The sequence below is a fragment of the Topomyia yanbarensis genome, chromosome 2 (assembly GCF_030247195.1).
Source record: "Topomyia yanbarensis strain Yona2022 chromosome 2, ASM3024719v1, whole genome shotgun sequence".
NCBI lineage: Eukaryota > Metazoa > Arthropoda > Insecta > Diptera > Culicidae > Topomyia > Topomyia yanbarensis.
In genome coordinates, this window is record NC_080671.1 from 355,208,501 (window position 1) to 355,340,205 (window position 131,705).

A 131,705-nucleotide genomic window follows, 5' to 3' on the forward strand; every position below is an offset into this window, starting at 1 on the left:
TCAGCTAACTGGTTTTTGCACCACGTGTTTCATTTGTTTTGAAAAATAAAAAGGCACAAATTTCCCAAACGAATCCAAATTCCGTGATGAGAACCTATTCATCAGCTTGTGCTAACATGCCTGCACACAGTGATACAATTTCTAAGCAATCTGAGATAAGACACTCAAGTTACAAAAGATTTTGTCTTGCGCGCCAATGCAATGTTTTGATTTTGACGATGAAATAAAAAGAAGAAGCAGAAACGACGGTAGCCATTTTAGCTGCCACCTTGTGGCTCTATTCAGCATGTCCTTAAGTTGGTCAAATGCAACAAATAGGTTTTTCCTGCGTGCTTTAATAGAAGTTTAATAATAATAATCAAATTGATTTATGATAAAGAATGCTTGCAGTTAAAATAAACTGTAACCATTGACTAAAAAGGACGTTGTAGCCCGGGCCCCGGGGACGATTTCACAATTCCCATATATTGAAATCACAAATTTGGTGGTACTGCTCTTGCAAATTACCATAGCTAACATGTGATATATTATACCAAACTGCCTTGCAGGAATGGTTTTAAATTTCCTAGAAAAGAAATGTATAGAATTCGCTTTTGATACAAAATTAGAAATTTTGGTTAAGTACGACGGGCAAGGTTGTTTGAAACTGTCACCATTAAGTTTTTTGTTTCCCCATGAGTTAGCGACCGATTTATTCTACATTTCGTTTAATATATCGACAATTTGTAAGTTTCTTATAACATTACATATTCGACGTTCAATAATAGCAAATAAAAATGCGGATTTTACTCGCCAGTAATTCGTTTCGCCATAGGCAGATATAACTCAATGCGTATGGTGCTACTTCAGATTCGAATGATTCTACTGTTCTAGGATGAGCCTAGGGTGCCTAAAATTAAAAATCTTCGAGATCTCTGGTGGATTCTCCATATTAGCAAGTTGGGTTCGAATCGGGTTTCTCAAATTAAAATTTTTCGGGTTCGGGTCGGGTTCGGGTTTTCAAATTTTAAAATTCTTGAGGTCGGGTCGGGTTCGGGTTTTACAAAATTTTCATTCTCGGGTACAGGTCGGGTCCGGGTTTTCTTATTTTAAAATTTTCGGGCTCGGGTCGGGTGCGGGTTTTTCAAATTTTATAATTTCGGGCTCGGGTCGGGTTCGGGTTTTTCAATTTTCAAGCTCTCGGGTTCGGGTCGGGTTCGGGGTCGAAAATAAAGAAAACCCGACCATCTCTAGAGAGTACCTTTCCGTCGTACCCACATTACTTACTCCGGAATAATTGTCTCTATTACTCTCAGCTAGCCTGGGTTTTAGTGTCAATCGCTATTTAGTACTCAAGGTTCCGCTGATTTCCACGTGTGATTCTTCCGTGGCTGTTTTACTGATCATCTAATGAAGCTGCAACCACGCGGCATTCGGGTTAAATATGTAAAAAAAACGAAATCACGAAAATTTTTCTGCCTTCGTCCAGCTCGATGACATAGTTTGTCGTGTAGCTTGCTGTAATTAATCTTCTTATTATCGCTCCTAGAATTACCCAAACTCAGAAAAAACTAAATTATGAAGATTTAATTCCCGTCGGCTGCTAAAGGTTTCATATAAATGAATCTTTTACGGAAGTGCTAATGAAAATTCGTACCCATCCGCCATCTCCGCTTATCAGCGTATACATAATTATGTATATGCAGTATGTATGTACATATGTATATATGTTCCTCACGGGCGTGAAACCCATTAGCACGAGAAACACATTACGAGTAATAGGGTGTAAAAGATGGAAAATGTGAAGGAAAACTGGAGCTTTTTGCTCGCTTCGAGTATGAGTGTTGGGGAACTCCGCTGATGTAATTCATTGAATGCATTAGAGTAAGGAAACGTTTTTTTGGCTGACAGTAAAGAATTTATGTGCCGTTGTAAAAACGTGACTATCTGTTAGAAAGCAACGTTTATATACTGGGTGGAAAAATCGTTCCACTCTTAGCATCGATTTTCCCATCACAGCCACCATGCTGTGCTTTAGTGGATGTAGCTTTATGCCCTCTACTAACACATTGAATGTCGATAGGCGCCGTACAATTATGAAATATGCAGTACATTATATATCAACCGTAGAACGAGTCGTGTTGCGTCCTTTTCTTGGAACTAGGAACAACACGCGCAATACTACAACTGGTGCAGGCTCACCCGAAATGGCGAAAGCACTATGGATGGCCGACTGCCGACTGAGCCCGGGCGATGCGAACGGAACAAAGTTACCAACACATCAAAGAAAACTGGCTGGATGCAGTATGTGCAAACGGTGCTGGAAACTGGCGGGGAAAATCGATAAACGACGACGCGAAGTTGGCCAGGGTCTGGGACGAGCATATTTTTCTCGGCTAACGGAAAAATCGATAATTTTCAGTTTTGCTTTCGTCTGCCCGTAGCATACAATATAGCCGATGGTTGCGAAGTCAGTAGTCTGGTGGTTGTACGATTTGCGATGATATCCACAACTACTACATCAGCCCTATGGCTGGGTTGTTACTGGAGGTAAAGATGAATTTTCCTGGAAAATTGCACTAATGGAAAATATGATGCAGCTCGCGACAGAGCTGATCATCATGGTAGATAAGTAGATGATTTGTGAATAGGTTTGGGAACTTTCAAATCGAGAAATATTTATTAGGATCATTTCTAACTTGTATAAACATACAAATATGATACAAATGTATAATATTATATTAATTATAAATTTACTGCGAGTTTAATGATTTTGAAAAAAACAATACCAAAATACACGTTATTCATATCGCTACCCCTCATAGTAGAAATGGTAAAAGTTTTCTGTGTATTATAGCAAACAGAAGTTCGTTTACTAATGATTTTAAAAAGTTCTTATGGATTTGTGCGATCAAGTTTCCACTTTTATAATGGAGAACTCTATGCAAAAATGAACAATTTAACCATTTGTTTTTCCCTAATGCAATCAGTTATTCGACGGCGCAGATATATTCGATAAAACTTACACGACTGTTGTTGAAAATATAAAAATTAAAAATATCATCTCCACGCAACGTATGTTTCATTCATTCACTATCCTGCATAGAACAAATGATGATTGAAGCTTTCGTTCGGTTTGGTTTTGAGTCCACTCAGTTCCCGCTTCCCTGATGGATTGCTGCATTACATCGTTGTAACATCCTCGTAACAGCCACTCCACTCCCGTCTTATTCTTCGGCGAGGTGTAATGTAAACCCAGCAGGATCGTTTCAACCGTGAAAGACATGGGGGAGGCCAACTTTAAGGGTATGCTCCAGCAGTATGTACATATTTCCAACATCATGTCACGGCACATGCGTACTGTGGCTCCGGAGAAACGGAACTTGCCTGCCGCCTCCTGACTTGTGTGGCTCTAGCGAGAAGATAGCTTTTTCTTTATTTCTACGTTAACTCCCTCCAGCTTCCGTGAAGTTAAACGTTTTTTACGTTTGTTCCGATTCGTAGGATATTATAATTTTACCGCCCTCTTTTCTATGGACCCACAGAAGCGCTTAGTACCGATGCTTTATATGGGAAAAAGTAGTATCGATCCGAGTGCTTCCATCGCAGTACTAGAAGCTCCTCAATTTTTACCTTCCAAAGCTCAATGCAATTCTCCTAGAATATTTACAATAGTCAAATTGCGTGGAAAACGTTGCCAAACACAGTCTAAATTGATAAGTTTTATCGATTTTCGATAATATTGCAACATAACGAAGATATTTGAAAAATTCATTTTTCGTCGCCAACGTAAACTATCCCTGGCAGCACTGCTCCATCTGAATCCAATCAGACTAATTGCAATAACTTCAGTTCTAGAACTGATCCTTGTAACTATTAATACTAAAATGAAGGGCAATAGTCGCATTTATTAGCCTTACTTGTTTTTATGAGCAAATCTTGCCACAACAAAAAGTTATAGCTGTTTAAAAACGTTGTTGTCCACAAACAACATGAAGATGGGCATGAAGAGGCTAATATGAAACTGGTTTTTTCCAGTAATTAATCTTCGCATGGTTATTTCCTGCAAGCGTTATTCTGGGAGCTCTTCTTCTAAGAGCAGATGGGATTCTTTCATACATGATGTTTATATTTGCTTTGAGCTTTGATCGGGAGAAAAAAGTAGAATGATTCGTTTTACAAATTATGCGATTGCGTCCATGATCTGGACACCAAGTTAGAAATTTTTCGGCGCAACAGGATATATTTCAACCAGAATTTCCTCAATATGGTAAACTTTGGCCATCCCAGGAAGCGACAATCGGATTGTTGCAGAGAGAACAGTTGCACATAAAAGAATTTATCCTTATTTATGCTAAAAATAGAGACCTTTCTACTAAATAAGCGTTATAACAGGCCCGTTGCCAGGATTTTGTTTCGGGAGGGACTAAAAAAATATTGCTTAAATATAATAATTCTGATGACTTGAGATAGTCACTGGACACTGAATGTAATTTTGAAAAGTTCCTAGTGAAATCAGTTAAAAAATTAAGACAAATATACTAAAAAAAAGTTATCGATTACAAGAAAGACTATAGTACACAGGCGAATGATTGATTTTGAATTTAATTTTCATTATTAATATACAAATTACAATGTTCTACAGTTATAAAAATTAATACATATTTACGAGTTCAAAATATTTAAGGGTGCTACAAAATACAAGGTATTCTAGAGAAATCCCTGATGGTGCTAGAAAGTGCAACCTATTGTAAAATACATATTTACAAGTTGTAAAAGACGTCTTAGACAAGTGAGAACAATTATTCATTTATCTATTCATATTCTTTCGCAATTTTTTTCCTATTTTTCATAAATTGTTTTAATATTTTCTTTATCATTGGACTTACGATTTAAAAACATCGCAGACGGATTTTTCTAGTTCAGAACCATTCCTAGATCCCTAAAACTATGGAAAAAGGCAGACCAGTAAAATTCATTGTCAAAATGTAAAGCGCGCCAAAAAAATGCTGATTACTGACATCTTCAAATTTACGTTCAATTGGTTAAATGTAACATTGATGACATCACCAAAATTGTAAGAAACGTGAGCTCAATAATTTTAGAATCACTTGATTCCGTCAATCACATCGCACTTACTTCTCCTTTGTCGAAGAAGTTTTCTTTTAGATTCCTCTGTTTTTCAATTACTGTAAATTTTCCAATTCCTGTGAAACTAAGTTCCTTCTAGCGATTGTATTTGCTTGCAGTTTCATTTTCTAAATCAATTCGTCAATTCGTTAAACAAACATATTGACACTAATCTGCTCAGTAACTGGCTTATTTTTTGAAGAAAAATAATCATCTCTTGAATTTTTTCACAATCATCAGCGAGATTGGAAGAGATGTATAACTTCTTGAAGAAGTTGTATTGTTTATTTGGTTACAGGTTTGTTATACAAAAATTTGGAAAACAGTTTCCATCAAAGTTATACGGATAACAAAGACGTAAGGAGCTTTCGGAAATGTCGTTTATTCAAACCGAAATTAGAGGATTAGAACGCGATTTCGAAAGCACTCACATTAAGTGTATAGAAAAGATTCTTTTGAGTCGATTTCTATTGGTTGATACTTTTTTTTCTCCCTTTCACCTTGATTTTTTATCATTTCGCTCATTCATTTCATTCCATAACAGAACGAGAGACTGTCACATACACATGAAAGACATGAAAGCGAACTGTTTATTCCAACTTATTGACTTATACATTCAACCAGTCACAACATTTTAGTCGCTCTTCGTGATTGTCTATTGATGTCTGATCTCTGTATTGTCACATCATTTTCAAGCTTATATGTACATTAATTGGATACCATAGAAGACGACTAAAAGCTACTGCTGGTTGCAAGATTACGTGCATCGTTGAAACTTTACCTAAGAGCGAAAATTGATAGCGAACATTATCTATCAATTCATTAATAGATTGACTAATATCTGATTTGGCAGCAATTGGCTTCATGACTTAATGTATTATAAATTTCCAGGTTACTCGAATCTTCCTTGATTGCGCAGAACCAGCAAGTGCAGAGTCTTCCTGAAGTCGACTACCTTTTCCAAGTTCTCTGCCGAGCATAACTTTAGTTAATTTCTTTTCCGGTATTCGCGCTACATGTTTATTCCACTGTAGTCTGCCTTGTTTTAACAACTTTCTGTTGTCAGCATGATTGTACAGCTCGTGGTTCTTGCGTCTGTGTCGTTCTCCATATTCTACAGTACCGTCGAATATTGAACACAGAATTCTACTTTAAAACATGTCGAGCAGTCGAATGTCTGCTTCCTTTAACGTCCATGCTTCATGACCGTTTTGTGCGCATCTGTAGGCTACGGGACTTTAGTTGGCTACGCAAAGCGTACATTGTTCTATTTGCAGTGACGGCAACAACAGCAATAGTTATGTACGAAGATCCTAAATTCAGATAAAAGTTCCTAGGCCGCCCTGTCATTTGGGATCTGCCGGGCAAGAATAAAACAAATCAGGTAGCGGGAAAACTCCTACTAACACTTGCAGCCCAACGTGGGCCCTGGTTCTGATCAGGAGTGTATGAGTATGTAGGTTTGCCCACTACTTAGGTTCTGATATTACCTGGCCGGTAGACTCTTGATGACAGGGCGGCCCAGGAGCTTCTACCTATAGTTTTCGGATTTTCATAATACAATAAACAAAAAGCAGTAAACAATTAAATATCAACTTTACCGACTTTATTCTCTACCATAACTCTCCTCTGTGTACTGCTGGATCTCACCACTCTCCTGCTACTACTATTGGTGGGAAGGCAGCCAGTTTCTTATGACTGGCAGGGACTGCAACAGCCGCGTCTGCTGCGTTGTTTCTATTGTCTGCTCCGACGTATAGCTAAGAATGTGAGCAAAACTCATTTGTTGGAACCTCCTTAGCGACAGTGTCGAAATCACACCGTATCGTCTACTCGTCGAAGACGATCCCGGAAGTCACCGCAGTGACTAGAGGGGAATCCTTAACCGCCCTGTTTCGTTCAAAGAAGAGCTAGATTCGTTCAACTGATCATTCAGAGTGATATTTTATCCTGTCGGTCAATAACGAAGTGTAATTAAGGGCAGTTTACTTAAGCTAAGCTAAGTAGGAAATGAACCGTGCTTCTTTCAAATTCATCCAAAGCTGTCAACGTTTGCAAATCTTATCATAACATTTATTATAATAACACATTCCGAGCCTTACAACTAGGTTATCAACACGAATTGATCAGCTCAGAGGCACAAAATTTACGGTGAAGATAATCAAGAGGACACACAAACAAATAGGGGTGACATAAACAAACACAATCGAAAAGCTAAGTTCACGAATTCACGCGTCACCGTTCAATTGCACAAATTACAATTATGTAGGTTTAGTAAATGATTTGCTAAATAAATATAGTCTACAATCAAACACGTCATCAATTTACACAGTTCAGCTGATAAGACAACGAAGAGCGAAAAAAAACAAATCTTATCGTCGATTTACGACACTCTAATTAAAACATCTCAGCTGATTACACCGTGCGAAATATGGATGTTGTTCTTTTAGTAACATCTCGTTCCACGTGCTCTTTCGTATCACTTTCGTGTTTTGGAATGACGCTGTGCGTACATAAATAGCTAACATGCTGGAAGAAACAAAGACCAATCAGTGGGTGTAATCGGACGCGGGTCTGTTACTACACACTGATAGGAGCAACCCGTCGGCCTCAAAAAACAAACGCGCTATATTCCTACCACAAAGCCATTATCTTATCAGGAATTGGTCGCGGATGCTCTTTTCTTCTGCTATCTCGTTCCCCAAATTTGACACGTAAAAGCTTTTATTGATAAGGATGAAGGTGGTGAATTTTTTTCGTATTCTACAAGCTTCGAGATAAGCTCCCTGGTTTCGTTGGGGATATGGGATGCCGGCTATTAGAAAAAGTTAATCGATTATTCTGGACTTTTGTTTCCCATTTGTATTCCAAGTGTATTATTAGATTGGTATTTCAAATTGTGTACATTTAATCAAACCGTGCTTTGTTACTAAAATGTTGAAAGGTTAGACGTAGTCATGCCAGAAGCAAATAATATATCGAATCAATTCGCTATCGGTCCCTGCAAAAGCAAAAAAACGTTGATATCGGCCAGTCAATAAGACGATCCTCAGTAACTCCCCCCCCCCCCGCTCGGAACAACCCCTAACTACGCCACAGATAAAATCCAAAACCCTTTTGAGTTAAAAAAGATTAGATTGACGATTTTTAGAGTGATGGCATAACCTTTCTACATGAGAAAAGCAAATGTGTGCCAAATCAACTCAATCCAAAAAAGTCAATCTTCGCTAAATTTTTTTCACCGGGGACTATCCGACTATATCGTGACAAAAATGGGAGCTATTTGCCTCGCGAAACAAATAGCGGTATCGAGAGAAATCCCGCCGCCAGTGAACTCTCAGTCGGAGTAGCGTAGGTTCAGCGCCGGATAATATCCTAGTGGATCTTGTAACCTGGGAGCTAAATAGCTCAAAAAAATAAGTATCAGTGTTGAGAGAAATTCCTCCGTCGAGCAATTCTCAGTCGGAGTAGGATGCGTTCACCGCCGAGGACTATCCGAGTAGATCGTAATAAGGCTGGGAGCTGAAGTTCACACGGAAACAGGAGCTAAATGCCTCATGAAATCGGTACATAAACGTCTCACTGAGACGAGAGCTAAATGGCAACGTAATAGATGGAGAATAAAAGCAAGAGAAGATTCGAGAGTTAGATGGCTCAAAGGTTCAGCTATTTCATAAATCAAGTGGAAATATGGCCAAAAACAGTTTGGTCGGCCATTATCGGGAATTAAGAAGCTTAGCAATGTTATGTTCATTTTAATGGGTTTTTAATGTTTAAATTCATCAATTGCAATGCAATGCAATTTAGAAGCAATCAATGGGAGCAATGCACCTTTCATTTGAAATCATGTTTATAAAACCTGTTTTTATCCACCTAGTGGAGTAATTTGGCATAAAAAATTACAAATTTTTAAAAACTAAAACTAAAAACTAAATAAATAAATGAGAATTTTCAAATACAGTCATGTGGTTATTATTAATATCATGTGGTTTTAATACCTCCACATATGTCTGGAACATCGTTTGCATGAAAAAACGAAATGGAAAAAGTTGCATAAAAAAATAATTTTAGGGGGTTGCAATAGAAACACTTCATAAATAAATCTTGAGTCCTACAAGTTCAAGTTCTCCAACAAAATAATTTATTACGAGCATTTCTAAAAGTTTGTCAAAACACCAACTTTCTACCTCGTTAGCACAAAAAGTTTTTTTTAGTTCAATCATAGTAAGCCATGCCTAATTTTCATATGAACAATTCCTCCAAAGACACCCTGTGAATATATTCGATGGTTAGTCCTGTTGTGAATTAAGTTTACGTTTTTGGCGTTTCTGACCACTGTAGGGTGTGTGATCAGTGGAAGGGGGGTTTAACCCCTCTCCATGCATCCCTAATTATTCCCCTATAAAAATCCAATCTCAATCGAAAAAAAAATTATGCCAAGATCCAAAAAAGTCCATTTTCGTAATTTTTTTAGTTTTTAGAGTTACATTAAATCATGCATGCATGTATGTATTTTGACGACATTTGGCATCAAAAATACTAATTCGATTTTTAAATTCATTATTAATTATTCAGTTCCTGCTTCTAAGGACTAAGGAACCGTCGTTTGTGACAAGTCACAAATGTGTACTGAGGATTTCATATAAAATTAAATCATAATTAATTCATAAAATTATGCGTTTCAGATCATTATCACAATTCAAGCTATAGTCCACGCCAAGGAGTAGGTTGCAATCATTTAATGTTATATTGGAATAACAGTTCGATATTGTGAAGAAATCAGTATGAAATTATTCGTATACTACATTGATACTAACGAATTCAATATCTCACCCGGTTGTACAATTGTGATCACGTACCACCGGGCATTACACGATTACAGTACGTGATCAGCAATATTTTCACTGTTTCTTACCAATCTCCGGTCAGATTTTTCGGCTATCTGTTTTGACATTTTCCTGAATTATTATTCCGATCTGCTTCTGCGTTACACCCAGATTCGTCATTACTATGTTATACAGTTGAAGCAAAAATCAAAGCATGAATTCACCTAGCATCATTGCGAGGACTTTCATTTACTTATATTTCATAAAATTATTTGATTGGTTAAGCAGTTTTCGCGTTGCGAAAACACAATTTGAATTCATCCGTTTGAAGCAGCTATATCTGGACAAACAAATGACAATCGCTTCAGGCAAAACAAGACATCGAACAAACAGAACATAACAGAACAGAACGAGTACTTGAAAAAGGTGCCAAGCGGACCGAAACGTTGAATGAAGACAATTTAAATTATTTCATCTTCGTCTATGCAAATTAACGTACGAACAGTCACTAACTTTAGACCATCTGTTGTTAGTTAATTCCTGGAGCTGTCCTAGTTAAACGTAATGAACGATTGAATGCAGGTACTATTGGATGCGCTTTAGCCTATTTGCAAAATAAGGATATGATTAGAAGAAATACCAATTATTATTGCATGAATATCTAGAAATCTACGGTTTTTAATCAACCATGATGATTCCAGCAACAATTCCAATAAAAAAATGTTTTTAAAAATAGACTAAGTGTCTTAGTTCAAAAGAAGAATCAAATTTGGACGTTGAACATTTTCATAAAATGCATCAGCCACGCCAGTGTGTATGGCCTTTCCATGGTACGAGAAAAACAAAACACTGCATTGAGTAATCAAATTTAGGAAACGGAATACAGCAACCCACTCGAAGCAACGTTCGATTGAAAAGGGGCAGAATGATGTGATTAACATTCCGCTCATAACTTCCCGGCTGGAATAATAAATCCATTTTGAAATAAATTTTCACTCGTCCCGTTCATTACGCCCTATTGAGTATTCCGATCGAATCCGGCAGGGTATCATTTGTTGTTAGCTATATGTGTGTGTATTTATGGTTTGGATACACACTGGGATGCTCATTTTGTTGATATTCAGTCGGACTTTAATTATGACGTTATTGGAATTCATTCCAGATAGGTGCGCTAAAAAGATGGATTAGGGTGTCTTATCTATATTTGATTAGGTCTCGTAAACATTGTTTTAAATGTTCTCTAAGTTTTTGAAAATTTCTCTCGGAAATATAAAACAGAGCACCTCTCTGTCATTTTATTCTAGTATAATCATTATTCAAAAACTTTGGAGAAATTCCCAAGTACTTCCTAGTCAATAGTATATAGCCGCAAAGCATATTAATATCCAGTAGACAATAAAATTGAGTTCTAGCATCGATAATATTGAATATCAATTAATGCGTTCAATGACTTTTTCGGTTTTCAAACCGGCAAAGAAATAAACAAGCAAACGATTCTGTGATTCTGATTGAAACTTTCGTCGTAGGTTGTCCTAAAACCGTGCCTGATAAGATACTGAGAAGTAAAAAATGAAATTCAAACAAGTTCACGTAACAACTGATAACTTATCGGCTCTAGTGTAGAAACTTCCACAAAAAAAGTAATTTAATGGAACTGTGCATACACATTTCGTCCGCTTATCGGAACCGTAACGAAACAAACAGTGTTATCATCTCGTCTGGAAATTGATATGAGTACCAATGTTCAGTGGGCTCTCGCTAGAACAGCACGAGCTCAAATTCATCGGTAGCCGATTGATTTCGATGTAATAGAATACAGTCACCGCCGTGCGAGGAATGTTGTCCAACCTATTAAAGCCCTATATGCATATTAAACGAGCTCTCTTTTGAAAAATCATTAGCATCAGCGAAATCTAGCTGAAAGAATCCGGTTTTACGCATCAATTCACGACGCAAACTGAATGATCTGTACATACAAATCAGTTTGGAGTTCAGCTACTTTCTTTTCAGATTCACCATACAGGAATCAGTATCTTACTAGGAATCAACGAAACGACAAAACGTCCTCTATACTGCCCATAAGCATTAGTGTCCCATATGGATTTTTGTCGAAAAGTAGTTATCTGTTGGATTGTATTCTGTATCACCACTGTATCACAATGTACAAATAAGATTACCAGGTTTGTTAAGAAAATATCTAAAAAATATCAACACATGGTTGTTCCATCCATAAGGCTCAATGAAAATGTAAAACTTTAACAACGTTTTTCTCGGCTTGCTGTTTTTCAATATGGGACTCTTATGCTTTTATGGGCAGTATAGTTGTAGCCAAAAAACCATCTCAACAGACCACGAGTTTCAATAAAGAGTAAAAATTACAGCTATCTTAAAACTAGGAATACAGAATACAAATTTGTTTTTTTTAACGAAGACTTATACTTGGTCAAGATATTCAGAGGGGGACTTATTTCCGCATCAGTGTAGCAGCAGTTGTATCAAGGGCAGGGAGAGAAGGCGTATATGGTGACAGGGAAAGAAGAGTAAAACTTGCAACTTTCGCGCAAATGAGAGATCAGTGAAACAAATTAGCGCCTCAGTCTAGTAAGCCGTCGAGTACCGGATTGGCGGATGGTATTCTTCGGACCCGCGGGAAATCCTCAAAAGTCATCGCTCTCGCTTCAGTTTCCTTCTATGCAGGCATAGTGGTAAGGGCGATGGCGGTTACATAGTGGAACTTGTTAAGAAAATATCTAAAAAATATCGACACATGGTTGTTCCATCCATAAGGCTCAATGAAAATGTAAAACTTTAACAACGTTTTTCTCGGCTTGCTGTTTTTCAATATGGGACTCTTATGCTTTTATGGGCAGTATAGTTGTAGCCAAAAAAACCATCTCGACAGACCACGACTTTTTATATTGGTTACTAGGCGATGAAACTATTCGGTTTTTATTCGCAAGAAGGAAAGACTGCCAATAGTTAATCAACTAAGATGAAGTACAACCAGTCTGATTCGAAGTGAACTGCAAATGCCAGAATAGAGACCATCTCTAGTGATGTTCACTGTTCAGCGCAGAATATGGTACATAAATTAATCTACAGAGCAACTGTAAACAGCTCATCAACTAGGAAATTTTCAAGTTTCAGATAATTAAAGGGCGAGTCGTTAATTATTGCGACACTTTAGATTGATTGATAAAACTGCTAAAGTTATTGAAATAAAAACCAAAGTTTCACATTAGTTCAGTATTCATTTCAGCTTGTTTACATAGCTTAAGCGTGTTTGAGTAAAATGCTCGACATTTGCGATTGACACTCTCCATCACAGCTTGTATAGTCGTTTCCGGTAGGTTTGCTGCAATTTTTTTTTACTTCCTCATCATTTCCTTTTCGTTCTTCGCCACTCCTTTGGTCTTCCTAAGTTCACGTTTCATCTTGGCCCAATACGTTTCGATCGGACGAAGTTCAGGACAGTTTGGTGGGTTCATGTGTTTCGGCACAAAATCCACCGAATTGGCCGCATAGGCGCATAGTGGCATTACTCCAAATCAGGCCAAAGCAAAGGTTTTTTAACATGTTGTCATAAAAACGGCAAAAGCTGTCATTGCAGGCAATTTGTTTTGTAAATCTCACTGTTCATGATGCTTTTGATCACTAGGTTTTCCACAAGTGCATATGGACCACCAAATCAGGAACTTCGAATTGAATTTCTATAGCTTCTTCTATTTGAAACGAACATCTACACAATTAATTAGTTTTTTTGGGTTTTAACGTAAATGCCATATGCAGGGTTGCCCCCTTCAGTGAGGCTTTCACCCGGAGATTTGACTGACCTAGTATACGCTGCAAAAACATGAGTATATGCTGAAATCAGACAGAAATATTAATCAGAACTATTTTTGACATTTTACAGAACTTAAAACGGGTTATTAAAACAAGAATAAGCTTTTCCATACCGTCAGTAACTCGCCAGGGTTGGTTGGTTGGAAAATTACCAAATTGACTCACATTCATCGTTGAGTGTTTTGTATTGGCAAAGCATAATGCGTACCACTGTTCTGTTCCATTCACATTAAGCTCTGTGAACACCCATTTTTTGCGTTAGTAAACAGTTGTTGCTTTATATGGGTGTAGAATTTCACTTCCCAGCCCAAGAACACCAGCCACTCTCGCTGTAGTGGATAAGCCGAGCCTTGCTCTTCGCCACAGCGGAAGAGAAGAGTGAAGGACACCGCAACGTCGTCCAGAATTCTTTGCGGGTTATTCGTCGCAAGGGAGGTTCCAAGAAAGAAGTAAATCTCTTCTCACTAATCAACATTTAAGAACCGCTGCAGGAGCAAGCAGCATACACCAGAAAAATTCGTTTGCGTTGCGTTACGTAAGCACAGTATATTGCAGACTTATGACTCTCATTTCCAGCCAGACTACTTGAGGAGCATTGTTTGGGAATAACAATTGATCCAGTCCAAGCGAGATTTCGCCTGAGACCCACCATTGAGGGCCACGACCATCTTTCCCGTAACTTGGGATGAGAAAGGAAGTGTTGATGTGGTACTTAACGGAAGGCTCCGACTCAGTGACACTCCCATAAGTACCACGGATTGGATAGTGGGTGGGTTGTTAGTCAGGATTCGCTTCAAGCAAGCGATGCGACTGAGAATATATTTTCGTGCATGTTTGAATAGTTTATTGGCTGTAGGATACATAAATCTTCTAGGCGTTTAAACTTTGGCTAATCGTTTATCGAGATTGTTTCATCGAAAACAACTTGAACTCCGGATAGCCGGCTGTCGTGAGTGTTGTCGACAATGTAAAATGGACCGTAAACAATGAGTTTAAAAGTGGTATGGTGGAACATGCATAAATTATGTCACGCAAAGATTACCCAATACTAACTAACTCTCTGTCATATTACCACGTTATTTTTCCTCTTGGTCTAATACGAATCAAATTCTTTTAGTTTTTCCTTCATTTTGTAGTAGCACTTTTATGCCGCTACTCGCAAAAGTGTTCATGTTCTATGGAATTTCCTATATACATGGCGCAATCGTGCGTAAAACGGCCGATTGCGTCAAAGCACATGACGTGCTCCTCTCCCATTTATGTCACAATTAGTCATATCTCTTCCTCCTAATAGCGTTGCTGAATTTATAAATGGTCCTTATTGGTATAATCAGAAGTATATTGAGATCCCGTAACTTGAAATTTTCCACCTCGTTCGAGTTAAACCTTCCGATATTACAATGAAGACGCGAAACAGAAAAATATAAATGCTGCGTTCCTAAACGATATTGACATCATGCACGAATCAAACACCCTCCGTTTCCAAATAGTACGTACTTATTCTTAGCTCAGTATAATTGACTGATTAGTTAATGGGCTAAAAGTAAAGCATTAAATATGACCATAAAACATTTGTTTCTCGTGCTGAAATGATTGCGGCAAATTGGTAATTGGATTTGAATTGATCTTGCGAATTGTCAATTCTCCACCTTCATACATAATTCAAAAGTCATTCACTCAGACAAGACCATGCGTATTTCCCACACGCATTAAAGACCCAGTGGATTCGTTTTCTAGTTGGTAAAAAAAAACTAAACAAACAAATAAATTAGTTTGATTAGTCTAAAGAAATGTCAGCTCGATTGGCATCAACCGGCGGATACGTGTTCCCTTACAATGCCATCAAATGAAAGTACATTTAAAATTACATACGACAAAATATTTGCAATTCAAAATATAACAAAATGAAGATTGCTTAATTATTTGCATTTAAAAAAAGATCGTAAAATATTAATTGCATAACCAAGATGGTTCATTTTCAAAGATAGCACTGCTGATGAATCACTGTATAAAAATTGGTGATAAGGGACGCGGACGAAAATAGCTGACCATCGCCCATACACCAGAAGAATTCGTTTGAAACAAATACATTCAGTACTCTAAAAGCTTAAAAATGTGTCGTCTCACAAGACCCGGAGACATTGACGTGAAACCCGGAGGCCCGGAGATCGCCCATAAAAGCCGGAGTCTCCGGGTCAAACCCGCAGGAGTGGCAGCCCTAGCCATATGCCTTATTTGAAACCTTTTTTTTTGACCGCCGCCAATGCGATAACCATGTGTGTTCTTCCTGCGACATCATCATAGTTCAAGGTTAGAATTAGAGTTTGTGCATTGGTGCGGAGTCCCAAGGGTTGCAGGTTCCAATTTTCCCTCTGGGGGGATTTTTTCCACATAATTGCTTTCGTTTAACTCACCATTTCTATCTGTTTTCCCCGTTGAATACTACCAAAACAGCCGATCATCTATAGCCAACTTGTCCGTCTCATCATCAAACAGGCAGCACCGGTATTTCGATTGCAGTGTCGTGTTGAGTTTGCGGTCACGCGTTTTGACAACACTTTGCTGGTGTTCGTCCCAATTTTCGAAGTTCTGGATCTTGTACTTTTCAATTCGGATGGTTTCTTTGACCTCCGAACGAAGCTCTGCGAAACTTTAAGATTTTTGGCCAAGCCCTGCGTCGAAATGTTCGGATTCCGCTTGAAATAAGCACTCAACGCCCTGTCAGTTTTTAACACGTTGTTCCCGGTTTTCATCCAGCTCTTGATTTGTGGTACAATGTCTTCCGTTTCTGGAACCTTTGAAGGGCCTTTGAGACGAGCGAATGATGTCTATTCAACAGTTTTCCCAAGGCGCGTTGCGAACACCCTCGATCAACATCATTTCAGGAACGGTTCGCTAATTTTCTTCCTTCTAGACCTCACTACCAACTGCATACCATAGCAGATAGAAACAATACACTTTAAAGAAAAAAAAGCGCAAAATTTGGTTCATTTCGATCGAGTATGAAAAAGTTACGTAAGTTTGAAAGTGTCGCAATAATTAGCGACTCACTAAAACTAAAACGTAGACGATTGTCGTAAGTGGGATAAAATTGATAAAAGCTGAGTCTACTGAAATTAGCATCGAGTCCACTGAAATTAGCATCACAGCAGGTTAAAATAAAAATGACGCTGAAAATGCCAGTCCGTCGGGTCTTGTTGACGCAGTTTTCCGCCGCGTACTGAAATCCTCTTCCTTGGTGGTGAAGCGTTTGTTACGTTATCCAACGCTACTTGGATTTCTCTCGCGTTATCGTTCATGTCCATGTCGTCATCAATACTGCTTTCTTTTCGTCGTCTGTATATGATGGGATACTATAATAAACGTTATTACATTCCACAATGTATTGCAAGTTGTTCTGCGAAATAAATGATTCTACTTGGGTGACGGTATTGAACATAGTCAATACCGTATAACTTAGATAGTGAAAGTGCATGGTCGTAACTTCTGCTATTCATCTTCGTCTTCAACAACTGCTCCACTAAACGATAGATGGTCTTAAAGGACATTTCGAAAAGTCAACAACACAGTTTGCCCGCATTAGGGAATAAGGCCGATGACATGCTTACGCGATTTGCGATGCGGTAGCGGTAAGCGAAGCGAATGCGTTTGACCTATCTCTTTGGTATGTGCATGTAGAACGCGTAATACTGTCATAGTAAAAGCGGAGCGAACGCGGCAAAACACTATGACGCGTCCGCAAACGCTTCGCTTTCCGCTTCAGCTTGTCATCGGCCTAAACTAGCTTTGCATTCTTTCTCAGTTTTGCTCACGTATCGCACCCATATTTTGCTTTTGCAAGTAGACAATGGGACGCAAGCGTAGATCTGTTTGTTTTAGGTAGCAATTCTTATACTTTTGGTGATGTATTATAACGTTCATAATATTGCTTTGTTTGAATTACTTTTTTAAACCTTACCCCACAGCATGTTGTTCGTCATAAGAATTACTTGGAGGAATACCAGTGCCCTTTTTCCGCAGAGAAAACTACAAGGAACAAGTCACTGGGGTTGTACGAACTGTTGACGTAGAACTACTCTACTGCATATAGAATACTTTCACTATAACATTATTTCATTTTAGAGTATATTTGGATGTATAATAATTATTGAAATATTGTTCGTTTACTGTCTTGACAGGCACGGTCGGGTGAAGTATTCTTTCAGTCGAGTAGTCGTTGTTACTATGCTGTAACCCTATTGAGTTATTCAACGATAGTGGAACGCACAACAGTGAAACAGTGTTTGGATGAAATGGGTATGTGTGCGTGCAGAAAATTTAACCTCCACCTAAGCTGTTTGCACACGAAGCAATAGGATACAACCCATATTTTTTTTTATTTTGATTATAGAGGACCTTACATTCGCCTCTTTTCGGGATTGGGAATCGAACCCAAACGAGCTGCGTATAAGACAATCGATTTACCAACTACGCTATGCCCGTCCCTCAAAATATTTACTGTAAGCTTCTTTCTCCCTAGTCCAACACTGTTGCTGTTGTCGCGTTGGAATGGCTAGAACAAAACCCATAACGAATTTTTTTTTTTGGTGTGTGTCCTGGCGTCTCGTGTGCTTACAGCTTTGAAAGGCACCCGATTATACCACCCCCCCCCCCTTCCCCCCCCGGAGGTATATTTGATGAAAGCTACCTTTGGAGTAAATTTACAATAGCAAAATGCGAAAAGTTCCTGCTTGAGCGATACTAACATTTGAGACTAGCTGTATCGGTTTTGTTGGCTATTTTCGGAAAATTAAGGAGAAACAAACGCGATGAACCTGAAAGACGGATAAGTATTCTAGAGCGAATCAGTTATCAACTTGGAAAAGAAAACAGGCTCATATTCAAATGATCGAAACTCAAGTCCAAAAATTCAACTCTATTGTTTGCATTTTTGGACTTGACGTCTATATGACGATCAAGGTAGCTGTCATTCGCTAATCAGAAGAATTTGAAACGTCAAACCCAACTTATCATACACGGTCAAATGATATACTAGGCTACTTTTCCATGGCAAATGCATTTCCAATTTCAGTTAGCTCACATAATTTCTTTTAGATTGGACATTCTTTAGCTTTAGAGCTATGAGACGAGAGCTTCGAAAGAATTAACGACAATACAAACGAACAACGGTCCGAATCAACAACAAATATTTCTTTGTATATTTTATCAGCATTGAGAGGATTGGAATGTGGGATACTTTACTTATTTCTCTCGAATAGCCCATATATTTAAGACGCTTGGCAACTATAGTCTCGATGTTAACAAGTTCAGATTGAAAATGTGGAAACCGTATTATTAAAAATAATCAAAAAATAAGAAATTTCGCGGTTTGTTTACGAAAACCACCGCAAACTGATAATGGAATACATTTTTTTGATCAAGAAAACGTTCAAATGGAGGACGGTTAACCCGCCCAGCATTCCCCTTTAGCCAAAGCATTCTTCATCCTCAAACAACGTCATGCAACTATAAATGTCAGATTACCACATTCAATCAGGTTACTGCTACAATTTGCAACTGCTGTTAAGAGAAACGCCCCGAGATATCTCTTATATCTAGCCTTCAAACGTCCTGTTATCTTTCTACAACTATGGATTTTTTATTTATTTTGATGATTTTCCCCATCCAACTGCATTGTTGATCTACTTGGCTCCAATTTGGAAAAATCATCGAGTGGCATGGAGAACAGCTATTTACAACTGTCCAATGATGGCGGCCCCTCCGTTTAATAGTTCCCAGCGGCCCCGAGTGGTCTTAAGACTGCCCTGAATCCCGCCAATGTTGCAAGCGGAATTCAATAGATCCATTTTTAGTAGTTATTGATTGTAAATGTGTAAAAGACTTTGCGTTGAATCGTGGTAGTCAAATAACAAAAGACACACCGCTATCATAAGTTGACAAAGATAACTTGAACTGCGCTGTAGTAAAAAAAAGTATGCCACCAATAAATGCAGTCAGTAAATTGATGACATTTATGTTGCTCCATGACGTAGAGCTTCAATCAACGGCACATGACATTGCATTGCAACAACAAATTAATCAAGAAAAATCACAGTCACATCTAATGAATATAGATGATAGATGAACTACTTTCCTATACCTAGCACAGACCAGCTAAACATTCAATGCATTCGTGAGTGGTGCCCCTTTATCGTTTTGAAAGCTGATAACGACACCAGCATCGGTGTAAACCCTATCTTATCACAACTTCCTCGTACTCTCCGCCGGTAGTCCTCTGCCCTCTGCGACGTATGCACATATTACGCAAATAAGTTTTGAAATAACACCCGGTCGGGCGGTCATCGCTGCTGAATGTGTATTCCTATCTTCCACGACGGTATTGGGTGGACAGGGTACAATACACGGACAGACGCTATCAGTTGAACAGCAAATACTATAATCAGTCCCGTTCGGGGAGTCGGTGAGGTTTTGAGTTTTCTTATTTTTGGTTGTTGGACAGTTAGTGTTATATTTTTCAACTATGATTCCAAGAAAACCGCGAGCATTCTCATAAAACAAGAATTTACGGCTTGTTTTGTGTAGGACTTATAAACCCATATCTCCAGAACGAGAATTCCGAACGAAACAATTCTCAAGTGATAAGGATGGGTGCAAAGAGACTGCATTGTAATCGACTGAATGTTGGGCTTTTGTGCTAACGACAATAATATAATTGCCAACATAACCTAGATACTCCACACTCTTTTCTATATACTTTAATAAAAATGAATACCATTTACAGGTGGCCTTATCTCAGTTCACCATTTCAAATTACGCGTTAAAATACTGGACCTGAAAATTCTATTCTGTACAAAAATTATTTTTCGGAAATCTGCGAACAAAAAGTGATTTCTAAATTTCCTGATTACTAATTAAGGCTCATCAATAAAGTAGAAACGCCAGATAATCTTAAAACGCCGTCAAGAAAAGAAGAACGAAAACGTGCTCTTTGCAATGGGATTTTCACAAACACTTCAGAATATTCTGGTTTTGTAATTCGTTTTATTCATTTACTTCAGTTAACCTGTTATTTATGAACAACCACGTTTTTAAACAGCTATAACTTTAGGGTTAGACAAAATTTTTTCACTAAAAAGAAAAAAAAATAATTGTGACTATCGCCCTTTATTTGAGCACTAATAGTTACAAGAAATATCCGTAGAACTGAAGTTATTGCTATTGTTCTGATTGGATTTCACTGGAGCAGTGCTGTCAGAGACATTTTCAGTTATCGGTGAAAAAAATTTGTTTTTGATATATCTTCGTTGTCTTCAAACATTGTTGAAAACTGATAAATTTTATCAATGCAGAGTGCTTTCGGCTATCTCTTCTGCCCAATCGAGTTATTGAAAACTTTACATGAGATCTGTATTAAGTATCGGTATGTAAAAATTTAGCAGCTTCTCACACTGCTAGATAAGCATCTATCTTGATCAAAACAGGTTTTTTGTGTTTCTTTACCTTAACACTTTTAAGAAAAACGGTTTTGGAACCATATATGTGCTAGAAAAATATTTGGTATGAAAGGGTTAATTTTATCCATATTATTCATTAGTCATTTCAAAATTTTTTTGGGTTTTATTCATATTATTTATTACATTTATTTTAATCATTTTATAAAATTTTTAGTTTTCCCAGTTAATATATTTTATTCTGTTTCTTCATTTTATTAATTCGGTTTAGTCAGTTCTTTTTATTATTGGATAACACTTTGTTAGCTTGAAATAATTTAATTTACTTCCTTTAATTTCATAACTTTTTTTTATTATTGCCTAAGTTTCGTTTGATCTGATTTGATTTATTTTGTAATTTGTGCAATCTTAAGTCCCAAAAGTGTGAACTGTTTGGAATTTTTTGGGTCTAACTAGTGCTAATTTTAGATACATCGTCTAACTAGACACCCAGAAGGTGCTAGCTACTGACGAGATGAATTCGAAACACAAAAAATCAACATTTAATATAAGTTAGCTTTTGTGCCCTTGATGCGCAAATTGGGCTAATCCAATTTTCCCTTTTGAGAATTAAGATTGACACCTTAGCCATTAGATAAGAGGTCGTTTGTCGTATAAACGGTTTGGAACGTTTTGTGTCTAACTAGTGCTAATTTGGGTACTAGTTTAGATACATCGTCTAACTAGACACCCAGATGGTGCTAGTTACTGACGAGATGAATTCGAAACACACACAAAATCAACACTTAATATTATTAATTTGATTTATATTAATTATTCTATCCATTTTATGAAAAACTTCTTTTTTTGTTTTTTGCTTCATAAATATTTTAAATTTTTATTTGTTTTATTATTTTTCTTTAATTTATTCAGTTTATTCAAAGTGTTATTCGAACAGGACTCGAAACTGTGCTTATCTCACATCTAGTATTCTAGTTAGCGTGTATTCGGCAAACTAATGAATAATACAACAGTGATATGTGTAAAAAATATCTCATCTCACTGATAATTGGATTAAATCGGTTTTTTTAATTTTTATTGAATTTTTAGTTGATCTGACTTCTGGTACCGGAGTTACGGGTTGAAGAGTGCTGTCACCAATGATGCAAAATGCCTACCTTTTCTACGGCGGTAATATTGCTGCCTACATTGTCCTTTCCCATACGACACTGCTGTCGTTCGCTAGTGCAGGACGACCAGCGCTGTACGGCAGCCTGTGTGCAAAGCAGTAACATGACAACAAAATACTGCCCCTAGTACAGCCACCAAACGCGAGCGGTACAGTTGCTCTTTCCTTATTTTACACTTTTTAATATTTTTATTCACAAACGATGACAATGAATGCGGTTCATTTACGCCACGACCGGCATCAACGCTTTCTTGTGCGGGCTTCTCCCTTTGACTATGCAGAGAAAAGTATACAAAGTGAAAGGGCAAACTTTACTACGCCACACTCTCACCGAGCGGTCGGAGTACAGCAGCAAAACAAAAAACTATAAGGGGCAGCCCTATGGGGTTGCACGAACTGTAGACGTAGGACTATACTACTTAATGTAAAATATTTATTTTCTTAGTACTTAGTGTTTGGGAAAAAACACCCGGACCGGTGAAGAAAAATCAAATTTTAGACAATATAATCACATCTCATGTATAGAACAAGCTTTCTAGTTGCTCTCAAATAGATCCTAAAAGTTCAAACACCCATGGATAACCCCAAGTTTGCAGATGTGTTTCGATGCTACAGGATTGTAAAATGGTTAATATTCCGTCATGAAAATTCAATTCTTCCGTGACAATTTTTTTCCTGCAAAATGCCCTGTGTGTATGCAAAGCTCATGATTTGTTGGAATATTAGCATTGATCGGAAAATGCTTTCCAACGCTGCGCATTGCATACATACAGGACATTTTGATGGTCACCAGAAGCTGTTCATTTTACAACCGCCACTTGTTCATTTTACCAACTCGCTATAAACATGTCTCATTTTTGGACATGTTTAGAAATCAAGAATCATGTTTGAAAAAATGTGTTTATGACGAAGTATTTTTACCAGATATGTACAAAACATGTCTAACAAGAAACATAAGGTGATTGTAATATCTCATTCACTTATTAGTTAGAAAATAATGACTTTGCTTAACATGTTCATTTTACCGCCAGTTCCCCTACCTACCAACACATTCGCCCCAAACATTGAAACCAAGCGTATAATGCAAAATGAGTCAACGCTGATGATGATGGGTAGAGCGAAAGAGACAACTGGTACCACCACGACACTATTAGCGCGTTTCACCAAAATTCCACGCGGCCTTTCCCGATTGAAAGGAACGGCCGCGCTTAGCCCATCTGTCATAATATCGTGATTTTGCATAGCGAAGGGCTGAATGATTTTGTTCCAAAAACAGCCCTACGTTATGCAACACTTTGTGCAGGTTGATTATACCAGTTGCAAGTGGGGCCAAATTCACCAAGTTCCGTAAAATTCCTTTAAATTACAGAATTGATAAAATTGCTGGAATGAGCTAACCTAATTAATCAAATCCTGTTTTAAAACTGTCCTTGCGTTTAAACCAAAATGGGAAGTTTATTACTACCACTACAATACTTAATTTCAAGCGCAAATAGCAAATACATGTGCTAGTTAAACCAAAAATTTACTGGCAACATTACAGCGGCATTTAGGAAGCAGTTGGAGCGGTCACCTGTTGAACGACACAGGGTAGCGTCCCTTCACAGCCAGTGTAACGGATTTCTAACTCAGCTACACTGGCTGTAAACAACACAGCGCAGTGATCTGCTTCGCCAGCCGTTCAACAGGGAACTGAGCAGCGTTGCCATTATTTATTTTGGGAAATCCGCAAATGTGATATCCCCGGCTGACGTCAAAATCCGCAAAAATCCGCAAGTAATAAAATCCCCATTTTTTATTTTTTTCCACCATTAAGGGCTTTTCGAGCTTTTTTACAATTTATTATCATTATGTATGAATCACTTTTATTTTTCAATTTTCAAATGTTTGACTGGAAACTCCACACTCGCCGCCGAATTTGGGAGAAAATCCTCTTTCTCAGTGAACTAAAGAAGATGCGGAAATTTGACCGGACGCATATTTAGTTCTGCGCACCTTGTTCCAGAAATTTTCAAAAAGGAACATTTTAAAAAAACAAGAATTGGAAATATAAAAATTGCAAATTAAAAGATCGAAAAATCCTAATTAAAATCCAATAAATTCCAAAAATAAAAAAAATAAAACAATTAAAATTCAAAAATAAAAGCATCGAAAATTAAAAAAAAACTTGAACTAAAAAAAATACCAAAATGCACAAAAATTTAAGGATGTGTCAATCAAATTCAAAAGGCGGGCATAGCGTAGATGACAAATCGTTTACCTCGTTCGCAGCTCACTTGGGTTCAATTATCAATCTCGCACATAGAGTTAGAGAGATTTCTAAAGAGATTTTTCTATCCTGAAAATGGAGGCAAATTACCCAAAGGCTAAAACGTCTATAATCGAAGTAAAAACAATCTAACTCAGGAACTTATAACCGTCGTTACAAGTCACGATGATTTTTATGTGCATTATTGTATTTTTTAAAACTGTTGTGTTTCTTAATGTTACTGTTAGTAGGGTTAGTATTAGTTAGTAAATAAATAAATAAATATGAATTTTAAATAGTAGGGACAAATACACATCACAGCAATTGTAAATAACAACATCGGGCTGTAATGGGTTGAACAGTGAGCTAACAGTTGCTCACTGAGAGATAATACACCGCTGAATGAGGTGGTGATAGGTTACACCTGGGATGGAAATGGTAATGGTGGGTGGCAGTAGTAAGGAAAGGGGACCATGCAAAATCCGCCATTGGTCATTAGTACCGCGACATTCGTGTGCGTCGGAAGTGAGTGAAAAGAATTATAAGTAGTGAGATAATATTTAGCGGACATCTTGGAGATCCCAACCGTGCTGTTCATTCAGGACCTTTTTTATACCCGAATAAAACACTCACTCGAACACGTTTCGGCCTAGGCAGAGGAATCTGCTGACGTTTAACTGCCAAGGAATTAGCGTACAGGTGCCGCAGAGACCTGTGAACCCTCGGGTATTGTGCCCTAAACGTAAAGGAGGGCCCTTCTCGGTGAATCCAATACGGTATCGTCCGTGGCCCATTGATCGAGCCAAAGAAGGAAGACGCCGTAAAGTTCCATTCCCGCCACGCCACCCATCCGCCGTTACAATCGACTGGAGCCTTTGCGACCCCCGCAAATCGGGACGCCATAGCTGTACCACCAGCACCAACAGCAAACCCAACGAACTGCGAGCATCGCCGGAATCACCAGCGAGCGCTCGCCATCAGCGAACACCACGAGCAGCCCAGCATCGGTACGTACCGCAGCAGAAAGCGAACTTGAAACCTACAATAGCCCAATAAACCACACCACACACCAACACTTTGTTTGCTCATTTTTATTTAAATAAATTTCACTTTTCCACATCCTAGAAATACAATAGTTTTGTGCACAACCTTGTTTCGCGAAGCCCCTTCGATTACCCAGTAGCAAGCCGACCTGGAGATCACAGTATCCACGGTCTCTTGATCTGTGAGCTTGTTCGGGAGTATCTGTCTCAGAAGAGATATTAAACTCACGAATTTTAAAATCAAAATGCTTCAAAACTTCAAGCTTAATTATTTAAAATTTTAGAAATTAAATGCTTTAAAAATCTAAAAACTATGAAATTAAAAAATAAGTTATTTGAAATTTCAAAAAGAAAATCATTTCAAAATTCAAAAGTTTAAAAGTTTAAAGGTATAAAAAATTGATTTAAAAAAAAAATATTAAAATCTGAGGATTCAAAAATTTTCAAGGTTAAAAGTTTGGAACCCAAAAATTTAAAAAATTGAAGATATAAAAACCTAATAAATAATTAAGATATTAAAAGTTTTTGGATGTTTAATTGTAGATTTAATTTGATATTAAAAAATTTTTTATTTAAAAAATTTAAATGCATGAAAATTTAAAAATATGATGGTTAAAAAATTTGAAAATTCAAAAATAAATATATTTCATAATTCAAGAAGTTAAACATTTAAAAATGCATAGATCCTAAAATTTGAAGATTTGTTAATTTAACATTTTATTATGTAAAAATTATATCAGAATTTGGGAATTATAAAATTTAAAAACATAAAATTTAAAGGATTATACATTAAAAACTTTAAAATTCAATGATTTTGGAGTTCCTTCTCAAAATTTAAAAATCGGAAATATAAAAATTTAAGAATCCAAGACTTTTGAAATTTAATAAATTGAAAATCAAAAAGGAAAATATTCAGAAATTCAAAACAAAAAAATTAAACATTCATAAATTTTGACTTTGAAATCTTTAAAGTTTTAAAACTTTAGCGTTTTTAAATTTGAACGCTTAAAAATTTAATAAAGCGAGCAAAGCGGGAACGAAGAAACAATCTCAGTTTATAGTATTTTTGTCGAACTTCAACACTTATATTTTTATTGAGTTCTCAATGGTTGCTGAAACTCTGAAACCATTTCGCTGAAATTCAGCAACCGAAATTTACTTTGCCGTTTCGAAATCAATTGTTTACTTTATAAAAATAATATAATGTAGGTATTGTGATTAAACATACAATTTAAAATTCAAAAATTAAGGCCAACCATTTGATTCATTCATGAAAAATCCGCAAAAAATCCGCAAATTCAGAAAATCCGCAGAAAAATCCGCCACTCTATTTTAAATTGCGGAAATTCCGCAGGATTGCGGAAAAATCCGCTACTATGGCAACGCTGGAACTGAGCGTGTCTGGCCAAGTCCGTTCTTTAAATAGTCGATGATGACGTCATTCATAGAAGCGTTGCGCGCTAGGTACACCAATCCGTCGTACAGGGCTTGGGAAGCGCTATCTTCTGTGTGGTAATGCGCGATATTTTGACAAGGTTGTATATTATTTAATTTTTTAATGCTATGATATCAAAAATCTTTGGGTTTATCTATTGGAATCTATTCTTAGAAGTATTTCGGGGCGATTTGTGCAAAAAATTTGAAAATTTATCGTGAGATGGCTGAATTGTATGCGTTTAAAATTGAACCACTTTTCGTTACATACCATTTTTGTAGAATTTGCAGAGTGCACCCCCATATCGAAAATAAAGACGTAGTCCTACGTCAAAAGTATTTTACTGCTGTGCGGAAAAGTGTACTCGGTTTGGCTACCGTTCTGGCAAGAGCAGTAGTGATGCGTCGCTGTAGCGGGCTGTACGGCTTGTGCAAATGTAAATGTACCGGAAAAAATGTAGTTTACCGGTACCGTTGGTATGCCTGGCGGTCATACAGCAAATTCCCATATAAACTGGTACAACCATGATGTCCAAATGATGTAAACATTAAAACATTAAAATGGGTGCAACATTACTCTAGTTTGCTGGTTTGGATCACTAATAATCGATGAAAGCAGCTTTGACCACCTATGACGGTTCATGATGCCTCCGGGGAACTCGCCAAGTTCCTAAGCTATTATCACACCTATTCCCCAGCGAACTCACTACCGCAAAATTTTTCTACCAGATATGAAACCGAAATTGTCAAAGAATGTGTTGCATTTTCCCGATAACAACTGCTACATTCTAAGGGCACTAAATGAACATTTTGAACTCAATTATTATATAGCAACTTTCCAACGTGTTGAGCATTAGTAGTGTAATCTTTGTGAGTCCGATTACGAGTTTCATATCATCTGATAGGCAACACACCCGCAGTAATGCAATTGCGTATCCGGTTTATTGGTTCCCCATAGACAGACGACACTATGTATAGAGAGCTTAAACTGAAAGATATGTCATTGTTCCTAACTCATTGCGATAAAGAGCTATAGACTTTATTAGCAGGGTTCATTATTCCTTAGGGAGCGAGGAGCTTTTATTTCTCTATAAATTATTCTTAGGCAGACTTTAAATGCAACCAACAAATTTCAAGTCACGAACTTTTGAAAAACATTGTTAAAAATATATAAATTCTGTAAACCGGTAAAAAATGTTTCAAAGACAAATTTCGAATAATTAGAAAAAAAACTTATATCCGAGTGTAGAAGTACTAACACCCGAAATTTTTTCGACTTTGCATAACGCAAAAGACATTCAACACTTCCTATGTATTGTTGCGTATAACCATTTTTACCATTTGATTTCAGAAAACGATGGTTCTGGTTGTGCTAAGCTCAACTGCGTTTCCGTGAATTTATAAAAACGAATTACTTCAAGATCACGGATTTAAACACTCTAGCGAAGATTGTAAATGGCGCTAATTATATAAATAAATCGATTCAAAAACAAATCCACCAGGACAAATTTTGTAATTGTCATCAAAACTGAAACTTTAATCTATCCTGCTGCCAACATCACGACTCAAACGGCGACGACCAACGCCCTTTCCGAACGCTCCGCTTGGTGCCATAACGATAATAGCCCCCTTCAGGATATGATTACGAATCGTGATTAAGTTTTAAAAATTTGATTATTTCTTAAATGATTCACTACCAACACGAACCTGTGCTATCTTCTTCCACCAGCGCTGTAACATGTAGGTGTGTGTACCTCTGCACGCACGCGCCGACGGTGTCTCCGTCCGTGGTTTGCCTCTGTGCCAGCCAACACTTTTCATCTACTCGGTAATCATCTTCCATGACGTGACTTTAAATAATAATGGCCTGCATTTTGGTTCCCACATCAATGCACCTTCGTCGTCAGCCACCACCCCATAAACAATATAAAAAGCCAATCCGGGTTCGTACAAATCATCGCGTCATTGTCGTCATCGTTCGTAGAGTTATTTCCTCCACCGAATGGTGTAGAGACAAACTGACATTTACGTATGGGATCTTGCTCATACCCTCAACTCTCGGGAGATATGTCAATGGAAATTAAACATGTAGTCATGAGTGATTACCTAAATTGTCATAACTGCTCACTGAACGCGTTGCCGGATTTCATTACATGTTGAGATAATGGGAATTGATGACATTGCTGGAAAGTTGAAGTCAGCTAGGAGAAAGATAAAAAGTTTGTTTAGCTTCCTTCGCACAAAGCCAACGACATCCGTCGGCTAAAGTCCTGCTTCAATGTAGTATAATGTAGCATAACTAGGCGTCCCTAAGTCTAGGTCAAAGCCTGTATTGCTAGAGGGACTTGAAGTTGTTATTTATTTCTTTGCAAATCATGGGATTCAAATGATGCTCGTACCCTAAATAAACCTTTCACGGTGCACGATAATATGTCAACATTCTAGTCGTGTAACCGGATCAACTTATGAAATTCCAGCAATAATTTATAACTACGAACATATCCCACTTTCTGCAGTATGGGTAAAATTTCACCGCTATAGATCAAGAATCGTATATGAAACACCTATACATATTGAAAGGTTACTCATTTTCGCTGCTGTGAACAAAAACGTCATGAAGAATTCACCTGAAATGTCTCGTGCATGCATGCTTGGAATTAGTGCTATTGACACATGTCTTATATCCGAACCCAAAACTTCCAGTACTTGTGCTACCACAATCAATCAGCCTGTTGATAACATAGATTGGAAATACAACTATTGTTGAACATAATTTCTATAACATGAATCATCCTCTTCGAATGATAAAATTTCTCAAATATGCGCTTTCTAGTTTGAAACACTTTTATAAAAACTTGGTTGAGAGGTTATTTTAATTTTTGTTAAAAAATGTTACATAATACTGAATTTTTGCAGATTTCACTAGGTGCATTCATTTTGCGTTATTTTTTCATTGTCTTTTATCATAAATCTTTAACGGCATGCCTCCGAATTCGTATGGAAAGGTTTTAAACAACAATAAATTTCTTTTATATTCAATATTCTGAGAAAAATTATATGCCTAACAGTCTTTTATTTCGTTCAATGATTGGAATCATGCGGCATTAAGCAATAAAAATTCGATAAAATTTTATTGAACGCGTCCCATCAGTGGAGAAAATCGAGGTTAAAACTGAAAGCCGTAACATGGAAAGCAAAAGCGGTTTTATAGACTTTTTCAGGAGCGGTTTACAGAGTTTTATGGTGGTTTTATAGCGCTCATAAAATGGATCTCAAAACTGCTACGCCACAAGAGGGATTTATGCTGTAGGGTTAGTATTACACTTAAAGAGTAGAATACTACTGCAATAAAACTATTATTCCTATAGTAGTTCGCATGGCAGGCTCTACTGAATACCATAAAAGTGGGCCAACTTGTCATAACATGGGTTTATAGCAACCTGTAGGAAGTACATAAAACCATAAGGTAGGCATGGACGGTTTTAAGTATTAGTTTTATTAAACGCTATAAAACTTAAAAAAAACAAAATTGTTACTTGGTTGATTAGATGGAGAGTGTAGTGTCTCATCTACAAAAAAGGTGATACACTGTATTGCTACTACTATCGAGCAATTACGTTGCTGAACACCACCTACATGGTTCTCTCCCAAATGCTTTGCTATCGCTAATACTATTAACCTTATAACAGCAGAGTTTGTAGTACAATATCAAGTGGGTGCGATCGGTACTCGCGCTACTACGGCCCAAGCCCAACAGAGTACCGTGAATACAATGTGGCCACACATAACCTCTCTAAGTCGCATTACCGGACATACTATACTATTGATTAAAGTGACAATTGAGTAAGTGGTGCAATTCATCCGAGTTTAAGGAACACTGCCGAGTCTCTTCAAAGCTTGTAGAGCATTCTGGCAAAAGAATAAGATCTCTTGGTTACTATTCAGTATGGCTGTGGAATGATAAAAGTGTTCCACAAATTTTCGGACGATTCCAGTTTTTGGTTTCACCGACGACGTAGATATTGTGAGGAAAGTAACTTTGATGCGATGGTTGATTCATAAATTCGACTGAAGGCTGAAATAAAATGGAATGAACCTGTACATAAATTGGTTCGTAGCATTACCTCTTCCACCGAAAATATTGATAAAGAGAAACGACATCGAGGCGGTCGAAGAGTTTGAGTATTTGACTTATGACCGCTGTTAATAATACCCCAACAACGAAATTCAGAGACAAATTCTTACCGATAATCGGGTCTACGTTAGGCTCCAAAAATCCTTGGGACGGCACAAAGTGCACTACCAAACGAAGCTAATAATCTTCGAAACATTCATTAGGCTGACCACGAAACCTGCACTATGCTAGCCGCCAGTATTTTGTGCGGCGGGGTTCTGATGGAAGTTGTTTGAAGAACCACCGGCGGTAGCTGTAGATTACAAATGTTATCAGAATAGCAGACAACAACCCGGTAACAGTGGTTCTCGAACAGTGGCGGATCCAGGGGAAGGGTCCTGGGGGTCCGGACCCCCTCCGAAATTATTTTACTTGTTGAGAAATTTTAAATGAGTTTCAATTTTATATTAGTGTCAAACTCAAAATTATTCGAAACCATAGTTGCCCAACAAAACTGATATTCATTACATAAGATTATTATGTATTACGAATTGTACAACCTTCATTTTAAAATCGAAATTTCGGACCCCTCCTGATTTTTTTTTCTGAATCCGCCTCTGCTCGAAACAGCTATAAAGGAGAAGAGCACAATGATCAAAAAGGATCAACCAAATTGAAGGAGCCCTGGGAGACTGACGACAAACAAGCATGATCTGAGTGAATTGGAGACGAGCTCTTGATACAGCAAAGGACATCACACACAGCTTTAAACAAAGTAAGTATAAAATGTCAATATGAAAGACTCTGAATTAACGAAATACTTAAAGCAGGAAATCATTTAACATTTGCACAATATGCGACGCACAAGGTGTTACATACAACTCTATGCTTCGACAGAACTTTACAAGTATAGACACCTCGTGCCTAATGAGCACAATATGTCATCCCTGCAGGATACTTTTTGTTTTACATTTTGATTCACGCGTTCTAAATTTGGGTTTACATATCTGAGACCTTTGAGAAAATTGAATATGACGAACCTAGTTATAATACGGCCATATGAAGATACTAACCCGTTTTGAATTGTACGTGCTTCCAGAGGATTCACTAGTTGGAATGCTGAACTAGCTAGACCCGAAAAAACTATACGAAAACTTTGCCTTATCATTTATTGTTGAAGGTAAGGGGATCTAAGAAAACCTACTCCTTCAATCTACTGAAATCCGATTGCCCATAAGGTCATATTGCTTGACAAATTCATTCAAATACTTCGAATTCAACTAAATATCGCCGTTCAATATGCACCAAACTGTACCCGCACAGCCATACATACTTCTCCACACAGCTGTACTGGAAAGACCCACATTGGTCTTGGTTGTGCTGTGCTATTCGTGACATTACTGCAGGCACGAGAAGATCGCATGCTCACAGCTCATGCCTGCCGCCCAGCACCCGGTCAATCCGAAACGCTATACCTACCAACCTAACTACCATAACATAACATTCTTTCTTTTTTGCTGTCGCTTATTCCTCCTCCTTCGCGCCGTGCATGTGTGTATGGAACAGGTTTTCAAGTCAGCTAAAAGGCAGCAACGTCGCATTTTCGCCACGTACCAAAAACGCGGTTGTAAAAAATTAACGTAATGAAAAAAAACAGGTTCTTGTATGTGTCTCTTTTTCGCATTAGCCATCCTGCTCTTTCGCGTTGTTTTCCTATTTTTGTCCTCCTACTCTGTCGTCAGCAGTGCAGAGAGACAGACATTCTAGTATGTGCTATGTACTGGTTCAATCAGAATCAGAGGCAGTCCAGTATATAGGGAACCGTAAGCAATCGCTCCTCGGTGGTGTTGGTGTGGACAAGAATTGTTGCTGCCCTTTCTTCCATACACACCCACCCGTCCGTTGATCCGTTGAGGATGCGAAAGCTATTGTGTGGAGCATGGCATGACTCTGGATCCCCCTTCGTTTAACCCGGAGAAAAGAAAAATCGATTCGGCTGAGCATAAATAAAGACTTCTCCGTGCTTCTACTAATAATTCCGTGATTCCTAGAAATGGGCACCAGCAAGGTGTAGATGAAGCCTGCATTCCGTGTACTGATTTGTGGAAAAAAAATAGCAACCGTCCCTTTAATTCAATGCAACGAGGTTCAGGGTAGTATTGGGATGGGTATAAATGCAGTTACCAACGCACCCCAAAGTATACCAAGCTCGAATTAATCAAACTAGAGCAGAACAGGGCGTGGAAGCCAGATGGCTCATTCCGAAATGCAGAGTTTTTGTTTGAGAAGACTAGGCTAGGCTTCCGTTCGATTTTGATAGCTGGTTAATTTGGTTACAAAATCGCCATACAACACTTTGTTGTATTTCGCAAAATACAGTTTACATTATTGTTCTCAAGGGACCCCATGTTTTCTACTCATCTGAAAAAACGTGGCAACTAACTTTGAAAGTGGTTATTTGGTGATTTAAAAAGTTTAAGTAAATAACATTCATAGAGCGAGGATTTATGTCTCATAAAAATTTCAAAAATTAGGGGGAATACAGAAAATATACATTATAACATGTTCAGCACATCTCAACCTGGCTAACTACGTACATGAAAAACAATTAGCTGCCAGCCCCCGCTGATTGTCTTGCCCCGTTCTCCTCGACTGTGGTTGGTAATAGTGCTAATTTTGATTCCGACGCACTGTACTTGCATTGTTCCCAAAAAGCATCATATTTACATAGAAATTTACCAAACTTGATCGAATCTTCAGCGGAAATAATTTTAGGTTAGATTGAGCCCTGTTTGGTGAAAATTTATTATTTTGAATTATTGCGGCGAATTTTCCACCGGAAAACATTCTTAAGCCGATAATATTCAAATCCATAATGTTGTCTATGTATCAAAAGCAGTTGCTGCATCGTACTTAAAAGGATTTTCAATAAATAATATTTTTATTGTCATAGACGATTTAAAAACAATTATTCACATTAAATGAAAAAGAATAACATAAAATTACTGATATAATATCACAAAAAATATTAGAAAAAGACAAATATTGTAGCATCAATGATTCTTTCAAAATCGTTAATAGATAACAACACATCATTAATGTCAATGATTTAATTTAAGTAATTTTCGGGTACCATGTACCCACAGTCAGTGCAAAGCACACTCCATCAGGATCACTTCTCATCATTTTCCAGTTTCTGGTCATTCTCTTATACAGTCTCATATACCGACCAACACCGACGACGAATGAATGAAATTTAGATATTTTTTCATCTTCTTCGTGTTTTTATCATCAAAATACTAACACTACCGTTCATTAGTCGTCATGTTTCATTGGATGCTTAGAACGTTGCTGGCTAGCCAACGATCAATACCAGAGCGTCTGCAAGCAGGGTGGTTAAAACAGTCTTTCTTTTGGTTTAATGTTCAGCTAAGTTAGTAATTTACAGAATACTTTTTCAAGAGGTCAAGCCTCCATGTGCGTCTGAAAAAAATAAGTTAGGTAATTCTTTTAGCGGAGCCATGTCCTTTCGACCACTTGTCTAATTCTTTATAGAAAAATTACGTTTCAAGAGTTTTATGTTTGCTCGATGAGTTTTTAAGGGGTCCAATACTGGCGAATTTGCAGTATCTTAAAATTTAAAGCTGTACCAGAATCCATTTTTTTCTTAATTCTATTTCATAAATTACTGAACCATGTAGGAAATTTCGAAAGTATCATATTTTTGCATAATTCTAAGCATTTTATTGAAAAGTTCATTTTTATTAAAAGAAATGTATAGGATTCGCTCAAACTATGAAAAGTTCTTCCGAGGCCCGGAGAGCCGAGCCTCGTGTACCAATCAACTCAACTCGACGAATTGAGAATTGGGAGAATGTATGTATGTGTGTGAGCGTGTGTGCGTCTGCATGTATGTTAGATCTCTCCACATTTTGAAAAAGTATTGAAATATTGAGTCAGCTCAAATTTTTGTTCTAAGCGTGAATTTAAAAACTTTCGCCAAAAATGACTTAATTTAGACACGATTTAGAGGTGTCTCCAATTAAAAATCATGTTTTTACTATGTTTCCATAGTAAGATCACTTACACTTAATACATTTAATAGACCCTACATGCCCATAAATCATCAAAGCTTGGTCCTTAGACATATCTGAACATGTTTTAACAGGTGAACATATCTCTAATCGCAAAAGAAAATCGCCATGGTGGCTGAAATACATATATCAAATAATTTGCAGAGATATTAAAAATGCTTCAGAAGGCCTACTCCTTCAAAACCTGGGGCCACCCCCTTTCCCTTCTAAAGACTACTCAAGAAATATCTCCTTGGTGGAAGGAATCCGTATACCAAATTTCATTAGAATTGGAATCGTCGTTTAGAAGTAATTAACAAATACATATTAGATCGGCAACAATTTTGACTTTTTCGAAACATTGCTAATTCGAATGGTAATTTGTAATGGTAATCATATGCAAAATATGAGGTTTTTTCCGATAGCTCTAGTTTACCCACAAGAAGTTTCAAGTTTCTATAGTAATATATATGGAATCTCGGAAATAAAAACTAAAAATTCCAATAAAAAAATTTCACAGTAACTCTGCATACCTCAAAACTTATGGTTGCATAGCTTATTTTATAAAGAACAGCTTTATTGAAAATCGCATATTGATTAGAGGTTCCCCTAAAAAGTTATTTATCTTTGAAGACCAATCAATTTTTTCGAAATTTCCTATTCTAAGCATGTGCGAGAAAGAGAGGCACTACATAACTTTTTATGAGAATATATTTTTACTGCAAAGTCAGATCAATTTGCAGTCTTCGGCAATGTTAATCCTTACACCTTAAACTATATATCAGCAGATTTTGGGACGCACAAGATGATACTGGCATTTTGCACTGAATTTATTGTTTCTATTGTCTATTTTTCATATATTTTCACATACAAACATAAAAATTCTTGTGAGTAAACTAGAGTTTTCGAAAAAAGCTCATATTTGACAAATGGTATGTAAAGCCAATTACCGTTTGCTTTAACAGTGTTCCGAAAAAAAGTCAAAATTGTTGCCGGTCTAATACATTTATTGTTTTTGGTGTATGTCGATAATACAGTCCATATGTAACTATAACCTATATATCTGTATAAATGTGTTAAAAAATTATGCCTATTACCTTCCCAAAAGTTTTCTGAGCACATATGCAAAGTTTGGAGTCGATCTGTTCAGTGGTTAAGGCGTACTTTCAATTTTATAGTATAGATGACCGTTAAAGCAGGCGAAGCATTGTTTTCGAGTGTTATGTCTGTCAGACTGCGATACTATTGTCAAACGGTACTTCTAGCGATACTAGGTAGGTGTTCATGATCATCCTCTGAAGATGGTTTAACTTTGATTGGATTGTCGTGACTTCTCCTGTCGTTGGACCCGTATGCCAGTATTAGTCTTATAATTGTTGTGTGAATCCACTGAATGTACATAGGTTTGCGTCCGCAAGATTGCCGAAAACCAGTTTACATTGACCGAAGGTCATACAAGCTTTCTTAATTCCGAAATCAATGTTAGCTGATCAATTCAGTTTTGAGTTAAGAATTACCGCAACGTACTTAACTGTGACAGTAATTTCGGAGTCCAAGAACAGCAACGGCCGAGCTCCGGTAGTCATCCTTTGTTGATCATGCTCAACACAGAAAGCTTACTTCCTCAAATCAAAAGTATGTTAATGCAAATACCGGTGATGATCAGCGGCGTTACCATATGTTGGAAACCAAAGATTATTAAGTTCCCTCAACAATACTCACTTTCCTTATCTCTATTTATCTTAAGGATGAGCCCAGATGACAGTTGCTAAGCATCGCATTCAATGCATGATATATAAAGGTACTTCACGACCTCGTGCTGCTTCCAAAATGTATTAAAAAAACACGTTGTCAAAAGCAGCATGCAGCGGGTGCTCGCCCAAGTTAGCACTCCGACTGTAGTGATCGGTCAAAAGCTCTTTCATAAGTAACGCTGCCACCTTTGGGAATGAATTTTACAATTATTTCCCGCCAAGCTAATGGAGTGTATCTTGATGTCAGACTACAAGTAAGAACTTTTTAAAAATATGCTGGATGTGTATATATCCTCTTTGAAGTAGAACTGGAATGATCCTATCTTTTTCCGATAATTTAAACAGAGCAAAACTGTCAATAGCCCATTTGATCGATTCGGTTGTCACAATTCTACGAGCAAGTCTCCCATAATCAGAACTATTATGGGAACTATCAGAACTATTTATTGAAAACTACAAAGGCGGGATTTAATAGCTTTCCTACATAGAAATTTCCTTTATAGAAATAGGGTGCCTGAACCGAAGCTATGCAAGCTTTTCTTTCCTGACAGAGTCGAAAAATGTTTTTTTTTTCATTTACCAAAATCAGGCAAAATGACGCGATGGTACTTTCTTAAGCATCGGAAATTTGCGAAAATGAAAATGAGACAACGGCCTAGGACAAAGTATAGAGTAAAATAAATTTCATTATTTCCTACGCACACTCGTTTTTACTTTGAGATTGAGAGCGACATTAATCCCTTCGATATTGAACGTAGTGCTGGGCAAACGAAAATATGTACATTATTAACGATATTTACTTGTCGTTGTTCTATTTCATGGAATTAGAAGCTAGCGATGATATTGGACGACTGAAGCACTATTGGTGTGCATATTTCCCGTTGTTGCCGCGCTCTAGTTGCAGTTCTATGATGCACATTGCTATAATTTCATTTAATGAAAATTAAAATGAATATCAAAATTGCTGATTTACAATTAAAACGAGATTGAATTTTGGTATTGTCACTACCCTATCCGTGGTTTTTATGGGTTTGTCACTGAGTCGTGGTCTTCCGTTAAGCTAGTACCACATCAATACTCCGATTCCCATATCCCAAGTTACGGTAAAGATGGTCGAGACACGAAATGATGGCTCTTTGGCAATGTTCTCACTTGGGCTGGGAAAATTGCCATTCCAAAACGTTCTTCCTCAAGTAGAAGTGTGGGAATGAAATGTACCGTGCAGAGCCCATCCACCGATAGGCCTCCATTTACCGATCAATTTGACGGCGAAATTGTTTTGACTCGAATATTGCACGGAATTTAGAAATGATTAATAAAGTGAAATATGGAAATAGTAAGATGTTCTAATCAATATAATATACACTTTCATTATTTATTTTTCGTATTTTTCCAAATAATTATATTTGGATGCTGTATTAAATCCGTTGCCATTTTACCGCTTTTTTTCTTAACTCAAAGCCAACTGTTAATAAAACTGTGTAAGGACAATATTTCTAAGTGAACTATATACAAACCGAATGAACAAAGTCTGCAACACATGTTGGGACCTAATTTGTCGGTAATAAAAATTATAAACCTATAATTTTCGGCAAATGGATATCTATTACTTGTAGTGATCGGTGAATGGTACTCTAGAATTGTTGGGCTTTTCGGCTATTTTGCACTATCTGCCAATTCATTTACAAATTTGCGTATTTTTTTCTTGATGGTTGATTAAATATTCTAGTTGAAAACGAAGATCGAAATGAAATGCCTTTTAACATTGTTTTTTAAAGAGCGTTGGAAGTAGAAATCGCTGTTAATTGATCGGTAGATGGGTCTTGCAGGTATCAGTCTGCAACTTACGAACGCTAACGCAATGCAACGCTCAACGAGTCAATGTTTGTCTTAAACTGTACAGATTTTAGAATAATTTACAGTTAGGTGAAATGTTATACTACAATGCAGAAACAATTAACTTTAACGTTTCAATGTAGAATCGAATATTATAGGAAGAAAGGGGTGTGGTTATACATCTTAACATTAAAAAATCGATGTTTTTCCACACACTTTTCTCTCAGAAACAGTAAAACTTAATGTAAACATTTATTTCGCTGCGCAGTAAAATTTAATATTATCTAAAGTGTATTGTAAATCTACTACGAGAACTCTACATGGAACAATGTCACAACCATAATTTCAATTGTTTTGTGATTGCTTGTAGAGTAAATGCTATTGTAAATTTCTATCCGGGTACTGCAATAGCTCAAGAGCTGATTTGAGATTTAGTCATATGAGTAGGATGTTCTATAAACCAAAAACTTGCATCATGTTTACTTCAAATATTAATTTCCTGATTGCATAATGTTCTTTTTGCATTGTCTATCTTGAAGCAAATTTTCAATTCCACCTTATCGTATCATGTGCCTACGAATAACTATCCCGCATCCACCCTAGTGCCTTTGCTAATAAGAATTAACGGCAATCACTGAAGGCACATGAGTGTACTTTTTTTTCTTCTTTCCATTATGTGATCACGCTAGTGTAAGTGAACCAGCTATGCCAACTATCGGTGTTGTTGCTGCTGTTGCTACTCTTCCACAGCCACCCATCGCCCAGACTTTACGCTTGTGTGCACGGGCGGTGCTGTTGTGACGAGCGTTGGTACGTATTATTCTTCGTTTTCTGTGTATTTACTCTACACTACACTACACACTTTACGCTATCTGCTGTAAGCGCTGGTTCTCGCCGACCGACACGAGGGTTCCGCAGCAGCTTGAGCGAACCGTTCGTTTCAAAAGTGACGCGCTCGTTGGTTGCTGCACACCGTTGTTTGTTATGGCGAGACTTTTTTCTGTTTTTCGGAAGTGATTTTTTGCTTTCACGGAAATATCCGAAGTAGAGGGGTAGCGAAAAAATTTGGCGAAGCGAAAATTATCGATTATCTTGGGTTTCGATTAGGCGTTTGAGGTTTTCAGCTAGCGAAAGTGTCCATGAACAAAACAGTGTTGCATCTAGCGAAAGGGAATTTTACATAAGGATGATGATCAGTTAGTGAAGTGGTCTTATCAGAGCTGCATTTTCATTGTTGGTGAGCTAGAAATTGTGGAAAAGCTGTTGGCGACGGCAAGAAGAGGAAACGGCAGAGATTGCATCATTTGCGAGCTGTATTTATCATACACTCTTCTTTTGATATACACACTTGGCGCAATCTGAACGGGACAACTGTATCGCACCGGTGAATGACGGAATACAAACACACACACAACGTATTAGTGGGATTGTAATATGAATACTTAATTACGCCAGTGAAGTAATCGCGGAATCAAAATTGTATCTTGTTCTTGCGCGGTCTTAGTGGAATTGGTGGAATATTTTCTTTTGAATCTAATGTGGAGCATGTTAATTTCAATGGAGCTCGTATTTTTCGTGGTGAAAAACGACTGGTTGGAAGCGATCTGTTTGAAGTGATTGTCATAAGTCGACACTTAGGTGAATTGGTGGAAAATATTCAGTGCAAGTGAATTATTGCAACGATTACTTCAGTTAGTTAAATCTGTTTCCAAAATGTCTGTACAAGCAAAGCGTCAGCACTGTTATCTGTGCGATCTGCCCAGGATGCCGTGGGCAATGATCCACGATTTTTCGGAGGCCGTATGCCGAGGGTGTGTGAATTACGAAGGAGCCGATCGGATCGAGTTGGTTTTGGATGGCGCTAGACAGATGAAACGCATTCATGCTGGTGCCGGCGGCGGCGGTGGTGGTGGTGGCGGATCTGGCGGCAGTGGTAGTGGTGGTGGTGGTAAACGTGGTCACGAGAACGGCGAAATGCCGCATCGATCGGTACCGCAGGCACATCATCACTACTCCGTACGCACCGGTCCCAACGGGCCGACGCTGGTTGATTTCACACCCAAGCACGAGCCACATGACATATCCGGAGTTCGCCCGGGGGCACGCCTACAGCAGCATATGCCACCGCATCACTTACCGCACGGCAACCGGCAGCAGGTACCGCCGGCACTTTCAGTCAACCTGAAGCGACCACCGCCGGAGGATGACGACCACGGACCGATGGATGGACCGACGGGCAGTGCCAAGCGGGGTCCGGAGGATCCAGGCTCCATCCAGCGACCGCCACTGACTCGCGGTGAATCGCTGCCGGCCGTTCCGTTCGTACCGGATCGTCAGCCCAGCTACAAAGATAAGCACCCGGTGCGGACAGCTTCCTTCGATGCGGCCACGTTTAAACCAGCCGGTAAGTTTGATAGGACAACACTTCGAACTAAAGGAGGTTTTCGCTTATCTTATTCTTATCTATTCAACGATCTTGTTTATTTTTGGTTTCGGTCGCAAGTTTTTCGGATTAATTTGGGTGTTTTGATGTGTGATAGCTGTTAATACGGATAGAAATCTACTATACCTGGGTTTAATTTTATTATACCTGGGTTTTAAAGGCGATTTTGAAAACGTAGACAAACGTCAATTTTAAATAATTTCAAAAGAAAGTGCAATAATTAGAAACACATGCCGAGCTTTGGGATTGTGATATTATTACTCATTTTGGAAAGGGTGTTTTAAAACTATGTTGTCCGGTGATGTTGGAATTACAAAGCCATAAAAATTATGTGAAACAATTTTGATAAATATGGTTGTTTTTGATTACTCTAAAAATGTATACTTTCTAAATTTATGTCTCAGAATATCCAAATTTACCACAAAATCTGTCAAAAACTACACTCGAATGATATTGACATTGGAGAGTATTAAAATTTTATTTAATTAATCCCATTTACGTGGGTTTTCAGCAGAAGTAAACAATGCAAAGGTAAAATCAAATGGAGAAACGAAAGTAGTGTAATGTTTTCGAATCATTCGGTTCTTCTGAATCACCTTCAGAATGTTGCCTTGTAAAATTTGTTTCAATTTGTACATGTCTTTTGTGTGTCGTAATAAACTGTTAAAGTTACGCTTCCCTTGGTTGTACACCAAGTGTATCGGTCTTCTATTCTGACACCTCCCGTCTACGACAAAGAATTTTTTGAACATCAGAAATATGGAATCGCTATGAGACAGCTGATCGTTTTATTTACATCAGAAAACTATATTTGCGGAGAATCCATTCATATAAGTGAATTATAATAAAGTAATATCACCCAAACACGTGTTGGCAGTGCTGTATAATTGTAGTATGGTCCTTGAATTGTGACGGTTAATATAAAATATCGTATCAACACACAAGCTCAATTCTATTTTCTCAACATAATGTTTCAGTATAACTTCTTTCGCATAAACCGCATGAGAAAGGGCATTGAAATGATATACATATTGGTTGCAGTTTATTTCGTGTATTGGCAAGGGCCCTCAAGGAGGCGCTCAAGTCTTGAACTGCTTTAAAAAATAAGTGAGGATAAAACATAAAATAAGTCAGGATAAGTGTGCCATACCCAGGTACACACTAAATTATTTTTCGAAAGGCTAGCTGAAAAGGGCTCAATACTGAGACTCCACCAACGCCACCGGAAGACCACGCTCAGTACCATTCAGATTAATTCACAACAAATGATGTTTGTTCTCTGATATAAAGTGTATAATAACGAACGTGTTTGACTTGCACAACATGAACATTTCAAAGACTTCAAATTAAAAAAATAGCTAAAATCTGCATTATGTCGAATTTCTGGTTGAAATGTCACATGAGATTTTTGGTGTACCAGTAAGTGCTGGAAACTCGTGGTTGGATCTCTAATTTCTATACCAGGAGTTGTTTACCTCGGTTTTGTATCCGTGATCCCTGGAGCTGTTATATTTGCAGGTCTATCAAGAGCAAAATTTAAACCATTACAAGGAATTTCATCTACCGTTAGTTTTTGAGATCAGTCAAGGGAATCGTCAGAGTCACACTCGCTCTGCGCCAAGAGATCAAAATGATTTGTCTTGGTGCATGGTGTAGTTCTTTTTAGAATTTATGGAAGGAATGTGTATAGTGTAAGGGAGTGCTTCAAATTCTCCGGGCCTTGCTTGTACATAGAGCATATCAACTTTCCCCACAATAGGCACACTTTTCAACATTGCCAATGGAATCATCCTCATGATTCTCTGGTCAATTGTAACACCAAGCTCTGTTGTTACAATGGCCCAAAGCTGCAGTGCTAAAGACGTAATTAAACGCAATGAAATCCAGCCTAAGGTCATCCGAAACGAGTTTAAAGAGACACACTAGGTTGTCCCGTCCAGTGCGATTGCCACTGAAAATCTTCGCTTAACAGGGCAAGGGGTCCTTGAAACAGCTAACTCCGTGCTTCACTAGATCTATGCATGACAAACTCGAATCGGTGAGAACACCGTCGCTCTCAAATTTGTGAGTGGACACGTAGATGCGGTAGTTCTTCATACAAGACTTGTCGTCACTAACGTCATTTACTTGCTTTAAACAGAATATTACAATTCAGAGCTTTTCTGGACGAACTTTCGGGATATCGGCTACGGCTGAATATTTTGCGTCAGTCCTTCGAAGTACTTGGCGAATTATTATCGTCCCGAAAGAAGATCAGATATGGTTCAACTGAGTTCAATATGTATGCTTTTAAACGGCAAGTCGGAGTCTTTGATGACGAATCTTCTTCCTAATCAATTTTACCCACCATGAGTTTGGTCTTTTCTGGAGAGTTTATTAATTCGCGGGGTTAGGGCCCGGTGCAAAGTGAATGCTTAAAAAATACCAAAAAGAGGCGGAAATCACGGGAAATTAATAGAAAGGCAAGTCATAGTTTAGTAAAGCAAAAAAAGTGGTCATCTATCTTCACTCGATGTGTAACTGGTTGCTCCCTTTTTGTTAGCGACTTGCTCGAAGATGTGTAAAAACCTTTTACAGCAATGGATCATAAAAGCATCTTTGTTTAAGCTGCATGTGCAAAAAGATGGTTGGGAAATGTCTGGGACATAACTTGAATGTTGTGACTGCACTTGGACTGGATGTTCAAATCTAATGATAAGCACCGCAATCAAAAGTCCACCAACCTGGTCACAGCTTCTAAAAACAGTCTGCTCAGTGTACCGGTCTGGATATACAGTCTCTAAAGTAGATGCTTCCTCCGTCGCCTTCAAACACCGAGCATCAACTGATGTTACGAATATACAGTTTAAGATTCGCTGCTGGTAATGAAATGAAATCAGGGTTTTCGGTAAGTTTCTAACTATCGGAAATAAATATACCGGTTGGTGAAAGAACAAATATTCAAATAAATTCATCGAATTGTTATACGATAAAGTCAAGTTTAAATAAATCGTCTCCTTAATAAACCTATCTGCATGTAAACATGCTCCGCTTTCGAAGATTTCTTTACCAAAGTACAGATTTTTATTATATTTCTGGTACAGATTTTGTACTGTACAGCTCACAGATTTTATAAAAAGTGCAGAAAAATTCACTGTAACTAAATTTCTGTTTGGAACGATTTGGAAATTTGACAACTTCGTACGAATGATTTACTAGGCGAATGTACTTTTCTTTATAGCCTTAATCGTACAAACTAATGTCTTCTCAGCTAAGAACTCAGTGCCTTAGCTTAGTTGGCTTCACAAAATGATAACGAAATGAAACTGGTTTACCTTCAACGCTGTTTTTAGATGGCGAAGATGAGAATGACTCGCAAAGTAATTGCTAAATGCTCGCCACCAAATTTTTGGACAAATCAATTATGACATCGCCATTGCCGAATTAGTCAAACTGGGATTCAATCGATCACTCCTTCGTTGGTTCCAATTATATCTTGTTGGCCATAAGCTAAGTGTTAATACAGGAAACGAATACGTCGAAATGTTTGCAGCTACATTTGGCATCCCGCAAGGAAGTAATCTTGGACTACTCATATTCTTTTAATGATTGAACGATGTGAACTATAGACTGAGAGGACTACGCTTGTCATTCGGGGATGACCTTAAAATTTTCAATGGTATTAGGACTTTGGAGGACGCACATTTCCTGCAGCAACAATTCGATAACTATGGCATTTTGTGTAGCGATAATCGAATGTTTCTGAATCCAGCTAAATATTCTGCAATAATATTCTCCAGAAAAAAGGATATAATTTTTTTCGACTATTTCGTTATATTTATTTTAAACTTACTTTCAAGCAGCACGTCTCAGATATTATTGGTCGAGCATTGCGTAACTTGGGGTTATCTTCCGTACTGCCAAATCATTCACTGATATATGTATACTGCTTCAAAACTTTGTTCGGTAATCTCTGGAGTATTGCTCGACGGTCTGTAATCCGCTCTATATCAATGGTTGCGATCGAATTGAAGGTATCCAACGTAAACTTATACGGTTCGCTCTGAGACTGCTTCTTTGGTGTGATCATTTCCGGTTTCCCTGCTACAAGAGCCGTTGTCAACTAATTCAGCTCGACACTCTTCCGCACCGCAGAGATACTGCAAGAGCACATGAGCGTTACTGACATTTTTGTCGTGACTAACGACTTACCTTTCAATATAGAGGCCCCTTTTCAAAATTTCGGAAGAAAAATGATGTAAGATTTTGAACGCTTATATCTTTTGTTGTACTGAATGGATTTAATCAATTTCTTCGGCATTTTGTCGAAAATATTTGTACCAATGCTGTATTAAATTTTGGAATATGTAGGACATTCATTATCAACGGAAAAATAGTGTTTTGAAAAATCTTTCGAAAACGACTCGGAAAAGTGAAAATTTTCAGCCCATCCCGCACAGAGCCGTCAATATGGTGCAGCAACCGAACAATAAAATAATGAAAAGTTTATATATGGGTCCACTACATGTTTGTTCCTATGATTATTCGTATTGGAAAGGCTCATACACGCCACGAGAACGAGCGAGAAAGCGATAGTAGTGCATATTAGCGAAAGCGCTACGTGCATTTTAAACCTTAATAACTTTTCTTCTACTAAACGGATTGCCAATCTTGTTTCATAAATCGGAAGGAAAACGTTCAACGCTTGCTACCGATACGTTGTTTGCTATATAAAGTTTGTTTAAATAGTTCAAAAACTACGTTAAATGAGAATCAACATTAATGATAAAACCTATAAATAGGGGTGTCGCAGCTTTTCTCTAAGCCAGACGTGTGGAAGACGCTGTGCATAAGAGATGTGCGTGGTCGTGAGAAGCTGCATCGGACGAACAAACAAGTCGGCTACCACCGGAGAGAAGAAAAACGTTGGTGGAGGTGGTGGCGGTGAGAAGGCCAAAAAGCCAAAGGCTAAGAAACGCAGTCACTTAAAAGGCGGTAGTAACTGCCACTAAAAATGCCACCAAAACATCGAAGGCTGCAAAGCGTACTCATTCGGTGTGAGCTGCGAAAGGGGAAAGATCATATGTATGTACGCAGTAAAAACAATAGTCGGCAAGGTTTGAATTGTTTCAAAAGATTCTCGTGTTGTATCAACATAGTTATCTACAAACCGTCCTTATTAGGACGAATGCAAAATGGAAAAAAGAATTTAATTAGAAAGTTTCTTTTATTAACTAGTACTAAGTTTGCACTTGTTAATTCTGTACTTTTACCAGTGAATCATATAAAAAATGTTTTTCTAATCTGCAAACCCGAAGGTTTTTGCAAATCCTTCCAAGAAAATCAGTGAATGTGGCAACTCTGCCACTAAGCGAAAGCTACACCAAAACGAATGATGAAAATATTTTCATTTATCGAACAAAAGGATGGTCTTCCATCTGCATTGTAAAGTCAATAAATAGGAACGCCTTGATGCAAAGCGTGCTCATTCGGTGTGAGCTGCGAAAGGGGAAAGGTGTACGCAGTAAAAACAATCGTGGGCAAGATTTGAATTGCTTCGAAAGATTCTCTTCTTGTATCAACATAGTTATCTACAAACCGTCCTTATTAGGACGAATGAAAAATGGAAAAAGGTGGGTTGGTAATGTATATGACATAACAGGGGTGTTGTGACTACACTTTGAAGTTATTTCAAATCTTGCAAAGCATAAATTGACATAATTTCAATGATTGTTCCTATATGAATGAAATGACAAATTTTGAAGTTAACGCGGCAATAACTTTGAAATTTATAGAACAATTTTATATTTTTAGTTATCATATATTAACTGTCATCTCTTCCAAACAACTTAACCCTCTGCTGCCAACCCCGTGGTTTTGCAGGGTTAAGGAGAATCATTGTAAAATGTCCAATACACGATTTTATGTTTTTACCTCCACTAAAACCACTTCAGAACACTCCCACCTGTCATACATGTACATTGTCTGCTTGTTGAAATCATTATATGAAATTATTGACCTGGGGCGACATTATGGAACCATTTCGAATCGACTTTTTCATACAAGCTTGCATACAATAAACCTTTCGTTTCGAGATGCGTAATGCCACCCCTGTATTCAATGCGAAGAACTCGGTAGTAAAATTGTTTTACTGAATATACTAACGAACGGGATCCCCAGGAAAATTTCGCTGAGCCCAGTTAATCGAACTTAATGCGTAAAATTCAGCCATTTGAAATAGATACAAGCATTATTTTAAGAATATGATCATCGCGGTTATGTCCCGGACAAGACCCGCCTCTAGTTTTCGCTAAGCGTGTTCATTTCTGTACGCTAGGAAAAAGATTCCGATGGTTGTTTCGAGAGATTTTAACATTGATATTTCCAAGCAAGAAAATATGAAATTTGTTCATTTCATGAATGAATGTCTCAACGAGCTTAGAATCCAGCTCATCCCCTATCAACGCAGAAGCCAACAACAAAGGTTCTTTTCAGAACCACCATATTTATTATAAAAAATAACTTGAAACAATCCCACATATTTCATTGAGTATCATTCGATTTGAATTACAAGTCAAACGAGTAGTCACGACACTCCGGTTATGTCCTAGACATTACCCACCCATCTTTTTTCTGCGAGTTTATTAACACAGCGATCGCTGCCATCACGGGATTACAACAACTCTTCAATCGTGTATCACATCTATTTGATTTTCGTTTGTCACGAGAACAGATAAGGACAAAGTTCCTGACCTCTTAGGGTTTTAGATTAAGATATCATTATTAGGGCCGTTTACAACCTGTTAGTGATCTTCTTTTTCATAAATGAATAAACCGTATCGAATGAATAACGATTTAAGAGTTTCGCTAGCAGATGGACACAATTGGATTATATCTCGTCCAGTTCATGAAACATAAATAATACAACATTTCGAAGGTAAGAGCAGGTTGGGATGCAAATGAAAATAATTAGGATATCTTGTAAGTTTGTGAACTTATTCACGAACACTCAAGATATATTGTAACCAAAAGTTTACAGATGGAATACTTGTTGGCTCCACCACAAGTCCACTACACCCACATGTACCCTAACATACTTGAGTGCGAGTGTCTCTCTCTGTCGCGCTCTCTCATGATACATTAACTGAGCGAACTGACAGCATCTAGTGAGTGCAGGGTGTATTGGATACACTCAGAGTCGTATCCACAGATAGCTAGATCAGTGCGTCCACACTCTAAATATTATGCTCGATTATAGCAGTTTGACAATTGAGTTGCTGCCATCGCTTCATCGATGGAGCCACTAGCATCAGTGTTGCCAAACCTTATGGACATGTCAAATCTATGTTATTTTCGTAGATTATCGGATGTTTTCGTCCTTTCTCGTGAAATCTTAGACGTATAAATAGCTTGGCTCGGGAATAATCGTCCTCTTTCTGTCCGTGACTAGTAACCAGCTTAGTAGTGCGCGACGGGTTCAATATCGGTAAAGTTAGGTTAGAAAAAATAGTAACATGTGGTGTAAATTGTGATTTAATTCCTTGTTTAATTCCAGTGAAAAGTTTATTTAAAACCCTATGAAAAGGGAACTTAAAAGTATTTGACCTACTATTTAGTAGTACGGTTAGTTAACAGTAAAATATTATAGTGCTAAATAAGATTGGTTAAAATGTTAAAATTTATAAATCTACAGATACAAGACACGTTAAAAATAATAGTACAATTTATTAGAAAGGACGCGCATTAAGTGTAAAAGAAAGCTAGCAAGAAAAAGGTAAAAATATATTAATTACAATAATGGGATAGTTAGGGTAGGGTGACGTTACATGTATATGTACTGATATCCTTTGGGATAGGTCCATCTAGGGCCTTTTTCTTTTTGTTCTTAGGAACACGGTTCCAAATTATCTCCCACAGAAGACTACACGGAACCAAAACCACCGATCGTTATCCGTCACTGGGTCGAGTGGACACGGACAGGAAGCCCAGCCGCGTGCCGGAAGAATCGTCGCCATCGCTAGTTCGACATTCACACCGGCCATTGTTAATTGCCGAGCGGGACAGGATTGTCGCCATTGTTATTTCGACATACTCGCCGGCCATTGTTAACGGCCTAGCAAGGCAGGATCGCCGCCAACACTGATTCCCTATTGTCGTCCTCCTTTGTATCCATCCGGGCAACGCACCGTGTTGGACAGTTGCAAGTTCCGGACAGGAATAGGAAGCAGCGATCGTCATCTTGGTCTTCATATGCTGCCGCTAAAATTACCGTTCGGGAGTGGGCAATTGTGAATGATCAGTCCACACCAATTGAACGACCACGTCATCGTCGAGTTATCATCGTTACGAAGTCAAAACCACCAGGACATATCGAACGTCAACGGGGACAATTCACCTGGTCGACCGGGTTCAACACATCATCATCAGGAAGCATCGCCGGATACCTCAGGTACATGTGTGACGTCACAGTTAGGAAGTAGGAAGAAATAGTATAGTTTAGGTATAAGTGATGATGTTTTAGGATTAAGGTATAGGAGAATAAGGATAGGGATTAAATTAATTTACATCAGATTTGCTTTGTTTTCTATATTTCCGTTTGCGGGCTTTAAAGTGCTTCCATCCCTCGGTTGTTTAATAGTCCACTGCAAAGAAGACGATTAATTGAGCTTTTGAGCACCCCTCATTTACGAGAAACTGTTTTCAGCCTGAGTAGTGAAACATTGTCGGAGTTGGTGAGCATCTTCTCTACCGGTCATGCTCATTGATTGAGAACCTTTTAGGTGTGTGCGTTAACTCGGTCTACGTAGCGGTAAACGACCCTGTAAATCATTGCTAGGGGGTGGTTTCCACCCACCACATAGTGAGAGACCAAGTGTATCAATATTGTGAATAATATAAAATAAATCGAGAACAAGTTTATGAACGAATTTTGAGTTCTTTTAAATGGTTCGCGAGAAAATATTAAATAATATGGTTGATAAATCTTGCACAAAATGGTAAGTTTTATCAACCATATTATGAAAATGGAAACGCATTTCATGATTATTTTATTATTTAAGGAGCAATAATGATAAATCGTTATTAATATAGTAGGAATCTTGAGCCAATACAAAGATACAAAAATGCCACAAAAAACTCAAGTTCTCCATTAAATTGTATTCTTTCATAATGTACCTATATAATTGAGATACACATCAAAAATATGTGTTATGTTACATGGGTTCGACTCCATAAGCTGTTGAGCGCACCGTTTTCATGACTTCCATTAGTCGTTGCAAAGTGACTTTTCTAACTTTCTTCGAGGCACTGAATCACTTGAAACAAAAGTCTGGAAACCCACAAATTTGATCGTTTTTGATACCCCTGGTTAGGAATGTTTGAGATTTGTGAACATATAGCTTCTTGCCATACTAGAGACTTTTCAGGAAATTGTCTTGTATTTGCGTTTTAGTGGTTCAAAAGCATTTTTTCGACTAGTTTGAGGTCCAAAAATGTTTTTCGAAGCAATATGTTTTATAGTAAAATTGCGGTTTTCTAAATATTATATGTGCTAAATAGCCTTCTGTTTGCTGACAAAAAAAACTAAAGGCGCTACCACAATAGATCTAAATACTGGTGGCAGTGGCTCGTCTCCAACAAAAAAGGCGCTTGTCAAAACAAAGTTTAAGATTTGCATTTGTACATGTATTGATCGAGAGCAATATAAATATCGTATTTATCAGTAGTTAGACTGAGTACAAATCTACAACTATGCCCGGATTTTTGTGTGAACGGTTTTTATAAGGAGCATTTACGAAAATGCTTACTATATGAACTGGATTGTGAAGGTAGAATCGATCACCGCCGGTATCATGGTTATGGAAGCATTTCACGAGCTCAAATAGAAAATCAATATACTACGAATCAGCTCGGAGAACAAAATTGGATCCAAGAAATATAGGGTAAAGCGCCAATTTTCACCATATGAGGGAAGGTGCCTCACTATTTTATTATTTACTCGGCCTTTAATCGATGGAATAAGTATAAACTGGCATCAACAGCTTTGTTTCGAGGTTAGAACAAATATTACACAAATGTCATGACAATTCGTCGCTGTTGTGCTATCTTATGACAAGCGCCATTTTGCACATTTCGAGAAAAACGATTTTTAAAGTTTGAGGTTGAATATCATGAAACTTATAAATGGTAGAAACAATTCAGAGAAGACAGTTGATGCTTCTACTTATTATGTATTAATCTCTCAAATATTACGAAGATCGGTTGACTATGTTGCGAGTTTTCACTAAAAATGTAAACAAACGTCGCACTCACATGTGTCATAGGTGTGTATTGATGGAAAAATTGTATGACATGTCATAATCGTGGATGAAAAATTTTCCATACAAATAAAGCATCAATTATTAACTTTTATTCATATCTTTGGTTTAATTTGGCCTATAAACAATCGGTAAGATGCATTTGAAGGAAATGAGTCAGTGAATCTAGAAAAAATAGTTATTTTTGGTTACAGTGTTGCCAAATAGGCAATATTTCTAGTTTAAAGCTAAAACTGCGTTTTTCTCCCAATACATGTATTTTTCTTTTGAAAATTATGCGATTGTGTTCCTAAGACATTTTTACACATAAAAGCTACTAAAACTTCATTATAACTTGAGCCAATCCCATAATACAATGATTTGAAGCAAAAAACTCACAATTTCTAATCATTTTTCTCGCTATATTTCAAAAACCAAGCAAAATTTTAAAATTCTGGGAACGCCATCTTGTAGAGATTCGTTAGACGAGTAATGTGGCATATCTACCTCAGTTTACCCCAAAATGGCGTTTGTCATAAGATAGCACAACAGCGACGAATTGTGAAATGTTCGTGTTTGAGCGCAACGACAACTCGAATTGAGTGTCCCAATTGTCGCCCTACCATTTGACCCAATGCGTTGAACAAAGTTGGTATACACTGCTCTAGCCAACAGTTTCAAATGAGTAGGGTGATAATAAAAACATGGAGAATATCTAATTTTATGCAAAAGTTCAAGTGAAATTTTTAACACTATGATCCGTGTTGCTTGAATAATATAAAAGTGAAAATTAATAGGTGTATCCTCTAAATGCGAGTGGGCCATTTGGCATAAGACATTTGGTATAATATACGATTAGCATAACGGACATTTGGCATAACATTCATTAGTCATAACTATGATAAAAGACTAAAAAAGAGACATTTGACAGAACGGTCATTTGGCATAACTATTTTTAACTTCTGGGAAGCGGACATTTGACATTTTGCAAAATGATCGCACAGAAGGTCATTTGGCATAACTATTTGTATCATCAGGGGATGGTTCACTTCCGCAGTACGTAAACGTTTCACTTTTCCAGATCACTCCCACTTATGAAATTTTTCCCCATATTCGAATCTTTCCGCTAGCGAGTTGTCTCTTTTCAAAACAGCGTTTCAATTATTATTCTTCTTTATACCATGAGCTGCTCTTTCGAATTATTTATAACGTAAGCAATTCTATCCAGTCAGCCCAATCACAGTATCCTTTTAATCAGACGATAATTAAGAGGTTTATTATTACTGGATATCGCCAAATTTTGAAATGATAATTTATTAATGTATTACACCTACTGCATCATTGGTTTCTACACTGTGTTGCTAGTGTAATAACTGCCCACGAACGATGAATATTATTGTCAATACAAACTCATGGCGAAATACACGCAGGCTCATTGGTCAAAAAATGAGTCAATATATTAAAAAATTGGGCAAAATTGAGCCATATTAACACGTGTTCCAAAATAATTGAAGTTTTACATGAGAATTACATGTATTTTTGTTTTACATGAAAATTTATAACCTTTTTCCAGGCATTGTAATACTCTCTCACTCACACGAGAAGAAACGTCTCCACAAATAGCGCGAGAATAGTTTTCCAGATAAAATTTATTGGATTTTTCCTTCTCACCGAAAAAGGGCACAATATTTTAATTTCGTGCAAATCAATAAAAGCGTCAAAATATATACTTAAGTTTAAATAAAAGTGGCAAAGAAGTACGATAGACTTGTTTTTTGGTTGTTTTGGAATAGCGACAGTAGCACTACAAACAATATTTTTAAATAAATGAAAAAATCACGAGTCAGAATTTGGTTTATGAATTATCTTGATTGATTTCGAAGTATTAGTGTGACACTGAGTCCCAGATAGTGCTGGCGTAAGATATGTTAATGCAAGAAACAACACATTATTTCCAAGCTATGCTAACGCTTTCGAAGCTAAAAATAAAGTACTAATGGTTTAATATGGAATAAATTATCAGCGAAAAAACTGAAAAAACAGATTTTTTATTGAACATGAAACACTCAATGATGGCCTAAATTTATTTATTGAATTGGGAATGAAGAAAAATGTGCTCAGCATTGAGGTTTTTACATTATTTTCAGATAGGATTCTTTATTATCAGAAAAACTAGAGAAACGAGCATACTAACCCGTTAAAACAACAGGGGAATTCAGCGAAAAATATTAGTGTGACATTCGTTGTGATTGGCAGTAGCTCTTCACAATAAGAAACAATTTTTTACTCAACGTTTCGTATATCCTTCGTTTTATTTAACTGCGCAAAATGACACTTTGAACGGGACTCGAACTTATCCCTATCATTGGCGTGCAAGTGTAGGCATACACTTTCGTTTCCACCCCTAAATTAGTATCAAATAGCAACAAAATCCACTGTGACAACTGTCATCAACCGAATCGAACTAGTGTGTCATTCGTCATCAGTCAGGGTCAAGGTCGCATTTCCCTGTCTTGTAGTCTAGCCACCAGAAAAGTAACCAACAACTGCACATCAGCCAAACTAACAAAACAGCGATAGTGGCGAGGGGTGAACTCTACTGCCAAACCTCGCAACAGCTGATTGACGTCGATTATGGTCCCGATGCATGGCATACTGCAGCTGCGTGCCTACCACCGATCAACCGACCGACCGACCGACCGACCAAACCAACCCACACTACTTTGAGACGAATCCCTTTAATTCTGTCGCAATCCCGTTTTCGCTTTTTCGGTCAAATGCATTGGGATCTGCTGCCACGGTTGCCGTTGGTTGCTGTTGGCCATCAACGTCCCAGAAAAGATGAGAAAACACGTAGGTACATACATACACAAAGCCGAACGCAAACACTGCATATACCGTCACTGCACTGACTGTTGGCTTGACAGGGAAAGCCGAAAATACATGACAATGATCATCACCGGAACCGTCGGGAGGAGCAGCTAGTAGATGCAGCGAGCATCTTTGTCCGAATATGTGACGACGAAGAAGACGATGGCAATGGGCATGTTTACAAAGTTTCAACTACTTTCGATGAGGCGGCAGCGATGGGTAAAAATAAAGTCCAACGGTTAAATAATAAAAAAAACGAAACCAAACACGATCGAAAGATCATCTAGAAGGAATGACGATCAAAAGTAACGGTAAAAACGCACCGGGTTTTAAAAATAGTGGATGATTTTCGTGATGTGTTTTGTCTTCCTTCTTAACGTTCATGTGTTGGGATTGTGGTTTTGCTTACGAAGGCAACCGGTACGAACACTAGCGTCCGTCCGATCACTGTTGGTGACTTGGCAGCTTGATTAGGATTTGAAAGTAAAAAAATTTTACATTACGATGTGTACTACTATAGCTACAATGTAAAGTTCTACCTAGATGAATTTGAAATACATTGTAGACTATAAAATACCATGCGCATCCGTCACATACTTTTTGCATTACGATATGCAGGTATAGAAATGATTGTAAATAGATATAGATTTTATTTGTTCTTTTTTTCATCCATTACTGTTTTGATCACTTTTACATCCATTAACTACTTGCTTAAAATAATAGATAAAATCAATACCGTTCGATCTGTTCTGAAAAACTATTGGGAAGTTTTACAAAGAGACCGTGATAATCGTAATAGGAAGTAAATGGAGGCTGTCATTAATTTTTTCTCTGATTATTCGATATCAGGTACCGTGCGATTAAATAAATACCTAAGTGTCACTTTAATCGAATAATACGAAGAATGGTTGTGATGAAAAGGATTTTGGAGGAGAATCAATCATTTGAAAGAGAATAACATCAATAATTTTACTATGTAGCGAAAAATGTTGTTTTTTTCCTTCTTTAGCACAATGTTGTTTAGTGAATCACTGTTGTGCATTAGGACAGTTACAATAAACGCTCAAAAACTATAATAATTTTAATTTAATAATTACGCATATGCATTTGATGGAGACGCATGCACCTTTGTTGGATACGATGTGCCACGTGGATCCATCAACATAGGTCTAAAACAGAAAACCTACTCATCTTGCTCATACAATTTGACAAAAGCAATTTCTTTCGACTTCCTGTTCGTGCAAGCGCCCAACAGTACACCATAATAATTTTAGCACGTATTTTTCATTCTCGCGTGTATTGAACATAAACCATTCATTACCCCCTACTTCCCACCACGTCCATTTAGAATCCTAATAAAATTGATTTATACTCTATTTACGCAAAAGCGAGTGCGAGTAGAGTCGTCGAATTTCAGCTTGTGTCGTTTGCTGAATGGTTATTCCACATGAGCCTTCCGCATTCGTTCAACAATTGAATTACCCTTAGCCTCAGATTAATAGTAATAATTTTCTCCGATGTTAGGCGTACATCGCATACAGCTAGGTCCAAAATCAAACATTCACATTATTATGGAAGAAAAAAAAATGTTTCTATTTATCGCCGTATGAACAAACGCGCATGATGAATGGGAAAAAAGAGGCTCGAGAAATGAAAATTCCTCTACTACTGTACGGTTGATGGTTCCTCTTCTCAAACATGTAGATTCTTCTGTATAGCGAACTTGCCAAACCAACACAAGTTCAAGTGCTATCAACCGCAGCTAGATGGAAGGCCTCACTCGGGTTTCGGCTTTTCGTGTTGGATTCTTGCTAAATAAAACCCCGTGCAGTTGATCAACATTGAAAGCAGAAACCGGTAATAGTAATAGCGAAAATAAGAAGTAAAAGAAATGGAAAATAAACATAAAATTTGCTTTTTGCGTGTGATGTCAGGCCTGACTGACTGGTTGTTGTCGACGGACGGGGTGTTTTTTTCTCGCATACGTATGTGCAGAACCCATCTGTCTAGCTATAGTACTCCTATGTGGTATGCCGGGTAAGGAGCGAGCGGAAAGAGCAAGCTGATTTTTTTCCTCCGTTCCAGCAATGTTGCCATGTTTCTCGTGCGACTAGACGACACGCATACGTCCCAACAGCTACACACTAGCAAAAACCATCCGAACAGTTTGAGTCATGCACGATACGCGACTGTGCGACACGGCAGCTGGTAGACCGGGTGTTAGCCCACTGGATATGATGTGCAGGGAGGGCCGCAGAAGAAAACGCGCAAGTTATTTTTTGTAGAACAATCCGCCGAAAGGAAAAAGAAGGTAAAAACCGGTTTAAATCGATCGAAGCGATGGTGATGGCCTCCAACACTAACAGCAGCAGCATCATCAGCACATATGATTTTTCGGAATCCACGGCGAGCGACGACGACGGCGACGATGCGACGTTGTCAAACTGTTTTTGCACGAACCGTAGTGTAGCTGTGTAGAGTCGCAACCGCAATAGCGACGTGTGTCATGGTTGACTTTCTTCATGGTTGTCTTATTTCAGGTTGGTCTTCTTATTTGAACGAGCTAACGGCTGTCTGATTATGGTGTCTAGTTTTTTTTCGCATTACTTGTCGAAGGCAAATTGCAAATTCGTGATTCAATGTTCGTGACAAATAAACAACGTATGGTTTGCTTTAAGCGAGCTGTTTTATAAGCCGCTCGATTGCTATTACTGAAGGTTTTTAAAACGTTTTTGTTGAGCGAGAAACTCATCCGATATTTCAGTTTCGTTCGCCGAAAAATGATCCAATTGAATCAGTAAATGATAAAAAAATTGTTTTAGTAACTATGCTATATTTCTCCTTAGTGGAGAAAATTTAGGTGACAACTATTTTTCTCTCTGAGAAAATTATTTAAAACCATCCTTGCGTGTAAAGAACACAAAGCATATAACTAAATTTGTTATGGAATTTGCGTTTCGTCTTATCAGAATCCGACATTAACTTAGCGGCGGTGGTCAGCTATTTTGGTCCACGTCCCTTATCACTTATTTTATAAAGTGATTCATCAGCAGTGCTATCTTTAAAAATGAACCACCTCTATTTTAAACTTTTTTTTAAATTTTTTTGAGGCTGTCCCCTTAAAAGTTCATGCGAGCAAGTTTCGAATTTGGAAAAAAAAAAATATAACTGTGCCATTTTTTAGTCGATTTAGATCATAAGTAGGTCGTTGGATGCGGAATGAAATTCTTTATCTAAAGTTCTAATAAATCAAGTACGCTTTCTAATAAAAATGTTGAGCAATTTTCATATTTTAAATAAAGAAATCGCAAAAAATGGTTGCTTTCATATTGTTGTTCCAAGACAGCATAGTGCATCTAACAAAAGTACATAACAGTACGTTGGAAAGGTCACTTGTTCTTTCCAAAGCACTCAGAGAATTAAAAATCAATTGAAAAATGAAAGCGAAGAAAAATTTTTCGTGCTGCAAATCCTGAAAAATGTTTTTTTCTATAAATCAATATTTTGATGATATATTAAATTGATGAAACGTGGTTTTGTGTTGTATTTGACGAGATCTACAGCCTTTATCAGACCACTTTAAAGGACATAATTTTTTTTATTTTGTAGCACTGTGGAATTAAGTAGTTTTCATTTCGTTATATTCGAATTGCACATATTTTGCCGTAAAATTTCATTAAATGTTCTCTGATTTGATGGTATTGCAAGGGAACACGTATCGGTTGATGCCAATTCAGCAGACATTTCTTTAGACTGAGCGAACTAATTTCTTTGTTTGTTTAGTGTTTATTTAACCAACTAGGAAACTAATCCACTGGGTATTTAATGCGCATGGGGAATACGCATGATCTTGTCTGAGTGAATGATGACTCTTGTATTATGTTGAGAATTCAGCAGTCACACCAGCACGAAGAACAAGTATTGCCATATTCAATGGTTTACTTTTAGTCCATTAAATCATCAATAAATTATATTGATTGTTCTTATTGTATTGGGTACTTGCATATGCTTTGGAGTAGTATATGCACTATATTACTGTCACGTTAACTATATTTCTTCATGAGTATTATAATATTGTAGCTTGATTATTGACGCAAAAGTTGACAATTTAGTTTCTTTTCCTTCTTATTATTTTCAATTTTGTTCTAGTAATTAGCGAAAAAACGCGCATCGGTTTTATATACGACATATAAAGTTAGTCGTTTCAGGTGTTTCGGTGGGGTTTATTTTATACCGTTTAGAATGTGCCTTGATAATTATAACATAAGAATCAATCGTCCACGGAGATAGAATCCAATACATAATTGTGATTAATAATAATACCAAAATGTATGCACGATAAATTATGCGCGTATTATGAAACCTTCAATTACATAGATATATCGACAAATGTATCGAGGTTGGGCAACAGCCTCTGTCCAACTGACGAATTTGATTTGCTGACTGACAAATGTCAAAAACTCTCCAAAGAAGACGTTAGTAGATTGATAGATTGCCAAAGTAAATTTGACATGAATTTTTTTTAGTTGAACAATGGTCCAACTTGCGGAGGTCAAATTAAAAAGCGGCCCAGTTAAAAAGTGACCAACCAGCGAATCACGACTGTAATGTATTGTTTTTGGAATGCCATGTTTCCGCGGGGTTGAAGGAGCAAGGTATAAAAAAATCGTTCACCTGCCGTTTGATTCATTTAAACATAAGCAACACTCCAGACTGTCGGCTGTCCGGAGCTGAAGTTTCTTTTTTGTACAAGCCGAGCATTTCAAAATTAATTAAATAAACGATAAATCTATCGTAAATTCTCGGCAACCGGCTACCCAGAGCAATAAATACATGATAACACAACTGAGAGTTGCATAGATCGTATCACATATCAAGGTGAATCCAGATTTGTGTAACTCTTTATCCCATCCTACTAACAAAAGCTCCTTTTCATGGAAAACGTGGAGATGCAGAGATATACACGGTCTCCATAACAACGTTTGTTACTCTCACCTTCCATCTCTTCCCCGGTGACAGTAAGGACGCGAAGGACGCGAATCAATCACAACAGTGTGATTGATTCGCGGTATCTTGTTTTGTGAACTATATCATAAATGTGGCTTTATAGCGTGTTTTTGTTGGTCAGTATAGTTTTCGTTTTCTTCGGATGTTAACGTTATTAAATGAATAACGATGTTCGAGGTCTAGTTTAATATATCTACTTCATGATCACATGATTCCAAAATTTATGAAATGGTTCACGTTAAAATTTCACGACCATGTGCAGAGGTACATGGCATTGAAAATGATTAGGGATATCTTCTAAATATCACCAGCATGCACAAAAGATCGTAAATAATAAACAATGAAATAAGAACCAGTACACGAAACCATGAATAATAGTTTATGATTTTGTAATCTATTTGACGAGAAAGTATGGTGCGGTTTGACTAATATACTCGGAACCATTAACTTGTTCACAAATACAAGAGTTAGAGTTAGTCATTTTTTTCTTTCTTATGTTAATTAGCAAGAGACTGGAAGGTGGGAAGCATTTTTCAATATTAAGAGCCATGGTACTCAAGGAAGAGCAGGAAGTTGAATTTTAGAAAAGCGTGGAATAGTGTCATATGAGCAAGTTTATAGTTTCCCGACGACTTAATCCTTTGTCTTCTACCGCAGGAGTCAGCATGCTTTGGCATTTTTAAATACTCATAATCGTGGAACACTTGGATATTTGGGATTCAGGAACTTGTCCGCTTGTGGATGAAACAATCTGGTTTCCGGAAAACCAGATGTCCGAAGATAGTTCCAATACTGGGATTCTATTTGTGCATTTCAATGACATTCCAACTATCAAAATCCTTAAAATATGCTTTATAATAATGCATCTGATCGTTATGGAACCGTTTAATAATTTGACTCCGGAATAATTTTACTTGCGGTTTCATAAGTGACCGTTTGGAGTCAAATCGTTGTATGGTACTGACAAAATCGAGACATATTCTTCTCTCTTTATTAAACCGAAGCTGCCAAAATATTCTTCACTTCCAAGACGTTGTCTCATAAGCCTTTTTGATTATTTGGTATACATTTTCGTTAAAGCGGTCTACCAATGCAAAATATATAAATATTTTTTTTTGGTTCGTCTGCTAGAGCCCATCAAACTTATTTTCATATGAGGCTGTCAAAATCAAGGGTAAAGAAAATCGGGGGCTAATAAAATCAGGTCTTCGTTGGATTTAAAAAATACACATATCCAGAATCTTCATCATGGTTTTTCCCAAAATCTGTTGACCAAATAATTTAGAAATTCGATGTACCAGACTATGAAACATTGTTAAACCTCGATGGAAATAATAAAAAGAAAAATCTCGAGCGATTTACTATTCAGCCCTAAAAAAAGCTTCTCCGTCAGCAACGAACGCCAAAGAATGCCCTTAGTAAACACCAGACCAACCACAATAATAAATACTCGACAATTTTACATGTATGCAGTAGGTATGTCGGGCTGCCTGCCTGACTGACTGACTCGTTGCTTATGATGTAATCTATAAACTTGAAAACGAAAAAAAAAAATGCTAAACACGCGCGTCTTATCGGCGTGGCGAGGCCAGGATGGGGGTAGAAGTGAGACTGACCGCAACGAAACCAGCAAAGTAAATGCATTTTTGTAATAGTATTTACTCGGTCGACTTCCACTACGAAACAACCGACGGGGGGAAGATCCCCCCGCCTGACCGTCCCCAGCAGGCATCCAAAGCCGACGATGATGGCATGTGATGGTGGCAGTCGCTGGAAATTGAAAACAAGTTTTAGAACCGGTTTCGGGCACCCGCCTCAGAGCATCAGAATTACTCCGCAGCTCGGCGGCGGCGACCGTCAGCAACAGCAACGGGCCTATGACGGACGCCGGATAGCAACGCCGCGAATCGTGCGGGTTTTTATTTCTCCTGTTTTCGAAAGTTGTTCTTGATGATGGCTTTTGCACGAGAACTTGTTTCTGTGTATTTTTTTTTGTGGCTGTTGGCTGCGCAGTGCTTAAACTGGTCATGTGATGCGAATTGGAACGATGAGGGCCATAACCGGGTGAAGATTTTTTTCTCTGTCCAGACCAGTAAGCCTTGCCTTTCACTTCAAGCGAGGATTGCTTGGAAGTGCGGATCTGTTAGTTGTTCAATGTGCCTTTTGCGGCGTCGTAGAAAGACGCTACAAAATAAAACTGAAGCTCGTAAAGTATTTGTTCAGATGAATCGAGATTCCGCTTTCTTGTATTGAAAGATTTTTTATAGTCGATTTATGGATACTTTTCCTGGAAGTTAAAATGCAATGTTAATTTTTCTACATCCACGATCCCAAAATTTGCTGGAAATCTAGAGAGTCTTTAATATCACAGGATAATCTTTTCATGACTCTTGTTAATTCACACTGAATACAGATTTACTAATTTATAGCGAATACTCCACCTTGCTTTCCTCTCCGTGTCCTAACGGTTTTACAAGCGAATCTTTTGAAGGAAAGCTATTGTCATAATTGTATATAAGGTTATTCTGGATCGTCCCAGAGGCTGAATGGATTGACGATATTGTGCATCTTCAAGTGATGTATCAGTTTGAATAAACTTAGAGCATCACTTATAACCAATTAATACTAGTTTAACGTAAATCTCCATTTAATGCGTCTGCTAGGAATATAGCCATTCATATTCAATTGAACATAATTGTAGCTCATCATATTGACCTCTAACACCTGCTTTAAGATGTTTATTTCAATACACCGTGATAGTGGTGAGTTGAGGAGGCCGGGTGGACTTATTGGGCCTTTTTCATGCTGCCTGCTTTTCATAGTCTCAGAAGCCCGAACCAAATTTAAGCCAGTAGCTAGAGGTATAATATATTTGTCCTGTGATGTATGTTTTTGCTCTTCTAACCTTTCATTTCAAGTAATTTTGTTGCTATTCTGCGCATGATTGTCACAATATCTAATGTCCTTCTCTAATATATTGTAGTATTCGTGTCGTACGTCCATCTATCCTTTACTGAGGGAATGTCAAATTAATGTGTTGTTACTTCGTTTGTTGTTGCTTTCTCGACGACACTTAAAAGCAGACGGGATCATGGAAACGATCACACGGTTATAGACACGCATTTGTACAAGCGTAATTACGAACGTGCTAGCATACGCGACATACAAACACCCAAAAAAAGAACGCGCACAATGACATTCAAACGCTCAAGTTTTTCGCGATAGTACAAATCCGATCGCAATCGCGATCATTTGCGCTTACCAACGCTAAAGTTCTCGCAATTATAAAACAGCTTTACGATAAGTTCAACATGTTAGCTTTTACAAAAAATGGTGTCTCAAGCGTTAAAATACAAATACGTGCGATCATAGATCGTTTTCCTCCGAGATCTCCCACTGAAAAATACGGAACTTATATATACTAGACAACAAGTCTCAGGGAGCCATAGCTGGAATCTCGAAATTGAGCATCAGAATACCGACTGGTGGCCCACGTAAATATACAAACGGCTACTCGGTTATATAAACAAATTCAAACACGTAAAGTTATACACACGCTAACATACGTAACAGAAGAACAATCACACGATCAAACACTCCAACATAGAAACACTTGTGTACTTCGCGATAATGCAAATCTGGTCACGCCTGCGAACATGAAATCATAATCATCCGCGCATATGTACGCCCGCAATCTCGCATACATAAAAACGCTCAGGTGATCAAGTTAACCCTTTACGACGCAGTGGGACGTATACGTCCAACCTACGTCTCTTAGTTTTTATTGGATTTCTAGTAAGCGTCGACATATAAATACGAATTCTTTCATTTAATCAACTCTACCAGCACAAAAAGTTTTGTGAATTTGTTAATTACGTATTAGTTATAAACAATTAAACCTCGAAAATCGCGTCTTTTATGATAAGTTCGGCTGTGTCTGAACTAAAAGTTCTAGAGATCTAATTTTTTTTGCAGTATCTCAAACATTGAACTAAATAATAGATTTTTGGCAGAATTTTTCGTTGGTCAGTTTTTTCGAAAAAAATTTATCAAAATATGCAAAAATTGAGTTTGTTATTCTGTTGGTCTATAAAAGATTCTGAGAGAAAGGGATAACTTGTCAACTAGAATAAAAATAGATTATGTGGTTTTCGAGGTCGTTGACTACGATTCTGATAACAGCATTTCAAAATTCAAATTTTTACGAAATTTGTGAATTTTGTTACAATGAACATAAAACTCGATTTACGAGAGTTTTTGGGGTCGCTGATTACGATTCTGATGTCAGTATTCTAAAATTCAAAATGGCGTCTACAAACAGGCAACCATTTTTTCCGAAACATAAAATTTAGCCAAACCCAGTCGCCATGTTGGATCCGCCATTTTTAATTTTGCAATTCTAACGTCAGAATCGAAATCAGCGACCCCGAAAACACCCTTGTAAGACGTTTTAGGTCAATATAAAAAAAATATGAAGTTTAGCCAAGCGCAGTCGCCATATTGGATCCGCCATTTTGAATTTTACATTTTCGACGTCAGAATCAGATTCTGCGACCCCGAAAACCGCCTTGTAAGACGTTTTACGCCAATATAAAAACATGAAATTTAGTCAAGCACAGTCGCTGTATTGGATCCGCCATTTTGAATTTTACATTTTCAATGTCAGAATCAAAATCAGCTGCCTCGAAAATCTATTTAACGCTAAAAATAACAGCGAAAAAAAATTCGCGTCTCAAACTGTTAAAATGTTTGTACTCACGAATGTATAAACGCTGTCTCAAATGAGCTTATACTAACACCTGTTCCTATGCGATTATGGTATGGTCACGTGCGGAAGCTGATCAATGCTTTCAATCTTCGTTTTCAAAAAAAAAACAAATCTCGGAGCGCCATAGCCGGATACTCTGGTGATATGGGAAAACTTCTGCATCGTACACTCAAGTCCACGGTTCGCGCGAGCATTCAAAAGTCCACACAAATATGCACGCTGTTTTCACGGTTCGCGCGAGTATTCAGAAATCCACACGAATATTTACGCGGTTACACGGTTATACAAACCAATCAATTCACGCGATCAAACCCGTTAACATACAATCGCTCGAACTCTGCGCACTAATTCAACCCAGGGCACAAACGCGAACATGAAATTTCAATCATCCACACAAACCTTCGGCCGTGATTTCGCCAATATCAAAACGCCCCTGTGATTAATTCAACGGTTTAACACGGGGACCATCCATAAATGACGTAGCATTAAATGGGGGTGTTTTGTATTTTGTGATAATGTGTGACGACAGGGGGTAGGCGGTCATGTCATGCTACGTAGCTTTTTTAAAGGGAATAGGGGTTGACCTGATGTCACGATAACCTTACCCGTTTAATCTAACTAACATCTTTTTTTATTTTTTACGGGCCAAGAGGGTGGGGATAGGGTTACCGTAAAACTACGTAATTACCAAGGGGGGGCTACGTCATTTATTGATGATCCCCTACGATAAACGCGGTCTAAAGTTTCGACGCGTGTTCTCACTATCGGAAGCCCTTACCCTCTGTCCTAGACACTTAAGTCTATGCCTTGAGTTGGACCATTCCCAAAAAAAGATCACGCTCATATATGCTAGACAAAAAGTTTCAGGGCGACATTTACCGTTAACTCTAGTTATAAGGGAGACTCGCGGTCCGTGTGAACATTTAAGAACCCACTTAAATATGTAAATGACCACACGGGTACACCACCGCATTTGCACACGTGAAGTTTCATATAAGATAGCACACGCAACGTACACGCGTTCAAACCCGGTAGCATAGAAACGCTCGAATCCTTTGCGATCATTCACGCACATCTACGACTGCAATCTCGCAAACATGTAACCTTGCCGATGATTAAGTGGACGTTTTCGCATATATCAATTTACAAACGTGGTCTCTGAACATATAAACGCTCGTTTCCACGCGATTATGAAATCTGTTCGTTCTTACATCTGTTTCGTACACTCAATATCACAATAAAAATCACTGCCCGCTGCAATTGGGTTTAAACAGTGTTTTAGTGGGTGCCACTTCCTGTCTCGTCTGCAATTGTAGTGCGTGATTCTGACTGAAAGCCCTTCCAAGCTCTAGTTCCAGTTGAACCACTCTAAAAATATATTTTGCTATGGTGTTCTGATCGGGTTACCCAACTTTTTAACTTCCCAAGTATTTTATTGCCATCCAGTACTTACTCCTTGGTCTTTCTGGATTCCAGCTTCATCATGCCCGAATAGGATTCGATTAGACGTAGTTCAGGGCATTTCAGTGGATTCATGTCATTTCTGAGCGCACTCAGAAATCCGGTCAAAATTTGTTTTTTTTTCATTGTGCTGCTTCATAAATGGCAAAAGTTATTTTTGGCGACATTCAGTTTTGTTAATTTTGTTTTTGATGGTGCCTGTTGGGACGAAATTTACGTTTCTCTTTCCATAGGTACGGATTGCCTGCCAAATAAAACATTTCGCTGCAAATTTCGACATTGTAATCAAATATCAACCGATTCTTGAACGTTTCTAGAACACTTAAGATGGTTGATTTCGGGATTTTCACCATGGGGTGCTCCGGATTTTCCATGTGAGTGTACCTTTCTTTTATTAAACGAAATCGAAGAAAAATTGTGTAAAATTTGGTTGATTTCTGTCCAATAGGAAACATTCGGTTGTGAGTGCTGCAATAATTTCGTGTTCGATTTATGAAAGGAATTAAGCCTAACTATCTTTTACTCAATTATTTGAATCCATTTGAAGGAGCATTTATGTCGTTATGTCTCATTGGAATCAGACACTAGCGTAGCACCATATTGACGCCAAATCAAAATTTTAAACACTGATTGCGCTCACAACGTAACAATTTCTTACTTGCGGCGTCCCACAAGAGCAGCAAAAATTTGTTAGCGCGTGTCACAATAGCTCGATTATTTAGTAATTCCTCTGGGCAGCCGGCTGCTGAGATGGCGTGAGATCTACTGTTTGTGTTACATTTAATTGAATCAACAATGAGCAAACATTTTTATGTTTTTTCGCGACATAATTTACTTGAAACATTTGTCGTAATAGATAAGTTCGTACCTGATAATTGGATGTTTGTGGGGGCGGGCACAGCGTAGTTGGTAAATCGATTGCCTTGTACGCAACTCACCTGGGTCCGAATCTCAACGCCGAACATAAGGTAAGAAATTTTTCTAAAGAGAACTTTTAACATGTAAAAGGTGTCAAATGAGCCTAAGGTTAAAACCGCTTTAATCGCTTTTATTTGTGGAGATAATTATTTTTGTTTTGTGACCTGCAAGCACTTCCAATCATTTTTTGCTGTACGCTAGCTAGATTACATATTTATAAACCAAAAGTGGTCTCGTGAGCTGCTTCATGATTCCAAGCCTATTAGTCACAACTCACAATTCGTTCTTGTGGACTAGCTCATAAATTCATAAAAATTGGTTCATGTTTTTGGTATACTAGTCACGACTCACCATACGTGCTTGCCATAGAGTTCACAAAATCGTAAACTATTATGCACGGATTCGTACCCTGGCTCATGATTTCTAGTACATTAGTTATGGCTTACGATTCGTGCTCGTAAATTAGTTTACAAATTTATAAAATATTCATGGATTTAGGAAATGTTTCATGATTTCTAGTATATTAGTTACGGCTTACCCTTCGTGCTCGTGAAATAATTCACAAAATCGTTAATTATTATTAATGCATTCGTAAACGGGTTCATATGGTTCCCAGTATATTAGTCACGATCTATCTTGCGTTTGTGCGATATTTAGAAGATTTCTTTAATCATTTTTACTTTCATGGTACTCTGCGGTCTGGTTTTGAAATTTTCGCGAAAAACTGTTTCGCAAAATATTGTGAAATTTATTATTCATAGAATATTTTTTGTACGTGAACTGTTTCATAACATATATTGTACTTGTGTCTAGCTGCTGGTGATCAGTAATAGGTACGAGCAGATGATATAAGAAAACTATTAGGACCTCAAACACCGTTATCCATTTTAAGTTTCAGTGTGATGTCCGGACAGAAAACGAATGCTGCAATAAACGCCAAAAAAGCATTATACAGTCACAATCCGTGTTCGTGAAACAGTTCACGAAACAAGATACTGTAAATCTGTTACACTGTCATCATCCAGTTCATATTGTCACGTTACTCCGCGTAAAATATCCGATGGTAAGTTAAAAAAGATATAACGATAACGCGAAGAGAAATTGTGAATATCGTTATAAAACTGTTAATTTCTTGAACATGAGCAACATTGCTCCGCGTGTCAAATTCGATAATAAGTTCACGGTAACGGTAAATGGCGAAAATCGTAATTAAAATCTCGAGATCATGAACATGAATTACATTACTCTTCCAGGAAAATCCAATAGGAGACTCATGAATAAAATAACACGACAATGTGAAGAGAACGTAAATCGCGACTAAGCTCCTGAAATCATGTGCATCGTTAACTGTCGGCTTAACCTCCAAATAATGAACAAGAATCGTAGCAAAAACTAAATATACTCATGAAACAACCACCTTAACCTAACCAAGCATTCGAATGTAATGCCATGTATAAATTTGGCGTGAAATTTTTTTTTGAAAACACAAATTCATAATTTCCGGAGCTTGGTCACGATTTTCGTAAACCACTATGTTTACAAAATCGTGATCCTATTTTCATTAATTCATTTTTCCGTGCACACGGTATCTAGGTTGATTTTGTTTACCATATAAACAGAAGATAAAGCAAACACATAGTTTGATTTCACAGTATGTTGAATGTGCTTCTCCTTCTTAATAAATATGCAACAAGGGGACGTTTCATCCGATTATTTTCTGGATTCGTGACGCTCAAATCGATACACATTTGATATTAAAAATATGTTTTAGTTTGAACAACTAAGGCTTGGAGAAGTAGGAAAAATTCCGAACAGAAAACAAATCTCACAAGATTTTTAAAAACAATTAGTTTTTCATGCGAGAATAAACTCAAGGTTAAAAAAAATCAATAAATTTTCAAGATAGATTTTTTAATTCATTCTTTTTATTCACTCACTCGCGCAAGAAGGAGAATATCCCGATTTCCGGGATTTCTATTTTTCCGGGGTAAGGTGGTCGCAATATTCTCACAATTAGCGTGAGAATTATGAATGTATAATATTAACCAGATAATCTTCTCTATCAACGGAGAAGGTGATTTTTTATTTCCATAGAAATAAACAAACGTTTCGCAATATACACTTCATTACTAAGAAAAGCGACAAAGAAGTAGGATACACTTGTTTTGTCATGTTTTAGATAAGCACCAGCAAGGCAGCGAGCACAAAAGGAATACCGTGATAAATTCATTCGCTCATTTTCCGGCGGATTTATTTATCCGGAGAAATAATGTCTTGGATTTGTCCGGAGAAATGTGAAAATGTGAGTCTTAATTGTCCGGACCCATTCACCCATATGAGTGATAAATGCAATGTCTAAAATATATTTATTATTTCTTGACAATGCACTCACTATTTGTCATGTTGAGGATAAACCACCGATTTATATTTATTAGTAGACATGGCAGCTTCTTGACAAGTTACCTCAGTCATTATTCTTCTCATTTCCGGAATTTGTGAGTTTCAATTCCTAGTAACTAGCTATGGCATTATTATTCAATTGCAGAATAATAAATTGCAACCACTTTCAATTTGCGCTTACTGGTGAAACTCATTTTCACCTACACCGACGGCATCGCGTGATCATCTGTTGCAATTAACGAGATTCTGCATGTCGCGCGAAACTATGCGATGAGAAATGGCATGTTGTCATGCAACGCGGTTGTTCCCGACCGACGGTCGTTCGTTTCTAGGGGATATGCTCATAGCTTATTCAATAGCTCTATCACATAAAAATAACATCAGAAATCGGAAAGAACCAGTACCAAAAGAGGCAAGATTTAATCATTGAAAGTGACGAGTAAATATATATAAACAACCGTCCACACAGATGTTTGGTGGAGGAAAGGGCAGAGCCTACCCGCTAGCTTTCCGACCCACCTGGATCATCATGTCGCTGGGACCAGTTCGCCGTACCAAGGCAAGCGATCGATTCGGCTCACGCGAGATGGAAGTCAAGGAAAGAACAGGCGTGCTGCCGGGGACCACTCAACATTTGTACGTGCGTTTTGTTGTGTTGTATATGAGGGGGATTTCATGTTCCTCTCAATAACCTACATTTCGACTAACTGTACATTATGTATTGTTTTACCTCCTGTCTGCTGATGCAGATCGGCGTTTAACCTACAGCTCCGCCGACTGCCACTTGGACGTCGTTGTCGTCGTCGTTGTCGTCCCTGCTCGTCGTATTGCGTTGTATACCATCTTGTTTCTGAAGTTCGCTTCCGCTTCCACTTCCAGTCACGATTTTTGCCCGCGACGCATCATGTCGGTCGTGATTTTGATGTAAATACCCGTCATGATGGTTGTGACGCGTAGTGGTGCTGTTCGTGTACGTGTGTGCTTGCAAGCCTTCAGATGACACGTACTAGATAATTCTACCATAATAACACATTCCTGTGTGCTTTCGCCTGTCCCTGATGATATCTGCATTTCCTATAGCAACATTCTACCCTGTAGTTTGCTACAGTTATACCGAAAACCGTCGGTAAATTTGTAAGCGCCATATACCAGTTTATTTTCTGTAAAATATGAGATACTCTCCATAGAAACATAGAACTTATCTTTGATCATAAAATTACTATGGTATTTTGAGATTAACAATTCGTGCAGCTCAATTTATGACTTACAAATAGCGCATTCAATTGAATAAATATGTTTTCAGAATACCTACAATCTTACATAACATGCATAACAACAAACGTATTTAACAATCGATAACTGCATAAACCAGAGCTGTAGATAAGCCCTGCACTGTACCTATTCGTACCCAAATACATACTTTCCCAACCCTCACCGTTGTATCGATCCTTCAGCCGCGCGAGAGTGCCAGGGCGGGATCGGACAGATGCGCACACGCTAGCTTTTTCGAAGAGAAGGAGGGCCGGTTACTACAGTGTTTATGGAACGAGATTGGGATGGCAATGACCGCCGGTTTGCCTGACTGTGTGTTTGCTTCGGTTGGGTTTGCGTGTTTGACGATCTCTCCCATCCTAACACCACGTTCCGCCGCCAGATCGATCGATAGGGGTGACGCGACGCGACGCAACGAAGGTGCTTCAGAGCTGGGTGCGGAGTAACCTGGGTACTTATGTTTCGTGTGTAGGTTAGCAGAGTCAGCAGCCATCAGCATCTCCATCACGCAACCAACAGCACACCGCTACCCGAGTCTATCGTTTTTCAACGACCTGCTATTTAAGAGCACTTACGAGCACAGAAACAAGCACACACCGTGTACGGCCGGAGTCGTGACGATGAAGTCAAATTGCGTCGAAGCATTTACTTTACCGCTGACGTGCAATAGGTATAAATGACGCACATGCCATGGAAGTAATTTGCTTGCTGCATGATGAATTCATGGGGCCAGCTGTCAGTCTGTGGAGTGTTGCTTAAAGCACTTAACAGAAGATAATTTTGGGATTATCCACAGATCTCACTTTTTTCTGGGGATTTTGTTTACAGTCGGTTAATTGTGAGATTGGTCGGATGTTATTCGAAAAGTCTTTGCTCCTACTCAAGGTTATTAGAGTTTTTACAAATTAGAGCAACTTTGACTACTCAAGATCTGCGAGCACCGATTTGATGAAACAAAAAAGTGTACCGATTATCTGGGACGAAATTGATTGAACTTACACCCCAAAATCCTGCACAGTTATGAGACACAATTCACGTGTAAACGATAAGAAAAAGTAGGTCTCAAATCAACAGCTTGTGAGAATAGAATAACAGTACTTGATATTGGCTTTCAAGTCGGAAGGACAGAATATATTTTGTAAAATCTGTTTAATTGTATTAGAATATAAGAATCGAATGATAACTTTAAGCGTAAAACTGAGATTTATATGCGAGAATCGTTTAAAATCTTCTTCCCCAAAAATCGGCTAACATAAGCCTGCAGTGTAAAAAAACCGTTAGAAAAAAATAATTTGGACGCAGGAAAATCCGCGTAACATAACATTCAACATTAAAAATCGATTACAAATTACTAGTCGGTCAAAACTAGCTATTTTTGTCAGGGTTTTATGCTGAAGATTATTTTAAACGATTCTTACATCGAACCTCATTCTAAATTTCGTGTTTTTGATTGAAACCGATTTTTACTTTTGGGGAGCTGGCTGCTTCTTTTGTGGTATTCATTATGACCTGGACAGCTACCACAAATTTGGCCACTATTTGTGGTACAGGTATTTGCGTTGAAAACTCTGTTTTGGACTGGTTTTTTGTAGACGAATTTTCAATCAGTCATAATACATTCTTTTCTGTATCTTTCGTGCAAGGTTCTCCATTACAATACTTGTACGTAGGAGTTAGCCCGTCATGGGTGCATACTATGTACTGCATAGCGTAGTTTGTATAATAGTAGTTCTATGAGTTTTAAGTTTTAGAATCAAATGGGATGGAATAGGTGTTTTGAACCGCCTCTCCACCACAATAACACCTTTAGGAATACCCGGGAAAAATTAACGGTTTTTAGTTCTCAATATTGCAACATTCATTTTGCAACAAGCTCAGGAAAGCGTACGCGGTGACAGGTCATGTAGCCTTACCTCTTTGTAGTCATCTTCTATATACACGACAATCTTAACTCCGACGTTGTCAATTTCAACTCCGTGTTTTAAGGTGATCTGTAAAAAAGGATCGTTTGACTTGCACTAACGTGTTGAATGATGCGCTGAAGTGTGTAGATGGTAATACGACATCCACAAGCCTAGACTGCATTTTCACCTTCAGAAAGTATTTCATGAAAACTTGGTCGCATTGATCAAAATTTTAAAGTAAATGATGGCGGCATTGCATCGGAGCAAAGTTTTTTCGTCATCTTTACTAATAATGGCAAGAAAAAATACAATATTTCTTTTCCCTTTACCTCTATGGGTATACAAAATATCATGTTCTCATTGTGATAAAATTTATATTGGACTAACTAAGAGAACACTGGATGTTCGGATTAAGGAGTACATTAGTGAATTCGCAAAAGCTTCCAAGGAAACTGTTAAATACGTACCATTTCATTTCAAATCTAAGGTAGCAGAACATGCGTTTTCTAAACAACAGGATCTTACTACCAAAAATATAAAAATTCAACGTTTAACTTCTAATCCATGGAAATTGGATGTAGCTGTGAGCTTGGAAATTTTACCAAAAAAACCTATTTCCTACAAAAAAATTTATCTTTCGTCATACCATTTGCCGTCAAAAATACTATTTTCTTATTGTATATGATTCTAAATGTCATTTCAAATCAAAATGCTTATAACGAAAAAAATCGAAGATATTTTAAATTTTGTTCCAACAAATACAATTATTTCGTTTGATTATTTGATCTTTTCATAAGTTATTCGCGTCCATCCATCAAGAACAATAGGCTTTTCAAAATGCTCATAAAAATTCCCGAATTTTCCTTTTGACATCAAGGCGACATTGGGAACAATATGAATGCTATATGTATAACTTTTGCAAAGGTCGCAACAAAAAATGTTTTTGTTGAAACGAAATTTAAAATATCTCATTTTAATAGCATTTAGAAACATATTCAATAAGAAAATAGTATTTCTGACTGAAAATAGTATGAATTTTAAAAATATTTAAAAGTTGTTGCTGGATATTAAAAAATGTAAAAGTTATTGTAAAATTATCATGATGATAGCAGAATCTAATAATGCCATAATAGCAACTACAACTTCAACATCAAGCACCCCAAAATCAATTGTCAGCGCCACGGGGGTGGAAATTGATACAAATAATTGGGGGTTTACGCTGGTGACTTGTAAGTGCTATAGGCAAGGACAAACATCTGATCGTGAACATCTAGACAGTATGTTGATACAAGAGACGTTGACGTGAACAATGCGGTAGGTGAGCAGACAAATGCTTCCCCGCCACGAAAGAAGGTTTCCACGCGCAATATAAAATTTTGTGCACGAGATTCAAAGGACAGTCAATAATATCTGTTTTTATTTTCTTTTTCACTTTTTGTGGTGTGCTCCGTTAAGTTACCACAATGAACCGTGTCAGATAAACGAACTACAAAAAGCCAACAAAGGACTATAAAAATTGCATTTTGAACTAAAAAAACATGCTGAGGCATATTTTTGAAAAAAGTACCCTACGGCATTCTGATATGATAAATTGTCGTAGCTTGGCCAAAATATTATTATATCAAAAAATTTAAAAAGGAATATTTTTTTATTTCAATAAAAGACACTAAATATCGGAGACTTTCAATGTTCTAGATTTATAAACAATCACTTTTTTTGCACATGATGCATAGTGACATGGCAAGATCAGAACCATTTCGTTTTATTGATGTGTAGGTCTGGATCACTGTTATATGAAGCTTCCTAGTAGCTGGTTGCGGATATTGTGTTGCTTTCTAGAGAAATAATATTAGCTGTAATCTCTAGCAGCCCAAAACGTGTTATTTGCAGAAACACAAAAAATGGATGAAGAAACAAAACTGGAAACGCTGGTTATCCTTGCATATTCTCTGCCAAGTTCCAAGCATGTGCAAATCTATACGCAACTGAACAAATAAGGTAAAGTCAATTTGTCTCTTCCATTTTTCACATTCAAATTGTCGCAGAAATAAGTTGTGTGATCCTTATTGATAGAGTCGAGAGATTTTGATGTTTTGTTTCAATCCATTTTTAAACAATTTATAAAAGTACATGTCAAGCCATGAGAAATGATCTTGAACACTATTGTCATGCTTTAAAAGATAACGAAAGTCTACTCAGAATCCGGACCCATAAAATCAGATGTTTCTCAGGATTGGTTTTACAGGGTGCAGCACTCGAAGTGTAACCAACTTCAGACCGTGCGCGCAGCTGTCGCACTTGCATCAGCTGTGTAGAAATTGGCTGAATGACAGTTTGGAATATTGTTTACAAGCACACAAGCATTTTGCCAAAATTGAACGCAAAAATGTGATTAGCGATGGCATTTAACATAATAGTGAGATTGCTTTATATTTAGCTGGAAAATCACAACCACTGATTGTTTATGAGTTCCAAAAACCTTAATGTTAATAAAGTTATTATTTTTCGTACCATAACTCGTTACAATAATACTGCCTGGTAGCATCGCAAAACGCGATAGAGGTGAGCATCGAAAAACTGCTGCGTTACGTGAGATGATTCGGATGTGAAGCAGCGAGCGAAATCCACGACGAAGTATCAATCAAATGTCTAAAGAACTGCAAATATTCAAGTGCAGCACCCGATGCATATTGGCAAGTTAGCTTACAAGTTCCAAAAGATCCGTTATCTCACACCGAAGCAGCAACAAGTTCGACTGGAGAGAGCGAAGAAGCGTTTGGCTTGGCCGAAAACGGTCAAATTCCGAACTCGCGTTTTCTGATGAAAAAATTTCAAACGACAGAGTTTGCTTGGTCCACCATTCACATGAAAATTTAAGTCATCGGTTGGCCACTAGGAGGCAGCATCCGCCACAAAGAAGGGTTTGGGCAACTGTAACCGATGGACGCTCTCCAATCGTTTTCATCGAGCCTGGCGTCAAAGAAAATGCGACATAATATCGGGAAAGTGTTCCGCAGGTTACTTTGAAGACGTGGGCAAACAAACACTTCGGTCGCAGACTATGGTCGTTACAACAAGCCTCGGAACCATCTCACAAAGCGCGAGTGAACCAAGAATGGCTGAAAACAAACGTTCTGAACTTCGTTTCTACCACACAATGGCTCTCATATTCACCAGACACGAGTCCAATGAATTATAATTCATTTTGTTGAGTAAGATCCGAAGTAAAAAATACGCCAACCTCGAGAAGTTGAAGAAAGCCATTGTCCGAAAGTGGGCCAAAATACCGGCAAGTCATATTCGGGCAGCTTGCGATTCGTGTTTGACCGTCGCAAGGCCATAGTCAAGGTAAAAGGTGGCCATATCAAGCACAAGTGAATTGATGCTGAATTTTTGATTATTTTCACACATTTTGTACTTCGAAGCAAATAAACATAACATTCCAAACCGATTATATGATCTTTTAAATTGGTTACGTTTCGAGTGCCATGCTCCATACGCGAGGAGAATAAAAATTAGTGAAAATGAAGGTCTTTTATTAAAGAAAACTGAAAAAATACTCACCCGGTGACGGCCATTTTGTTTCCATCATTTCTCATCTCATGGTAGTGTCTTGTTATCCTTGTTGGCGAAATGTAGCCTGTAGCAGTGTCAAATCTGCCAGAATCACTGAACCTTAATGGAGTATAGTATATTTTTCTACTGGCATTCTTCCTGTCACAATTTCGAATCCATCGGTTTACTGATAAAAAGCTAGGATTTAATTCCGCTGCTGTAAATTCCTTGCCAGATCATGAGTTTCCGGAAGAAATTATAGGCGTAAACAAGCTTGAATTTTCTACGAACGTCACCCCGAGCTATGGTCAGATAAAGATCCATCCTGACATAGGTTTCGTCGTCCATGAGAAATGGCTTCTCATGGACGACGAACCCCATGTCAGGATGGATCTTTATCTGACCACAGCTCGGGATGACGTTCGTAGAAAATTCAAGCTTGTTTGTGCCGATAATTTCTTCCGAAAACTCATGATCATGGCGCTCGGTATATTATCGGAAGTCAGCGCATATTTTGGCCACTAGATTGTGCTGCATCAGTTAGAGGCATGGCATGAACAGCAATCTGCTAGCAGATGGAAACTCCGAGCGGAACTACTGCTGGAACCATATTTTTGGCAACATCTCGATCCGGGAATCTTGGATTTCTCCTGATCGACCTCTACACCTTCTAGTTCAGCTGCCGCTCCAAAGTTGCGGTAAAACGTTCGCGTTGAACCTTCCGGATAACACTGTTTTGCAATTGCTTGTGAACACTTCGGTACTGTGGATACAATTCTCAACTTTTTTGCAAACTCGCATACCTTCAGCACAAATCGCTGTCAGAACATTCCAAATCCGACCACAAGGGGATATAATGGAATAAAGTGTCCAAACTCTAAGTGGATCGTTCTCAAGATGACATATTAGTTAATCCGTAAGTTGTCGTTGATTAGAACGATATTAGTGTCTGCTTAAACCAATACCTACACAATTTTTGCTACACTGAAAGCTGAAGACATAAGGTGAAATCTATTGATATATCATAAAATGTCCGTCTATTTAAAGAACATTGATAACATGTTCAATTTTTATCTTAAATCAATATCTTGGAAGCTTGGTACAAGCCGTGTCAAAAACACATCAACAGAAAAAAATATTTATGGTATTAGATAACGGGCGAAAGCATTTTAATCTCCTTCATCAACCTATCCAAAAATCGAAGCACAATCGCCTCGTCACATCCCACGACCAGAAGGGATTCAAAACAAGCGAGCAATCATGCCGCCGCTTACGTCACTTTTGCATTCACCGCTACGGTTAACGTTGCTGCCCTTCGCTAGTATGAGTTTAACCTGTATTCGGCGTGTTTTTGCTTCTTCTTCCTCTATTCTTTCATGGTTTGCCTTTCTGATTCATGCCAGCTATTTCTGGCTCAATGTACGATGGATAGTACACTTCGTTCCGTTTGCTTACGTAGGGCGATCTCGTCGCACTCGTCAGGCTCGACTTGTTCACTCCTGCCATCAGCTCTGGGGCACCCAGCCACCTACCAACCAACCAGCCCTTGCACGCCTTACCGCGACGACGACGGCGACCACGGTAAACTACTATGTCGGTCGGTCGGTCTGTCTGTATGTGAAGTATGTAAATACATGTACATATTACGTGCGGCTCGCTTATGTAGGGGGATCTGCGCAATGCAGCCATGAATCGAGACTATGTAGGCAGCTCGGACGTCATAAGAAGACCTGACCAACCGGTTTCGGCTGACTGGTCTGGCTGGTTGGCTGGCTGACTGACTGGTTGCCCGACTGGTATTTGGCGGAGAATTTATACTGTTATGTACGGCGCGAACATGCAAAGCAAACGAAAAGAAACAAAAACCTTTCGCCCATGTTGATGTGTAGCATTGAAAAACCGCTCGCTTATATACCTACTCCCACAGATGGGGTTTTTCTTCTGCGGATTTACCAATACAATCGAGCGAAGACGGCGACAACCCGTTCATTGGTAGTTTGTGTGGGCAAAGAAGAGGCACAAACGAAGAAATTAGTAGTGAGAGTTTGCGAAAAAAAAATCCACACCAAGGACGACGATCTTCGCCGTTTTGGGTTGGCCTGGGACGCGCGGGAACGGATGGACCGAGAGTTAAAGCCGAGAGGCTGTGCATGACTGACTGGCTCCGGTCGTCGGGTTCGGCTGGTTAATGGTGGAAGGAAATAAGTTGCAGAAATGATGCGGAATGATACGTGTACCGCTTTTACTGCTCCTGAAAAATTCCGAATTGGTAAGCGGGAGGAGGGGCATCACACATAGTGCAGCGCGCTCGTGAGGAAACCTATCTTCAGCAAAAGGAAATTTTGCCGACGGCCTTCTGGTTTGCTGCTTTCGTCGGGTGCGAGATTGCTAAAAGTGGAGCCGCATGGTATGTTTGTAGAGTGTGCTTTGGTTTAAACAGGTTTGGTTCCGTAGATAAATATTTACGAGATCTACAGATCTGCTTTCATACTTTCATAAGGGTTTCAAGCTCTTGTGGAAAAACATTCCTACTGTCTTATATTCATCCTATTTTTCTGAGAAAGTTTGATAATTAACAGTAAGTAAAGAAAAATAAATAGTAAGCTAAATAAAGATCATAACATTTAACGAAGGAGACATTTTTTCATTAATAAATGTTATTATCCGGCGAGTGACGGTTTCTCCGAAATTTCCCCTCAAAATGTATTTCGACAGTCGACTTCTTGACTTTTTTCAAAAGCCTCTATTGGTTTTTTCCAGTACCTGAAAACGAGTAAGACAGTTGTCCCTGTAATTCCTTTTTTTCCGTCGGTACCAAAAGACGTACCGTAATTAAACATTTGATATTAGCAAACGAATGTAATTGTTATTTAGTTTTTAGATAAATGTGTCTTGAACAATTATTTTCCTGTCAATTTTCTTCGAATTCAATAAAACTTGTAATAACTGGTAAAAAGCATTCTGTTACTATAATTTAAGTTTCAGACACTGTTTTACTGGTGACTTGAAAACGGGTACTTCTCTTTACAATACTCAGTGAATTGTGAAGGCACTTACGAAATATTTCAACTATTTTATTCACTTCAACTTACAAATACAATATTTGCTGCGGGAACTATGAAAAAATCGACGTTTTTGGAGAAAATAACCAACACCAAGGATAATATTTTTTTCTAGCCTACTACTCACTTGTACTCAACAACTATTTGATGGGTGGCTCAATCAATTTCAGTGCTATGTTTTAATTTCAAATAAGTGTTTGGATATTAAAATTGATAGTGTCCGGAATTCAGCTTTTTGTTGGTGGCTGCGTTCCCAAATGCGCACCCCACTTTGACAAGTCGTCCGTCCAATGTCAATTTTGACAAATCATCAGTCTTGTCAATTTTGACAAGCCGTCGCTTGAGTTTCAATGTTCACATCACGGTAGGCGTTCATTTCTGTTCTCAACTAAAACGTTAAACGTCAAATTAAAATTTTGTATATTTTTCCGTGAAAATAAAAAAACCGATTTCCTTTCGAGTCGGCACAATCGAGTGAATTGAGGTGTTTGTTTTGTGGATCATCTCTAATTCAATTCGCCGATTGATATACTGAGAAAAACAATTATCAGCGACACTCGATTTAGTTGAAACAAATAAGCCGGTTGAATTGCAACCGATTTCGTCATTGCAGCTGCAATCGTCAATTTTCTATGAGATTGTTTTTATCGCTTTTCTAGTTTGGCTTTATTCTTTTTTACGACGAATGCAAGATTCGTTCGGGCTTACTTCGAATAAGGGTGGTTGTGATAAATGGTTAATTTTGATCGAAAATCGCCCATCTCTAAACAAGGTTTGCAAATTTACTGTATTAAAAAAGATGGAGTGCTTTTCCGGGTGATTTTGCACCGAGTTTCGTTGGTCATATCGTACGTGATGAATTCATGTAGGAGCAGAAGCTTGAATCCCTTAATTCTCTCGACACTCATAGTAGCATCCAAACAACTGAGAATATGTTATAAATCTATTAACCAGCCTACAAAAAGATGCGCGAAGCGATTGATATCAACGGAAAAGATTATTGAAAACAAACTAACAAATTTTAAATTTGACGTTTAACAGTTGAGAACATGAGCAGGGTAGGTTAAAGTTTGTGACACCGAAGGCTTGTCAAAATGGACACTCCTGTCGATTTCTCAAAATTGACACTGGACGGTCGACTTGTCATAGTGGGGAGCGCATTTGGGAACGCAGCCACCAACAAAAAGCTGAATTAGAAGCAGTCGGACATTCTAATGAGAACGTTATACAAGAAGGAGGTTTGTTTGCTTCGAGATAATGAAAAAAATAAGAAGTAGGCAAGCGATGGAACAAACATTATATATAGTACCCTCTGTTTCAATGCTATCCCAAAGCTTTTAAAAAATCCCAATGACGATAGTACAATCCAAGAAGATTTCTCGACAAACATATGATTACGGCCTAAAAGCCAACTGTCAAAATCCACTTTGAATGGAAATTCCAGACAAACCGTTACTAGTCGAAAACAGTTCACAACAGTTTATGAAAGAGAAAACTTTTCTCTTTCATTTACTACCAACATCTGTGATTGGCGTGTAACGGTTTGTCCGGAATTTCCCTTCAAAGTGGATTTTGACAGTTGGCTTTTAGGCCGTAATCATATGTTTGTCGACATTTGCTTTCATTCGATAGTTTGAATTATAGCTATTAAAGAGTTGTTTTAAATCTGGAGATCTTTAATTTGGATTTTAGCTGCTCGTTGTAATAACTTGATAAAGTCACGAATCCTTGCAAGTGAACCTCCCATGCATGCGTTGCTCTAAAAGCGCTTATTTAGTTCTCAGTTGGTCGGTGTTAAGTAAGACCGGACTAAGTGACAATGTATTGAATTCGAGAAAAACGAGTTTAAAGTTTGAATTGCAGCATCCCTTACGTTAAACATGGAAACTAATTTTTGTCATAATTCGTGTTTATTGTTACATATTTTAAGTCTGGCAAGAGTCTAATGTAGCTAAAGAAATTCTTTATCCAGTGCTATCATTATCTCATTTTTTGATGTTTTGCGACTTAGTCCGGTCTGACTTAATGCCGACCAGTTCAAGATGGATATCGTGAACCAAGAATTAAACACTTCCGCTCTCATGACATTTTATTTTACTCAACAGTTTATCTTTTCCTGTTTAGGGAAGTTTCTGTCACGGACATCAAGATCGGACTATTGCAATTATGTTCAGGCCAAGATCAATTACCCCCATGTATAATTCAATGTTCGAGTGTTACTTTTTCTTTCCTGTTTCTAGAGTACCGAATTTTAGTTTGTCGATTTATCTAGGGTTTAAAAGCCGATTGTATTGCGTGGAAAACACCATTCTCGGCCTCAGTGCGCTTTGTAATAATTACAAATGCTCGAAAAGTGCATCGATGTTCGATGAACTAGCGTCAATCGGACAGATCGATTGTCGCGGCTTCGTAGTGTTAGTAGTGAACAATGTTTACTTTGAATTGAGTTTGATTTGTTATAACCATGTCCGATCTTGATTCTGATCAATTCTTCCCATTATTCTATCTATTCCAGACCAAAAACATCAAAACATGGGGATTTACGTGAACGCCCCTGTTGTGCAACGTTACAAATGTAAGTTACAAAATATTTTTTAATACGAAATTTGAATCCGGTTATTATGAGGTTCTTATTATAAAATCCAGTGCGAGTAGCTCAACCGAATATGATTACACATTCAAAACGAAAAATAAAATCAATAAGTTAACGTACAATGAAAATTAGTTTATACCATTTTTTTTCATTTTGGCAATTTTTCTGGGATAATCCTTTTTAATACTTTTATGTTATTGAGACAGACAGTGACAACCGTGAAAAGTTAAATATGGAGTTTCGTAACATTTTGAATTCACAATGACAAGTTAAATTTCCAAAAATTTCGATCTGGCAACACATACTTGCAATATGATCATTGCAACTTTTATTTTCCAATACGGTAGTCCATCATGATGGAAAAACTTTTTCTGGTATTCCCAATGTTTTTTAGGTGAAAATGTTATTTTTTAACCTTACAATGCAAATCACAATATACTACTTGTACATTCGCAACAAACGCATCTGTCAAGGAAAGATTCCTACGTTCCGGTTCTTTGATCCGGCAGTATACTACGGACAACCATGCACAGTCACCGCTAATAAAAAGCCATCTACGGCAATCAAATCTACTATACACAGTCTTCAATACCATCATCTGAAATTAAAACGTTAAAGAATGTGCCCAGTTAAAAGTAGTCATCGAAAATGGATGATCGCTAAGAAAAACGCGGTAATCAATTTTTTTTTATTTTGTAGCGTATCCAAAACAGAACGTATAACATTCTTAGTTGTATTTATTTAATGCTTTGTATCCAAATGCACATACCTTCCGCTTGACACTTTCCGTCAGCTTTTGCACACTTTTGCTAGAAATCTTTCTCATTGGGACGGTTATTGACGTTATTCGCAGCGTTCTGAGCTACTTTTTTATAATTGAAAGATGTTAAGTGGGGCCAAAAAAGAACCGAAACATTGTGTTTTCAAATAAATAATAAAAGTCGTTTACTCCATCACTCTGAAACGCAAATTGGGGAAATGACAAACGGTAAACGATACTTTTCTCGTTGTAAACATACATTTAACCACAGATGCTGGTGTTATCTGGCGTACAGTTTGATGACTTTTTGTTGTTGTGCACATTCATTCATTTTTTGCTTTTTTATTCCGACAATAATGACGACTGAAAACACTGCGGCCAGTACCTCAAAATTAACAGGCAGCACCATCAGTGAGGAAGCTAATACCAGATAAGACGGGCTCACAACCGCTACCCGTAAAAGCATAAAGAAAATTGAAATAACATCTACAATGACAACATGAACGTGTACCACAATGATGCAGTAGGCGAAAAAGTAAATGTTTCCCTCTCGCGAAAAAGCGTTTCCATATGCCGTAACAAGTTGCTTACACGATATCTGCTGAAGTCTTTTTTCCCATTTCTTATGTTATAACTACATTAGTATCGAATTCAAAAATATGAAATATTTTATTATTAAGAGCAATACTACACAAGTTAGAGCAAGGGATCGAGGGAGAAAGCTAAGAAAGGCCTGGAATAGGGGTCATATGAGTAAGATTAGAGTTTCCCGACAGCCTAAATCTTTGTCTTCTACCGCAATCCTGCCTACCAAGCTTCAACTGTGAAGTCTGTTGAAAAAGAAATGCAAATTCAAAACACATTTTACAATGAAACTTCAGAGTGTAAAGTTTGACTAAGTTTGGGACTAAGTTTTCATTACTATGCTATGCCAATTTTCAAATTTTCATAAAACTGAGAAAGAATTATTATCACCAAGCAAAAATAACTACTGTGATTATTTCCATCGAATACAATTCTACGTTGTTTGCCAAAGTTTTGTTCATTGTGCAGAACAGCATGAAGCAATTTAAACGTTAAACATCAAAATTACTCGAACTTATAAATAGACCTTCATCCGTGCATAATATCTGCATTGGTTGTTTCCTTGACAAATAAACCACGCATAAAGCTTGGTTTTCAAAAGGCGATAAAAACCAAGCAAAACAAAGTCTAGATACTAAATTCCGTTACGGAAGCTAAGCTTAAATTTTTCGACAAACTTTGCAGTCGATTCTTAATGTACAGAACAATTACAAGGTTAGTGCCATCAATGATGAAGAAATACAGAATCGTGGTATGTTTGGACACCGATTTTTTTAATTTTTAATTTTTGCGCAACGTTCTAATTAGGTTAAAAGTTCGGGCGATAGTGTCCTTTATGTTCTGAAAACCATAATGGCGATGGCATACTCATTAGTTTGAGGGTAATTGAACAATTTAGTGTTTCCCAATTGGGTGTGCGAGGGTTCAGGTTTCGCGGTCGTAGAGGACAACCAATCCTATGGGTATTTTAGATATTTATACAGTATGCGTCAGACAATTGAGAGACTCTTACTAATACTAAACACTTGGAAAATATCTTGTAAATTTAGGTCTCGCGAGGTCCTTTCGATCGTCAAAAACGGGGTAGTTTTTATGAATCACACAATTTTCCTCTATAATAATAGTTTATGCCACTGCACACCGTAAGATATGAGCGACCGACTATAAAAGTTCCAAGAACAGAACATGCATAAAATCCTCTTATATATTATTATTGGATATTGATGATGTGATGATGCAGTAAACCTACCATCAGTGCAAGGGCTACGTCCAGTGGTTGCAGTTGCTTTTAACAGCAAACTCAAATGTCGCTAGCAAACGCCTTTCAATTTGTCGCTGTATGAAGGGCCAAAAAGGGTTGGATCCATAAGCAGCAATTCTCATGCGCACTCCACAGGAACAAAGAATCTCCTTGCAACAATAAAATCCAGACGTTTGCTCCGCTTCATATATATTAGAATGTAAAAATTATGTAAAAAAGGAGCTCCTCGATGTAAGCGTCTTTTAAAAAATCTTTAAGTATAATAACCGCAAAATTATATCCGGTTCTTACAAAGTACTTTTCTATATCCGACTTTTAATCTTGAATATAACGTTATGCGGATTTTCCTGTATGCGAATTATTTATTTTTCAACGATATTTATACTGGATATTTCAAATTGAAAAATTTCTCAATACTCAGAATATACACGGCGAAAAAACTGCATTCAAGTAATACGTGTATGTAAGATACAAGAAATCGCACAAAGTCTAAAAGGCGCCGAATCGCAATGACTGACAAAATACAGTGAAGACATTATGTGCGCGGAAGCTATACGTTCAGCGGTTAACGAAACCGCATTGTCTCATCATGGATGACGAGACTTATGTTAAAGCAGTTTTCCATAACCTTCTGAGCCCTATTTCTTCAGTGCTCGTTACAAATTCGACATCCCTGAAGATGTTAAAAATCAAAAGAAGTCTATGTTTGCTTAAAAATACATGATTTGGCAAGCAATTGGCGCGTGTGGAAAGCGGAGAACTCTACTCGTCATAACCGGAACGGTCAACAGGCAGGTGTACTTGAAAGAATACCAACAAAAGCGTCTACTCCCACTTCTGCGGTCTCATGATGACCCTACGCTTTTCTGGCAGGTTTTAGCCTCGTGCCTTTACTCGAAAGATGCTCTGGAGTGGTACAAGGTTGTGCAGATAAAATGAGAAATACTCGGCCTTCATGAAACAGTTACTGCGGTAGCATCTTATGGAAGCAGAAATGAGGAAAAAATGGGTTTTCCAAATAAGTTGGTTCAAACATTGTGCAAGTCCTTATGATTAGTATGAAAAGGAAAGTATGTGCATTTGGATACGGCTATGAAATTGTATAAAACGAGCATAGCGAAATTTTAATGCGATTTTATTTTCTGAAAGTTGAAATCGATCGTTCGAATAGGTGAGTTTTGGCGAACCCTCTTCTTGTGATGCACTTTGATTCCGTACGCCCATTATATTGGATGTGATTCGTTTCCGACATATTTCGAAAATCATTCACGTTCTTCATTCATTTTGATCTTCCTTCATTGATTTGCTTAAAACTGTTTAATTTAATGAGGATAAGTATTTGAGCGATAAAAAATTACCCCTGTCGGCTCACTCCTGAATCGTTCTTAATCCCACCAGCAGTGTGTACTCCAAATTGAACTAAATCGGACAAGTCTTGCAGCCGGATCAACACGATGAAAGATTGTATGGGATTTTTCGGCATTTTTCGTGGTAAAAACACACCAACGGACAATTTAACCGCTAGGTGATACTGTATGCATCTAAAAAATTACTGTAAGCGAAAATAAGAAACACAATTTTATTGCCTACAACTTTGTCGACGACTTCAAACCAATCCAACTTTGTTCAGAGAAGTTATTCAACTTTAAACGAAGTGCTGTCTGAGTCAGTTTTGCATGCGGCCTAACAGCGCATGGTGGTGCATCAGTAGGAGATTCAAACGAACTTTATGTTTTTGCAAAATGATTGAATTTAGCTGAATAGCATATTTGGAAGAAGTTTAATATATACAGTGGAGGTCCGATTTTCTCAGCCGCGACTTTGTCTGCCCCGATTTTGTTAGCATCATATGAACCTATGTTTGATGGGCTACAGCAGGTGAACCAAGTCAAATTCGAGTAAATACTTTCTTAAGCATATTTTTCTTATCTTAAAAGTTCAAAATACGCAAAAATAAAAAAAAAACATTTTATTTCAAATTTTGCGTTAATAGATAATGGATTAATGAATATTCTTACTAAATAATCAGAAGGGGTTTAAATACTATGTCTTGGGACTAAAGAAGAATACTTTAACAGCTTCGGTTTATTAAAAAGAAAGAAAAAATGTGACGAGCTTGTCAATGTCCCCATTTTGTCAGCCTAAAATAAATCAAGGAGCTGATAAAAACGGATCTTAACTGTAATATGAGTTACGTTTTGGTTAGAAAATTTTAGATGCATATTTCACCATATAGAGGGCGCCAATATTGACTTTTAAACAAAGGTGTAAATTAGATGTCTTCTTCATAGGTATGATGGCGTCCTCTATTCGGTAAGTTGCGCAATTAAAATTTTCTAGTCAATTATGTACTAAAATTATTCCAACCATATTATTTTTTCACAAAAATAAAATAAAATTCGTTGGAATCGATTATTGATTCACCACCATACGCTAAGACCCATGCAAAACTGACTCAGACATTACTTCGTTAAAAATTCAATAACCTCTTCTATCAAAGTTCGAATGATTTGAAGTTCTCGACAAAGTAATTGTATCTAAATTAAGATAACTAGAAAAAAATTATTTTTTTCGCATTTAGAATATTTTTTCAAAATACCTTTTGCATGCAGGTATCAAGTACACACCTTGCAAACTCTTACTATGCCCAAGAAAACTGTTCCTGATCTGCAAAAGAAAAAAATGTGAAAGCTTTCCATTTCTACTTTACGAAAATTGAAATGTTCACACAGATAAAGACTATTCAAATATAAATATATTTAAATTAACAGTCCTAAGAGTTGTTACATTCCTAACCAATCTTAGTCTTCACACGTTATGAGTTATAATGATCCATGAATATTTCCATGACTGTTTTCATATAAACTTGCATATGCATTGCATCGAGATTTATATAAATCTCGAAAAAACTGAATTTTTCTAACTTATTTTCTATACTTTGTCACATGGGTCTGCGTCAATTAACATAAAGTCATTTGACATAAGGTCATTTAGCATTAACGGACATTTGGCATAACGGTTGCATAATGATCATTTGGCATAATTATGAGAATTGATCACACAAAAAGTCATTTGGTATAATGGACATTTGGCATAATTTTGAGAATTGATCACACTGAAGGTCACTTGGCATAGCGGACATTTTGCATAACGGACATTTGGCATAACGGACATTTGGCATAATTTTGAGAAGTGATCACACACAAGTCATTTCTCTTTTTTTTAACTACAGGGATAAAAATAATTTAAGACTGTGTGAGTAGTCAGGTAATTCGGCATAATTTTGAGCCGTGTTTCCGCTAAATATTTTATTTTTATGTTAAAGAAAACAGTAACTTAGCATAACGAAGACCCGATTTTATCAGCTTTTTGCCCCTATTTTATCTGCTTCATATGAAAATTGATCGTTGATAGTTTGATGGGCTCTAGCAGACGAACCATATTCAATTCGAGTAAATCCTTTCTTAAGCATATTTTTCTTATCTTAGAGATCCGTAATATGAAAAAATTGCCTAATTTTTTTTTAAATTTTGCGCTTTCAGATCCCCTTAAGGGAAATTTAAACTAAATAATTAGGAAATGTTATGAGGCTATATCTAGGGACTTAAGAAGAACATTTTAAGATCTTCGTTTTCTTAAAAAGAAAGAAAAATATATGTCCCGATTTTATCAATATCCCCGTTTTATCAGCCTAAAATTAACCAAGGGGCTGATAAAAACGGGTCTTCACTGTTGTACTAAAATTGAACTAGAACCAAAATTAATTAGATTTTTCTTTTTTACCAATTTATAAATAAGTGAGTAATCCGGGCAAACGAGTGGATCACAGGTTTGCTTGCGAGAGGCCGCCGCTTCCAAATGTCCGTTATGCCAAATGATCCTCATTTTACGCAAAATTAGAAATTATGCAAAATGACCGTTATGCCAAATGTCCGTTCTGCCAAATGACCTTCAGTGTGACCAATTCTCAAAATTATGCCAAATGACCATTATGCCAAATGACCGTTATGCCAAATATCCATTATGCCAAATGACCTTTAGTGTGATCAATTCTCAAAATTATGCCAAATAACCCTTATGCCAAATGTCCATTATGCTAATGACCTTACTGCAAAATGACTTTATGCCAAATGGCTTGCTCCCTTGTCACCCTATGCTAAGTGTAAAATAATATATGCACTGCAAATCCGAGAGGATCATATTGCTCCAGAGTATACAACTTAACAGTTGAGTTATGCCACGTTATTTTTCCTCCCCGGGAAAAGGCAAACTTTCTTTTCACGAAAGAGATTTTCAGCATAAAACAACATCGTGTACGGTTCCATTGAAAATAAATTTGCGGCGAAACTCTGCTCTGCTCTGTACCTAGTTAAGTTAGTTCTTGCTGATGTTGTCAGCCTTGTTCTATCTTTTTGCTGACAGATGTTTTATATTTACAAACTTATCTGATCCCGTTGGCGGTGAGTGAAAGGCTCAAACAGAATACTCCGTCACTGACGCAGCATCGTGGCCAATTCGAAAGGTTTCAAAGTTATCGAGATAGCATCGTCTTGTGCGCTACAGCATGGATAGACAGACTGCTTCGAATGGCCAACGGCGACCCCCGTCACTGGTGGAGCATTCTGCTTGGACTCTTATTTGGTAAATTACGTCACCCGTCGCCAGCCATTCAACGAAACGAGCTGTAAACTGAGACAGAACGTCAGCGTCGGTTTGGTGTTGTAATGTATACACAACCGTGCACAGTAGGTACATGATTTGACCATGAAACGGTAAACATTTTTTTCTGCGAAATTCTGTGATCGTACGCGAGGCATAGGGGGGATCTCGGAATGACATGCGAACGAAAGTTCTAGAGGAAGGCAGATTGCCTTTTTACAAAAAATAAGTGTAAAAGTATAATTGTATCATGTTTTATTTAGATGTTAATGTAAATTAGTCTTGCAGACGGTATTAATTAATGTATTCATATACCGACACGTTTGGAATGCTTCGTGCTAAGCGTCATTTTAATATTTTACAACCTTCGACGTCTTTCAAGACACGATTAGGTATTTTTCATAGTGATTCCAACAAGTTATAAGAGAGTAGTGCTATCGAAGAAACTCAATGGGAATTTAAAACCCCGGAAAGAACACAATCCACATAGACAAGCTGAAATTTCAAACTTTAATTGAATGCCGTGTTGACGCAGTCGTAACAAAAAAGAAGAAAACAAACCAAAGTAAACCCTACAAAAAGCACAAACAAACACGATCCCCGCCTGACTAGGCTCAACTCACGTCCCAAAACTCACAAATGCTGATAAGTGACATAAGTTGCAACACGGCGGCGTAACGCCTAGCTTACAAACATTCGCCTGTAACGCAATTCGGCTGGGTTATCACGCAAACCGACCACGTCTCCTCGACACATGAGCTTCGCGTGTCGGCATTCTGGCTGCCATTTATTCGCATTTTCAGCTGTGCTCAATTGACCGAGTGCCTGTTTGAAGGATGAATTGTGCTGCTGTTGCTGCATCAACTGTACTGATAACGGAGGCCCAATCGAAATAATGGGGTCCATTATATCAGGATCGTTCTGTTTACTACCAACATTCCAGCTTATCAGCGACAACTGGAAAAAACGCTTGGTGAAGGAATTTTTCCATTACAGCTGGCAGCCGCTTATCAGAAGCCGGATTGCTCAGCATTAGCGATTGTTTGAATTTCGCTTATCAGCTTGATAAAGTCGAACCGCGCTACTGATAAGCACTCAGCTCGTATGTAAGGTACACTTTCGTGGGTGTGGGCGTCGATTCCGATGAGTAAACTGACCACAGTGTAGAAACACACGGCTTTCATAGGCATTTATCCCTTCGAATTTGATTCGGTGCTACACGATCGTACTGCTTGTAAATATTAGCAATGGGAACAACCTAGCAATTCGCAGAAACGCTGGATGATTTAAGCCGCAGCAAAACGCTTAGAGCATCATAACACAATCACGTTTTCTCTTCTTTCTTTTTCTGTCGCCGCATCCAATTACAGTGTACCCGACCGTGATACCGATTCCACCGGTTTCAATGGGCGATTCTACACCACCGACCCCATCATCGGTAGCAACGCTGCAAAGCCCGATGGCGAATCTAATGTCCATCACGGAAACTCTTCCGCCGGGCAGCCCCCGCAACGGTCCGAGTCCACCAGGGCCGCCACCTCCACGTACGGCTTCTCGAGGTTCCCAGCATTCGCCAAACAGCTCCGGTAGGTGGTATTAACCAAAGCAACTCATATCAAATGTCAATTATAGTAGATTGTACAGCTTTCACACATCAAAACGATTGCCACAAGCTTTTGCTTATGTTCCGTTTCCATCTATCGCCCACTTGTTACAATACATTACTAAGATTGATACTAACAGCAGTTCACTGATTCTTGTAGGATCCTCCAGTGGTCGGCGGTCGTCCGGCTCCCGTCACGTATCTAGCACGACGGTAACATCGAGTGAAGCACAACAATCGAACCCAGCCGGAGTTCCCGGCGGGGCATCCACTCCGAACGGCAATGGATCAAATGGCAATGGCAGCATAACACCGATGTCGCTAGCGTCTCTCGAACGACCAAACATTGGGCCACAACAACCACCTCAGTCACAGTCGGGCCCGCAACCGCCACCGGATGCCGTCGGTGGCATGGCACCGGGTTCCGGAGGACCTCCGGGTACACCGGGTGCAGCCGGACCTCCTGGGGGTCCTGGTGTCCAGCAGGGTATCAACGGTCCAACGCCAAACAGTGGCACCGGAGGACCCGTCCCGGCACCGGCACCAAATCCGACGCTCAAATGTACCATCTGCCAGGAACGGCTGGAAGATACCCACTTCGTGCAGTGTCCCTCGGTGGGTCATCATAAATTCTGCTTCCCCTGCAGTCGCGAGAGCATCAAACGACAGGTGAGTGTTTATTTTTGTGAACCTTGGGACCTGTATAAGCACAAAATTCTACGAACAGTCAAACAATTCATCTAGATTATGGACCATTCATTAATTACGTAACGCAAAAATTGCCCAAAATTGACTCCCCCCTCACCCCATGTAACAAATTGTCACAAATTTCTTTATCCCCCCCTCCCCTATTACGTAACAAATTCCTTGACAATTTTTTTTTCATCGGTGAAAACATGTTACGTAACGATCTAGCTTACTCCACCTCCCCCCTATGTCACAATATGTAACAACTTGTCGAACCCCCTCCCCCCCACTAAAAGCGTTACGTAATTTATGAATGGTCCCTTGTCTACCTAAGAGTACCGGAAAACAGTACTTAGTACATCCCTTTGTGTTTTCCTTGTTGCTCATTACTACAAGAGAGATTTTTATAAAACAGTGTTTAGGCATCAATCATAAACTATGTCAATGTATTTGGAGGGGGTGGATAATATGAAAAATTGCGATTTGAGATAATTTGTGGCAACGGAGGGAGACACAGTGGGTGGGGTGTCCGTTTAATTTAGTACAATTTTTGCATGACCGCATTTTGTATTAAAGGTTCCATAGTAGTTAATATCAGTTTAGTCCAAATTAAAATTTTACCAGCATGGCTATTATTGACCTTGTTTACCATCTCAATTCATGATAGGACAAATAATAAAGCATAGGTTTATCTTAAGATTTTTGGATTATCCGTCTATTTATCGAAAGGACGACGATCACATAGATTTTTTTGGGCATTAGTAAAATATAATGTCTAGGATTCGCTGCGTACAAGCGAGTTAAAGTTTTGAAGTTCAACTGAGAAAGCTTGGAAAAGCGGCCATCTTGGAAAAGGAAAAAAGCAATTTTTTCTCACACCGTTAGAAAATTTTTAATGAAAATGAATCAGTAATACTCTACCAATGCCCCGAATACATTCTTTTGAATGATAGCCGCTTATTGAAATGTTCTTAGCCGAACCGTAAATCATATTTCATTGGGCAACATCCACGTAGCATTTTGCTAGAGATTTTTAAAACCCCCCTCCTCCATCGTATCATTTCGGCAAAACCCCCTCTTTTGACTACAGATTCTTCGTGTGATCAGAAATATTTATCTAAATAGACTAAGCAACCTTTAAAGTTCCAAGTTCAGTTTTCCGCGAAAAAATAAGTTAGTATTCCGCCCACAACAGCAGAAACCTTGTCGAATACTATATTTTCGTACAAGTTAATCATCAAAAACGATTGGATAGTTTTCCGTAGGCTGATTAGAAACCTACGCTTATCTTGGGTTTTGTACGATTGGTGGACTGAGTTTTATATGACTTTTACAAATAATATTGGCGAGAAGCTCTAAATCTGTTTCAAAATCATTCTTCACCCTTCCTTGACCAACTTTTTTGTACCGTTCCTAGGGTTCCAAAACTATTTTTTTGAACTGTCATGAACCACGAAAATTTTGTTTTGATCAAGATTTGTGCTTCTTGCGCAGTGCTACAAGCTGCTCAATTTTTACATTCCAATGCTTAATACAATTTTCCTAGAATATTTTCAATACTCCAATTTGTATGGAATCGAGAATTTTGAACGAGCAATTTGAAATCGGGACAGTCGGCCATCAGGAGTGTTGGTTCTTATATACACTTCAATTACCATTTCTAGATTTTTCTAGTTTTTGTTTAGCTTGAAGCTTGAACTTTACGTTAAATAGCGAGAAAATGCCTGAAAACATACTCAATCGATATTTTTTCAAATATTTTTAGCAGAAGGAAACTAGCAAAAAACAGAATGAAATTGTTTCGAAACATTAATCGAAGGTAGTAAACAGACCGAATTTATAACAGAAAACTCGATTTTATTTGAAGATAATATGAAATAATTTTGAGCAGCTTAAAATGAGCATTAACTTTATCGAATGCGTGTCACTGGTTCTCCTTCCCTGTCAGCATACGACCCGCAGATCTTCACCAATGCAGCTCCTGTCCAAGGTGCAACTAAGTTATGCTTCAACCCCAACCACTGTCAAAATATATGAACTATCAGCAGTTGGGGCCAGAACCAGAGCCAGTTCCGGGTACAAGCAAAAACAGCATCACGTGGCTCGTACCCCGGTTAGCTCCGCGGGGAGGTAAGCAATAGGAATTCTGTATCAGAAGTGAATGGCGACATAGTTTGGCCTCATGTTGCACAATGATACAGCTTTGCGAACCTGACAACTCACGAGCGGGTAGAAAATTAATCAGGCGATATTGGCATGAATCGAAACAGAACAACAGAGTCAGTAGATAAGAGGTAGATTTTTTTTTTCATTATAGGTAATTATTTGCTAGTTTATATGAATGACAAGATGGAAGAACGACTGATCCTCCCCCTCAGTCTTCTGCTCCTAATTTAAATCCTATTAGAAATAAAATGTACCTCTTCAACTGGACTATAGCTTGTATTTATTAGGCGTAAATTGAAGGCGCTAAATATTATTCAAATTTCTAAACATTTGACTTCGCGATTCTCAGATGTAAAAGAGATCGTCAAAGTTAATGAAGATAAAATTTGAATTTTTGTTGGTAGTCTTCGACAAGTCAACGCGATTGTTTTCTGCTCATGAATATCGTGTGTATATATATACCTTCAAGGGACATTGAAATAGATGGTGTCAGAATCGTGTTTGACTGTCGATGACTGATTTAAGTATGGGGTTGGTCGTTTCAAATACACCATACTTAAAGATGTAAAGATACTTGACTACAAGCAATTGCATTCAGTATCACTCGAAGGAGTTAAGGTTGGACAGAGAATGCGCAAAAATCGCAAACGAAAAAAGCAGTTTTTTCCACACCGTCTGTTAGATCTTCATAAAAGTCAATCAGTCAATACATAAGCTGATTGATTTTTATGAAGATTTAACACACGGTGTGGAAAAAAACTGCTTTTTTTCGTTTGCGATTTTTGCGCATTCTCTGTCCAACCTTAAGAAAATTTACCGCCTATCAGATTCGAATCCCGGATCACCTAGGTGATTCCTAAAATATTCACAACTAAATACCAACACGTTGACTGCCATAAAATTTACTAGACGAATCGATGAGTCCACTGGTTTCAGTATTTTCAACAATAATGTTTTAATTTCTCTTGTAGAACCCACCCAACTAGCAGGAGTGCACTATAGTTTGCAAACAATTAATACATTACCTCCGAAGTATTATTTCATTTTCAGGGATAGTCTCCGCACAATTGAAGCTCTATGCTCAATGAGAATTAATAATCATGATCCGTTTTTTGTGGAAACAGAAGTAACTGAGTAACTAAGCAAGAAAATATTATTACTTTACCTTATAGTGAGTTTCCGCCTATTGCTCTATTTTGGGCAATGAATAAGCTGATAATTTAGCCAAGATTGGTACACTAGATGGTGAAATCAATCTGCTTCCTCATTTCGTTCAGATCAGAAATCAAAAGCGCACCGTTTGTGAACTGAAAACTTCAAATAATACTACCCGCGCTGCTCTGCTATAACATTTACTTGTACGTTACAGAAATAGTATGAATGATTGAAACGAGTGAATCACAAAATAAATTTCGCCCATTACCGGAAAACACAATCGCCATTCACTTTGCACAGACCCGTCTTAGACCTACAGTGTGTGGGGTGGAACAATCATCAAGGCGAAAATGAAACTTGTACTTACAGAAGCCTCACACATACAACTACATCATACTAGAAATGTAGTACTAACAACATTAAATTCCTTTGCAGAGGCAGAAAGCTTCGTAGCGAAGAACAGCATGCAACACGACGTCGAATGTTAAAACGTCAAAACTAAGATCCCCCTGCACTAGTTGGCACCGCACACTAGCACGAATTATGTTAAAAGATTCATGTCGAAGCATGGAGAACTGGAATCTGTCACAAATGACTCTTGGAGGAACTTTTTTCCGAGAATACGAGTACTGTAATGAGAATAAAAACTTTTTTTAGTTTTAGGAGTATTCGAACTATGGGCATTTTGAAACAGCTAGTTTATATATAAAACTAATCTGATTTTTTAGTTTTAAGTATACATCAAATTAGCAAGGGACTAGAAGATTGTGCAGTATCTACCACGAAGTCGACTTCCAGGTTTTTTGCTGAGCATAGCTTTAGCTGATCTCTCTTCCGGGATTCGCGCTACATGTCCAGCCCACTGTAATCTCGATAGAGCTCGGGATTCTTGTGTTTTCGCCATTCTTCTTTTTCTACTGTGCCGCTGAATATTGAAGGTAGAATTCTTCTCTTTCTATCTCTCTCACACACACATACCATCATGTAATTCCATCAATGCCCATACCTCATGACCGTACTGAACAACAGAGAGTATCACCGTTTGCATAGATGTAGTTTTGTTGGCGTCGGAAGGCTATGGAACTTCAGTTGACTACCCGACCTACAGTGTTCCAAGGTATATGCATTTGTCGATAATCTCGTACTGTACCCATAGACTTTCACCTCGAAACCAACACCCTTTGAACTAACTTACTCTCTACTAGCTATCATGTAGTTCGTCTAGTCAGAGTTTATAATCAGTCCCATTCTCTCAGGCCTCCTTTTAAAAGATGCATATGCTCCTTACACCGATCTGCGATCAACGCCGAAAATATGGATGAAGTCTGCGAAAATTAGAAGCATGGCAAATCTCATGATTATGATTCCGTTTGTTTGCTCATCAGATCTTCTACGGCTATGTTGAACAACAGATGAGAATGCGCATCGCCCTGCTTCAATCTTTCTAAGTCACAAACGGGGGTAAGGTGTCTCTCCAGCCATTTTGATTCTTCCATTGTCATACGAACCAGCTTAAGCTAAATTTACATCTTTCCGATCCGATTCAATGTCCGGTGTCGTGCCGAAGAAGTGTAAATGCTCGCATTTAAAGTGTATAAAGAATATTGGTGTCCGTGCACGGTATTGAACCGATCTGAATTTCATTTAATTGAATCATATGCTTTGTTCGTTTCATTTTACTGGATCAAACTCGCTCTGGTATTCGCCGACAAAGGATTCAGGCAACGGACTCAGTCTGCTTGTCAGAATACAGGAGTTTACTTTCTAGGCGGCATTGAGGATTCTTATGCATGGAGAGTTATTACACCCGAGATTGGAGCCTTTTTGGAAGATATGGGCATATGAGGCCATTCAACCAATCCGAAGGTGTTTTTTCTTCACCTAGATCATCCCGATTACCCTTTGAACAGCTGGTCACTTCTCACTTTCAAAAGTTCGTCCGGGACTCCCTCCTTCCTCACCTTAGCTTCGAACTTCATCTAACGTGGGCGGATCCACATCTTGTGCATCATTCTCAACCCTTATTCTAATTATGTTATCCCTAGTTGTTTGTTCGTTCATTTGAAACACAAAATGATCCTTCCACTTGGATACAACACCCTGTGCGGGGGCGAGGTGCTGTTCCTTCTCATGCTGTTGATCGTTTTTTAAAACAGTCGTTCCTGGTGAAGTTTCCCTGTCTCAACGAGAACCTTTTTGTCGTACCCACGTTTCTTACGCCAATAAAGTTTTCCGTCAATTACCCTCAGCTCACTAAGTCGTTTCCTGTTCAGGCGTATTGCCGTTGTCAGCTTTCAGTTTTTGTCCTGGGGTGGCATTACGCATCTCGAAACGAAAGGTTTATTGTATGCAAGCTTGTATGAAAAATTCGATTCGAAATGGTTCCATAATGTCGCCCCTGGTTTTTATTAATCGTCGCTCTTTGACACTCAGCATCGAACCAGTTATTTTGCCAGTTTTCTCATGTGGTACCCTGTGATTGTTGCACCGCTTCTACACTGCGTTCAGTTTATCTCTTGTTGATCGATCTTCAATTCGTTTGTCGAGTAATTGAGCACATTCCTCGACAACAGTGTTCAATTGGTCTTACCCCTGGCACTGGTTATGTTGACCAGTCTTACGCAAATTTAACACACCTCGGAGGGTGCTGGCATCTGAGAAATGTCCACCGTTGGTGTGAATGGTCGACCTGGAAGTACGTTTCGCCATTCGTGTGTTTCCAGGTATTGAAATGATTGTTGAAATGTCTCGCTAAAGTCCTCAAAAAGCTAGTCTACAACGTTACGTATGCTTTCCACAAGATCTCGGAGTATCAACACTGCTTTGTCCTGACGCAACCTACTACTTCTAACCTTGTAGTTTACACTTTTAGGTTGTTTCTCGTCGTCAAGAAGCGTAAAAAGGTGAACGCAACTTATTCCGATTTTTCAATAGTACCACAATCCTGATATTACAACGTTTAGGATTTACCTCACGGCTGATAATTACAGTCCCATCTTCCCGATCTCTCCTAACTTGCGAGTATAAAAGAGCGCTTTCAGAATACCCACAGGCATTCCACAAGGCAGTCATCTTTGTCTGCTTATTTTTATATTACTTATCAATGATATATGTAGTCACATTAGGTTTAGAAAATATTTAAATATCAAGTCTTACAATATTTAAAATTATCGCTTGGAGCTAGCAGTCTAGCTTACTTCAGAACTTTTTGGGCTATTCGCCCTCAGAAAACCTCCAGGAAATAATCCAGTTATTTGCCGCCCAGACGCCGATAGATGTATAAAACTCGCTCGTATTTTCCTGCAGATAATTTGAGTTTTCGACTTGCTGTCAGGTCTTATCTCTGACGTTTATTTGTGTGCGCCACTCCGTGCTCGTCCTAACCCTACTCTGTTATGGTTCCCTAGACCTATACTGCACATGAACAATTTTTCATTTTATTCTACATTCCTTGAACAATTTCCTTCAAAAAGTTTCTTACAGAATTAAATCTAGAGTAAAAAGTTCCTGAAATTTATTCAAAAGAACATAAGGTTTTTCAAAAGGGTGGTTCTCCCGTGGATCGAGGGATGGTTCAATTGATACAAACATTTGGATTTTTGTAGACTAACTAGATATTCAATTCTCCCGAAATTGATTCAAATCCTTTTTTCGGTCTTTTCACGAGGAATGTATAATATCGGAGAGAGGAACCATATGATATGAAATGAAAAAATAACAAGCACTGGTTTCTTAAGAATAACTGAAAAATTTCCCTATTTTTTCAGTCTAGAAATTATATAAAAACGAATTAAACGGTCATAATAGCATTTTTGTATGCAAAGGATTGAAAAAAATATTCTGGCTTAGAAGTCTGCATCACAATTTTTACCATTTTCCTCCAAATTCGAATTAAAATTGAATGGAACGATTCAGCAAATTACTATCAAGCATTGCCGTACATGCCCAGTTCTGTCAGTTTCTAAATACTACTTTAGCTCGCAATCAAGTAAAAAAAGCAATAATAATTTTAGGGGCGTACTTATACGAAACAATTGTATTTCTTGTTATCCCATATGTAACATTGTCCTAAACACCAATTTACAACCATTTCTCTTCATTCGCAGGGCTCCGGCGCCGAGGTGTACTGCCCGAGTGGCGAGAAGTGCCCGCTGGCCAACTCGACGATACCGTGGGCCTTCATGCAGGGCGAAATCGCAACCATCCTGGGCGAGGAGTTGAAGGTGAAAAAGGAACGTGAAACGTAGAGCCATGGTAGCGATGGTGACGAGCTGACGTCGTCCTCCTACCGATACTTGTACTACTACAATAATAACAACAACAACAATAACAGCAGCAGCAGCAGCGGCGATGCTAACAACGACAGTAGACGCAACGGTGGCAATGCCTACTATCTAACGGACACCGCAGCGACCCCACACGGTCTCGCTGGTCAGCACTACTATCCACCTCAGCAGCAGCAACATCGACCGTTGGTACCAGCAGCATCCTGGGTAGCAGCACCACATGGTTCAGCGGCTACTGTTCAACAACCGGCACCTCCTGCTGGTTGGGAATTCAGCAATGGCGGAACACGCAGCGGACTCGATTGAAAAGCACACACTAACACTAGTTAGACGAAATTTTGGGAGTCCGACTAGTTGAACTTGCTATGCTAATACTAGAAACAGCGAGAGAATCTCGTCAGAGGTACGTTCTTAGGGATGATTTTGACAAACTATTGGTAACAGATAAGTTGAACGAGGAGAAACATTTCATATGAAACCTTTTTTGGGATACCATAGCAGGAACAATTGTTGTACATAATCAAAAAAAAAAACTAGGATATAAGCGAACGCGAGAAACTTGGCTCCCTCCACAGACGAAAGTTTGAGGCAGGAGTTTTTTCCGCCTTTTGCAATTGCGCAAGAGACGAACTGGAAACGGTTACTTTTTGGCACATCTCGAGCAACTCATCGGATACGGATGGGGCGGGATCTAAAACAACACTAATCCTTTTGTATGTTTTCTTTTTTCTTACGCAGAAAGTGCATATAGGTATGCACAAATAATTAGTCGTAGCAGAGTAACACAGAATTCTTAGTGATAATCAATAAGTTGGGTAAGAAAACCTATTGGAGGAAACAAATGTGAATAATCGATAACAGTACACATACACACTAATGCGTAGAAGTTGAAAAATCCCTTACAATGAAAACGTTTGTTTTTATACAGATTTTTAATTAGTTAAGAATTTTATATTTTAATGTGGAGAAAGGCAAGCATAATTGATAATACAAAACTTTAACATAGTCGGATATGAAGCAGTTGCTATGCAGAAGCCAGTTTAGATGTTTTCTATAAGGTCCAATTCGCATGAAACAGTCGAGCAGAGGAACCATTTTTGTAGAAAAAAAAGCGAGATGTGAAACAAATGAAATAACTCTATTTTAAGAGTTGACTTATTTAATTTTTTTATTGCTATTATCTTTATTCATACTTTAAACAGCATATATATTTATGATTAGTTGCTAGTTTTTAACTATGATACCTGTAAATAGCCGAGAGGTTCTAGCGTATAGAAGAAAAATGAAACATTTTTTTGTTTTCTAATTTAACAATTTTAAATGGATGAAAAAAACCATGTTACTGAGAAAAACAATTCACAAATACAGAGAAACATTATTGGTCGTAAAGTTTTTCGTTTGTTTTCTTTCTTTTCCCTAATTAGAAATTTTGTCTTTTTTTCGCGGGTTCGGTTAACTTTTCACGCACCGACATGGTTAGTCTTACCGATCGATCATACGGTACCTTATCGTTTCAATTAAGAATTGTAGTTTTCAATTACTACTGCTCCCATGGGTTTGCAAGACCAGTGCAGAAATATAAAGCAAGACGTTTTTGGCTTTCGCTGAAATGCAGAAGATGTTTGAATAGTTTTTAGAACGGATGATCGGACGGTTGTTCCATAAGAAATCATGTACAATGGAGGCATTTCACGGATATAATTTCTAATGTTTTCCAAATACTTTAAGTGTTTTCGTCAGTGCAAGTGCGCTTTTCGAATCAACAACTTGACTAATGAATGAAACTTGAGTAAATTGAGACCAATAGCATAAAAACCGACTTGGTTGAATTTTTCACTGTGACGAGTTATTGTAAAGCCTTGTAACATCTAAACGTAGTTTATCGATGATCGTAGAGATATTATCCTGGTACGGATAGAATCTGTAGTGCTGAATTCCATTGTTGATTTGTTCTAAGGGTGCCATCATCTGTGTAGATGTTCAGCTTCTCCTTCTTTTCACGGTTTTGTTGATTAGCGAATTATGATTGTGAAGCCGTCCAAATCGAGCCCTTCAGCATGCTATACGAAAAAGTCGTCATTCATTAATTAGGCCGCGCTAAACTGACTAAAATTTAAATGCCGCTAATTTCCATGAAGAGGGTAAGAATATCCTTTCTACTTTCGTAATGAAATAATTGCTTCTTTGTTGATCAGTCTGCTGCGCTTATCTTCTTGTATTTGCCGTATCAGCGCCGTGTATCACGATGGCTGTCTTTCGGCATTTTGGTGACATATTCAGCTCATCGTAGTTGTTAGATGTCAATCGATTTGTGCTGGGACAAACTTTTCAGGTTCTGCCGTTCTACCTCAGTGGTTGGCGGTTTAGTTGTACATGATAGCTGTGGTCTCAAGGATGCAAGAGCTGCGATCGTCTTAGCTACTACACGTACGGTGCATTGAGCGGATTTCAGACTAACATAAAAGTTTCTCTATTCCAATCTCACATAATCACTAAGACAGTCACGAATGTGGATCTTCTAGTTAAGATAATTCGTTCAGTTTAATGCAATGGTTTTTATTTTAATATCAGCAAGAATAGAAAATACAATCTTATGATTGTATCGATTCGTACTCCAAGTTCTCAAATTTATTAGGCGAAAAACTACGAAATGGTGCCGCCTGAATTTAATAAAAATAGAAACATCACACGAATTGTCGGCCTCATAAATCGGAGGCGGGCGTAGTGTAATTGGTAAGTACACTACGTGTACCTTGTACACAATTCACTGGGGGTCTATTGCCTAGCACAGATTCCTTCCTAAACGCTTAACGGCACCCAAGTAACTCAATTTCACTGAGTACGCAATCGACAACCTCATCTAACTATTGCAAATAGATGCGATCTATGCCGACCTGTGTGTCATTTTTGTTAAGGTAAACCACTGTATTGCTCGCTTTAAGTTGGATTGGTTCAATTTATATTTTCGAGTTTTTTCTTGCAACCTCTTGCGCCTCACAGTAACTTGAATCCGCTTGGTTCCTGATCTATTTCAACGACGTTTTATCTGGTTTACGCCGACGACGTAAAATTATTTCCGCCAAAGAAAAACTGTCTGATAGTACTGGGAGCGGGTCTATGTAGTGCTCAATCAAACTAAATATGTATGCAGGTATTAAAAGACTTTCTTTGCTACACTTCCGAATTCGTCTCGATGGAATTCCGATCTATGGACATCGATGAAATTTCGTTCTCTGGACCTCTTCCATTGCCTCAAGAGCATACCGAATTCTCGTCGTGATCGTCTGGAATGAACAATGTTTAATAACACTATACTCTTGGCTTGTTTGGTATTCGCTGATATATTGCTTCACAGTTTTAATCCTTCACTATTACAACGCCGTTTACTGCATCGAAAGCACTCAGTGCAGGTTCGTCCACTATACTGACCATATCAAATGCGTTCAAAAGCGAATCCCCCTCCCTTACATCACGCTCGAACGTTCCTGGCAAACTTCTTCCCAGATTGATGCCCGTCAAATTGAGGTCTTCGGATTTACACACACGCGGTTCTTGTTATACAACAGCGAAGATTTTAAGCTGTTTGTTGGAAAAATCTGCAATCCTCAATCGAGCGGATGAGACGAAATATACTGAGATCGCCTGCGAAAGTCTGGAGAGGAGTCTTCAACACTAATGTGTTGTTATTGAAGTAAAGTCAAAACTTCAACGGTCCCAAGTAGCTTTCCTGGGCTGCTCCTGACGTAGAACTGAATGTGGGTGCCTGGCAATCTCCAACCATTATCTCTCAGTCTGTGAGCTAGGATCGAAACAACTGCAACAACTACCGTTAATTCCGAATTTCCGTTTAGTAATCGGTCTATTGTGATTCATTCTATCAAAAGCCGCAGATAGGTCGGTGATGCCACTGGCAAGAGATGCTCGAAAGATTTGGAGAACGCCGAGGTACCTTTTCAGAAACAGCGAAAGGAATCTGCGGGGTTCCCTATTGAAAGACGATTCAAACCGAGAAGCAATTCAATTACCAGCGTTCGTTTCATCGGCATTGATGGTGCCTAGAGTTTGGTTCACAATTACAACCGGTTCAATTTGTTCATAGAATTTTAAATGTCATAATACACTTGCATCTTCGTGATTTTAACTGGCAATTTTGGAAATTTTGCATTTATAGCGTAAAAATAGCGAAATTCAAACAAAAATTTTTGTTTGGTTGTTGTTGTTGTTGCTGTTTATTGACGACACTTTGCAATTTGGGTGAATTCGTGTCCCAAAATTTTTTTTTGCCTGCAAATTTTACAATGCAGTTCAGTTATGCAGTTACAAATCAAAACATAATTTTATAACATTTTAAATAGTTCCCTTGAGGAATTTTACCATACTCTCCTCATTTTTCCTGTCTAGGGTTGCCACCTCTGGAGAGGCTTTAACCCGGAGATTTTCACTGATCTGGGGGGTGGTGGATTTTGAGTGGAACGAGACAAAAATTGGAATCAAAGCGATTGCTAGGCATTTTAGAGCACTTTAATCGCTTTTTATTAGCACGTTAAAGTAAAACTGTAAATTTTTCACGCTTGAGGACGGTTTTATCGGTTTAATGTGGTGTAGTATTTCACTTACCTGACTAAGTGCCAAGAATACAAAAGCACCAGCTACTCTCACTGTGGAGGTCGAACGGGCATTGCTCTCCACAACTAACAGAAGAAGGAGAGCAAAGGAGGCAGAGCTGCGACATCATACTATGTGGTGTCGGTTATTCGTCACCAACAAATTTTAATTTCGCATATGGCTTACCGAACGAGCAGCCGCTGGTCCCCTAAGACGATTTCGCTAGATTTTTAGAGCAGCGTGCACTCAGTGCACTAGCGCGACTTCCGGAAGGTTAATTTGTAGTAAATTTTATTTGTTTTTCATTTTCATTGCTTTGTGAAAGAAATTAGCAATATTTGGTGAACTCTTCGCCACCTTGAAACGAAGGGTTAGTAGGGGAAAATAAATCTGAACCAGAGTAATAGTTTATTTAGACTTTTTAAATATTTTGTAAAGAATAATTCCAAAAAAAAATGAACCTATGCTTCTCCCCACCAAACCCGGAGAAATTGATGTAAAACCCGGAGACCCGGAGATCGCTCCCGAAAACCGAAGTCTCCGGGTCAAACCCGAAGGGGTGGCAACCCTATTCTTGTCGTTGCGCAGAGCCGCTCGCAGACTAGTCGACTCGATATCGTGCTTCCTTCTAACCTCGTCGTACTTTCTGCAGCGAAGGATCACATGGCGGACATCTACAATGATCCCACAGCAGTCGCACATTGGTGGTGAAGTTTTCTTGAGCAGGAAATCATGTGTTAGCCGGGTATGCCCTATTCGAAGCCGTGTAAGCACTCGCTGGTCGGCCGAATTCTCGCGTCAGTCCACTTTACTGTGTCGAATTTGTCTTCTCGAAGCTTCACTTCAGTGGACGCAGACCTTCGACGGTACCACTGATTTCGGATAGCTGTTTTGATGTGATTGTCAGCGTCAGCTCCCAGTGTGGCTATTTGCAAAGGAGCATTACCCTTGACTTCTCCTGCGAGGTGATCTGCCTCTTCGTTCCCACGGACGCCAGCGTGACCTGGAATCCAGCAGAGATTGATTGTACGGTGTCGGATCATGGTTTCAATCTCCTGGATCCACGGATGCTGAGATGTGCCAGCTTCAATTGCCGATAAGCAACTGGCTGAGTCTGTCATTATCAGAAGGTCGTTGGACATGTAGTATGTTGTTATCGCTGTTTTTATTGCAAACGCTTCGGCCGAGAACACGCTACACTGTGGCGGAAGACCATTCTACTGCTGGAGATGTTCTCCAAACATTCCCGCGCCTACTGCGTTGTCGTCTTCTGATCCGTCGGTGTACACAACTGTTGATCGCCTGAAACGGACGTTCAGGAGCTCCTGAACTATTGGGCGAACTACTTCAGAGGGATCTCCAGCATTCACGTATTTTTTTATGTCCCACATGACGTGGGGCTTGGGCTCGTTCCAGTTTCGGTCAGTTAATCGCGTTCGAGTACAGCTATTTGGTAGGGGAATTCCGATCACCTTTGACAGTTTTATCGGAAGCTCGACGTACTAGTGGGAGATCCGAATTATTTCTACTTTTTTTCAACATACGGATGGACAATCGGGTTATACTTTTGAGAACGAGGAGATCAAATGGTAAGGTGCCTGCTTCGGCCATGATGGCTACGATCGGACTTGTAACGAATGCAACAAATGGATTCACATGCCTTCTTCGTTAGCTTGCAATGCGCTTTGAAGTTCAGCGATACCAAGGGTTTTCAGTTGATTTTATGACTACTGTATCTATCCTGATGGATTGCGTGGACTCACGGCGGGCATTCGGGCTACAGTAGGAGATGCTGGATTTTGTTGCTGATATCGTGAATCCAACACTTTTCGCCCATCTATGAACGGCTTTCACTGCTGACTGTAACTGAGTAACCGAGATCACAGAGCCCTGTGATACACCATTTTCCAACGGTAGCTTGCACGATAAATGCCCATCGACGTTTACCTGGAACGTTCACTCGGAAAGAAAGCTAGTGAGCATGATTATCATGTTTCCGCGTATCTGCCACTTTCGTAATGTTCGCAGGATGCCGTATCTCCAAGTGGTGTCGTACGCCTTGGCCAAGTCAAGCAGACAGTGCTCGTCACGGTCAGGTAATGACCTCTCCAACTCCGCAAAATATGTGTGCGGTTAATCTACCTACCACAGCGGGCAGGACTATAGCAAAAATTCTGATAACGCCATTTTGAAAACTTTGAAGACTACCAAAATCTTGACGGATATATGCAGGTTACCAGATCTTGTATCTGCATATGAATAGTTATTCCTATTTTCAATTTTCAAGTGAGAAAAGTAAATTGGAAAGAGAAATAATAAGGCATTATTGAGAGATTAAGAAGACGGAAAAATTGTAAGATCTTAGTGCAGTAAACTTTAATTATCGTACTTTGCTTTATAGTGAGTTTACGTTTAGGTTATGGTTGCGGTTGGCCGTAACTGCGACATTATACCGACATTCTGCTTCATGTGCTAGTTATTTTCCGTCGGCTTATTTCCGCTATGAGGCTAAACACCGACGTCAGAGAGGTGACTCCACTATCTGGACTAGATATCGACCCATCAACTCATGCACCGGGGACCAACGGCTTTACTTCCCTTCCGAAAGAAGGTGTGACCACAGATTTTTTTCACCTCAGAAAAATTTCAACGACCTCAGACCAGTGGCGGTTACGCTTACCACTCAACCACCGGGGCCGTCTGGTCCGACATTAGCTCGATTGCGGCTCGACTTGATTCAATATTGAGCCTGCATTTTGGTTAACTTTCGATCGAAATATTTCATTTTTGATATATTTTTATTTCCTTGCATTTCCTGCAAGGAGGTTTCTTGCATTTTTTGTAGGTATTAGTAGTAAGAGGAGCGCTCAGTGAGCAAATGGTTGCCTGGCTGCGAATCAGCGAAAATGCGGACAAGTGACTTTTCTCCATATGAATTGTCGTAAAATCCATACAAACTTCTACTTCCATCTGGTAGTTAAGACTTCTGTTTTGTCTATCCGCACTGACTGCCACTCACCGACAACAGCGAGGTAACTCCACCATCTGGACCCTGGATATCGGCCCATCAACACATGGACCGGGACCAACGGCTTTACTTCCCTTCCGAAGGCAGACGTGACCACAGATTTTTCACCTCAGAAAATCTCAACGACCTCGGCTGGAATTGAACCCAGCCCCCTGGGGTGAGTGGTGGTCACGCTTACCGCTTAACCACCGGTGCCGTCATGGTAGGTAGACTTATCCGATTTGGATCAAATTCCTAGTTGAGCTTGGAATCAACTGAAAGTTGTGCCGATTGAGTTTTCAAAACGGCGTTTTTTTCTGGGCAACATCTGAAACCATCCCTTGCAGTTCTTTGATTCTGAGCTGCTGTGTATAGATCTAGTCAAATACGTTGGAGTTATAATGGATGCCAAACTGAACTAGTCTCCTCACATTGAGTTCCAGAAAGCGTGCACGAACTTTTGGAAAGACTTGGGGTCTCAAACACAAATACATCTACTAGATTTACACGACAATTGTGCGTCCAATATTGTCATACGGATACTTTGTGTCTTCCTTACAGGACATTCCATGTGAAATTTCCCTCTCGAGAGCAGTGGTTGTCTGGCTACATGGAGAGACAATAACAAACGCAAGTGGTCTGTCACACTGCCGGCTCTCTGATGAAGGGACGCACTGGTGCTGGTGTCTACTGTCGTGAAATGAGAATGGAACAGTCTCATTCGCTAGGTAGATACTATATGGAATTTAAGTAGAAATCTTCACGATTATGTGCAGGGTACAGGCTCTTCAACAGAACTTGTCCGGCAAAGTTATAGACTTCTGCTTCGATAGTCAGGCTGTAAGCAAGGCCCTTAGCTCAGACAAATCCCGGTCTAAGTGAATGCATTCCGAACTCAAATAGAAGAAATTAGCATTGCCCCTAGTATCAACCTCGTTTGGGTGCCCGGACATTCCGATAATATTGACCAAAGTAGACGCAGAGATTAACTTTGCCTGCTTTGCCAATTCCTACTAGTTGGATAAATGAAAAGATCCGGTCTTGGGCTTCAGCCGAGCACTGCAACTATTGGCGCAATTTTATCGTCAAGCAAAAGTTTTTTTTAAAAAAAACCGTGCGCAGTAATTTTGAATAACCTCTCACCCTTTCCGAAACAACACGTGATATGCTGAACAGGGCTTTAACTAGCCACTGTAAACTCACTTATCACATGGCTACTATTCAGTCCGCTGAGTTATTTTCATGTGATCTTTGTGAATTCGACTTCATATCATGTGATATGAAACTGCCCAGAGCTTCCGGCTGTCCTTACATAGACGAATCTGTGTTTGGGCGACTGAAACTTCATAACATACTATATGTAGTTTATAATCCAGTCTGACTTACCAGCTGTTTGTTTTTGTCCTGTCATTTTTCCACAATTCCAACTCTACTTCTTCCCTCCTCCTACTCCTTTCCTTCCGATCATGGGAATCATGGACAGGGCAAGGCACAAATCACCTACTACATACGGAGAACGTGCCAGTTGAACAAATATATTTTGCTGCTTGATTTTTAAACTGCCAGTATCTAGCTTGCAACGCAAAACCTTTCAAATAGTTTTAAAATCGAATTTGAAACGAAATATCAAAACTATGCGAATCTATGAATAGGAGAAGCACAGTTAAATGTAAGCACAGTTAGCTTGCTACCAAATGGAATCATACCTTCTAGGTTGGAATATTATGTTAAAAAGTTTTTTAGGGATTAACAATTTAATCAACTGCCCACGATATTCTTGAAAAACCTATATCGAATTTTGTGTTTGTCTAATATGGCAGTTTAAAAAAGTTGTTCGATTGCAGCATTTAAGCCATCATTAGCGTCGCGTCGTGGTAAGATCCCTGGCATAACCAATCCCATTTTTTTACACTGAACAATCAGAGATTTGGCTGTTGATACAGTGGCCGATGACGCAAACACATTATTCAATTAAACTTTAATCATCAAAAAATGTGAAAAAGGATTACTTTACTAAGTTGTTCGTTATATCTCGGTGCCATTGTTGCTCTCCTCTGTGTCTTGGCAAACCACCGGGGAAATCGTTTCATTTTGTTAAGAATGTTGCTTTAATTAAACTATTTCAAAACGTACCTAAAATAGCATATTTAGGAAGATAGCAATCCAACCTGAAACCAAACATTCGTAATTAACCATAATGAATCCAATTGCATAGGATAAACCTGATTGTATGTGTACGTAGGAAATATGAACTAAATTAACAATGTAGTGCTACCAAACACGAGAACATAACTTCGAATGGTTCCACTCGCTTTTTAGTGCGACCAAAACAAATTCGACAGTTCCCTCGGGAATGCAAAATTGGCCAAAAAACAGACACAATTTGAGGCAATGCTGGAGTTGGGATACCATAAGACAGAAACAATCTCTGAAAACTGGCGTTTGCCATCAGCTCATAATATTATAGCATCAATTGTTACCAGTTGCATTCATTAACCAAGCGAACAGTATATATAGTTTTCGAAAGATAGATACGTATAGTGTGAGATTTTGCAAATCTGAGTTGGTTTCATCGAGAGGCAAAACAGCATTAAGTACACTAACGAGCCAGAAACGCAATAACAAGATTAGTTTTCACGCATGATCCGGTGGAATCTGATTCTACCTTTTCGCCTGTAGAGTAGAATAGGATGTTATTCACTCCGACTCTGCCTTTGCCGAGTTGGAGACTGTAAGAACTCAAGCCTTATTAATTTTAAACGAGTCGAAAAATAATCTGTTCATATGTTTGTTTCCACAATAAAGTATTACTATCATTGCTACAAGTTTATTGACAGTTGGTAAAGCGTTGACTCGATATGGCGTTCCATTGCTTAGGTTTGCTGTTAACTGTAGTGTACATGTGTTATTTTCCCCTAGGAAACTTAGCAATATACCATTTGAGCGAGTGAAGTATATAAAGAACAAAATTTAATTTGATTAATTTCATCGGAAAACTCTGACGGTAACGCCTGTTTGTTATGTTTCCTCCTGAAGAAAACAAAAAATAAAAACCGTAAAATGATTGGATTTCGAAACAGCAATGCCATTTCGGTTTAACAGATTCCATTGGTTTTATTACACAATTAAGCATTTGCTGACTTGGACTGGCCGCTCGCTCTCGAAGATCGTACGTGCGAATCTAATAAGCAACAGTCGAAAGCTCGTCCCGCGAGCACAGCTGCTTCCGACCGGCGCTAGACAGTCACACATTGGAACACAACACTCGCCATATTTGTACATATGTGTAAAGCATAAAACCATTGAACAAACAAACTAAAACGAGTACATTGAACAGTGAATAGAACAATTAGGAATCATTCAAAATCACGACTACCGAACAGAGAGTTAAATTATTGATACATACATGGTAGAAAATACAATAGTCATCATTTTTCATTTGGATGGTGTTTCACTGAACACTTTTGCTATTTGACAAACAAAAGAACATCTCGTAAACGGGCAAGCAATAGAAACTTGCCTAAAAATCCTACATAAAATAAACAGTTGGACCGGAGCATTTTCAGAAGAAAAATACAGGAACTAAATACTTCCACAAGGCGGGAGGAAAATATCGTTCAAACTTTTATAGTCATGAAACGAATGAAACTTTTAGCGTGAAAATTATTGCCAACAGCGATTCACGATATCAGCATTACGCCATTGAAACCAACCAAACCAAACTTTTATGACATAATCCACGAGGGCAAATTGATTAAAATAATTGAAACGAGAACTAGCTACATGATAATCCAATAAGCATTGAAGAAAAATTGTAGGTTATATAGATTGGTACTTTGTAAACAGTCAGACAAGTTTGTAAATAAATAAAACATTCGAAAAACATTGGAACATATGGAAAAATTGGTTTATTTTACATCCGAAAGAAATTTTTGCGAATCAATCCTTTTACCCGTGCAGTACAACCGAAATACTCTCATGCCATCGGATCGAAGCGATTGCAACAGCATTCATGGTCGCGGTGGGGGAGTTTTGATCGCTGTTTCTTCCGCACTTGCCTCCTGTGAATTTAGTGTGGATAGTTCTTCACGAATTGAAGATGTTTGGACAAAGATTAGTACACCGACGAAGAACTACTTTATTGGAGCTGTTTACATTCCACCAGAAAAAATGACTCGACTGCATTATTATGCAGCTCCATCTTCTAAAATCTCATGCAGATGTAAACGATGTGATGATCGTCCTTGATAATTTAAACCAACCAGGACTTATGTCGCTTGAAAGAAAACTTAGAACAAAGTGTAGACCAGTTTGAAGTATCGGTGCGAGATTGCATGAAGCCGACGATAAAGCTGATAGGTATGAGTGATGAATTAAATGAGCAAGAGTTGAAAGAATCTTTGACTGAGCAAAATGAAGTTTGTGCTGGCATGAAGCATTTCAAGTTTCGTAAAATGTATTCCAACGAAAAGTTCAAATATGCCAAATATAGCGCAATAGTTGAAGTTGATGCGGAAACATTTTTTAAAGCAATTGAGATCGGAAAATTAAATGTTAGATGGGATAGATGTCGTGTGTTTGATGGTCTGGAGGTGACACGATGTTATAAGTGTTGTGGGTTTAATCATAAAATTACTGAATGTAAAGCCAAATGTACGCTATGTCCAATTTGTAGTGGCAATCATCCGGTGAAAGACTGCAAATCGATAGAAAATAAATGCGCAAACTGCTTGAAAATGAGAAGTGTACAGAAATTTAATGTTAATATATAAACTACACAGTATGGAGCAACCAATGTCCAGTCTACGGCAGCGTGACGCGACGAGTGACAAAACCCCAAAAATCAATGTCTTGTTATTCTTTTGTAAATATTTATTATATTTTTCTCTCAGTTTTAATTAAGGTATCTCAAAATTTTACTATAATCGCATGAAAAATGAATATTTAACATGTCGTTGAAGCAAGTGATGTCGAGGATTTCTGTTCAATTCAATTAATTAGAATTGTTAGTACCTTAGAGTTTCAAATGGCGATATCTCAAGAACTACGCAGCCGATTGGAGCAATTTTAAGTTCATTGAAAGGAAGAATGAATTTGCTAAACTATAGATGGGAGATTTTTGTGCAAAACTGAATTAAGTTTGATCTGCATCAAAAAAATCCAATTAAAAAGTTTCATATCATATCAGTAATTTATCTTTATACGTCTTCCAATTTTTGAGATGGTCTCCCATGGGTCACTTATCATGAATCTGACTCAAAATTTAGTATGGTTTCAAGATATATATGGCTCATCTTGCGCATTTTTGCGCCGAAGTTGGTATATCTGTATTTTTGAAAATACCCATATGGAGACGCCCTGTAGCTCATAAATCTCCTTGCAAATTAATTGCCTAAACAACATCATATTCCTGAAAAATTAGTGATTTTTACTAGTTTTGTCAAAGTTTTCTGCTATCCGATGAGATTGGCTACTATGATTAATGTTTATATTAACCCTTTAACGACCAACGCATTCAAATGAGTTTAAATAAAAGTAGTTGAAAAAATTAAATATGGAATATCAAAACTGATAGCAGAAATGGATTCAGCGACCCAAAATTAGTTAAAACACTAAGTTTTAGCCACATAGACCAATTTTTATAATTTTGTCACAACTTTGTATGAACAGGTGCCACTGTGCGACGAACTGAGCGAGTTGATTTCTCTACATAGCAATTAGAGCAGCACTATGAAGTTTTATTTTTGAACATTGCTGGGGTTTCCTCATACTTTGATGAGCTGAAGCTTCCTATTGGCCATGTGAAACCAAAGCTAGTCGTATTGACAGAGACCCATTTGACTCAAACCCGGGATATGGATGGGTTTTCTATCTCAGGGTATAAATTGGTGAGTTGTTTTCCAGATCGGTGCATACTGGAGGGGTTTTGATGTACATAGTTGATTGTCTAGAATCCGAAACAATTTTCAACAAAACGGTCGGCGATAACTGGCTTTTGGCAGTAGAAATTAAGTATCCTAGTTTTCCGGGTATCTATGGAGAAGTTTACCGTTCACCAAGTGGAAGCCACCGAGATTTTCTGGAAACGTTTGAAGAATGGTTACAGGAAATTATTTCGAAGGAGAAAATAAATATCGTTGGTGGATTTAAGTATCCAGTGGGATGAACGTGGTTATTCTCGAGAACTGAAAACAATAGTAGATGCCGTAGGAATGCAGCAAAAAGTTTCGGAACATAGCCGTGTTCGCCTCAGGAGTAGCAGTTTGATTGGCTTGGTTTTCTCCAATATTGAGAAGTGCGAAGCTAAAATTTTAGAAGAGTGGAAAATCACTGACCATGAGACAATCGGAGTAGCTTTTACTGGTTCTAGTTGTACTTGCCAGATCGTAATAGCACACATGTATCATGGAAAATGTACTCTAGACAAAGACTACAAAGCATTCTCAGAAGCGACAGAACGCTTTTGAATGATATAGCATCAGTGGAGTTCTTAGTTCCGCTTTAACAAGTGCAGTAGCTCAATTAACCGAAGTTCGTGTAAATAATTCCTCCAGACCAAATAAATGGTTTGGACCTCGTTTAGCATCGATAAAATTCCAAAGAGATAGTGTGTATAGATTATTTAAAGAAACAAAAAGCTCCGAGAGCTGGCAGGCTTATAAAATCCTCCGCAACAACTATGTGCGTGAACATAGTTTAGCAAAAAACCTATCAGTTCAGCAAGAAATAAATGAATGTGCTGGCGACACCAAAAGGCTCTGGAAATGTTTAAAAGCTCTTATCAAACCTGGAGATGGGAAAAATTCAAAGGTTATTTTTGATGGTTCGAACGATGTGTATTCTGACGAAGTTACGGCAGAAAAACTTAACAAGTTTTTTATCAAAGGCGTTGAAGAGATTCACGAAGCCATTCCACTACCTACAGGGCGACTAGTGGAGGAAAGCGGGGAAACCGAAAATCAGTTTTGTGTTTTCAAGCCTATCAATATGCTCAAACTTAAAGAAATTGTCTCGGACCTTAAAAATTGTTCGGGAACGGACAATGTTACTAAACGGGTGCTGGTGGATGCGTTTGACATAATTGCTGATAAACTGTTAACAGTTATTAATGAGTTGCTCCGGCAAGGTGGTTTTCCGGAAGCGTGGAAGAAGACGGTCGTAATTCCATTTCCAAAAGTGCCAAATGCATCACGAGCAGATGATCACATGCCGATAAATATGCTACCGATCTACGAGAAAGTTTTAGAGACGGTCGTTAAAGAGCAATTGATGGGCTATGAGATAGTGCTGGTATACTGTTGTGTGAACAATTAGGATTCCGGAAAAATTATTCGTGTGAAACAGCGCTTAATCTATTATTGTTGAAGTGGAAGCAGGCCATTGAGAATGTAAAAGTTGTCTTGGCAGTTTTTGTTGACTTGAAACAATTGATCGCCGTAAACTGATTTGCGTTTTGGAGAAATATGGTGTAAGAGGAAATGCTCTTGAGTGGTTTCGCAGTTACTTAGAAAGACGTACGCAAGTTACAAGGTATAACCGCGCTACATCATCGGAAGCCGAAGTTAACCTTTGGTGTTCCACAGGATAGTGTACTAGGACCCATACATTAACGACATCAGAAACATTTTGGAAAATGCGAAAATAAACCTGTTTGTCGATGACACAGTCTTTGGAATATTTTCGATGAGTGCATCAGGCTAATGAACCTTGAGCTGACGAAGGTTAGTGATTGGTTGAAGTGGAAAAAAACTCAAACTGAATATTTCCTAGACCAAATATATGATTGTAACTACGCGGCAGATAAATGAAAGTACTACAACAGTTGAAATAGATGGAGAGATAGTTGAACGAGTTGCAACTATCAAATATCTTGGGGTCACATTGGACGAAAAATTAAGTTTAACGTGAACTATACAATCCGGAAAGCTGCCAGGAAGTTTGGCGTTCTTTGTAGAATTAATAGGTTTCTCACATTTGACTCAAAGATAACTGTTTACAAGACCATAATAGCTCCCCATTTTGATTACTGTGCTTCTATTCTGTTCTTAGCATCCAAGAAACAGCGTAAGCGAATGCAGATCTTACAAAATAAAGTAATGCGACTGTTACTACGATGTGACAGACTAACTCCGCGACATTTGATGCTCAATTTTTTACAATGGATGTCTTCTTCTTCTTCGCTTCTTTTTGGCTTGTTTGTGAAACTAAGCCCAAAATGGCACAGCGTATAAAGCTATATTGCCAGTTAATTTTCGTTTATAGTCCAGTGGACTTTACTTTTTGTGACTAACCGACGATAAACTTGCAGCGCCACAAAATTGGTCCACCACAGCACGAGTAATTCGCCCAATCAAGGTGAAAAATCTATTTTAATCCACCTAGCGGTGCAATTGTGCCTTTCTCAATCATGAATCACGAGAATGTGTGCGTTGTTTATATTCATTAAAAGCTTTTAAATTACATTTTATTATTATCCATCACATGACGACTATATACAGGAAAATAAATCATTATTCGAGTTGTAAAATTTTGAAACAGAAAAAACAGCCACGGTAATATTGAACTGAAAAACCTGTTTTAATCCACCTATAGGTGCAATTGTGCCTTTCTCATTTCTCCAAACTATGATTTAATAACTGGTTCGTACAATATAACATTATGGAAATGTCTTTCATTCTTATTACACTTGGTAAGTATATATAAGAGCACGTTTTTGCATTCATCGAGGTATCGGTTTGAATCGGAGTTTTCTATGTGATCGCACTCCACAACCCGTAACTCCGGAGCTGGAAGTCGGATGGAGATGGAATTTAATATCAGTTTCCGGGGACGCAACACCTTTCATTTGAGACTAAGTTGATCAAATCGTTCTAGCCATTTTCGAAAAACCAATATAACCGTTATTCTGAATTTGGATGCTTCCGGATCCGTCGATGGTGGCCAGTGTGGCCAAAGAGACTTTGAATGACTGTTGGTGACCTAGATCTACAAATTCAACAGTTGTGTTTATATTTTGGAAAAAAAATCACCTTTTTACATTCATCGCAGAATTCGTTAGAATCGGGATTTGCTGCGTGATCGTACGTATCACCCTGTAATTCAGGAACCAGAACTCGGATCCACACAAAATTCAACAGCAGCTGATGGACCTTTCATTTAAAATCAAGTTTGTCAAAATCGGTTCAGAAAATTCCGAGAAACCGATGTGGACAAATCAACAAATTTTGTTTTGTAACCATACTCTTCAACTCGTAATCCGGAACAAGATGTCGGTTGAAAATGAAATTCAATAGCAACCTATGAGAATAGTATACCTTTCATTTGAATCTTAGTTTCTAAAAATCGGTTCAACCATCTCCGAGAAACCGATGTGGACATTTTGTTAACAAATCCGCACATACACACACATACATACATACATACATACATACATACACACATACATACATACATACATACATACATGCACACATACATACGAACATACAAACACACATACATACACACAGATATTTTGCGATCTCGGCGAACTGAGTCGAATGTTATATGAGACTCGGCCCTCCGGGCTTCGGTTGGAAAGTCGGTTTTTGGAGCAATTGCATAACCTTTCTATATGAGAAAGGCAAAAGAATAGTATTTAATTACCTTAATCAGCATGAGTTCAATGTTATCTTCATGTAATTATATTTTGAAATGTTGGTGGAATGGGTTTGAAAGTGGAGGGAATGGGGGGTTAGTAGAGTGAGAGTGGAGGATGCGTCAGAAATCCTTCATCTTATTTCGGTATACGGGGTGGATGAAGGAAATGCGGGCGTGAGGGTGGTCCAAGGGGAGGGGAGTGATGAAGGAGGGAGGTGTAAGGGCAAGGCGGGGGAGGAGGGGCGGCGACGTAATACTCAACTGCATATTTTGCCTTCCATTTGAGACTTGGTTTGAGAAAATCGGTTCAGTCATCACCGAAGAACCGATGTGACTTTAATTGTGGAATATGCCCGGAATTCCGGAATCGTCGATAGTGGACAATATATTCAAAGAATGTTTGATTGACAATCAGTGATCTAGATCTGCGATTAGAAGTAATTTGGTGACCATTTCAATAGTTTTTAGCCTCTGAGGTATTACGATTGTACCGATTTATATGGGAAATTCCAGTGTATCCTTACTAACACCTTTGTAACTCCGGAAGTAAGAGTCAGAACCGAATGAAATTCAGCAGCAGTCAATGGCATTGCTGTATCTTTCATTTGAAATCAAGTTTGTAAAAATCGGTAGAGAATTCGTTGGCGAATGGGTGTGATATTAGCTTAGGAACTTGGCGGGTTCCTCGGGGGTGTCATGAACCGTCATAGGTGGCCAATGTGGTCAAAGCTACTTTGATTGATCATTAGTGATCCAGACCCGCAAACTAGAGTAATGTTACATCAATTTTAATATGTTTTACATCATTTGAACATCATGGTGGTACCAGTTTATATGGGAATTTGCTGTGTGACCGCACTCTTCAACCCGTAACTCCGGAACCGGAAGTCGGATCAACTAAAAATTCAATAGCAGCTTATGGGAGCGTTATACCTTTCAGATGAAACTAAGTTTGCGAAAATCGGTTCAGCCATCTCTGAGAAAATTGTGTGAGTTTAAATGACACACACATACACACACATACACACACATACACACACACATACATACACACACAGACATTTGCCGATCTCGACGAACTGAATCGAATGGTGTATGACCCTCGGCCCTCCGGGCCTCGGTTAAAAAGTCGATTTTTACAGTGATTGCATAGCCTTTCTTTATATGAGAAAGGCAAAAAGCGAATTATCTAGCACTCGGTGAAAACCAACATGTCGACACGTTGAAATTTTCACCGGAAGTCACAATGGATGTCAGTTCAGCAACGTATTGAATATAATACACTTGTTTTCATCTTCAGATTAATAAATGGAATTGAAGATTGAAGGAATCTCTCATGAGGGAAAACTATTATCGAACGCTATCTGCTCGTAAACCTTCCACATTACAAAAAATGTATATGGGTGTGAGGTGGGCCATCCCAGTATGTGGGTAGCTTCTGGGATATGCTTACCCTTACCCAATAATATATGGAGTGAATGGCTTTTCACGGACTAAATCTAGTAGCGCTACGCTGCTCCCTGCTGCTAATCGACTGGAGTGGCGGATCTTAACCTTTTTTGTACCATGGACCCCTTAGAAATCACCCTGACTTATTGCAGATCCCCACGGATAAACATCGATTTTATGTTATTTTCAGTTTGTTAGGAAACATGACTTACCATTTCAATATGCACTCGTAAAATATATTTTTTCTTCGCGGACCCCCAGCAGCGACTTCACGCCCCTCTAGGGGTCCGCGGACCCCAGGTTAAGAATCACTGTATTACATGATCAAGTGGATGTAAATGCTGACGTTACCGTTTATACCGATTACTGCTTGAATATGTTGCAACATCTGTGCCAAAATGTCAACCTCCCAGGAAGCCTCTCTGGTCTAAAGCCATGCTTCGTAATCTGAAATGTACCCCTATCAAAGCTCTACGTGCGTATACAAATCGACAATTGCCTATTCTCAAGCGCTTTTTCGCAATGGCTAGTACTGTAAAAAGGTTATGTGAGCCACGTATAACAAAACTTACGACGAAATCCGAGGGGCTTTTAGACTTTTTTAATACGAAGGACCACATACAAAACCGCATAACTTTGAAAATCCGCATAAAAAACGAATAGTTCTAAAGGTTTTGAAGTAAGAAAGTTTAGAAATGCATGGAGTAGGGTCATATGAGCCAGCTTAGAGTTTTCCGGCTTCGTAACTCTTTGTCTTCTGCAACGCAGGAGTCAGGATCTTTTGGCATTAAACGCGAATCACCTGAGTCTGCGGCATGTCCGGACAAACGCAAAGTCAAAGTGACTCCCCGGAATCGCAGGACTGACCTCGGCACCTAACGAACCAGCATCGAAATAACGATTTCGAGAGAAATTTCAACGTCGGGAAATTTCTCCGTCGGAGTAGATTAGTAGATATTGCTACATTTTATTAGAACATCTGAAGACATAGCACTTATTTCAGAACAATCCTTAGATTGTTCTGAAATAGTGAATACATCCATATCCACCGCACCAACGGAAACCTCACGGGCCGCGTTATCGAGCTCGATGACAGATGACGCATCGGTCGCGAAGGCACTCGAGAAGTAGCTGTAAAATAGGGAGCATTTTGTCGCCGTCGTAGTCGCTACTTCGCTATTGTGGACCAACCTATACGGAAGACTCGTTTCCTTTCTCTTCGTATTAACAAAAGTCCAGAAGCCCTTCGGATTTCGTCATAAGTTTTGTTGGATGCGGTTCACATATCCTTTGTACAGCTATTTATTGTAACTGCGGTACTCATTACTTGCTATTGCGAAAAAGCGCTTGAGAATAGGGTATCGTCGATTTGTGTACGTTTGTAGAGGTTCGGCAGGGATGCGTTCCAGATCACGAAGCATTGCATTCGATCAGGGAGGCTTCCTGGGAGGTTGATAATTTGGAACGGATTTTTAAACACAGTAAAGGAGTAATCGATTACTCCACTTGATCAAGTAGTACACTCCGGTCGATCAGCATTAGGGAGCGGCGTAGTGCTACTAAATCAGTTTTGCTAAAATTACGAAGCGCGCTCTATAGAGTCCAGATTGAGCTGCGTAATAGAGCAATCAAGTCGTTTTCTGGAGGAATGTAAACAGCTCCAATAAAGTAGTTCTTTGTCTGCGTAGTAATCTTCCAAATTACTTCAATGCTTGATGAACTATCCACACCAAATACACAGGAGACAAATGTGGAGGAAACAGCGTTCGAAATTCCCACGCCGCGACCATGGATACTGTTACGAGCACCTCGATCCGTAAGATAAACCGCGTAAGAATCCCCGAAGAGCTGATCGCCGTCAAGAGCAGCTAAGTACAAGTCCTCGATTTTCATCCTTAGCCCTCTGACGTTTTGATAGTACAACCGACAACCTTCGGCGCCACGTGTAAAGCGTCCCGACATATTGGAAGGACGTGATGTACCCGATTACAGGCTAGAAGCCAGAAGGTTTTCAGGAAGCGGACTGTCATTTAGAGCAAAATACTCGCCTGAGAAGGGAGTACGGATGACCTCCTGACGACCTCCAAACGCAGGGCCGGTACGACTGAGCTGGTCGCTGGCTGGTAGCACGTGGTACGGCATAACAGGCGTCCCAGTGATGGCAGTGCAGCGTGAATTTGTTTGTGCAGTCTCGGTAAAGGCGGCGAAACTATGGTTCTTCGTAACGGTGACATGTTGTGCAAGAAAGGAATTCGGAAGTCGGCGATGTAACGTTTGCTATTTCCCATCAGCTACTTTGTCGTCATTGGGCTTTCCCGCCTGGAGTTTGGAATCAGTTTTGTCCGGGTCCACGATTGTGTTTTATTGACATGCCGATGAATTCTTGAAACAGCAGGTCCTCGGGCCAAGTAGACGGATTAGTTGCTATCTGTTTTGTAATCAAGGCTAATCCTAAACGACATGAAGGACAAATTAGTCGTGTAGTTACCCTTTGGTATTAAACGTACGATATCAGTGGTGCCTTCAACATTCAAACATCGAAAAAGGATTTTCTGAACGTTGCTGTTGCTGGTCATTCAACGTTGCTGTCGGGATCATAATATGATGAAAACTAGACAAATATAATCAGAATTTTAGCGGAAGTGCTTCAGGAGTAATAGAAGTAACGAACAGGTGACTTAGGTCAATCACATTTGTTCATGGTCATTTGTAGCACGTACAGACTGGCCTTGATTTTTATGGCGACTCCCAGTCTAGGCCAAACTGGCGTATTCACTAGAGCGAATTGGTTTATCATTCGTTCGATGTACATACATGGTTTTGGTAGACGGTCAAACGGTCGACTTTTTAGCTCAACGATTCAACAAATGAAGAAAGTTGTTGAATTTGGGATAGAAGATTTTTAACATTCGGTGTGGCAATTCCCGGTTGAACTTTAGCAGCAATATAAGAGCGCACACTCCTTCCATTGAGCTCATCGTGACACGGTCAGCAGAAAAAGACAATCTTTCCCTGCGACAGCAATTCCTTGTTTGCGCGATGGTTAAAAGTTATCTCTAAAGTAGAGGTGTGGTTTAAAAGTTGGATGTAGGTCGGGATTTCATCCGTGTGATGTCTAAGCTCATGTCCAATTATTATACTTGCGCATCTCCACTGTTTTGTGCTTGCAGAGGGTAATCATCGTGCTTGCGGAAAGGGTTACCACGAAATTGTGCATGTTGTTTAGCCGAACAATCTGAACTATTAAAATGATGATTGATATTTAGATTTTTGAAATATGAACGAAAATTAAAACGCAAACTTTAGAATACTTTATTTCTAAAAGGTTACTTAAAGATATGAGGACACCGTTCAATTGGAAATTTCTTCACCTTCCCAATTGAACTAAACGATTAATAATACAAAGTATGCTTTCAGAGTTAGAGGTATTTTAAGACAAACAAGTTATTTACATAAAACAGTTGAGATTTGGTAGACGTAGAACGATTTTTTCCAAATTTGAACCTCTATCACGCCTCGAAAGGTTCTTAACCATGAACCAAACACCCTGTATATCTTGAAAATGTCATTTGAATTGCTATATTTGCATAACTCCTAAAACTTGAAGAATATCATGGCTCTCGAAGTGGAATGAAAGTTTTGAAAATATAGATAATGCTTATGGTGAAGAATTTGTGAAAGTAACGAAAAAATCTTTGATTATTTTCGAGCAACGTTCTGACACTCAAAATAATAAACACAAAATGAAACCATGTTAAATCCACAATTAAACATTGATTCTACCTCATTTACTATCTCATTTTGATATCACAATAATCTGGATTGACAATTTTAATTGTGTAAACTGTGTTATATTAAATACTGCAAAGTGAATAGTGAATAGACCTGCGGATAATCAACACATGGTTTCATTAGAAAAATTTCTCAAACGTTAGGTGGAATAAAAACATTTTAGAGGAGAGGGCATAGTATAGTTGGTAAATCAATTTCCTTGTACTGGAAAGCTTATTGTACCAGCTCCACGCACATAGGATTGGAAAATATTCTAACCCATAAAAAAGAGACAAATTACTCCAAGTCTAAAACCTCTATAATCGAAACAAGAAAACGGTTTCATACATAGCCCCTCTAAGGAGCGAACAGTGCAAATGATCAAACCGATCAAACTGTTACCAAACTGGCGTATTCAGTCGATTTTCATAAGCCTTGGCATATATGCAGGGTTACCATGACACCCAAACGTAAACATGCTACGCGAATAGTTTACGGCGTTGAATGCAGTCGACCATGAATACCTACGGCAGGAACAGCAACTGAATATGCCGTATCCCTTGTGACAGTTAGAGATAGGGTTAGGAACGGATACGAAGGTAAGTACGGCAGCTGTTCCATTTCACAGCAATAATTATGCATTTGATCTTCAAGGACAGAGAAACTAAATTCAAATGTATAAGCGACTTTCCGGTGGCAACACGTGTTCGGCCAGCAAAGCGTAATATTGTTTGGGAAGCACTATGGATCAGGACACTGCGGCTTTGTTCAAGAAATTGTACGACGAAATCGACAGGTTGTCTTACCAGTCGGTGTGTGAAATAAATTTCGAAAAGTCGGAAAACGTAGCGGAAACAGTGGCAACCATTCCCAAATCATGTGAAATTTTACAAGATTGTGATATCGATGAATTGATTGAATACTCAAAAAAGTTTGTAGAAAAGACTAGGAATGAATTCGGAGATAATGCAAAACACTACGAAGAGCATGCTGTTCAATGTTCAAGAAATAATAAGAAACTTAACAAAAAGTTGAATACACCCCCGAAGTGGGTGAATAATAGTCAGAAAGAGACCAATCGAGCAACGGCTATTCGAATTATCAAGCGAATTCCGGAAACTACATCGGTTGTAAATCCGACGCCTGTGGCAAATGTCACTAAATATATGGCAGTTTCTCAATTGAACAACCAGAAACCTGCAGGTAAACATAAATTGGTACGAAATATTGGTACTAACATAAATTTTATAAGCCCGAAATCTACTAAGCAACAGAACAGTATTGCCGAAGCGATAACGCCGAGTTCAGCCAACGTCCCCCCAGTTGTAAAAAAGCCCGTTACGCCTCAGTCTTCTGGCCGAATCTTTAGGTTTTACAACAGTAAGTTAAGCCCAAGCCAGCTGTGGGAACAGCAGCATCCGGAGCTGACATTTGAAAGCTCAGAAAAAAGTTTCTTTCCTAGAAGAATTAAAAAGACTGCATTGGTTGATAAACAAAACGATCATCTTCAAGTCTCTAGCAGTAAAAACCTGAAAATTGTTCACCTTTCTGAAGGATTGAACACTTTCGAAGTGATTTCAGAAACAGAACCAATTTCAGTGCAAAAGTTAGTTGATGCAAATGTGCCGTTATCAGAACCAGCAGTTCCAAAAATCACGAAGCATCTCATTCCAGCGATATGCATCAAGGGAGATTGGAGAGCCAACTTGCACATACAAGAAATTTGCAGAATCAACATACTGGATAAGAAATCTGATGACCTTGTGCCCGTTTGTCCTAATAATTTAAAGTACCTGGAAATCAGATACGACCAGCCATCTGGGATGAAACCTACTAAAGAACCACCGAAGCCGGTCGAGAATATGGATACACCATTCGAAACAGACAAGCCTTTGCAGGAAAAGCCACGTGTTGCTTCTAGAAAAAGCACTTTGGCGCCAAAAATCAAACTAGAAACGAACAACGATCCCGGCGTCAACAAATACTTACAGCCATTCATTAACCATAACAAGAAAATCACTGGCTCGAAACCCGCATTGCTTCTTGATCTGACCGACAACGATTCTAGCTCGGAGGAAAGTATTGACAATATTATTTTTCAATCTGATTCCAGCGACATCGACACTATAGATGGAGTTACGAGGCTGAACCTTAAATGTCAAAAAAGTGATAAAAATCTATCGCCCAAAAAATCGGAGCAAATTTTGAACAACTTGTCCAAGATACCCAGGCTGTCAAGCCCGCCGAAATCTGTTCAACTGCAAGTACCGTCGCCACCAGCGTGTCGCTTATCTAGTCCCCCAAAATCACCAGTATCAGTACTGAGTAACACCGAAGTGGATTCCCCTACCACGTCGCCGGAAGCATCGCAATCGAAAAAGTTTCTGGGAAATCTAAGGATTTGGAAGTCCGCCATCCAAGCACAGTCGGAAAATATGAAACTCGGTAACCAACTGTCGGATAACCTAGACATTTTGCGACAGAACATGGCAATAATTGCGGGAGAAACCAAAAATATCACCGAGATCTCTCGAAATTGTGAGCAGAGTCTACAGCAGATTGAAGTATTGAAGGAACGGTACGCAAAGAACTTGGACAATCATTTGCCAGTAGCATCAACCAGCCATTTAGATCGAATGATGACACCGCTGTCGAGACATACGGAATGTTTCTGTTTTGGATGCAAGCCTACAGTTGACACGTTTGAGCAAAGTGTAATTGTCGAACCGGTAAGCGATCACAAACACTTCCAAAGGGCAGTGCTCGAACAAAGTCCAAAGTATTCCAAGATGATCAAGAAAATTTGCGAAGATGGTCGAAATCAAACTTTCAAACGAGACAACCAAACCTCCAATGCGGTAGTGGAACGAGCAGCAAAAAAGTTTCTCCAATCATGTAATCGTTCAATGAGCAGATCTAGCATGGGCAAATCTGATACAGTCTTCTCCCGGCCGAACTCCTCAGGGTCGGACCATTCTTGGAATGGATCGTATCGATCAAGCAGTTCAAATAATAGTGTAAGCACCAGTTCCAGTTGGTTCGAAGGTGATCTGAATGATGCAAATCTTCCGGTTGGAGAATCTTCGTCGGCGGAGCCGTCAATAGGAGCTTTGAGCAGTAGTTCATCGGCGGGAGAACTTTCAACGAGGGGTTTCTCTCGCACGGTGAGAAAATCGTTGTCAGATGAAGGTGAAGTGTTTAGCCTAGGAGAAATAAAATAGTACCAATAAAGTTTTATCGTACTAATAAACTAGTTTATAATTGTTGAGAATGTGTTCATCTTTTTTCATATAGATTCCACGCTGCTCTTAGACATTCAAGCTTCATCGTTTGGGGTTAAATTATGGTACTCGAGTTTTGCCTTCAAAAAGAACGAGTTTCTCAAACTCGTTTAAAATCATAATGCATATTGTGTTGGCTTGCTAAGCCGAACCATGTTTCGATTTCACTGGGTGTCATGAAGCTTAATCAGAGCTGCTTTTCTTGCGGGACATCAAAATTGACTAATTGTTCGCTCGGGAACACAACTTGTGTCTCCGCGTCAATCCGGCGACAGCTTAGTCCGGCGCTAGCTTAGTACAGGTATACTTTCTCGTATTCTTCACTTCCGCAATAAATGCATGGCAGGGTTCTCGTTGCATTGAACTATTGGGGTGAATTTTCGTCGTTGCTCCTGTTTTGTTTTCTTCCAGAGTGGGCACTGGTTACGAAAGTAACGAGGTTCATTGCATTCGAAGCATCGTAGTAATCTCTTCTTTGTGGCTTCATTTAGAACAATTACAACAGAATCAGCGTGAGTTAGCATTCCATGTATATCTTTCAAAGTTTTATGCTGAACCACTTCCTCTGGTAATAATAAATTTTCTTCCCCAAGTAATGTTTCTACAGTTGAATGCAGTATGCATTCGAGTTCGACACAGACTTGTATGCATTGAAAAAGGTTCACTAATGTCTCCGATGGCCACTAATGTTTCACTTCGTAAATAGGAATGAAGTAAGGCATCCATGCACTGTTTTGCATACTTGCCATGCCTAATCTTCTCCTTTGAAATCGAGCAACAGATTTCACCGATAACCGCATCATTCATCTTGCGCACAGCGTTTTCGCTATATTACTTGTGGCGCCGCTTCATCTTCTGATGTTGCATTCGGGCTCGGAAATTTTAATAGTTTATCCATCGGTGTAGTCTTCAATGTGTGCTCTAGTTCGAGACGCGTCAAATGGTGCTTTAGACTCATTTCAATGGAGAAAACTCATTTCGTTTCCGTTAAAAACGTCAACCATGACACCACGCAGTCGGATCAACATCATCGTCGTCGCATTCACAACTAGAATGTCATCGAGTGTTTCGTCCATTCCTCGGGTTGACGTAAACCTAAAGCTGCCACCTGCAGCTGAATCGTTGAACTGACAACTGCTTCCACGTGAGTATCATAATATCATAGCATCATAGGTGGGATTTTCTGTGGTCTGGTTTTTAGCAACCTTCCAGAACGGCTTTGAATAAGCGTCCATTTTACGGATTTTCTGACTGAGTCTATCATTTTTGAGTCCCTGGACATGGATGTTTATCAGTTTAGTTAGATAACTGGCAGCCGCCTTTTCGCTGGAACTGTCGCTAAAAAAATTCTAGCTCTAATAATACTTTTTGTTTCGGGATCGGGTTGAAGTTGCTTACTTACAATCGGTACCTTGGGGATGCATTCTTCTTCGGCGGTAGCAATGGCATTTTGAAGATTTGCCACCGCAAGATCGATGTCTTCGATGAACTCTAGCTAGGCTTCGCTGTTGATTCTGGCGTCGGCTCATCGCTGGAACTCTACCCAGTTTACTCGGTGGTAGTCCTTCCGTTCACGGTACTACCGAACTGAAGGTGTGTAGTATCTGGTAGGTGATCGGAGCTCAATTCGTTGGTTGTTGATGGTGTCGAGGCCGAAACATTTGTGAGGAAATATCGATGATAGCCGAAGCACCTGTCGGCGATGTATACGTTGGTTCGTTTGGAGCCTAAACCGAGAAGTATCCCAGTTGCAACTCGTCGAAAAGCAGATAACCGTTGTTGTTTCGGCGGTTTTCCCATGATTCGTATTTCGCGTCCAGATAGCCTGCTACAATTAACTTTTTCTTGTGCCGCGTCAGTTTCACCAGGTCGTTCTTGAATTGTTGCGCTTTACCTTGTTCTTTTTAGCACTGCCGGGGGCAGTAGGCAGTGGCCCATTTGTAATATCTATTTCGATCCCCAATGTTTCGATTGTGGCCGTTCGATAGTGCGTCTGCATCGTGAATTTGATTTGATGTTTTATTGCGGTGACTACACCTCATCCCTTTAAGTGTGTTCGATTGACACTTGATACAGTGAATCCCGAAAGACTGAAATTGTCACCGAGCTTCAGATATATTTCCGTGATGACGATTATCTGCACCTCTTCTCTAACCATCAGGTCAAATAATTTAACGGCCTTGTTTTTACCGCATTCCAAAGGAGAATCTTGAATTCACTAACGTCCATATTTGGGGGGTTATTCTGACGGTCACTTTCGGTGAGGTGACACAAATCTCACGTGACTAAGGTGATCGGAAATTTTCAAGTCATCTCACTTAAAGTGAGAGATTTCACCAAGGTGACAATTTTTGTCACATTAGGTGACCAAGGGAATATGGAAAGTGACTAATGGGGGTGACTTTTGGAATAAGAAAAAACGATGCAACTGAGGTGAGGCGGTTGATAATTCGAATTTTGATTGTCGATTTTATTTTTTACATTTTAGCAACTCTGTAAATCTGTTGGAAATTTGTAATGAAATATGAGTTTCTATAATTTTATTAACCATTGAAATTAATTTAACCAGTTTTTTGTGACTCTGGTATATGAAATATTTTTGAGATTGGAGCGACTAATGGAACTATCTGCTGCACAGCAATTTTTTAATTAATATTTGCATCAGAGGGAATGTGTTAAAGGTTTAGAGTTATCAGCGACCATAAAAGCACTGATGAAATAAAAGATGACAACAATATAGCTGTTGGTTTTTTAGAAGTAATAGTTGTCAAACAAAAAGTCATTTTGTGTGTGACAAATTTGTTTTTGGATATCATTTTGGGATGTGGAGGATAGTACAAACAAGAGGAAATAGGGAAAGTGACAGTTTCAGGATGCGCTTGAAACAGTTCGTTACAATCAAAAGGTTGTTGGAGATAATAAGATTTGTTTGCACTGCTGTTCGTCTGTGGATAGTACTTACCAGCTAAAAATGAAACTTCTGATTTCAATTTTTACAATGTGATATAAGAATAAATAAACATAGAAGCTTTTTAATTTTATAACATATATTTTATTTAGGCCATCAATCAATATAGCTGATCGGGAATGCGCCTCTTCTTGGTATTGAAAGTCAATTTTAGAGATGTTTTGATGGGATCTAAAAGCATGTTCTATTACGGCATAGATCATCTTTTAAGAGTATCTAGCTCCAGGGGAAAATAAACTCATCGTTACATGTAAGATGTTGGTTATTTATGTTACTTTTTGTGGGTTCGCGGCTGCTCTCATCCCCCGGGGATAGTCGTTGCGATTCCGGAAGGGGCCTGCTTAATTCCCATCGCTTGGTATTGACGTTCTGGGGTAGGAATGGAAAGTATCTTTTTGGTCTTCGGGTATCGGGCACGTAATTTGTTGTTAGAAGATTTTGGGATCTGGTTTAAGGTTCAGCTTCGTTCCTAAAGTTCTGGATTTATCCGCTTACTTCTGTTAATGTCTTCTGCTGCGGCGGGCCATCGAGGCGCGCGATTGTCTTTTATGTTTAGAGTGTTAAGCCAAGATTGCCCGACACACGGCCTATGTAGTCCGCGACGACGGCCTGTTGTCTCTTTCAAATTCTATGTTGCTCCTTATATAGTTCACCGGCAACTTAAGTCTATGCTATCTAGTCTAGTCTATGAAATTATTGTGTTACATATGTATTTCGGAAATTGTGTTCCTATTGAAAATAGTGAAAAAATAATAACCACTAACAAATTGATAACATTATTATGACGGACATAGCAGGTATCCATAATTACTCTATATGGTCATTGCCGCATTTTTCAGAAGTTTTCTTGAACCAAATGTCCATCTGATTCGGCTCGAACAGTTTACACCGACACCGACCCTTGAAGGCTACTCAGCATTTCTAGAAGTTGCTGTACTTGGTCGAGCTAAATAACCTTTCCTGATTTAGCTTCATACCAAAGGTCAAAAGAGTCGACAACTAGCAGGATCCACATGTCCCCCACCCAAGTGAATTGATCTATCCACTTGCACACATCTACCAAAACCAGCCAAGAAGACTTCCGAACCAATGAGAATAGACTATAGATTAGCCAGCGCCATCACGTACAGTTCCTAAAATTATATATGTGTTAGTGCTACTTACAGATTTCATTTCAGTGGTAGTAAGTGATTCAGTCCCTCTTGTAAAACTCACTTACTGTCCTCATATCTTCCGACATTTCATCGAAACCTCAATTTCTTTCGGAACTCGTACATGAGACGCTCAAGGAGCTTTACTGGCGCAAGAAAGACATTGTATATTACTAAATTTTTCACATTCCCTAATCTTATAATCAACAAAGGCCAATTCTAATGCAGAAACGCTAATGATGTGACCATCAAGAATGCGTCAGACAACGAAGTGAAAACTGCCAAATAGGAGTTGAGGACAGCTTGGAGCAACATCTGATGTTCCTCCAAATGTATGTGATCCAAAACTGACTTGTATAGCTTGTATAGCTTACATAACTAGTCTAACTTTTCTCCTTTCACCCACGAAAACAGCTTAGCAGCCATCATTTAATAAAAAATGTATAAGTTTGCAGGTACACATGCAAAATGTATTGAGACTTTTCGGTGTTTGCTGGAATGGAACAATAAAAATTCCTCTGAAGATGAAAAATTTGAATGAAAAGTTTTTGCGAAAAATGCATTTTCCCCTTAAATTGTTGTTCTAAACCACTGTCCATTGTATAAGGATTATGGTTGATGAACCTACTGCAATAGGTAGTAGTACCACAACATTACCAGCATAAATTATGATTTAGGAACACCTTATATCCATATCAACATTTGAATAGGGCTAATAAGATTTGTAAACAAACTTTTGTTTTGCTGATTTCTCCTAATTTGTTATCATTTCAACACAGAAAACATTTGAAATTGATTCTACCAAGGATAAAGATGTTGATTCATGTGTATTTTTCATGAAATTCAACTCGATAGCGGAATAATGAGCGAAATAAGTTTGTTTACAAAAGTCTCATTAGCCCTTTTGAAGAATTACTATTGATATAATAAAAATCTAAAAATTTAAAATTTGTTTTCAATAGGGAAAAGTTAAACGATGCGCCAACATATAATAAATGGCTAAAATAATGACCCCAGAATGTTGATCTAAATTTAAATGCATGATCAAATTCAAAACCAATTGCTTCAAATTAGCAATCGCTCACAATCATAGATCACGAGCTAGATTAGAGTGGTTCTTTATTCACAATTGATGAAAATAGGACATTATTATACGGTTCTAGCTATACTTTTTTGGTCTCGCTAAAAAAAATCTGTCTGTCGTTCGCCATAACAGACCAGACTGTGTTTTCCCAACGAAATAACAGATCCCCAATCAATGGATTTCTCAAGCAGCAAAACTGCCCAAATAAAAAAAAATATTACACACAAACTTTAACCCATATAGTCCAACGATTCCACATATTGTTTGGATGATACCCTGAACAGGTCCTTAGTCTTAAATCACACGATGTTTATTAAGGCGTGCACCAATTCAATGACACCCCGTGTTCAATCACTCTACCAAATCGAATTTGGGCTGGATGAGATCAAACTATCGTCGAAGAAATCATCCGCGATGTCAGGCTAACGACCACATTAGTAACATCAAAGCAAAAAAGCACTGATTAGGTGTTAAATGAACTGCGAATGAAATAAGATTTATATATACGTAAGAACGCAGAAAAATCTGTTTTCGAATTTCTGTGCCCAATGAAACTACGTACAGTAACTACGAAACCTGGCATCCGAAAAAGAACTTCGTGGTAGAGTAGATTAGTCATAAGTTATGACTCATAACATTATTATTAAGCTTATTCTGCATTACGACGGATCAATTTTCGAACGAATGTGATTTGCATTCTCAATATAACGACACGAGTCGGATTCAATTGAACCGCAATCGGTCGAAAAATCAAACCGTCTTAATACACAATAAGGTTGTTTAACTTTATACTTTTTAACAATTCATGCCGTCTTTTGATAATGCTACCAGTGCTTTTTACAAATACAAACTTATTAGTGAGCGTTTCTGTATTAGTTTTTTAAATTAACAAAACTACTACAAATAGTTGTAATAGTTATGCAATTGCTTGAAAAAGCAACAAATACGACGAATACCAGACAATCATAATATAAACGGACAACGATTCGATTTAATGTTTTTTTTTCACCGTCGTCATCTCTCATTTTTTTCTTCACTTTGCTGTCACCTGAAACGACTAACAGTATGCGGTGACACACCAGAATAGCGTGACAGAGAGTGACGTGAGTGACTCGTCTCACCTTAGGTGACTTCGGTGGTCGCGCGAGTGAGAAAAAGTGTCACCTCACCTAAAGTGACTGTTCGGAATAACCCCCAATAAGAATTCACCAAGACAAAGGAATTGGTCCGCTCGCGTTCCAGCGATGAACATTGGAGTAGTCTCGCTTCTGTTTCGTTGCGGTTGCTCGTAGAGGGCCAGACTGCGGGCTCTCGTTGCCGTTCCCGGGAGGAGGGACCGGGCGGTTGAGTAGTGATCCAATTCTCGACAAACATATGATTACGGCCTAAAAGCCAACTGTCAAAATCCAACTTGAATGGAAATTTCGTACAAACCGTTACACGCCAATCACAGATGTTGGTAGTAAACGAAAGAGAAAAGTTTTCTCTTTCATAAACTGTTATGAACTGTGTTCGACTAGTAACGGTTTGTCTGGAATTTCCATTCAAAGTGGATTTTGACAGTTGGCTTTTAGGCCGTAATCATATGTTTGTCGAGAATTATGTACACGATCGTTATATTGGTTTGCCTGCGAAGGGAGAGTCGGGAAGTTTTCCGTTGTCATGTATCGGCCCTTTCTTCGGCCGTCGTCTTGACTGATTTTTACTTGAAGTCTCCTACGTACGCTCAGTAGCTCGGTGATTTTCGAGACAATTTCCACACCTGTAAACGACAACGTCTGCGACTGGCAGCTTTTTGTGTCGTGTTGTTGAGCGCACTTATTGCATCGTACCTTCATGCGGCAGTTCCTAGATCTATGCCCAAAGCTCAAACTGCTCATGCACTTCTTGACGCCATTCAGTGTTCCTCTGTACGCTTCCCATGAAACGATGATGTTGTTCAATGAGCGAACTGCCTTCAGCGCCCCGAGAGAAACAGTGCCTTTCTTGAATTGGATGAGGTACAAATTATCTCTGTATGTTTGATTATCCGCTTCTCTGGTTCGATCGGTTTCAACTTGTACCGCTCCTCCAGCTCTAATTTTACGTAGTCCGTCTTCATGCTTTGTAGACTCAAAACGATCGCCTTGAATGGTTTCTCATATACTACGTCGAGGGTGAA

General features: G+C 38.5%; 2 protein-coding genes across 4 annotated transcripts; both read left to right on the forward strand.

Moving 5' to 3' along the window:
- Positions 1–39,826: 39,826 nt before the first annotated feature.
- LOC131684282 (interferon regulatory factor 2-binding protein-like A) lies at positions 39,827–110,104 on the forward strand. 3 transcript variants are annotated; one of them, XM_058967001.1, is made up of 5 exons: positions 39,828–41,303; positions 81,350–81,409; positions 90,063–90,278; positions 90,456–90,964; positions 98,410–110,104. In XM_058967001.1, the coding sequence occupies exons 1-5, from the start codon at positions 40,613–40,615 to the stop codon at positions 98,548–98,550; spliced, it is 1,617 nt and encodes a 538-aa protein (XP_058822984.1). In that variant the 5' UTR covers positions 39,828–40,612; the 3' UTR covers positions 98,551–110,104. The 3 variants fall into 3 exon arrangements, with proteins under 3 accessions (XP_058822985.1, XP_058822987.1, XP_058822984.1); XM_058967002.1 differs by lacking the exon at positions 81,350–81,409 and having other exon boundaries at positions 39,827–41,303; XM_058967004.1 differs by lacking the exons at positions 81,350–81,409; positions 90,063–90,278 and having other exon boundaries at positions 39,827–41,303.
- Positions 110,105–121,557: 11,453 nt separating this feature from the next.
- On the forward strand, positions 121,558–122,379 carry LOC131681469 (uncharacterized). Its single transcript, XM_058962275.1, has 3 exons — positions 121,558–121,659; positions 121,715–122,263; positions 122,313–122,379. Exons 2-3 carry the CDS (start codon positions 121,804–121,806, stop codon positions 122,354–122,356), a joined length of 504 nt encoding a protein of 167 aa, XP_058818258.1. The 5' UTR covers positions 121,558–121,659; positions 121,715–121,803; the 3' UTR covers positions 122,357–122,379.
- The last annotated feature ends 9,326 nt before the right edge of the window (positions 122,380–131,705 follow it).

Bases quoted from the DNA above. Each gene is read 5' to 3' on its own strand.
- LOC131684282 (XM_058967001.1), top strand. From the start codon at position 40,613: ATGTCTGTACAAGCAAAGCGTCAGCACTGTTATCTGTGCGATCTGCCC. The intron at 90,279-90,455 runs GTAGGTGGTATT...TGATTCTTGTAG, and splicing joins GCATTCGCCAAACAGCTCCG to GATCCTCCAGTGGTCGGCGG. The intron at 90,965-98,409 runs GTGAGTGTTTAT...CTTCATTCGCAG, and splicing joins GCGAGAGCATCAAACGACAG to GGCTCCGGCGCCGAGGTGTA.
- LOC131681469 (XM_058962275.1), top strand. From the start codon at position 121,804: ATGGATCAGGACACTGCGGCTTTGTTCAAGAAATTGTACGACGAAATC. The intron at 122,264-122,312 runs GTAAACATAAAT...AAATTTTATAAG, and splicing joins GAACAACCAGAAACCTGCAG to CCCGAAATCTACTAAGCAAC.